The 139547-nt window shown below is 49.3% G+C and overlaps 6 protein-coding genes and 20 non-coding genes across 26 annotated transcripts in view; 24 read left to right on the top strand and 2 right to left on the bottom strand.

Annotated features, from left to right (window-relative positions):
• Positions 1–2051, bottom strand: part of LOC149280772 (tryptophan--tRNA ligase, mitochondrial-like) — a 2095-nt gene extending 44 nt beyond the window's left edge. Inside the window, exons 1-5 of the mRNA XM_089500143.1 lie at positions 1815–2051; positions 1616–1696; positions 1294–1379; positions 1085–1203; positions 88–532 (exon numbers count right to left, since the gene is read on the bottom strand). Of these exons, the coding sequence (XP_089356269.1) occupies positions 88–532; positions 1085–1203; positions 1294–1379; positions 1616–1696; positions 1815–1880 (797 nt within the window). The 5' untranslated portion in view covers positions 1881–2051. The remainder of the gene's footprint in view (positions 1–87; positions 533–1084; positions 1204–1293; positions 1380–1615; positions 1697–1814) is intronic.
• Positions 2052–25317: 23266 nt separating this feature from the next.
• Positions 25318–30307, top strand: HAO2 (hydroxyacid oxidase 2). The gene is made up of 7 exons (XM_089500121.1): positions 25318–25448; positions 25760–25911; positions 26287–26570; positions 27077–27295; positions 27960–28118; positions 29690–29759; positions 30252–30307. The coding sequence occupies exons 1-7, from the start codon at positions 25318–25320 to the stop codon at positions 30305–30307; spliced, it is 1071 nt and encodes a 356-aa protein (XP_089356247.1).
• A 2967-nt stretch (positions 30308–33274) lies between these two features.
• LOC149280770 (3 beta-hydroxysteroid dehydrogenase/Delta 5-->4-isomerase-like) lies at positions 33275–35826 on the top strand. The gene is made up of 3 exons (XM_089500142.1): positions 33275–33428; positions 34358–34522; positions 35009–35826. The coding sequence occupies exons 1-3, from the start codon at positions 33275–33277 to the stop codon at positions 35824–35826; spliced, it is 1137 nt and encodes a 378-aa protein (XP_089356268.1).
• Positions 35827–39091: 3265 nt separating this feature from the next.
• LOC149280769 (phospholipase A1 member A-like) lies at positions 39092–46474 on the top strand. The gene is made up of 11 exons (XM_089500141.1): positions 39092–39152; positions 40438–40651; positions 41183–41360; positions 41498–41606; positions 41790–41891; positions 43074–43160; positions 43389–43595; positions 44683–44766; positions 44940–45048; positions 45361–45481; positions 46175–46474. The coding sequence occupies exons 1-11, from the start codon at positions 39092–39094 to the stop codon at positions 46472–46474; spliced, it is 1572 nt and encodes a 523-aa protein (XP_089356267.1).
• A 2605-nt stretch (positions 46475–49079) lies between these two features.
• LOC149280768 (popeye domain-containing protein 2-like) lies at positions 49080–51956 on the bottom strand. The gene is made up of 3 exons (XM_089500122.1): positions 51466–51956; positions 50923–51031; positions 49080–49541 (listed from the first exon to the last, which is right to left on the bottom strand). The coding sequence occupies exons 1-3, from the start codon at positions 51954–51956 to the stop codon at positions 49080–49082; spliced, it is 1062 nt and encodes a 353-aa protein (XP_089356248.1).
• A 17626-nt stretch (positions 51957–69582) lies between these two features.
• On the top strand, positions 69583–69746 carry LOC149280767 (U1 spliceosomal RNA). The gene has a single exon (XR_016278128.1). It is a non-coding gene; the product is annotated as a U1 spliceosomal RNA (small nuclear RNA).
• A 2256-nt stretch (positions 69747–72002) lies between these two features.
• LOC149280766 (U1 spliceosomal RNA) lies at positions 72003–72166 on the top strand. Its single transcript, XR_016278127.1, has one exon. It is a non-coding gene; the product is annotated as a U1 spliceosomal RNA (small nuclear RNA).
• Positions 72167–74422: 2256 nt separating this feature from the next.
• LOC149280765 (U1 spliceosomal RNA) lies at positions 74423–74586 on the top strand. The gene has a single exon (XR_016278126.1). It is a non-coding gene; the product is annotated as a U1 spliceosomal RNA (small nuclear RNA).
• Positions 74587–76842: 2256 nt separating this feature from the next.
• On the top strand, positions 76843–77006 carry LOC149280764 (U1 spliceosomal RNA). Its single transcript, XR_016278125.1, has one exon. It is a non-coding gene; the product is annotated as a U1 spliceosomal RNA (small nuclear RNA).
• A 2256-nt stretch (positions 77007–79262) lies between these two features.
• On the top strand, positions 79263–79426 carry LOC149280763 (U1 spliceosomal RNA). The gene has a single exon (XR_016278124.1). It is a non-coding gene; the product is annotated as a U1 spliceosomal RNA (small nuclear RNA).
• A 2256-nt stretch (positions 79427–81682) lies between these two features.
• Positions 81683–81846, top strand: LOC149280762 (U1 spliceosomal RNA). Its single transcript, XR_016278123.1, has one exon. It is a non-coding gene; the product is annotated as a U1 spliceosomal RNA (small nuclear RNA).
• A 2256-nt stretch (positions 81847–84102) lies between these two features.
• Positions 84103–84266, top strand: LOC149280761 (U1 spliceosomal RNA). Its single transcript, XR_016278122.1, has one exon. It is a non-coding gene; the product is annotated as a U1 spliceosomal RNA (small nuclear RNA).
• A 2256-nt stretch (positions 84267–86522) lies between these two features.
• LOC149280760 (U1 spliceosomal RNA) lies at positions 86523–86686 on the top strand. Its single transcript, XR_016278121.1, has one exon. It is a non-coding gene; the product is annotated as a U1 spliceosomal RNA (small nuclear RNA).
• Positions 86687–88942: 2256 nt separating this feature from the next.
• Positions 88943–89106, top strand: LOC149280759 (U1 spliceosomal RNA). The gene has a single exon (XR_016278120.1). It is a non-coding gene; the product is annotated as a U1 spliceosomal RNA (small nuclear RNA).
• A 2256-nt stretch (positions 89107–91362) lies between these two features.
• On the top strand, positions 91363–91526 carry LOC149280758 (U1 spliceosomal RNA). The gene has a single exon (XR_016278119.1). It is a non-coding gene; the product is annotated as a U1 spliceosomal RNA (small nuclear RNA).
• Positions 91527–93782: 2256 nt separating this feature from the next.
• On the top strand, positions 93783–93946 carry LOC149280757 (U1 spliceosomal RNA). The gene has a single exon (XR_016278117.1). It is a non-coding gene; the product is annotated as a U1 spliceosomal RNA (small nuclear RNA).
• Positions 93947–96202: 2256 nt separating this feature from the next.
• On the top strand, positions 96203–96366 carry LOC149280756 (U1 spliceosomal RNA). Its single transcript, XR_016278116.1, has one exon. It is a non-coding gene; the product is annotated as a U1 spliceosomal RNA (small nuclear RNA).
• Positions 96367–98622: 2256 nt separating this feature from the next.
• On the top strand, positions 98623–98786 carry LOC149280755 (U1 spliceosomal RNA). Its single transcript, XR_016278115.1, has one exon. It is a non-coding gene; the product is annotated as a U1 spliceosomal RNA (small nuclear RNA).
• Positions 98787–101042: 2256 nt separating this feature from the next.
• On the top strand, positions 101043–101206 carry LOC149280754 (U1 spliceosomal RNA). The gene has a single exon (XR_016278114.1). It is a non-coding gene; the product is annotated as a U1 spliceosomal RNA (small nuclear RNA).
• A 2256-nt stretch (positions 101207–103462) lies between these two features.
• On the top strand, positions 103463–103626 carry LOC149280753 (U1 spliceosomal RNA). Its single transcript, XR_016278113.1, has one exon. It is a non-coding gene; the product is annotated as a U1 spliceosomal RNA (small nuclear RNA).
• Positions 103627–105882: 2256 nt separating this feature from the next.
• On the top strand, positions 105883–106046 carry LOC149280752 (U1 spliceosomal RNA). Its single transcript, XR_016278112.1, has one exon. It is a non-coding gene; the product is annotated as a U1 spliceosomal RNA (small nuclear RNA).
• A 2256-nt stretch (positions 106047–108302) lies between these two features.
• On the top strand, positions 108303–108466 carry LOC149280751 (U1 spliceosomal RNA). Its single transcript, XR_016278111.1, has one exon. It is a non-coding gene; the product is annotated as a U1 spliceosomal RNA (small nuclear RNA).
• Positions 108467–110721: 2255 nt separating this feature from the next.
• On the top strand, positions 110722–110885 carry LOC149280750 (U1 spliceosomal RNA). Its single transcript, XR_016278110.1, has one exon. It is a non-coding gene; the product is annotated as a U1 spliceosomal RNA (small nuclear RNA).
• Positions 110886–113142: 2257 nt separating this feature from the next.
• LOC149280749 (U1 spliceosomal RNA) lies at positions 113143–113306 on the top strand. The gene has a single exon (XR_016278109.1). It is a non-coding gene; the product is annotated as a U1 spliceosomal RNA (small nuclear RNA).
• A 2255-nt stretch (positions 113307–115561) lies between these two features.
• Positions 115562–115725, top strand: LOC149280748 (U1 spliceosomal RNA). The gene has a single exon (XR_016278108.1). It is a non-coding gene; the product is annotated as a U1 spliceosomal RNA (small nuclear RNA).
• A 6577-nt stretch (positions 115726–122302) lies between these two features.
• On the top strand, positions 122303–136973 carry LOC149280747 (follistatin-related protein 1-like). Its single transcript, XM_089500140.1, has 13 exons — positions 122303–122315; positions 122427–122491; positions 123331–123459; positions 124666–124719; positions 131635–131739; positions 132412–132541; positions 132736–132771; positions 133331–133461; positions 135184–135302; positions 135881–135993; positions 136249–136359; positions 136651–136712; positions 136929–136973. Exons 1-13 carry the CDS (start codon positions 122303–122305, stop codon positions 136971–136973), a joined length of 1113 nt encoding a protein of 370 aa, XP_089356266.1.
• The last annotated feature ends 2574 nt before the right edge of the window (positions 136974–139547 follow it).

The following is a 139547-nucleotide window of genomic DNA, read 5'->3' as shown; positions in this document are numbered from 1 at the left end:
ATGTAGGTATATTTATGAAAACGTATTTTTAATCTGATACGAGGAGTAAAAAGAAAAGAAGTCATTTGTGGCCCCCGGAAGCCTCACCTTAACCCCACCAGTTTACAGACTGAATCGTATACGGGAGCAGCCAGTTCCCGCGCTCTCCGCGTCCCACGGTCCAGCACCTGCCCCAGAAACCCCGCGTCCCCCTGGAGGCGTTTTATTTCTCCCCGGATTGGGGTGAGTTTCTCTATAACCGCGTCCGCCACCAAGCGCTTGTACTGGGCCGTCTCCAGCCCCCGGCTTTGCCTCACAACGTCCTCGATTCCAAGACCCGTGACCGCCGAATGTATGTCCACCAAATTGGAGACCCCTGGGCGATGCTCCGGGTCATAGGTCACCTCCGACGTGAAGTCCGTGACGGCCTTCCGGAATTTCAGCGCGATTTCCTCCGGGCTGTCGGTCAGGCGGACCGTGGCCAGTCTTTGAGGGTCCGACTTGGACATCTTGGCTGACGGGTCCCGAAGAGACCGTATCTTCCTGGAGGTGCCTGCAAGGTTTAAAGGTAAATCAAGGAGGGGGTTAAAGTAACTCATTAGAGGCCATAGAATGAAAGAAGAGTTAACCCATTCACGCCCGTCACCATTTGTGATTGTGGAGGCCAGATGGAAGAGCGCCTGTTTATATCTGGTTATTCCCGCGGCAAACGTGATACAAAGTAACTCATTCCTCTCCAGAAGCTTCCGCTGCGGGTTTCAGAGACAGTCTCCAGTAATAATACAGTAACAGAGCCGAGGACTCGGGAAGCCCCTGGTTACATGGTTTCCCGTCGGCGACCGTTCCTGCTGCTCGCTGGCGGCAGGTGTTACCGGCTCCGTTCTCCTGCCCGTGGCCCCCGATAAGGGATATTCCGGTGGATCCGGCTTGCGGCATCTTAATAATAAATGACCAATCTAAAGGAGTATTGGAATAATGATTTTGTGGTAATAGCTCCGCAGCGCCCCCCGCAGGACCCCACCGGAAATGCACCATCAGGACATCCTACGCGAGGCTAATCATGTCTCTGAAATCTTACAGAGACGCCGTCGGACTCCATACTCACTCATGAGGGCCTTCGGGACGGGAAAAAAATCCCCAAATTTGCTATTGAACTTGCGAGCCGTGTCCTGCGTGAGCTCCAAGTGCTGCGCCTGGTCATCCCCCACGGGGACGTGCGTGGACCTGGAACCAAGAGACGGGGTTACAGGGCACAAAACGCGGCCCGGAAGCCATTATTCACTAAACGGGGAGAGCGGCTCGGGGGGTTCTTACCTGTACAGAAGGATGTCGGCGGCCTGGAGCACCGGGTAGGTGAATAATCCAACGCTGCCTTCGTTCTTCTGGTTTTGGCTCTTAATCTAAGAAACGGTTAAATGGTCAAAAATCACCAGCGGAAGAAAAGGGATGGAAACGCTGACACACTCAGAGGCATCCAACCCGCAAGGGGTTAATCTGACGGTAAATGAAGGGAGAAGCACGGGGTTCGGAATATACTTCAGGATCCTGGATCCGTCATAAAGTAACAGGAAGCGGATAAAAGTGAAAAGAAGCCGAGATCGGAGCGACAGAGCGGCCCCCGGGGGCCATCACTCACCTTCCACTGGGGCAGATGCTTGAGCCGGGGCATGGAGACGAGGCAGCTCAGGATCCAGCCAAGCTCAGCGTGCTCCGCCACCTACAGAAACGAGACTATAAATCACCTAAACAATCAAAAGATTTAATAAAGAGCATTCCGTAACGCATGATCTGGGAAACGCTCGCGTCGTCGCACCGTTTAGATAATGGACACCCACCTGCGACTGCTGGAAGATGCAGCTCTTCTCGGGGCGGACGCCGCAGGCCAGCAGACACGCCGTCATGTCCAGTATACTGCGCCGCAGCGCTGCGGGGTCCTGCGGCACGGTGATGGAGTGCAGGTCCACGACGCTGTACAGCACGCAGCTGAACTCATCCTGAAGCCGGGCCCAGCTCTGCAGGGCCCCTAGGTAGTTACCCAGGTGGGGGATCCCGGTGGGCTGGATTCCTGAGAACACACGCGGCTCCACATGCTATGAACACAGGACACGTGATCAGAAATCCAGGTAAACGCAGACCATTTACATTTACTAACGCGGATCATTCTACAGCCGCTGCTCCGCGTCATACGTGATCGGGGCAAGAACCACTAAACGCAGGAGGGGGCAGAGAGACCCCCTATATAATGCTTTACTATGTACATAAACTTTATAGGGGGATTAACCCCTGCTCTCTCCCCACTACTGACAATGGATACAGAATTGGATCAGACGGCGCGTGTGTGGAGGGCACCCGGGGGGCCACATACATGCATTTTCCTATAACCACCACAGACCCCTCCGACGGCTTAAACACAACGCTAACCGAGAAAAGCCCCGGCAGCCGCGGTGGTCTGTCGGCGCGAGCCATCACCACGCGTGTGCCGCTGCCCTCGGGGGACCCCAAACCTTACAATGTGTAACATACATGAGAACCGTGAGCCAACCGCGCCACAAACCTCCAGCCGCGGGAAGCGGACAGCATGTATCGTGGGGTCAGAGGGAAGAGGACGGCGCGGATCGCGGGGTCAGAGGGAAGCGGACGGCGCGGATCGCGGGGTCAGAGGGAAGCGGACGGCGCGGGGTCAGAGGGAAGCAGAGTCCCCCCCCCCCCCGCAGGTTGCTGCCGAGTCCAGGAATCACATCTGAATAATCAGCTTTGGTGGCAAGGAGTGGAGAGGGGGGAGAGCAGCGTTTGGACAGCAGACGGCACCCCGCTGGTCCATCTGACAGGGAAGATTGATGGGCTTCTCCCCTGAGCTGGGTGAGCGCCGAGGCGCAGACAGAGGAGCGGCTGTGCAAACTGCACCGGGGCCGGGCACAAGCGGGGTGATTAATGAGGCTGCCATAAGAGGGGGGCAGACGTTCCTCATGGGGTCCCCCCCGCCGCAAATAACTTCACACAAGTAACAGTTTTGGCAAACGCCGCGCTTTGGAAAGACTCGCGGGCTCCGGGTGCCGACGTCTCCTCGCAGAGCCAGCCATGCCACGGCCACAAACAGCAGTGCGCCTGGCCCTGAAAGCACTACTCCGGCACCCGGCTCCACGGGCCGCTCCTCAGCCGCAATGCATCAAAAACACGACGTTCTGCGGCTACAGAGCCCGCGGCGGGACTTCATTTTATACGCCGGAGAGAACTGCGCCTCTGCGTCGCTTTCCATCCAAAGCTCGTCCGCAAAACGGAATATTATTCCCCGAAAAACGATTCGAAACGCCGATAAAATTCACAGAAACAACATTTCTGCCGATCGCGACAATCTGCGTTATTTTAACCGCAAAAAACACACACAGACAAAAGTTTTGCTGTCCGTCCAGTCGCCCGTTTCTCCTGCTGTAACGACTCAAACCTTAATCAGTCGTTGGTCTCGTCTTAGATTCAGGAGCCGGATGTCTATCCCATGCATGTTTAATCCCCTCACTGTATTACCCGCTACCACCTCTGCTGGGAGGCTGTCCCACCTATCTACCTGTGATCCTTTAGCTTTACACTATGTCCTCTTAACATTCTCCTGTCAGGCACAACAACCAACAGCCCCAAGTATACATGAACAGTCCCCACATAACCCCGCATTGATTAAGAAGGGTTACTCTGAGGGGCATTTGGCAGCTGGGGAAGGAACCCCGTTGGCCTCTATTATAGGGGATTCTCTAAATCCATAAGCGATTCCCACACAGAAAGCCAAGTATCATTTGCGTTATATATTTATTTAATTCACAGTTTCTTAAATTATTTAGATTTATATTTTCTGGGTCCGGCATCCACCGAAATTACACATTCCCGAGTGTATCGGAATCCCCCTGCAGGAAGTTGGAAGCGGCTTCCTGTTCTCTCCCTCCGTCATCCCGAGAAGGAAGTTGGAAGCCGCTTCCTGTTCTCTCCCTCCCGTCATCCCGAACAGGAAGTTGGAAGCCACTTCCTGTTCTCTCCCTCCTGTCATTCCGAGCAGGAAGTTGGAAGCCGCTTCCTGTTCTCTACCTCCATCAGCCCGAGCAGGAAGTTGGAAGCCACTTCCTGTACTCTCCTCCGTCAGCCCGAGCAGGAATTTGGAAGCCGCTTACTGTTCTCTACCTCCGTCAACCTGAGCAGGAAGTTGTAAGCTGCTTCCTGTTCTCTCCCTCCATCAGCCCGAGTAGGAAGTTGGAAGCCGCTTCCTGTTCTCTCCCTCCATCAGCCCGAGCAGGAAGTTGGAAGCCGCTTCCTGTTCTCTCCCCGCATGTCCCTCCGTAACGCTATTATCACAGATATCTCAGGGCGACGGGCGATTTATACTCCGTGACGAGGCAGCAAGATGGCGGCTCCTGCGTACAGCACAGCAGGGGGGAGTCGAAAGTCTTCTGCAAACTGCACTTTTTGGGGTTTTTTTCACACGAGCGGCATCTTTCAGCCTGGAAATACCCCAGCCGGGTCCGAGGCTTGTTAGGGGAGGTGGGCTGTGCCTTTTGGCCACCGCGTTGAATAGCCCAGTGGTCCCTTTTTCAGAGGGGGCCAGGAAGGTTCAGCCTCCAACTGGCTTTTGGGCCAAGTAGGGAAGGGAGAGGTCACATATCCCCATGTGGGTGGTGTGGCTCCAGAAGAAGAAGACTGGGGGCCCGGAGGTCCACGGCTGCCTTATGCTGCACGATGACCCTGCCTTCCTCACGGGTGACAGTAAAGCACAAGATTTGGGGACCCGTCCCGTTCACACACATCCTCAAAGATGGAGTCCGTGCAGACCACCGGTCCAGGGCCGAGCTCCAGGTGTCACTGAGGGGGAGAGCCGTCACCGGAGACACTCAGAGACCGGACAGGTCACGCACTCGCCCGACCGGCGCTCTCACATATCCTGCGGTCTCAGAGACACCTGATTTCAAGAACTCAACCAGATTCCTTAGCGCCGAGATGGAAAAAGGAGGAGATAAATCGCCCGGGAGAGGCTGAACTGAGTCTCGCAGGAGGGGCAAATATTCCCGAAATCCTGTTGCCCCCTTCCTGCCCGCTGGAGGCAGGCGGACGATCGATATAACACCACAGAGCGCATAGCCTCAGATTTAACGTATAATTATTTCATTGTTATTACTATTAATTATTCAGCCCTCCTGCCCCTGAATATACACATTCTAGGCACCCTTTAACCCTCCAAGTGCCAGGCACGACATCCTTCTATCCATCCTGTTGTTTTGCTGAAACTCTACTGCATGATTAACCCTTTAAATCCCAGGTAAGAGAGCGTGCCGGCATCCACAGGGTTAATGTGCCCCTCTCTCGCTGGGTCACATTTGGGGGGACCCCCCCCATGCTGTTGCCCCCGAACTTGCCCTGTACCTTGGCGGCCGAGCTCCACAGCCCCCGGTGTCCGCCCTTCACCCGGCACAGAACCGCACGCCTGGCCATGGGCAGCGCCATCTTGGTGACGTCGCTGAGCGTGCCCGGGTCACTCTGTGTGACGTCAGTTGCCGCGCGACATCCGCCAGGTCCTCTGGCGGGTGGGGCGCACGGGGGGCAGAGGCTGGGGTTATTTAATGACAAGGGGCGCTTCATGGCGTTACTGGTGTAACTGGGAACTACCAGGGCGCTTATCCCAAACTGGGGGCCCAGACTCGGGATTATTTACCCCCATCTCAGAGTCTGGGGCTGAATGGGCAGATTTTCTGGGAATTTACCCCAATGTCAGGGTCTCAGAGGGGTCTCTTGTTTTTAAACCATTCGCTGGTTTGGTAGGAAATAAGCTGAAACATTAACGTCACCGTGGCAACAGCTCCAAAAACTGGCCCCGGGGCAAATGTAGAGTAAAAGAGTAAATGCATTTTTTAATACGGAGTCAAACTGTGGTAGAGGCAAATACAGTAAGAGGATTTAAATGCGTGGGATTGGCATATGACTCCCGAATCTAGATAAGTGTAACAGCCTCCCAGCAGAGGTGGTAGAGGGTAATACAGTGCGGGGATTAAACACGCATGGGATAGACATCCGGCTCCTGAATCTAAGACGAGACCAACGACTGATTAAGGTTTGAGTCTTTACAGCAGGAGAAACGGGCGACTAGACGGGGGCCGGATGGGGCCGATCTGCCGGCGGGTTCTGGGTTAGAGCATTTTTACCAAACTGACCAAAGGTGTCTATTGCCGGGGGGTTAGAAGTTTCCGGATCGGTCGGAGATATCGGGGGGGCGGGGGGGGGGTAGAGAATTTGCCAATTTATCTGGGAAAAAAAGACCACAAACATTCCTTAGTTTTGCAGAAGACGGATTTTTATCCCTTTTGCTTTTTGTGGTCCTCAGATCCGTATCCCCTCCCTGGGAACAGGCGCACTGCTCTAACTACCTCCTCTGACAGACGTCTTGTGTATTTTCTTTATGACGCGGTGTGGCCCCCGAGTCTTGTAGTAACAGCAGAGAGCGGCCCCGTGCGGATCTTTCTGTCTCACCCGGGTTTAGGTTGTCCTGCGAGGAGACCCTCGCGGGCCTCAGATTTGGGGGGTCTCACACGCTTTTCAGATTTCAGGCATTTTCCTCACTGGGAGCGGCCAGCGATCTCCTGACTCGCATGATTTATGTCAGCGGCCATGGAGCGGGTGAGGGGGCAAACATCGTTTATTCGGGGATTGTTGTGTAAGTGGTTGGCGATAAACACGCGACATCGTGGTGACCCGTGGAATAAACACTAGGGCGCTATCAGCCACGCAGTCACTGTCTCGCTGGGTGTCTCTGCGTTCGCCGTCTCGCTGGGTGTCTCTGCGTTCGCCGTCTCGCTGGGTGTCTCTGCGTTCGCCATCTCGCTGGGTGTCTCTGCGTTTGCCGTCTTGCTGGGTGTCTGCGTTTGCTGTCTCGCTGGGTGTCTAGGCGTTTGCTGTCTCGCTGGATGTCTCTGCGTTCGCTGGGTGTCTAGACGTTTGGTGTCTCGCTGGGTGTCTCTGCGTTTGCTGTCTCGCTGGGTGTCTCTGCGTTTGCTGTCTCGCTGGGTGTCTCGGCGTTTGCTGTCTCGCTGGGTGTCTCTGCATTTGCTGTCTCGCTGGGTGTCTCTGCATTTGCTGTCTCGCTGGGTGTCTCGGCGTTCGCTGTCTCGCTGGGTGTCTCGGCGTTTGCTGTCTCGCTGGGCCGTTGTGGGGTCCGCTGTTATGACGTCTCGAGCCGGGATTATTGTGGAACGGCTCGTCTTGTCTTTATTTAATTACCCCCCCCCCATCGTAATGCCCCTAAATACCCCTAACAGCTTCCAAATGTGCAGCCGTCACTCAGCGTCCCCCCGCAGGCGTTAATAACGTTACCGCGGCCCCCGACGTGTCAGATTGCCCATTACAATTTAATAACAGAGCCGCGCGGCGTCCCATCTCCGCCTGCAGCACTCCGGGCGCGCTCTTAACCTCATTTAAAGCGTCCCGCGAGAAAAGAGAGAGTCTGAAACTGATTAGACGTGACGGGTATTTACACATCTCCGGCACGCCGCGCAGACGGCCGCTTCCACAAGCAGAAGTTATCGTAATGGACCGTTTTACTGACCCCGAGAAATGGCCAGCGAGACGGAGAACATGCGCTGCGCAGCAAACAGGGACACAGAACGTGCGCCACATGCGATATCTGAACACGTCCCCGGGGGTCCCCCTCCCCCAAGCGCACCGACTCAGGGGTCCCCCCTCCCCCAAGTGCACCGGCTCAGGGGTCCCCCACTGGCGCAGGGAGATGTCCCGTCCATTCTCCTGCCCCCCCCAAGACCCGCTGATGCTCCGGTACAGGTAGCGTGGGCTATGACATCATAACCTGACACTCCCCGTGTGTGTTGTAATAGAAAAGATCTGTCCTCTGCTGGGTTTTTTAAAGCCGGGGGATGGGTAGTTTAACCCATTCACTACAAACGCCGTCCTGCGTATGTCATGAAAAGATGTCCCCACAGGACCAGTGGCGTACCTGGCATGTTACTGGTTAAAAGCCGTCCCGCCAATCGCTTCATGAGCCGAGTGGTCAGAAAAATTACATAAAAATCATGGAATCCGGTTTACGAACGGCACGTTAATGGAGGTATTTTTGGTATTTTTTCCCATTTATATCCCTGGCAAACAATTTCATTTTTAAATATAAAAAAAGTCTTAATGTGGCTTTAAAAAAAAAAAAAAAACGCTACCCGAAAAAAATCAGGGTCCCTAATCCCAAACACCCCCCCCCCCCGCACGGGTCCGGCTTTGGTGAGGGATATTCTTTACCCCACCAACAACGAGACACCTTTGTGGGGGCAGACGATCACCTGACTTATGTGTCCAGCCACCTTGCGATGTATTGAAGCACATATGATGTCATACGGTGGCGCTCTGCTTTAATACATCACAAGGTGGGGTGGAATAAAAGCACTGGCCTCAATTCATTGTACGGCCCGGTGGGAAGCCGGCGGGAATCTCTTCTCCTTTTGTACCAGTTTGTTACTGATTGTGATTTTCAATTCATCCTCTCTGACCGCCTCTGATTGTGCAGCGCTACGGAATCTGTTCGCGCTATATAAACAATTGTGATGAAGGTCCCAACTGCCTGTAAAAACACATCGCTGGAGGGACCGGTGCGGTGCGGACCGGCGGGGCCGACTGGACGGGGTCATAGTACATGTTGGCACCAATGACGGCGTTAATGGCAAGTAAAGGGTCCTTAAAAAAAGATTTCAGGGGACTAAATGACCAGTGAGGGACTAATAAGAAAAGGCAGCGGGCGCTGGGGGGTTAATAAACGGGATGATGTAGGAAGTCGGGATTTGCCCGGATAGTAGCACCGGGGCAAGTAGTTCAACAAAGGGGGGCAAGTTTTTGGACCCTTTAGCCGGCTGCTTCGTGTCACGATTGGTGGACGCGGCGACTAGAAAGATCTCACCGGATCCAGACGGGTTCCAGCGATATAATAACACATAACGTATGAATCATTCCAGTAACGGAGCGAGGCACACACCACGGCTTGGCGGAGGCGCCACCAAAGCACTATGTCTTAGGGAGGCGACGTCGACAGGTTCAGGGCGTCCCTGGAGCTCAACCGGAGTATCTTCGATATAACGATAATGAAAAACACGAGAACCCCTGGTAATGAATACAAGAGAAGAGAATGAAGCCCCGATAATAGAGCAGACAATCCGAAAAAAGGAGAAAAGTAACCCAAATCCAAGGGATCGGCACCTCGCTTATTAACCATAAAGACGCCAACAGATACTGCAGCAGCCAATGACTAAAGAAGAAAACGTTTACCCGATGAGATTAACGAGGAGAAGGTCGTTGTTTGAAGTCGTTTTTGTTTCTCTGTATATCGGAAGAACCGATGTCTGTGAATGAATGAACAAAAAGCGCCCGATCTTTTTCTCAATTCTCCTTTATTGAAAATATGCACAATGGAAAAACATGGGCGCACATAAAGGTTACACGGACAACGTGCACAATACATCATACAGATATAATATGCTCCAGAGATGACCCAGAGCAGGACACTGCAGTCGGTACACGAGTAGATATCACAGGGTCGCATGAATGTAGAAACGGCATGCCAGAGTCCACAGCCATACAAATAGAAAAAGGCCGCTGTATAGAAATGTGGTTAAGTGCAAATAATGCTGGAGATGTTGAGAAAACAATAATAAACTATAACAAAAAGAAAACGTAGCAGAATAAATAAGAAATATAAAATAAGAAATACACTGCACTGAAGTCCTGTCAAAGACGTATCAGCCCACACAGGAGTGCGGAATACGCCAAAATACGACCAGTAGCCCCAGACGAAAAAGGAAGCCCAGCAAGTGGTGATGGCAGCCCATGGAAGAGAAGACTGAATCAGGTGGAAGGGAGCTAAACCAAACCTAGTTCTTGCACACGAGGCGCCGCGCCCGATCTTTGGGGATCTCCATTGCCTGGCGTGGAATCGAATGAGCCGATATCCAAAGCTGGATCAGCAGGCAGGCGACTGCAGACCCGTGAAGGGGGGTGATGTGAAAGCCTGTGAGGGGCTGATATTCGGGAATACGATATCCATTAGTGGTAATTAATAGAGTCGGGGCAGCCCGGGCTTAATGTTAAAAAATGCAAAGTTACGCGTTTTAGGAAACAATTGTGCCGATTCTACCTCAAACAGGGTTATATCAGAAATCACCAAACGAGGGGGGTTAATTGAAGACAACAAACATAGCAACAGCGTTTAAGGTCAGTCAGCTGCTGCAAAGGCCAGTACGATATGGACATGATGCGTTACAGCTGGTTCCGGGATTCCGATTGGTCAGTGACCGCAGGGGTTTGTATTCCATTCACTGGATGTATTATCGTTATACTTAATGTGACAGAAGCCTCCATCACTGGGACCGCTGGAGAAGCCTGACTGCCAGCCTCCTCCCTATTGACGATGGGCCCTGGGTTTGTAAAGGCTTCTGTGGCTACCCCCAGCAGTATCATCTCATCACTGGCTGAGGGGATTATCTCCAGCAGACAGCCAGGATCTGCCACCAGGGAGTGACCACCATTCTTTCAGTTTAATGTTGTATAAATCAGTCTCCCCCTATTGTATTGTTAATCTCATTACTGCCCCTGTTGTCTCTGGGAGGCAGATTAAGGGGGCGGTTTGTGTCCCAATATCTTATTTTATGTAAATGTGTGTTTTGATGGATATATCCAGCCCTGTGTGTCCAAAATAAATCAGTCTTCGTTTGGTTTTACCCTACACTGAGTCTCGGCGAGTGACTGGGGAACCGGGGGAAGTGTGTTGAGCCAGGCTAAGGGAGCACAAGACAGCGGAGGTAGTCAGTGGGACAAGCCAGCTCCGTGACATTGGTGGCAGCGGTGGGATTGCTTCTTAGTGTGAGAGACACTTACTTTCTACCGGGATTGACCGACAGGACGCAGACTTCAGTCGCCTTGACGAGGACATGAATGTGGTATCAGAATTCCAGGGGCTACTGCGGGTCATCCTCTCCTGCTACACCACTGCCCTGCCTACAGAACAATACCAGAATCTGAGGCAACTGGTTCGACGGTCACTATGGCAGAGGGCTGTTATATGCCGGGGTCAGTGTCTTCCAAGCTCCGAACAAAAGATTAGAGACCAGCGGGAACTACGGATGTCATTCCTGGGACAGCAACCCCAGGAGCAATGGGTATCCGAATTGGACAAGCTGGTCCAACAGAAGGTAGAGCTGGAAGATCACTATAGGGCTCTGCAGTGGTATACAGAGCAAGCATATTGGGGAACTGCGAAAGAATGTTCTCCAGAGGGCTATGACTTTGGTGGCCCCGAATTATTATGGGATAGTCTTCAGGAGGATCCGGACTTCGGCAGCACAGCGGAGTGGCAGATTGAGGACATCCGGGATTTCAGGGAGTAGGACCTCACAGATGCACTAGGATTTAAAGGTGATTTAGACTTTTTAATTACACAGGAGTGGGAACCGGAGAAGGTGTATAAAAAACTGTTCGACCGCGTTCAACAGAATTCCCCAGTGTCCAGTGATTTTGTGGATGTTATTGAGTGGTCACCTGAGGATGTTGATCCAGGCTGGGTGGATGGGACTGCGGTCTCCACCCCTGAGTCACAGGGATACTGGGCAGCTAATCCAGATCCAATACCAGAGCTATGTGACTTTACACCACAACCGGATCCAGAGATTGTGGATCTAATTGATTTTACATCTGAGGATGTTGGTCCTGGAGGGCTTGCAATTGGCTTCTCTTCCCAGGGAAAGGAAGAAAGTTTTCTGGGGATAGTGGATGGGACTGCGGTCTCCACTAGCACCCACCCAGCTGAAGAGCTGGCAACAGGGCAGATCGCTGCTGGCTTCTGTCCCACACCTGCAATGGCTACAGGGATCCAGGGAGATGTGGCAGCCAGCCCATCTCCCCAGCGGCAGCTCACATGTCCGGGAGCGGAGGAACCGGTACTCCCTCCCCAGCGGCAGGCCGACCCAGAAGATTCCCTAACCCCAGCTGAAGCGCTGGAAACCGAACAGAGCATCTCTGGCCTCTGCCCAGCACCTACCAAAGCTGCAGGAATTCAGGGAGATACAGCGGCCGACCCGCCTCCCCAGCAGAAGCAAGGAGGTTGGAACAGCCCGTCCATCTCCCCAGTGGCAGAACCTAATTCCGGGACTGGATCAACCTGACCTCCCTCCTCAACGGCAGCAGGAGCACCAGGGAAGGGATGCAGGAGGCATCCCTCCCCAGCGGTACCCGGGAGATGGCGCAGCCGGCCCATCTCCCCAGCAGCAGCAGGAGCACCAATTTTGGGAGGGCATTGATGGGCCAAATAAACTGACTGACTACGGAGTCAACCCGTTTGGGGTCTCATCCTGTGTCAGTCCAATTTGAAGGGGGGAGAATTGTGACGGAAGCCTCCATCACTGGGACCACTGGAGAAGCCTGACTGCCAGCCTCCTCCGTGTTGGCGATGGGCCCTGGGTTTGTAAAGGCTTCTGTGGCTACCCCCAGCAGTATCGTCTCATCACTGGCTGAGGGGATTATCTCCAGCAGACAGCCAGGATCTGCCACCAGGGAGTGACCACCATTCTTTCAGTTTAATGTTGTATAAATCAGTCTCCCCCTATTGTATTGTTAATCTCGTTGCTGCCCCAGTTGTCTCTGGGAGGCAGATTAAGGGGGCGGTTTGTGTCCCAATATCTTATTTTATGTAAATGTGTGTTTTGATGGATATATCCAGCTCTGTGTGTGAGAAATAAATCAGTCTTCGTTTGGTTTTACCCGACACTGAGTCTCGGCGAGTGACCGGGGAACCGGGTGAAGTGTGTTGTCCCAGGCTAAGGGAGCACAAGACAGCGGAGGTAGTCGGTCGGACTAGCCAGCTCCGTGACACTTAATCCGCTGATTATTTCTTTTTAATGGGATTTAATGATTTTTAAGGCAGTATCTTCGGATACAAGAATCTCCAGCAGGCGAGGCTCGCGGTGACTCGGGGTGGGGGGGTCTTTTTTCTGCAGGGGCCGGTGTTTTAGTGAAAGCAGGCGCCTGAAACTCAATAACAGAGCTGTTCCGTGGGCTGAAGCCCAGCTCGATGACAGACGTGTCAGAGGTGTCATGGCCTTGGGGGCTTTAGGAGAATGAAGAGAATTAAGGCCGTGTAACAGGAACCTTCGTCTGGCTTTCAGCAGCCGGGTCTATAACAACAAACAGCCGGCCGGCCTGAACTGCGCGGCCCACCGACGGACAGGTATCATGCGCCTATAGAACAGACCTCGGAGGTCTCAAAAGCTTGCAATCTATTATACTTCAGTTGGCCAATAAAGGTATCATCTTTATACCTGGACAGACCGACGTCAGCCCATCCCCAGACAGGCAGACCATGTGTCCGGAAGCGAGCTCGGGATGGTAGCTAAAAACATACTGTATGTGAGACTTGGGGGTTCGGATTTTTATGAATTTTAACGAAATTTGCCGATTTTATTAATTCGCACGAAAATCCAAAAGCGGGGAGGGATCCCCGCAAAGCAGAGCTCCGTGTAACGGCGACTTCTCGTTCTTCTCTTCTGCGTTGTTTCTTGGTCCGCTTCTCCACACTAGCCTGCTCTGATTGGCTATTGCCATAGAAAGGTTTTTAGAGCGCTCGGTTACACGGGCAATAGTTTTACTGTTATTATACTTTTTCTGTTTCCGCTAATGTTGTTTAGACAGCTGCTGATTGGCTTGCGGTCGGGCAGACAGTCCTTATCATACTGCCCTGTGGTTTGGGGGGGGTTTGTTTGGATACACGGTCCGCTCCATGTGGTGTCTGAGTGGGGCACGCTGTCTAAATATTGCGTCTTATTTATTTAACTGGCTGCTGTTTGGGGTTGTGGGGGGCTTCCTCCGCATAGTTTTCGGGGGATGGGATTAATCTGCGTTCTGGGCCCTCCAGGACAGGTTGGTCTTTGTGCACAGAGTGTGTGGCCCGGAAGTGCTTCTTTACCTAATGACAAGTCAAGGTTTCCATGACGACGGGTATCAGATCCATTTGGGTAACACATTGGGCGAGTCGCTACATAGAATCAAAGGGTTAATATTTCAAGAGTCTCAAGGTCGTTTAGAAGGTCCCCAGGTATGACGTAAGGTAGAGATGGGTGAGAAATGACATCACGGCGCGCATATGTTCTGTTGGTTGCTATGGTAACCCAGAGAGCTCCCGTGTGTGGATATATACATTGGGGGCAGGCATGATAATCAGCACAGGCCATGAAGCAAACGTTTCCACCGTTATCATGACGTTGGGGGCGACGCTGCCGTTCTTGGAGAGGGTCCAATGTCCTTAGAACTAAAATCTGATTTTGTTTTCTAGTTTCTTCTCGTTCCATCTGTGGAGCGAATAATAAAAAAAAAAACTCTGACGGGGACTCCATCCGTAAACCACCTGTTACAAAGCATCGCGGCGACCAATGAAAACCGCTCCCCGGCGCATGAGATCGGACGGTCGGGAGGACGAGGGTCCAGCTGCTGATTTGGCTGGATTTATAACTTTAAAATGTTTTACTTTGGGAACAAAATAAATTGACCAAGAGAGCCCCGAGTCTTTAGAGCAGGAGAAACGGGCGACTGGATGGGGCCGATCCGCCGGCGGGTTCTGCGGCTACATGGCTTTTATACATTTGGTTCTGAGTTTTGATACCGAGAGTGAGACTTGGCTTCAAAAAAATTCTGTTTCTTCGAATTCTTTTAGCTAGACTGCACAAAAGCTCAGCCGGTTGCCGCGCCGTCACTAACCTGCTCATTCAGTTATATTTTATTGTCATAACGTGTTATGTGAGAAATCGATGATGTCATAAATCACCCCCTATGTTTCTATCCTGTAGATGTTAAACTGTTGCAGTTAAATGCAGCGACCAGCAGAGGGCTCCCTCTTCACACACGCAGCTTAGTGCGCTGACCTCAGTGAGACCCCAGGGGGCGCCGCGGAACAGACGGTGACCCCTAAAACAGCAGAACGCTCACAAGGAGCAGCGCTTCTTTTTGGGGGTAAAGCGTTTGCGCAGCTGGGTCTTTCTTTAGTAAACGGTTTTAGTTGCGATTCGGTGACTTTGAGATCCTTTTTAGGCTCCGAGGTGTTAGAGAGGATAATTATTTAATGCTTTACATTAATATCATTTGATATTCCGGCCCTCCTTACGTTTTGTCTCTGTGCAAATTATGTGATGCGTCCTTTTTACTCCATCGTACAGCACTGCGGAATATGACGGCGATATATAACTCAATAACTGAAATAATATTTCAGCAAAAACATTTTGGTTGCTATGGTGATGAGACCATCAATAGTTTTTTAAACTTTGCACCAAAATTTTTTTATACAGGTTCCACGTTTTAGATTCAGGAGCCGTATGTCTATCCCATGCATGTTTAATACCCTCGCTGTATTACCCTCTACCACTTCTGCTGGGAGGCAGTTCAACTTACCCACCACCCTCTGAGTAAAGTAAAACCTCCTTACTCCACATCTAAGGCTCTGACCCTCCAGTTTTAAATTAAATATCTTACAGTTCGGGGGCCCTTTCTCCCTCTGCCCCCCAGCCGGGGTGATCTTTCAGTTTCTGATCCCAGTCGCGCACGCTCGCTGGGCGCCGGGGGCATGTCAGCGCCTGTACAGATTAAAGGGCCTGTCGGGGGATACACGGGGGTTTGATGGATTGTTAGCCCTTTGGACTTGTCAGAGAAGTTGTTAATTTGCGAAATGCCCCCCTCTTCATCACGTCATCACCAGATGGAGCTCGGCCGGATTCGAAGGGTTAACCTGGCTTCGGGATCCCATTGGCTTCAGGCGTTAATAAGGTGCCCCCCCGGGGGGGTATATATGACAAGCATCGAGTATATCAAAGGCAAAGAAGTCCAGGGGCCGGTGGGCAGTTTACTTTGATGCATGTGGCAAGCGCACAAAACTCTCATCATCTTTACGGAAAGGGTAGTGTACGCATGGAATAGCCTTTCAGCAGAAGTGGTAGATGTTAATACAGTAAAGACATTTAAGCAAGCATGGGACAGTCATAAGGCCAAGCTAGATACAGGATAAGGGCCGGTACTAAAGGAAAGAACTCAGAGGTCGGGCAGACTGGATGGGCCGACTGGTTCTTATCTGCCGTCACTTTCTATGTTTCTCATCAGCTTTCGGGATCTCGGAGGTCTCTTCTTCAGATGGAAGAGACTGAAGAAAAGGCTGAAGATGTTTTTGTAAGTTGGCCGAATAATCCGACTCTGACTTCATTTACACATCAAGGCTTTAATGGTGCGACACTGAGGGTCCACATACCCCACGGGGGGCATAAGCAGGAAAGGACTCGGGTCTCATTAAGGCTCTTCCAAGGAGCTGCGTGTAATGTGTCCTGCGAGACGGTCCGGGCGCCTCTGATGTTGTACAGTGAATACTTTTCATCTTTGCTGATCTGTGAAGTTTTTCCTCCCCAGTGTCTCCCCGTGTTCGGCCATTGCTTCCTGCTGTCCGTCTCGCCCCTTTCTTCCTCTGCCCCGTATGGTTCCAATTTCCTCCCCTGTTGGATCCATGGAGGGGCATCAAACGCCGCACTCCAATTAGTCTTCAAATGGCGCCGCAGGAAGCAAAGCTGCCAGAATTCTTCCACCCCGGGCCCCAAAACAACCCCCACACTGTGTCCCCCAATGCCCCGGTCTCCGCGTCCGGCCCCCCTGGGGGGCAAACTCTGCCGCTACCAAGATTTCTACAGAATAGGGGGGGGGGACTTTAACTGCTGTACAGAACCTAATTTAATGTCACCGAGTCTTTACTAACTAAATCAACTGCCGGCCCCTGTATAATGTATAGATAAATCAGTGACCGGCCCCTGTATGATGTATAGATAAATCAGTGACCGGCCCCCTGTATAATGTATAGATAAATCAGTGACCGGCCCCCTGTATAATGTATAGTTAAATCAGTGACCGGCCCCCTGTATAATCTATAGATAAATCAGTGACCGCCCCCCTGTATAATGTATAGATAAATCAGTGACCAGCCCCTGTATAATGTATAGATAAATCAGTGACCCGGCCCCCGGTATAATGTATAGTTAAATCAGTGACCGGCCCCTGTATAATGTATAGATAAATCAGCGAGCCGGCCCCCTGTATAATGTATAGATAAATCAGTGACCGGCCCCCTGTATAATGTATAGATAAATCAGTGACCAGCCCCTGTATAATGTATAGATAAATCAGTGACCCGGCCCCCGGTATAATGTATAGTTAAATCAGTGACCGGCCCCTGTATAATGTATAGATAAATCAGCGAGCCGGCCCCCTGTATAATGTATAGATAAATCAGTGACCGGCCCCCTGTATAATGTATAGATAAATCAGTGACCAGCCCCTGTATAATGTATAGATAAATCAGTGACCCGGCCCCCTGTATAATGTATAGTTAAATCAGTGACCGGCCCCTGTATAATGTATAGATAAATCAGTGAGCCGGCCCCTATATAATGTATAGATAAATCAGTGACCGGCCCCTGTATAATGTATAGATAAATCAGCGGGCCGGCCTGTGTATAATACATAGTTATAGTCACAGAGCTCTGACATATTAACCTTCTGGGACATATTAGGGTGTGTGACATCACATAGATGGCTCCGCCCCAAAATATGTGGTCAGTGGTGTGACATCATCCAGTCCCCGTGATGTGTATATTTTGTGGTATTGTCGCCTTTGGGCGGAGGGATTTCTCATGCTTCTTATTTGCGTATTGTACAGCGCTATGGAATTTGATGGTGTTATATAAAACAATCATTATAATATACATTATACACATTCCCTGGTCTGTCCACAGAGGGATCCCACGCGTGTCCCACCTGCGCAGCCGTCAGTCATCACTCGGCCGCGTCTCTCACCAAGATCAGCTGGAAACGCGTCCAGGCGCCCGACGACTAAACGGCATCCCTCTGCAGGGCGGAGTCTGCGGAATTCCACGGCTGATCCGACATTTCATTCGCCGGTTTGGCTTCGCGATCGGACTCAGCGATGGGCTCGCGCAATTTTTTGAAAGCGAGGAAATCAGGCTAACGATCTATCGAGTGATTTATTATTTGCTGAGTTATATAGCGCCATCATATTCCGCAGCGCTGCACAAATCACAGAGGAGAAGGGGTTATCTGGGAGAAAATGAGGCAACAAAAGACGAACGACTGATTACAGCGGGATAAATGGGCGACTAGACGGGAGCCGGCCGGGGCACCAGAAGGCTTGTTTTTCCCTCAGAAATCTCATGGTGCTGCCACAACCACAAGGGATTCTGGGTAGGCGCATGCAAATAAGGTCAACAATGATCACCTTTTACCTCCATATCCGCTTTATACACGGATCCCTTGAAAGTAATTCCCACTGTACAGGACAGACTTTAGACAAAAGAGGTGGAGTAGCCGGACCACCACTCTTCCCCCCCCCCAGGGCTCAGAGGTCCCCCTTGCACTGGGTGGATTTTGTGAAATCGATAAAGCCAGGCTGTTTCCTCCTTAATAGGACTCGTCAGCTTGAGGTTGTGATACCGGCTTAATACTCGAGGCTTGGGGTAGCCAAGAAATTCCATTACATAAGTTATGGGGGGTAAAGGTGATGGAAACCCTTCCATTAAAATAAAGGGGGTAGTAGAAATATTATTAAACCCTCATCTACAGAAGGCCTGTTGTTCCCTCAGATGGAGGGGTTTTCCATCACCTTTACCCACCATAACTCTTGTAAGGTTACCCCTATAGAAGAATAAAACCAGAGTGCCATCTAGTGGTTGCTGCCGGTAATACCGCTGCCTATCACGTTACCCGGAACACGTGTGTCGCTTTATTTATTTATTTTCACGATTTGCACTATGCGCACGATGTGCCAATTAATTGGCCTCCACTTCACGTTTTTTTTTAACACGGCGAGGATCTGATTTTGGATCACGGACTTTTCGTTTGAGCGCTGCACCCCAGCGGTCGATCTGGACTTTTTTTGTCCTGGTGGGTAGAGGCAATGCGATGCCTTGTGGCTCCCTACCTCTTTCGTACAGTGGTCCTCCTCTTCGGAGCAGGACCAGAAGATCCGGCCCTCCTGCAGGTCTTATGGCCGGGGAGGGGAGGAATTGCGTCTGACGCCTCCCCACAAGGAATGTCAGACGAAGACTTGAAAAAGTTTCAGGCTTCTGCTGCTCTTATGCGCGGACGCACGGCACCTCCGGCTTCCAAAAACAACAAAAAACTTCTGTCTGAACGCCGATGTACTCAGCGCTTTGCAGTTTGTGTATAATAAGGGACAGGTACAGTAAATGCAGATAAATAATAAGCAAAATTCCTGACCCCCCCCGCCTATAATACCCCTTTCCTGCCCCATCAGAGTCCCTCCCCCGCCCAGCCAACACATAAAGTTACATCTCCTTCTCTATCATAAGCCCCTCTTGGGGGGCAGATGAACCAGTACCTGGCGAAGCACGAGTGCCCCCTGCACATGCGCGCATTTTCACTATGGAAGCGCCATTAAAGTACATTTCTGGTGGTTTTGTGTGGCTCCAGGTGTGAACGGGGGATCGGGGCGCATTAACCTCTCAGGATTCATTCTTCCATTTAGCCCCCGGGGCACATTTCCCCTCTATGGGTTAATAATTTAGTACACGGGACCAGAGCGTGTCGCAGATGCGAAGGTCGGCTTTTTCCGAGACTCTGTTACACACCCCGGCCGTCTCCATCACCGCGCATGCAGCCGCCATCTGTCCGACAGAGAAGCCGGTCTCTCATATAAAAGGGGGGTTCAGACTCCATCGGCAGGTTGTCAGGCGCCTGAGGACCCCCAACAAATTTCAAGGTCTCGGGGTATATGTCAAGGTTCTTGGGGACAAATCCAGATTTATAGGCGTCTGGCTCCGGAGGGCCGGGTTCTTCAGGGTCTCGGGATCCTGTATATATATCCAGAGCGACCCCCCCGGGTTCTAAGATGTCAGGCCCCGCACGGTCAGCATATATCGCCGTTATTATGGAATAAATAAACTTTTTTATCGGGGTCCAACGAGGCTCGTTATTGAGAATTTACATTTTAATGACGGAAGAAGATGTTAAAGCGGAGATACAGAAAACGCTCAGCCGGCCACGGGCCCCCTGAATGCAGGGACAGTGGGGCCCGGCGCTATGATGTCATAGGTGGGCCGCCTAGTCCTACCTCGTAGAGAGGTCAAAGAAGGAAACCGTCGGGCAAAACAAATGATTGTCTATTTCCATTATATATTTTACTGTTTGAGTTCCATCCAGTAGGCCGAGGGTTAACTCCCAGCACTCCTTTCTCTGCCCTCTCCCTTACACAATGCCAGAGGTCACCGCGGGGTTAATCCGCCACGGCCTTGTTTGTTCATGCGTTGTCGAAGGGCCCCGATTGGCCGGGTGAGGGTTTTTCCGCCGTGTACTTTGGACTCGGAGGGGTGCAGGTGCCCCTCTCTCTCGCGCCTGGCATTGGATCCGGAGCCCATAGGCAGGTGAGTGATGCCGGCGGTCGCTGCCGATGGGGTAACGCGATGCAGGCTACAGCATGAGCTGCCGGGGACATGTCTGCCGAGAGGCCTCCATGCTGCAAACGCTGCAAAACGCTGACAGCGTCACAGGCGACGGGATCAGCCAACAGCCGCCGCGTCCCGGTGAACCGTTCACTACGGAGCGCACCCAGAAAGCGAAAGAAATCCTAAAAACTCATAAATTCCCTAATTTGCCGTGAGGGGTCCGCGTTCTCGGACAGTTGGGGTCGGCCGGCTGCATTTGGCTCGAAGTCCTTATTCATAAAGAGCGATTCCGGTGCAAAATGCTGGGCCAGGAACATAGCACTGGTTTCCATGGTGACAACACCATAACTGTTCTCTGGGACATAGAGCCTACTGTGTAACGGGGGCTGTGTATTTGTGGCGGGGTCACCATTAAATCATTGGCCTAATGAGATGCCGACCCGTCCATAACATTTCCCGGCCCACCTTTCAAACAGGGTCCCAGCTTCCGGCCTAGCGCTCTCAGCCAAGCCGCTGCGGGAGTTCAGATCGGTGTCACTGAGAGGAGGGCTGTGTGTGAAGCACAATGTTTACTGCCCTCACTGCAACAAACGGGCTGCTCCCAGACTGCGGGGGTCTAGTTATCTCTCAGGAGCGGCCACGGGGATATTAGGTGTCGGGACGCGCTCTGTAGCTCCCCGATATTCCGGGCTATGGATTTACCGGGTGGGCTGTTGGGGCCAGGTGGGCTCAGCTGTCCGCTTCTCTTCTAAACGTGTAATGTTAGCATGATGGTAGTATGCAGGACGGAGAGAAAGAGAGCAGCAGGTGAGTCAGTCTGTGGGTGATTGTATGTTAGAGAGAGTGTTTCTTAGCGTGTGGTGTTAAGAGCGAGTGGGTGAGTGTATGTTAGTGTGTGGTGTTAGGATGAGCGAGTTTATGTTAGCGTGTGGCGTTAGGATGAGTGAGTGTATGTTAGCGTGTGGTGTTAGAGCAAGTGGAGGAGTGTATGTTAGCGTGTGGTGTTAGAATGGGTGAGTGTATGTTAGTATGTGGTGTTAGAATGGGTGAGTGTATGTTAGCGTGTGGTGTTAGAATGAGTGAGTGTATGTTAGTATGTGGTGTTAGAATGAGTGAGTGTATGTTAGTATGTGGTGTTAGAATGAGTGAGTGTATGTTAGTGTGTGGTGTTAGAGTTTTAGAATAAAGACCAAAAAATGAGTTACCTGCGCACTTTCCCAAATCCCTGCGCTTATTTATAGAAATAGAGGTTTTTAGTTTTGCTCCAATGGCCGTTTAAAGTGGAAGCTCCCTGCCACGTCACGGCAAACCTCTCAGTCCTACACGGAACATTTCACCTCGCTGCACCGAGCTAAAGGTGAACGTAAAGGCCTCTCAACTATCACGTGAATGAAAGTGTCTATAATGACTGGAGTGTAAACATGGGATAAGCATATGGCTCCTGAATCTAGATAAGTGGAACAGCCTCCCAGCAGAAGCGGTAGAGGGTAATACAGTGAGTGGATTAAACATGCATGGGATAGACATACGGCTCCTGAATCTAAGACAAGACCAATGACTGATTAACGGTTTGAGTCTTTACAGCAGGAGAAATGGTGACTAGACGGGGGCCGATCTTCTCTCAAATCATTAAAATTCAGTTTCTTCCCCCGGACGGTCACCCCAACCTAGCACAGGAGCTCCTAGTAAACAGTATGGTGACGCTGTATATTCTGTGATATATGCTGGTTGGCTGGTGCTGTCACATGACCTTTCACAGTGTAGGCATTCTGGGAGTTGTAGTCCTGTTAAATCTCTGCCTTATATGATTGCTGGACTGTGGAACTACAACCCCCAGAATCCTCTGCCTTTCCAGGAGGCGGAGTCCTGCTCACTGTGACTGCATTCTATAGGTATGTGTTACAGGACTGGGTATCATGGGGGCAGAGTCTGGGGCATGAGGGCCACCAGCTCTCCAGTGAGGGTGGTCTCATACCCCCAGGATCTTGGCTACTCTGGGGTCACAGAATACACTTCTGAGCTTAGTTGATGAAAGTCACGATTCTATCTTACCAGTCCTGACATCGGTGTTTTATGTCTCACTGGCTGCTCTGGTCGGTGTCCTGATTTTCTGGGATACACGAGAACTTTTCGTGTCTGGGGCTTTCTGCAAGTTTGGGGACAAATCAGGAGCCAAGAGAGCCCCTGTTATCCACGCAAACATTGCTGGGCAAAGCGAATCAGGTTGTCGGAGGCAAATATCTTGGGCACCTTGTCAGATATTTTTTGCTGGAACGCAAGTGTAGTATATGTTGGTGTATTACACAAACACAAAATGGAGTCAGAGCCAAAGAAACGGACGCAAAATGGAGTCTGAGGCAAAGAAACGGACACAAAATGGAGTCTGAGCCAAAGAAATGGACGCAAGATGGAGTCGGAGGCAAAGAAACGGACGCAAAATGGAGTCGGAGGCAAAGAAACGGACGCAAGATGGAGTCGGAGGCAAAGAAACGGACGCAAAATGGAGTCTGAGCCAAAGAAACGGACGCAAGATGGAGTCTGAGCCAAAGAAACGGACGCAAGATGGAGTCTGAGCCAAAGAAACGGACGCAAGATGGAGTTGGAGTCGTCTTGTTTGCTTTAAGTCATATAAAGGATTTGTTTTTCTCTCTATATTGATGAAAATAGCTGCTTCAGCGAGTCTTTGTAATTAAAGAAATAATTTGTATTAATAATATGATAAATTTTGGGGAGCAGAAGCTATTTATCTCTATAAACGTGAATTCCGCAGGAGGCTTCCCCGCGAGCCCCCAAAACGCTTTATAACCGAGGAGATATTCGCTTCTAGAGATAAACAATCGGATCGCGGATAAACGGCAGACGTTTCCCTAAAATCAGTCCGGCCGCGAATAACGGAAACAAAACTGCAAATACGCTGGGAAATGTCTAATTATAATGAGTAACATCCAGAATTCTGATTGGACGACTTTCATCAATAGGAGGAGATTATGGTAATAAGCAAAGTCTTTAAAGGTTTAGACAAAGCCGGGGCGGAAAAAGAATTAATTTTCATTCTCATAATTACTTTATCTAATAATCTCCGTATTCTGAAGTTTGACATTATTTGCATCTATTAAAAATCCAATAATCTATATACGTTCTTATAATACGGATATATCTGAATACTTCTCTCCATCGCAGATATATTATGGGGCATCTCGTTGTATTGTCGGTGCCGTTGTATAATAATTAGAAGCGCAGGGATTTCATGATAGAATATTGGGTTTTTTGTCTATTTTCTCTCATTAATATCCGCAACAACCTAGAGGCGTTTCCGGAAATGTCCTCCACAAAGCCGGCTGGCGCTCTGGATTTCGGGCGTCGTAGGGCCAGCGTCGGGCGGCGGGATTCCAGATGTCCCACCGGTGGCCTGTAATCCAGAATCCGGTGAACATTTTCTGGACCCTGATACCCCTTTTACCCTCTGGGACTTTTTCCTGCTGTCTCCGATAGTCGGGCGATTAGTACTGCGGTCCTCGGGGCAACTCCAAGGTCTTCTTCAGGATGATACCAGAACTTTAGTGTCACGTTCCATCTGTTTGTTTATCTGTTTTTTTTTTTTATACATTTAAGGAATTTGAGAAACATGAAAAAAATAAGGGGAGGACTAGACTGGGGGGATAAAATGGTTTCACATTTTATTGGCCCCTCCCTCTTTGGGATATCACTATGTGGCCCTATATGCAAATTACTTTTTGGGCCATTGAGATATTTGTATAACGGTCTGTGTGATTTCAAGGGAGAAGTCGCGATCCCAGCCTCTACCCCGTCCCAATTCATCAAATAAAATGTCTACAGTGGGGGCTTCTTATCTGTCAATCAGAATCAAACACCACACTGAGCTGATGCTTTATGGCGATGCTAATGAAGTCCGTTCCTCCATAGGCTTTCATTAGTCAGAGTCTGACAGTGTGATTAAGACTGAGCCATTCTGTTGTTCCCCACAGGCAGTATGATAAGGAGTCGGGGGTTTAGTAGATCGGGGATCAGATAACAGAGCGAGAATCATACAAACGGCTGATATGCAGTTGCCTGAAAACTTTATATTATGGGGCAAAAACTACAAACTGGGGTAAAAAAAAAAAAAACTAAATTAGATTTAATCTATTAGGAATAAAAAATGCTGGGAGATTCGCTTTAATTTTCTTCTCATTGAGAATTTTTTTTATATATATTTTTTAAGAATGTTCAAAACCACAAGGGGGGAAAATGAAACAGAAATAAACACAACAAGCGGAACAACAGAAAAACTCTGAAAATGAAAAATGAAAAGAGAACTGTAAATGTGTGTTTTGGTGCTGAGAGCGCAGGGAGGGCGAGAAAGTTTGGAGGGGACAGGGAGGGAGAGGAGGGTTGGGGAGGACAGGGAGGAATGGAGTGATAGGAGTGATCTTCCAGAGGGTGGATTTCCTCCGGTTTTGTAAGCCAGCGTTATGAGGATGGATAGGTTGCTTGTGTCCGGTATCAGGGGATTAAAACCTGAGCTACCCCCAGGGGGTGACAGAGAGCGAATTGTCTTGAATGCGATTGGCTGAAGGACAGTGATGGATTAACGTGGCCTAGCGGCGGAGTTACATTGTTACTGTCTCTGCAAACGCCATGGTGATTAGATCTCCATCCCAAGGGGTCTACTCTGGGGTGCAGAGGAGGGTCTTAACTTCCTGTTCTCATGATCTGCATGATTATTCCTCCCCATTGAGTTCAGTTGCCCAGAGTGTTAACGCGTGCGCAGCGCTGAGTACTCGGTGTGACGTTGCTGTGCGTTCTCCGCAGGTCGGGGCGGGGGGACGCCGAGATGTCCCTCATTTGCCTGTCAGACTATGAAGCCTACGCAAAAGACCACTTACCCAAAGCCACGTGGGAATATTACGCTGCCGGAGCGGACGATTGCTGCACGCGGGACGATAACCTGTTGGCTTTCAAACGGTAAAGTGTCCACGTGACTCTCCTCCCCCGATGCCCCTCTCTCCCAGAATGTTTGCTGGGTATGAGGGTATTGCAGGGTTCTACAGCCCTAAAAGCCCGATAATGTGTATAGAAACGGCTTTATAAATTAAACGGGGTAAATAAACCCTATTATTCTTCTTTTAAATGCCCCGCCCATTTACACAAATAGCCCCGCCCCAGCCATGCCCCCTAAAACAAAAGTGCCCCTCTGTCTGTTTGTAATATTGGGGCGTTTGGGGTAAATGTTTTAGGAGCCGTAGCGTCAGTCAAGCTTCCGTCTCTTCCTTCAGTATCCGTCTGAGACCCCGGATGCTCCGCGATGTGTCCGTGACAGACACTCGGACAACGGTCCTGGGGACGGAGATCAGCTGCCCCATCGGCATCGCCCCCACTGCGTTCCACTGCTTGGCATGGCCGGACGGAGAGATGAGCACCGCCAGAGGTACGTACCCCCCCAGGGGTAATAACCCTCAGCCAGGGGGTAATACAGTGAGGGTATTAAACATGCATGGGATAGACATATGACTGTTTAAAGTTTGTCTTTACAGCAGATGAAGCGGGCAGACTAGACGGTGTAAGAATGAGTGTGTGAGTGTGTGTTACAGTATGGTGTTAGAGTGTGTGTTAGGTGTCTGCATGTGTATATGTTTGTGTATGGTGTTAGAGTGTTTTTTAGGTGTTGGCATGTGTGTATGTTTGTGTGTGTTAGCGTGTTAGAGTCAGGGGTTAGCCTAGTAAATCATGCATTAGTCTATTCATGTGATCAGTCATCATTAGTGGCTCTTAGAGGATCATTTAGGATTTTTGTGCCTCTTAGCGGCGGAGTCGCTGAATCTGTGCTACGTGGCCAGTACTTATTCCACGTGCTCAGTGGAGGAGATCGTGGCAGCCGCTCCCGACGGCTTCCGGTGGTTCCAGCTCTACGTGTACCGAGACCGCAAGCTGTCGGAGCAGCTGGTGCACCGGGTGGAAGCTTTGGGCTTCAAGGCTCTCGTCCTCACCGTGGACGTTCCTTACACGGGCAAGAGGAGAAGCGACATCCGCAACAAGTTTCGGCTCCCGCCGCATCTCAAGGTCAAGAACTTTGAGGGTGTGTTTGAGGTAAATTCACCTTTTTTATTCAATTCTTTATTAAAAGTAGTAGTACTGGCAGCCACTAGAATGCCGGACACGAGATCGGAGAATGAGGGATAATATGTACATTAGCACCGGCTTTCTATTGGTGGAGGAAACGCTCTCAAGAAAAATAGAGGTTTTTGGCTTGTGGGGGGAAAAAAACAAATGATTTGATTATTCAGCCACATTATGCGGTGGTTTCTGTCGCACATTATGCGGTGGTTTCTGTCGCACATTACGCGGTGGTTTCTGTCGCACATTACGCGGTGGTTTCTGTCACACATTACGCGGTGGTTTCTGTCACACATTACGCGGTGGTTTCTGTCACACATTATGCGGTGGTTTCTGTCACACATTACGCGGTGGTTTCTGTCACACATTACGCGGTGGTTTCTGTCGCACATTACGCGGTGGTTTCTGTCACACATTACGCGGTGGTTTCTGTCCCGTTGCTCAGCCGACTCTCTGACGGCTCCTCTGATCCTCTGTAGGAAAACTGCGGTCCGGATAATTATGGTGTCCCAGCCAACACCTTGGACCCGTCCATCAGCTGGAAGGACATCTACTGGCTAAGGAGCCTAACCCGTCTGCCTATCATCATCAAGGGAATCCTGACCAAAGAAGATGCGGAGCTGGCAGTGGAGCATGGCGTGCAAGGAATCATTGTGTCCAACCATGGCGGCCGGCAGCTGGACGGGGAGCTTGCCACGGTACGTTTGTCCTATTAACGTCATAACAAGGAACTTTCGTGAATAAGAGTAAGAGTAGAGTCACGTCAGCTTTCAAGTCCTCAGAGGTCTCTTCTTTGCAGGTAATTAAGAACCCGTCCTGATTGGCTGATTCCATTTATTTGTGGCATTCTCCATTACACCGTATGGGAAGTGTGTGTTCCTCTTACACTTCGCGTGAGGCGCGTTTTTGTTGGGGAGAGAAATTTTGAGATATCAAAAAAAAAATTCTATATTAAAATAATCTGCACCACGATTGGTTAATCAAAATGAGCTTTTGACAGAGTTTTTCTGACAGATATATTGTCCTCGGCAAGTAAACTGATAAATGGGATGATTTTCCCATTTTTAGAGTTTGGAGACGTGGCTTCTCGTCGCGCCGTTTAGAAGGTTTGTGTAATTTTTGGCCGTCTCTCGTTGTCTCGTCACATTTCTCTTTGTAGTCTCTCTTTTCATACACAATATTTTCAGAGTCTGACATCGGAACCCAAAGACGGGGAGGTTTTCAGTCAAAGGTTACGTGAAGATGGCCGAGCCAGTGATCAGCCTTCCCATGTTTGCATGAGGAGATCCTGAAAACCATTGCTGGTTGATGGGTTTTTTAACCTATGACTGTCTGGAAGTAACTGCTCTTCCACCCTCACAGATCGATGCCCTGTCGGAGATCGTGGATGCGGTGCAGGGCCGGATCGAGGTCTACATCGACGGAGGGATAAGGACAGGAAGCGATGTGCTGAAGGCCCTGGCGCTCGGAGCGAAGTGTGTGTTCATTGGACGACCTATTGTGTGGGGTCTCACATACAAGGTGTGACACAGGGGTCTCACATACAAGGTGTGACACAGAACCTGACATAGCAACAAAGTCCATCCGTGTTACTCCTCACTGTTGGTCTGAAGAAGCAAACCCCCCCCCCCCCACATTGAAGCGATTTCGGATTGTGCCTCAAAGATGGGGGAAAATCCTTTCCTAAAATGGTCTCTGATTTCTCACTAAATCAGCAACTTCTAACTAATCCCGTCCTTATAACCCGTTATATCCTGTATATTCCTCATATTATATATTATATACTCTCCGGCCGTATAACTAATCCCATCCTTATAACCCGTTATATCCCTGTATATTCCTCATATTATATATTATATACTCTCCCCCGTATAACTAATCCCGTCCTTATAACCCGTTATATATCCTGTATATTCCTCATATTATATATTATATACTCTCCTGCCGTATAACTAATCCCGTCCTTATAACCCGTTATATCCCTGTATATTCCTCATATTATATATTATATACTCTCCGGCCGTATAACTAATCCCGTCCTTATAACCCGTTATATCCTGTATATTCCTCATATTATATATTATATACTCTCCTGCCGTATAACTAATCCCATCCTTATAACCCGTTATATCCCTGTATATTCCTCATATTATATATTATATACTCTCCCCCCGTATAACTAATCCCGTCCTTATAACCCGTTATATCCCTGTATATTCCTCATATTATATATTATATACTCTCCGGCCCATATAACTAATCCCGTCCTTATAACCCGTTATATCCTGTATATTCCTCATATTATATATTATATACTCTCCGGCCGTATAACTAATCCTGCCCTATAACCCGTTATATCCTGTATATTCCTCATATTATATATTATATACTCTCCCCCGTATAACTAATCCCGTCCTTATAACCCGTTATATCCTGTATATTCCTCATATTATATATTATATACTCTCCGGCCGTATAACTAATCCCGTCCTTATAACCCGTTATATCCTGTATATTCCTCATATTATATACTCTCCGGCCCGTATAACTAATCCCGTCCTTATAACCCGTTATATCCTGTATATTCCTCAAATTATATATTATATACTCTCCGGCCGTATAACTAATCCCGTCCTTATAACCCGTTATATCCCTGTATATTCCTCATATTATATATTATATACTCTCCCCCCATATAACTAATCCCGTCCTTATAACCCGTTATATCCCTGTATATTCCTCATATTATATATTATATACTCTCCCCCCATATAACTAATCCCGTCCTTATAACCCGTTATATCCCTGTATATTCCTCATATTATATATTATATACTCTCCGGCCGTATAACTAATCCCGTCCTTATAACCCGTTATATCCCTGTATATTCCTCGTATTATATATCATATACTGTCCGGCTGGTATTGGTCCCGTATGTTTTTGTAGGACATCATATCGTCCATAAACACTTTTTTCTACCCTACACAAAGCTACACTTCTGGGACGCTATGTAATGATAATATATAAAATATATATATATAATATGATCAATCATTCTAAATGGTTAACCCCTTGTGTCCTGCATGTTTAGGGCGAGGAGGGGGTGAGAGGCGTTCTCCAGATCCTGACAGATGAATTCCGCCTCTCCATGGCACTCTCAGGTACAAAGACTGGATTTGGGGGATTTAAAGGGACAGTACCACCAAAAACTATGAAATGTGTCAGTCATTCACTTATTTAATTCCGTTTAATAAATGTGTCATTATTTTGGTCAGGGGGTATCCCTGCCGGGGCCCGTTTCAGATCCAGTTGGGGGCATATTAAATAAATATTAAAATATGGAGGTTTCTGGGAGCAGCCATGTTGCTTTTACACGAGGTCCCTACGGTGACTTTGCTGTCTCCCAAATTCGTGTTTCACCCGCGCTTTACAAACAGAAGGGGTTAAATATAAAAAGTGATGCGAAGTTTGAAAAGCAGACTTATTGCCATAGCAGCTGCTGGGATCGTCCAGTCTGTAGGAACATCCTCTTGGTTGCTATGGTGATAAATTTACTTTTTTGAAACTTTGCACTGAAATTACTTTTTAGATTTTGCATAATTTCTCAGCTCATTTTGATGATTTTTAGCTTTAATTTATTTATTTATTTCCAGGCTGTCGAAACGTCTCTGAAATCAACCGAAACCTCATCCAGTTCTCTAAGCTTTAGAGACAGCGATTTGGGGGACCGGGGAACCCCCCTCTCCTCCTCCAAACACGTACAGACCATGGAAGAGCGATTCCTTTTGTCACCAATTCCTAAATAATTTACCCCAAAAATGAATTTGGATCATAATTTCCCGATGGCTTCGGGGTCACCGCGCCGCTCATACCTCACATAATCATACGTCCGGCACCGAGAGCCTCAAAGACTTCTTATTATTATTATATTTAATTCTGGGGGAAAATCCAAATATCTGCTAAATTATTCAATAAAAAATGAAAACCAGTGGAACCGGCGTGGTGATTTTTACTAAAGAGGGACATCCGGTAACAACGCTGCGGTTATAATCAACTACAATTATACATTATACAGGGGGCCGGTCACTGATTTACCTATACATTATACAGGGGCCGGCTCGCTGATTTATCTATACATTATACAGGGGCCGGGTCACTGATTTATCTATACATTATACCGGGGGCCGGTCACTGATTTACCTATACATTATACAGGGGCCGGTCACTGATTTATCTATACATTATACCGGGGGCCGGTCACTGATTTACCTATACATTATACAGGGGCCGGTCACTGATTTATCTATACATTATACAGGGGCCGGTCACTGATTTATCCATACATTATACAGGGGCCGGTCACTGATTTATCTATACATTATACAGGGGCCGGTCACTGATTTATCTATACATTATACAGGGGCCGGTCACTGATTTATCTATACATTATACAGGGGGCCGGTTCAGTTCACTTTTATGACGGGCAGCAGAATTGTGATTGCGCCCCGAGACGTTTCATTTGCCGGAATGTGATGTTTTTGCAGCAAGTAGCGGCCGTGGGGGGGGGGGGGGTTCTGCTGTCCTTGTGTCGGGAGATAAGGAGGAGACGTGACGCGGCAGCTGAAAAAACAGGAAGCGGATCTCCCCCCCAAACGGCTTTAATCCCAAAATCACATAAAAATATATTTCCAAAAATATTTTTTCCTGTATTTTTTCGGAGAAGTCTTGTTCCGGGGTTTGCTTCCAGCGCCCCATTGGTGGATTTTCGTGGATTGCCCCGGGGGCCCCCAACTTCACCGAGCAACATGTCCCACAATGCCACCTCACCCTAAACAGCTTGTGAGTGCCTTTAGCCCCAAGTAGCTTATCAAAGCCATCCTAAGCCCCAAACAGCCTGTTTGTGCCATCTTTACTCCCAGCTTGTCATTGCCCCCAAACAACTGGTCTGTGCCTTCTTTGCCCCTTGCCCCCCTCTTCTAACATACACTCTGGCACACATATGTAAACTTACACAAATCACACACACTCACTCATACTCAAATACACATACACATTCATTCTAACACGCACTCCATCTCACCCAACTTACACATTCATGCTCACACACACACCTACACATACCGGTACTTACTCACATACTCACATACTCACATACTCACATACTCACATACTCACACACATGCTTACCTCTCACCGCTCCTGCAGCTTTCTTTCCTTCCGGCAGCTCGTTCCTGCGCGGACCCCGCCACGGCTGCTCTTAACAATAAGCCTCCGACATATAAACCGCAAACTGCATTCACCTTACCTGAGATAATAACAAGCAAATATTTACGGGAATTTATTATTAATCTGATACGAGGAATTCTAAAATACTCTTCTGGTGTTTTAAAGAGAATAGAGGGAAAAAAAACATACAAAGATTTTAACCCCCCCCCTCCCCCGGGGGCCCCAAACAGATATCAGGGGCCAGTTTTGTTGATCTGGGGCTGTTATCAGATGAAGATGGCGTTTGAGGTCATATGCGTTACCGATGATCACATGACCTTGAGGGGGGGGGGGTGACACGGATACACCCTGCCTCGCATTGGGGCAAAATATTATTCTAGCCGTCAGGGGCCCTGGAGGGGGAGATATAAAGCTTACGGCGCCCGCATTAAATCAGTAACGCCATCAGCAGATAATAATGGGAAAAGCTTTTGATATCATGTTAATGGCTCTGGAGTTCCCATCCCCCACGCCGGTGCTCCCTGCCCCACGTGCATCAAGCTGCCCGGGGGTACAACCAGCGTGGCCTTAGGGGACCCATACAGGGGAGTATTTTGGCCTAGGGGACGGCGGCCCCTTCACTGCATTTCCGAGGGCAGATCGTCGTATTGGGCAATGGGGCCACCCGGTGACCCCCGATGCTCATTGGTCATTTGGGGAGGTTGGTGATCTTGCATCTAACCAGCCCACCTACACTATAGAGTGTTACCCCCCCCACGCATCCTTCTGAGGTCGTTCTTCAGGATATGACATCATTTCTTGTCTCTCGCCACAGAAGTTACATTTTATCCATACAGCCAGTGGATTCCGTGGCCCTATTACCATGGGGGAGGGTAAAACGTGAACTTATAACAATAATAACGTGAAACGGACGACGATATGAACACGTCGCGGACCCTGCGGAGCGTTCACCCGGTTACCGGGCTCCCAGATTTATGTATGCTGTGAGCAGGGCTGGGCACACGATTCTCACAGCCCCGTGGCACGATTCTCACAGCCCCGTGGCACGATTCTCACAGCCCCGTGGCACGATTCTCACAGCCCCGTGGCACGATTCTCACAGCCCCGTGGCATGTCGTCCGTTATCTCTACATTAAAGATAAGAGCCGGGAATAAATCTCCCCGACGCGCTTTGTGCAAATTCTTCACTTTTGCTGAAGGCCGTCGGCTCGGCGGGAATTTCTGGGCGGCGGATTCAAGGATTTTGTGTCCTTCGATGATAATGGATGGGTGGGAGGGGTGAGGGAGACGGAGGGCACAGGGTGAGAGCGGCCACGCATAATACTCCGCTGTCCACACGTTGGTGACTTCACACCCAAGTCGGGGCTTCACGCCGTCACATCTGCCGGGACGCCGCTCTGTGCTCCTCCGCTGACGCGTGTGGCCCTCAGGGGACACGGGACGTGGCACGATGACCGTGGCGGGGATGAGATGCCTGGTGACCGGGGCCAGCGGCTTCCTCGGCCACCGGATCGTGCGGCTGCTGCTTGAGGAAGAGGAAGGTTTGGATGAGATCTGCTTAATGGACAAGACGCTGAGCGCCGACCTCCTGAGGACCCGTGAGGGTGAGTCACGTGACACGCGGCTTACATGTGTCATACATGTGATGTTCCACAGGCATAAACGTGGGCACGGGGGGGGTAAAGGGTATCCCACAGAGAAGACGTTCCAAAGACATCTGTTGGGTCGCGTCCCCTCGACTGTCCCCTTTTCATTACTCCTGAAGAAGAGACCTCCGAGGTGTGAAAGTTTAAAAAGTTATTGCGGTTTAGTTTTAGGACTGGCTGATAGGACAGACCACCGCGCAGGCACAGCCCCCCACACATACACTTTAACCCCATTTCTTCAGCAGAATATTTTAATATAGGGTGAGATTCTCACACATAGAACGTTTTCATGTTAAAAGAAACTTAAAAAAAACATTTTATAAAAGACATTTCTACTTTAATTTAAAATGATAACGACCCTTTTATCTAAAACGGGAAAATAATTGTCCCCAAAAACACTTGAACAGTGAGTGTCTCCTTTAAACTAGCATTTCTTGCACGCATAAGATTCCTCTCAATGCATTTGCTCGCTTTGCCTGCCTCCTTCCTGAGAGGGTGGTACATAAGTGGAGCAGCCTCCCAGCAGAGGTGGTAGAGGGTAATACAGTGAGGGGATTAAACATGCATGGGATAGACATACGGCTCCTGAATCTAAGAGGAGACCAACGACCGGGCAGGATTTTTCTGAACGCACCCTGTGGACAGCATTGTGCCTGCGCACATATTCCCTTTGTACAGCGCTGCGGAATCTGATGGCGCTATATAAAACAACAAACAATAAATAATCTTCCCCCTCTGCCGGCTTGTGCTCTGGTTGGCGGGGCCGTACAATACATTAAGCTGTCTCTTTAATGGGGTTAAATGACAATTACATACAACTCCCACCACCCTCAGCCAGCTATTTGTATGCGTTCGGTACGTGACCTGCACACGTCTGCTTGTTTCAGAGTTCCAGGGGAAGGCGTCCGTGAAGCTGCTGCGGGGGGACATCCGAGATGAAGAATTCCTTCAGCAGTGCTGCCGGGGGGTGGACCTGGTCATTCACACGGCCGCCATCATAGACACGGTGGGCAAGATTAACAAGGAGACCCTCATGGCTATCAACGTGACCGGTACGTTCAAACTCCAGAACTAAACGCACACTAGCACATAGTATGGGGGGCATTCTGCTTGATCACAGGTGAAATCTGCGTTATACCAGCCACCTGACAAAAAGAATCCCCTTCAACCTCAAGGGGGGATCTTAAGAGACAAGAAAACGCAAGAAATGGGAACCCAGTAAAATCATTCAAACGTAACTTTCATTACAGGGACAGTTTAATGCCTTGCGGAGCTTCCCAAAGAATACTGAGTATTACAGGGACAGTTTAATGCCTCGCGGAGCTTCCCAAAGAATACTGAGTATTACAGGGAGAGTTTAATGCCCCGCGGAGCTTCCCAAAGAATACTGAGTATTACAGGGAGAGTTTAATGCCCCGCGGAGCTTCCCAAAGAGTACTGAGTATTACAGGGACAGTTTAATGCCTCGCGGAGCAGATGACACAACGAAAATGTGTAGCGGTTGCCGTAACCTGAAACGTTGTCTCTTTGTGTGTAAGGCACGGAGCGGCTCCTGGAGGCCTGCGTGCGGAACAACGTGCGCTACTTCATCTACACCAGCAGTGTGGAGGTGGTCGGACCCAACACCAGAGGCGATCCCATCACCGACGGCCACGAGGAGCAGCTCTACGACAGCAACCTGAGCTTCTCCTACGGGCAGAGCAAGAGGCTGGCCGAGCAGAAGGTGCTCAAGGCCAACGGCCGGGCGCTCAAAGATGGCGGCACTCTGGTCACCTGCTCCTTGAGGCCGATGTACATTTACGGCGAGGGCTCCCAGTTCCTGGAGCTGCACCTGGACCAGGCCATCCTGAACGGCGGCGTCTTCCTGCGACAGTCCCGGAAGGAAGCTCTGGTGAACCCGGTGTACGTGGGGAACGTCGCCTGGGCTCACATCCAGGCCGCCCGGGCCCTGAGGGACCCGGACAAGGCCCAGGAGATAGGAGGAAACTTCTACTACATCTCCGACGACACCCCGCACCTCAGCTACTCCGACTTCAACCACGTCCTGGGCAAAGAGCTGGGGCTGGGAGTGGAGTCCAGGCCGGCCCTTCCTTACCCTCTTCTGTACTACGTGGCCCTCCTGCTGGAGGTGCTGAGCTTCCTGGCCAAGCCGTTCGTTAGGTTTGTCCCTCCGTTCACCCGACACCTCGTCGTCCTGCTGAACACTCACTTTACTTTCTCCTACAGAAAGGCCCGGAAGGATCTGGGCTACGAACCGCGCTACGGCTGGGAGGAGGCCAGACGCCTGACCACGGCCTGGATCGCTGCCGCGTTACCCCGGCGGAGGGAGCAGCTGAACAAGAGCAAGCGCTTTTAGTATTAAGCAGGGCGTTGACTATACATTATACAGGGCATCTCACCAATATAACTATACATTATACAGGGCATCTCACCAATATAACTATACATTATACAGGGCATCTCACCAATATAACTATACATTATACAGGGCATCTCACCAATATAACTATACATTATACAGGGCATCTCACCAATATAACTATACATTATACAGGGCATCTCACCAATATAACTATACAGTATACAGGGCATCTCACCAATATAACTATACATTATACAGGGCATCTCACCAATATAACTATACATCATACAGGGCATCTCACCAATATAACTATACATTATACAGGGCATCTCACCAATATAACTATACATTATACAGGGCATCTCACCAATATAACTATACATCATACAGGGCATCTCACCAGTATAACTATACATTATACAGGGGGCTGGTCACTGATTTATCTATACATTATACAGGGGGCCGGTCACTGATTTATCTATACATTATACAGGGGCCGGTCACTGATTTAACTATACATTATACAGGGGGCCGGTCACTGATTTATCTATACATTATACAGGGGCCGGCTCGCTGATTTATCTATACATTATACAGGGGGCCGGCTCACTGATTTAGCTATACATTATACAGGGGGCCGGTCACTGATTTATCTATACATTATACAGGGGCCGGCTCGCTGATTTATCTATACATTATACAGGGGGCCGGCACGCTGATTTATCTATGCATTATACAGGGTGCCGGTCACTGATTTATCTATACATTATACAGGGCATCTCACCAGCATAACTATAAATTATACTGGGGACCGGCTTGCTGATTTATCTATGCATTATACAGGGGCCGGCTTGCTGATTTATCTATACATTATACAGGGGGCCGGCTTGCTGATTTAACTATACATTATACAGGGGGCCGGCTTGCTGATTTAACTATACATTATACAGGGGGCCGGCTTGGTCATTTAAGTATACATTATGCAGGGCCTTGTTCCCTTTTCACTTAAGGAGCACAAATATGATGTATATCCTGTTATATTTTTAATTCACCATTTCGTAATAACAGTAATAATAATAGTAATAATAATAGTGTATTTGGGGTATTCGGGGTTAATCAGTTCACTGGATGTTGGCTTATGATGTCACCGCCCCCCCCCCGGCACACGGAGGGACCGTGACACGCGTGCTTATATTATCCGTGTAACGTGTAATTGTTGTTGGAACAATAAAGCTGAGCCGGGTGACATTGTGTGTAATAACTGCTGCAGCTTCCTCCACCTGCCCGGGACGCTGCGCTACGGTCTCTGTTTGCTCTGGGGACCCCTCCGCGACTGCACTCAACGGGGGCATTTATTATATATCGCCAGCAGATTCTGTGGCGCAGTATAATGTACGCGCTCTCACCAGATACAGCTTTCTGGAGCAGAGTGGACGATTGTGGGAGCAAACGCAGCCCACTCAGTCCGCGAACCCCACTCAGACTGCAAACTCCACTCAGTCCGCGAACCCCACTCAGACTGCAAACTCCACTGAGTCCGCGAACCCCACTCAGCAGCCATATTGGTAGTTTTTGCCCTGTGCTGACATCGAGGTAACGGAGGGGGGACTTTAAATATCTTTAGCCCTATACACCTGGCAACCAATTGGCGAGCACAATGTACAGGTCAAATGTTACTCCTCGATGACATACTGAAGGAGAAGAGGGCCCCGATCCCAGGAGCTTACAATCTACCAGACACAGGGAATCGGTTACCCGGCTATACGTCCCGCATACAGTAGGGGGCAGCACGTTACACCTATATGTGTCCTGCCCGGGGGTGACCTGAACTCACCGCTGAAGGTCAAAGTTATAGAAAACACAGAATCGGGAAAAACCTCCATTCTAACAAAATAGTCAGGTTTAAAACAACAACTGGTATACAGCGCGGGGTTAATAAAGGACGGGAGGGAATTTATTCCAAAGGAGGAGAAAAATTACAACAAGAGACCGGAATCTAACGCTAGAGAGTCAGAGACTGAGATGGAACTGAAGGGAGTTTTACTTTACTGACAGGGTGGTGGATAAGGGGAACAGCCTCCCAGCAGAAGTGGTAGAGGGTAATACAGCGAGGGGATTAAACATGCATGGGATAGACATACGGCTCCTGAATCTAAGACGAGACCAACGACTGATTAAGGGTTGAGTCTTTACAGCAGGAGAAACGGGCGGCTAGACGGGGGCCGGATGGGGCCGATCCGCCGCCGGGTTCTGTGTTTCTACGACATAAAGGTCCAGGGGTAAACGGCCGGGACTAGTGGTTTGGGGACCCCGCCAGCGAGTCGGAAGGGCCGGGGCAGGATGGAGGCTCCTGTAGAATTATCCTCGTGAAGCAGATCTGGGAAAGCTGCGCATGTTTAGAGTCGTCGTTTCTTTAGCTGCAGCCTCCCTTTATGAGCCCCCCACAGGCCAGGCAGGGGGCCGGGCCGGGCCGGACAAAGAGTTCCAGAGTCCAGGCAAACACATCCGGTAATGATTAACTGCCGGACGGGGCAGATTCCTACTAGAGAGCCTCCTACAGACCCCGGGGTAACTGCGACTGCCAGGGGCAGATTTTAGCCTGAGAACTGCGGGGTAATTGTGACTGCCGGATACACACCCTGGGGTAATTGTGACTGCCGGATAATCACCCTGGGGTAATTTTGACTGCCAGATACACACCCTGGGGTAATTGTGACTGCCGGATACACACCCTGGGGTAATTGTGACTGCCGGATACACACCCTGGGGTAATTGTGACTGCCGGATACACACCCTGGGATAATTGTGACTGCCGGATACACACCCTGGGGTAATTGTGACTGCCGGATACACACCCTGGGGTAATTGTGACTGCCGGATACACACCCTGGGATAATTGTGACTGCCGGATACACACCCTGGGGTAATTGTGACTGCCGGATACACACCCTGGGATAATTGTGACTGCCGGATACACACCCTGGGGTAATTGTGACTGCCGGATACACACCCTGGGGTAATTGTGACTGCCAGGAGGAAGAGAGTCACACAGACCCCGGGGTATCTGCCACTGCTGGTTCTAGACCAGGGGGTAACTGTGACTGCTGCCAGAGAGCCTTGCAGATACCCCGGTGTGGGGCAACTCCCAGGACTGGAAGAAGGAACCCAGCGCTTTCAGCTCCTTACTGGATGGACTCCAGCGAGGTGTAGCAGCCCTGTGCCCTGCCGGTGTCTGGGGAGGAAGGGGTTAACAGCAGGTATGTGGGGGAGCCCGGAGTGGCTCCTGGCCACCATCCTATTAACCCTTATCAGCCTGACAGGTGAGTGTTAACTTGGGCCCACGGGTGTCAGCCATTTAAAAAGGGTACTCTGGAGCAGAAAGGGTTAAACCTGAGTATATGTGTGTATATATATAAATTAAGGCTTTGTGTGTGAAGCCCGTGTGCACTCACTGTGTTTCTATTGTAAGGAGGTTTTACTTTACTGAGAGGGTAGTAAATAAATGGAACAGCCTCCCAGCAGAGGTGGTAGAGGGTAATACAGTGAGGGTATTAAACATACATGGGATAGACATACGGCTCCTGAATCTAAGACGAGACCAACGACTGATTAATCTGGGAGGTCGCGTCCTCACATGGAGCTTGGAGGGGTCAGAATACCGGGGTAGATTTGGCTTTTGCCACCCTGGTTGCGAGCAGTAACCCTTTCACAGCTTAACTTTGTTTCTAAGTCCTCAAAGGGTTAATAGGCCACTTTTCTGCCCCCTATCAAGACCTGCAGAGTTACCCTGGAAGTCCTGTTGCCCCGCTGGGTGGTAAAAGCCCAAACTCTGCCCCAGCTGTGTAAGTTATTGGCTGGCTGAGCATTGTGGGAGCTGATATTGTAATGCTGGGGGGAGGGCTGTGCCCCCCTGCTGTCAGTGACCTGGCCAAAAGGAAGTCCCGCCATAGGCTGCCTAGCAACAGTAACCAGGGTTACAGCTGGCTATCCCTAAACTATAGTGCTGCATGGAACTTGATGCAAATAAACTCCCACTACTCCCAGCCTAAACAGCGCTTGCGCCACGGTGACAGAATAAAGCGGGAAAGAGGCAACGAGTACAACTAAAAGCCCCATATCTACCCCTGTACTGAATGCAGCCTAAAAAAAGAGAACCCAGGGTTTTTTCCTCCACCTGAATAAATGTGTGTCTTATATTTTATTTCTTTATTTACTTGGAGGATGGTAGATAAGTAGAACAGCCTCCCAGCAGAGGTGGTAGAGGGTAATATAGTGAGGGTATTAAACATGCATGGGATAGACATACGGCTCCTGAATCTAAGACGAGACCAACGACTGATTAAGGTTTGAGTCGTTACAGCAGGAGAAACGGGCGACTAGACGGGGGCCGGATGGGGCCGATCTGCCGGCGGGTTCTGACGGCTGGAGGTCCGGTGCCCCTGGTGGGTGTAATATCCGGGTGATATCATACAGCGGCGCCCCAGCAGAGGCTTTTCCGCGCCGTTGCTGCTTCTCTATGGTTCCGTGTCGTGTTGGCAGCTGGGAAGCGGATTTTTCTGCTGAATCGCTGACTCTGGACAATGATTTTGTTTTCTTGCCCCCCAGCTGGTGAGCGGATGAATTATTCCTCCCCGGCGGAGTGCACGGACTTCCAGATCTCGGGAATATTCCATGATAATAAACTCCAGGTCCAGTTTCTCCTCTTCACGTCCAGCCACCCCGGCTGCGGTCACGTCATCCGCCTCGACGGCGAGCGAAGCCTCAACGATTCAACGTTCAACGCTTCCCTGGGCACCAAGGTCGTGATCCACGGCTTCAGGTCAGGTCCCGTACTTCCCAACTGTCCCTATTTAATTGGCCAGTCCCACTTTCAACCAAGTTCCCAGTGTCCTTGTTTAGCTTGGCCAATCCCTCTTTGGTTCCCAAAACCCTGATGCCCGTCTCTCCTCCCTCGATGCCCGTCTCTCTCCATTCCCGATGCCCGTCTCTTCTCCCCTGATGCCACTCTCTCTCTCCATCTCCCGATGCCCGTCTCTCTCCATTCCCGATGCCCGTCTCTCCTCCCCTGATGCCCCTCTCTCTCTCCATCTCCCGATGCCCGTCTCTCCTCCCCCGATGTCCATCTCTCCATTCCCGATGCCCGTCTCTTCTCCCCTGATGCCACTCTCTCTCTCCATCTCCCGATGCCCGTCTCTCTCCATTCCCGATGCCCGTCTCTCCTCCCCTGATGCCCCTCTCTCTCTCCATCTCCCGATGCCCGTCTCTCCTCCCCCGATGTCCATCTCTCCATTCCCGATGCCCGTCTCTCCTCCCCTGATGCCCCTCTCTCTCTGCCGCTGCCGTTTCTCAGGGTGGTCGGCTCGAAGCCGTCCTGGGTGGACGAGCTGATCGCGTCTCTGCTGCTGGCGTCCCCGGTGAACGTGGTGGCCGTGGACTGGGTGTACGGATCCACCGCCAAATACAACGAAGCCGTGGAGAACATCCCCAGGCTGGGCGTGGAGGTGGCGGCCCTCATCGGCCAAATGATGGTAACCACGGCGGGGGCCGGGACGTGGGGGGGGCTCCTGATTAATGCACCCCTCTTGCCCAGCGCTTACCCATGTAACATACAGGAGTAGTGGGTACCCTTCGCTAGACCCCAGCTGAAGCGCACCTTGAATTTCAGGAGCTGGGGGCCACAGAGGATTCTCTCCACCTGATTGGCATCAGCCTCGGCGCGCATGTCGCTGGACACGTGGGGAAGATTTTTGGCGGCCGCCTGGGAAAAATTACAGGTATTTATCCTTAAGATGACCCAAAAACTATCCACGATCCGTGACCCGGGGTTGGGGGGCGCAGGACTCTGCCACATATTCTTCCTCTTGTAATCTGATTATATTAATAAAGATTTTTTTTTTCTTTTTATCTCATTTTTCGGATATGAAGCCGTTTGATCGTTTTCCCCTCTCTTCCCCCAGGACTGGATCCCGCCGGGTATAAATTCACACACGCCGGCAGCGACGCGAGGCTCGACCCGGGCGACGCGCTCTTTGTAGAAGCCGTTCACACGGATACAGACAGTAACGTTATTTATGATGTCACTGACAGCCGAATAAATACGGATTTTTTAAATATTTAGAATAATTGGGAATTAATTTTAAAAAGAAAATTGCCGAGTTTTAGAAAAATGACTGATTTTGCAGCCGGAGGTTTAATGATTGACGCGGATCAGAGTTACTGCGTCCAGCAGCCGGCTGTCACAGGAGCAGAGATACTCTGCAGGCCGGAGCGGGGGGGGGGGGCACCCAGTGTCTGTGTGTCCGGAGCGGGGGGGGGCAGTCGGTGTCTGTGTGTCCGGAGCGGGGGGGGGGCAGTCGGTGTCTGTGTGTCCGGAGCGGGGGGCAGTCGGTGTCTGTGTGTTCGGAGCGGGGGGGGGGGCAGTCGGTGTCTGTGTGTCCGGAGCGGGGGGGAGTCGGTGTCTGTGTGTCCGGAGCGGGGGGCACTCGGTGTCTGTGTGTCTGGAGCGGGGGGCAGTCGGTGTCTGTGTGTCCGGAGCGGGGGGGGGCAGTCGGTGTCTGTGTGTCCGGAGCGGGGGGCAGTCGGTGTCTGTGTGTCCGGAGCGGGGGGCACCCAGTGTCTGTGTGTCCGGAGCGGGGGGCAGTCGGTGTCTGTGTGTCCGGAGTGGGGGGAGGGGCAGTCAGTGTCTGTGTGTCCGGAGCGGGGGGCACTTGGTGTCTGTGTGTCCGGAGCGGGGGGGCAGTCGGTGTCTGTCTGTGGGGTATCTCTGTGCGAGTGCGTGTAGCTGGATCTATTTATCATATATGTGTGTGTATGTATGCATGTATGTGCATTAACTCTGTGTGCCTCTGTATATTATGCCGATGTAAAGACGTCTGTTCCTCCTGCCTTGTCTGCTGGGCGGCGGGTTACGTCGGACACTTTCAGTTTTTGGGGAAAAGACGCTCGCTTTGCGTGGGGCTCCCCCGGCGTTGGCTGCGGCTCCCGCGAATCCCTGGCTCAATGGAGTTCTGACTGCCTAGGGGTAGCGGAATGCATTCATCCTACTGAGCACCCCAGGGCCACTAATGCCCTGTTCCGTGTATAACGCTGTATACGCGTGGGGGGAACCTCGTATATCTGTGTTGCCCCCACCTGACCGTAATCCCCCGTCCGTGGCAGACGTGGCACCGGGGCCCCAGCGTGTCTGCTTCGTGGCCCTCTCGCTGCCTCTTGACGTTTCTCTCCTGCATGTTCTTCTGTAGATTTTGGAATCCGGATCCCCGTGGGGCACGTGGACTACTTCATCAACGGCGGCAGAGACCAGCCGGGCTGTCCGTCCGTCCGCAACCGTGAGTCAAGCAGCCTTTAACCGCTCGGAACCTTCTCGTCTTAGATTCAGGAGCCGTATGTCTGTCCCATGCATGTTTAATCCCCTCACTGTATTACCCTCTACCACTTCAGCTGGGAGGCGGTTCCACTCCTTGCAAAGTTTCTAGCACCCGGCGAGTATAACCCCTGGACGCCTCACCTTTAACCCTTGCAGAGCCAAACTGATTGTGGGATCTTCTCTCTTGCAGTGTATAAATATCTGATCTGCGATCACATGAGGTCGGTCACCATCTACACCAACGCCATGCTGGGGATCTGCCCCTATACCGGCTTCCCGTGTTCCAGCTTCCAGGATTTCCGCGAGGGGAAGTGTGTGACCTGCGAGGACCCCCAGCTGGCGAGCTGCCCCCGGATAGGTAATGTAAAGAGAATTAACGCATTTATTTACTATAAAGGTAAATCGTTAATCATCATTGTTATATTGTATACCATGTCATTATATAATACAAATATTAATAATTATTGTATTTGTATATTATTATTATATCTTAAATATTTTTTATAATTATATTATATATTAAAACAAATATTGTATAGAAGAGAATATAATTTACTCGCTTATGAAATTATATAAAATTATTATATAATGTTCAGCGAATCATGCTATTTGTGTATATGTAATCATATAATTATACTGTATAATATAGGAGCCATTACATTAAATCCAGTATATATTTAACCCCAGAGTCGGCTTCATATAAAATTTATTCCAATTTTTGCGATATAAAAGATTAGCTGCTAATCAAAGTAAATATAGAATATCACTTGAAATCCCTACAACAAAGTTAAACGTACCATTTCCCCTTATTTTAATGGATTTATTTTAGTGAAAATTTGCTGATCCCGATAATCCTATTACAAAAAATATTATCAGATGTATTAATCTGCTGCTTTTATCGGATTTATCTGAATATTTAGTTTCATATACATTATATTATACATTTTTTTATTTGTATAATATATATATATATATATATATATATATATATATATATATATATATATATATAATTATATATTTAAAAAAAAAAATATTTTTTGTATATTACTATATCATACATTATTATATTGTTTGTATATTTTAGATATTAAATATTTGATATTATATTATATATAAAATATTTGTTTTGTAAATTATATAGTGTGTATAAATATATATATATATTATATATATCTCATACATTATTATATTTTTGTATATTTTATATATTAAATATTTGTATATTATATAGTATATATATTACGAAATCGTACATTATAATTTTTGTATATTTATTTGATATTATTACATATTAAATATTTTTATTTTTTGTATATATATAGTATATATATATAATATTTTTTTGTATATCATTATATGATTTTTCTAATATTTCTGTAAATGTAAATTATATCAGTGCTTTCCATACTAACACAATTAATTTTTTTGTCTATAACCCATTCATGCTGTTTTTGTGTTAATTCTCCCCGTTCTGGGTGAAGCCCACACGGACTCGATAATACACGACAATCCACCAAAGGAGCTCCAGCTTTTCATGATGACGCCGGGCACGGAGCCGTACTGCGGTGGGTGAATACGCCCAATAAAGATGGGCATTTTTGTTATAGGGGGTGTGGTTAGAGGCGTGGCTGGGGGCGGGGATTCTCCCAGACTTTTTATGTACCTTTTTGCCCCGGTGTGGTTATTTTCTGTAACCGAGCTGTTTTTGCGGGTGTTGAACGCCTCGTCCGCTCCGCAGCCCGCCACATTCTGCTGGAGTTTACGTTGGAGGAGCCGGAAGATCGCAGCATCAGCGTCGAGGTCCAACTGGTCAGCGATCGGAGCGCGAGAACCGCCAAGATAACCCTGTGAGTATTCAGTGCCACCATTACTGGGACGGAGGACGCTGCCCCTGAGAGCTTACACTCTACTAGGAGGTTGAGGGGGAATAATACAAAAGCAGAGAGGGTGGGCGAGGAAGAACTGATTGTAGCAAAGGGGACGTAGCGAGGGGGGCAATAAAAAGTTAGAACAAATTAGTTAAACCCCTGTTCTCAATGTAAATGAGTGCTCGCTCTCCGGAGGCTCCAGAAGGTTCCTCGGCAGCTCCGGGTCGGCCCGGTATCACTATTTCTACCATGCATGTTTATTTTGGTTCTGTCTAAACGCTGTCCTCGCAGTGCTAAACACGCCACCCAGGGAAGGAGCGTGATCGCGCATGAGGATCCTCTCTGCCAGATGCAGACCATTGTTCTGCGGAGAACAAAGTCACTGTCCAGCTTCTGGAGGAAACCCCCGGATGTGAGCGGCACGCTGTGTGTGTCAGAGCTGCCGGCGGGCAACAGGTAGAAACACCAGCCCTGTATAATGTATAAGTAACTTAGTGACCTGACCCCTGTATAATGTATAAGTAACTTAGTGACCTGACCCCTGTATAATGTATAGTTAAATCAACCAGTGAGCCGGCCCCCTGTATAATGTATAGATGAATCAGCTCCCCGGCCCCTGTATAATGTATAGATAAATCAGTGACCGGCCCCCTGTATAATGTATAGATAAATCAGTGACCGGCCCCTGTATAATGTATAGATAAATCAGTGACTGGCCCCCTGTATAATGTATAGGTTAATCAGTGACCGGCTCCTGTGTAATGTATAGATAAATCAGTGAGCCGGCCCCCTGTATAATGTATAGATAAATCAGCTCCCCAGCCCCTGTATAATGTACAGATAAATCAGTGACCGCCCCCCTGTATAATGTATAGATAAATTAGCGAGCTGGCCCCTGTATAATGTATAGATAAATCAGTGACCGGCCCCTGTATAATGTATAGATAAATCAGCTCCCCGGCCCCTGTATAATGTATACATAAATCAGTGACCGGCCCCTGTATAATGTATAGCTAAATCAGCTCCCCAGCCCCTGTATAATGTATAGTGATAGATATCTGGCTGGGTTAGTGATGTTGGCGCCGCGCTCTCTCGCTCTCTGCAGGGAAGAGACGATCTGTTTGACGGATTCCGTGACTCTCGCGGGGAGCGGCCGTCTTCTTTTAGACTTCACTACAGCAACAAACAGCAGCTGCCGGTGAGCCCGGCCGCGCAGGGACTGCTGACGAGGATGCGGGGAGCGCCTGCCGCGTGTCTCCGAGACACTGCAACTGCGCTCTACGGGGGCTTTCCCCCCAACCGAGACACCACGCCAGACCCCAAACGTATCCCGAACGCACCCCCCCAGCGAGGGGAGTCTCGCTGCTTCAGGAAACTCGCCGTTAGACTCCCCACTAAAATCTAAATCCATCAAATCTGAACGTTTTAATAAAAGAAAGTATGGATTTTTTTACTAAATCTCTCTTTAGACCGTTTTAACCATATAACTCCCATTACTTACAACCGGAAACCGGCAGCACAAGTTTCACAACATAAAGCAGATCGGCCCCCATCCGGCCCCCGTCTAGTCGCCCGTTTCTCCTGCTGTAACGACTCAAACCTTAATCAGTCGCTGGTCTCTTCTTAGATTCAGGAGCCGTATGCCTATCCCATGCATGTTTAATACCCTCACTGTATTACCCTCTACCACCTCTGCTGGGAGGCTGTTCCACTTATCTTCCACCCTTTCAGTAAAATAAAACTTCCTTCCATTGACGTAACTATATCTTTTATCATGTGACACTTTATTCTCTCATTTCTGTGATGTAACACGCAAGTGTTTCTCCGAGTAACTCTCTTATGTTCATGGTGAATTAGAGATGAATGTATCCCCCTCCACGCAGACATTCACAGGGAAGGACACGCGAGTCTCTGCTCAATAGTCAAGAAGAAGTGTAGACAACGTGAAGGTTTCGTGAAGGGCCGCCGCGAACCGGAGCGTCTCCGCCAAGTGAACCATCTCGGCGCATGCGCGTAACTTTGTAACTCCGCTTTCTCCTGGAATTATCACAAATTGCGTTCCTGCGCGGCCCCCGACCGGCTGCACGGAGAGGAGAGGCAGTCCCACCGGGCATCTGTCCCGGCGACCCTCGCACGGAGGTCAGCGTGGTCTTACGAGTGGAATTTCACACACTAGTGAGTCGTGAACACGGCAGGACTGGAATCTCAAGGGGTCGGCGTTTTTGTTCCCTAAAGTTCCGGGGTCTGAGTTGGCGCGAGAGGGGCCCGAAGGTGAGAGTGGAGCCGCGGGTGACCCTTCTGCAGGACGCAAGAGCCTGGAACACAGAGACGGGGAGACGTGACGTAAAGATCGTACATTCAACAATATACACAGATTGGGGGGCAGAACCCGAGACCCTCACCCTGCGGCTGCCACCCTCTCGGCCGGGTATGATGTCATACCCCGGCGCTCTGCCTCGGAAGGATGCCCGACTCCGGGGAAGGGTTACTATCTGCCAATGGGTTTGGGAGGAATCCCTAGCGGAGGGGTCAGACCTCCGCTTCAGGGGCCCAAGAGACAGCTCCAGGGGTAAAGTAACCTGGGGCCCATGACAGCTGCCCCTCCAGGTTTTGCCCATAGAGTCTGGTAGAAACACCGCTTTATTGCGTCGATAACAGGTAGCGGGAGCGGCATTATGACACGCCCCACTCCCCGCCCCATCCCCCACCCATTTTTCCCTTAAACAGAAGTGTGACCCGAAACGGGAACACCCACTGATGTCAAGAGGCATTCCTGTGACGTCAGCGAGACTTCCTGCCCCCGGTGGAAAGACATGGGGACAGCCGACACGTGAGAGGGGTGAAAAGGGGTGGCTGGGGTAATTTACTCGTATTCCTGTACTCTGGGGGCACAGAATTGCACAGGTTGCTGTCGGGACCCTCGATGCGCTACGCGTGATGCGCATGCAGAGAGTCTCTGTCTCGGGGGGGTGGGATTAACGGGACACGTCATGGCTCTTCTAACATTTGGCTTCTAGGGACACGTGTAACATGGCTGCCTCTTGGAACACGTCACTGTACATGCAAATCCAGCACATATGTCATCATATTATATAACACACACTTCGTGCCCATGTGAACAAATTCAACAAACAAAAGCCAAGACCTATTGCCCATGCGCAGCATTACATTAGATGGTAGTAGTACTGAGGGCCAATTCCAATATGGACCAATTCCTTGGAAGTAAATGGGGGCATGCACAAAAAATGCCCAGCGGAGGCGGGTCGGGTGCTATGGTCAGGGGGAGGTGGGTTTGGTTTCCTATGGTGAAGGGAAAATGGGTCAGGTGCTAAGGTCAGGGGTAGGTGGGTCGGGTGCTATGGTCAGGGAGGTGGGACGGGTGCTATGGTCAGGGAGGTGGGACGGGTGCTAAGGTCAGGGGTAGGTGGGTCGGGTGCTATGGTCAGGGGTAGGTGGGTCGGGTGCTATGGTCAGGGAGGTGGGACGGGTGCTAAGGTCAGGGGTAGGTGGGTCGGGTGCTATGATCAGGGAGGTGGGACGGGTGCTATGGTCAGGGGGAGGTGGGTTGGGTGCTATGGTCAGGGAGGTTGGACGGGTGCTATGGTCAGGGAGGTGGGTCGGGTGTTATGGTGAAGGGGAGGTGGGTCGGGTGCTATGGTCGGGGAGGTGGGTCGGGAATCTGTATTGAACCTGCTCAGGGTTGGCAACCATTTCCTGTTGCTACTTGGTTCGTACTCGTTAACAGTCCTGTTTTGACTGAGACAGTCCTGCCTTCAGGCTGTCCCAACCAGTTTCCCCAGAATACCCAAAATTTTCATTGCACAAGTGTAAAATGGGCCACAGAGGACTTTGGTGGACTCCTCAAAGCCCGATGTGTCCTGATTTTGGCCCAGTGTTGGCAAGTATGGTGGCTACATAGGTGTTAAACAGGCAGATACAGGCCAGAGTATTCACACAAGAAGGCAGGGGGTACTTACAGGGAGGTCCCTTACCAGCTGCCTCGCCCCCTCTTACTTCAAATACTCTCCCTCGCTCCCATAATCCATAAAAGAACCGGGAATCTCAGCAAAATCCTCCAAAATTAGGCTGCTGGAGTCCTCACCCAAAATGCCACTCTCAGGCCGGGAAGCCCTGTTCCCTAGGGGCTGGTGAGGTAGAGTCGGAGGCACTTTGTGGATGGGTGGAGGTTCTTGCGGCAGGAGGGACGCCAAAGGCTCGGCAACCAGTCCGATGTCCCCTGCCGACTCGGAGTGCGGGCCCAGGACGTGGTAGAGGCTGGGAAGACGGATGTCGAAACGGAGGCCGAACTTGGCAAACAGCTTGTCGTTGAGCGCGTAGAGTTTCTGGGAAATGTCGAAGCCTAGAAGCAGCGAGAAGAGCCGCGCGATGTACTTCTCCTTGGCCAAGAGCAGGTACAGCTTCTTCCTGGGCCAGCTGATGTACGTACAGTCCGTCTCGGCCGTGAGCGTCACCTACGTTAATAAGATCTTATTAGAACGGTTCGCGGGCTTATTGATACATAATAACTCCGGATAATGACATTTACATTCTCTCAGAATGTGAAAAAACAGCGAAAAAAATATATATTTACACCCATATGGACACGTCTAGTGCTACGACACGAAGATGTCACAATGTGTCACCCAGGAGCTGACAATCAATCTGATGCACTCTCCCTCCACATTATAGAGGTACCTTAAAAGGGCTCAACAGAGCCATCCAGAAGAATGGAAATCTAGCCCCGGAGTCCCCGTTACTCGGGTACTATACCCACTAGGGCCCCTCTGCACCTCATCCAGCCCCTCTAACATTTCCACATAGAACAAGAACAAAACCGACGCATCCACTCCATCCTAAAGTCATCCCACAAACATCCTCCTGCCAGGTGAATCCAACGCATTTTACTGCATGCTAATCAGTGAGGACATTCTTTAGTTATTGGGGTTAGAAAGTGTCCTGTAACTCCTCCCCCAGCTGTCTCTACTAAAACCAGGAAGCATACTTAAGAATACTTCCTGTCCATGCTTTACCGCATTACCGTTGATTTCCTGGAGGGACAGGGAACCAAAATGTAAACTTACTCTACATAACGCGGGACTAGAAATGGGGGGGCGGTTGTTTCCGTGTACTCTGAACTATGTTACGATTTGATTTTGCTTGGATCTCATGTGACATTGTCTGGAATTATTCCGGGATATGAAGCTTAGGAAGAGGAAATGCCACCTCGCTATCATTAGCAGCTTTATCCGACTGTCGCCCAACATAGCGACGGGAGACAAGAAGCAGAAGGACTGGAGTGTGGGGCATGGGAGGAATGTGATAATGATGGAAAGGAGACCCGGGATAAGAGAGGTTTTTTTTTTTAGGAAACAGAAGACGCAAGAGGGTTTGTGACTGCAGATAGGGGATGCGGCAGCCACAGAAGCGACGAATCATTCCCCTGGTTAAAGGGTTAAATGTACTACATCCACATGTTCCTTCAAATATTTTTCCTGTCGCTTCATAAAAAGGAAGAAATTTATATTTAAAAACACCCACTCCCCGCCCACTTTCCCATTAAAAATAGTGTGTGTGTCCCGCGACGTCGGCAGTACCGGCAGTGAGACCTCCTACCAACGTCCCGCAAGGGAAGGGGGCTCTGGGTATTCAGAGCCAGAAAGTCCCACCACGTGCTCCTCCCACTGCATCGCCCAATGCGGTTAAACCTACCCTGCTCCATGCTCCCAACTGAGCCCCAAAGCCCCCAAGGGCATAGTCCGAGGTCGCAGGTGGTGAAGACCTCACACATGGGTACTGTTTGTACCACCATTGATGGTGGCCCTGCTGACCTCCCCTAATACTCTGTGTCTTTACCTGGAATATCCCTTCCTCGGAGGGACGCAGAGACTCCCACTCCGGAGAGTCCAGGAACTGATATGGGAAGATATAGTGCAGGAACTGGCCGTCCAGACTCACCTTCACCCTATGGGAAGAACACAAGCTGAGGTTAAAGGCCAGGCCACGAGACGCCATCTTAGGTTAGTTACGTGAGGCATCTCAAATATTGATGAACTTTTCATTTAATAAAATCTACCATGCCAGGCACGTCACTGGACAAGCATTTTACCCAGGAGAACCCCTCAGTAATTTACGAGACATTTCCTGACACGTTCTCCAGTTTTTGACCAGCACTAAAAGTAAAAAGACTCCACGGGCCGTGAAGTACGAGGTTAGCCATACATTTTTCTATCTGGCAATGATTTTAAGAAAATGGCTTGATAGCTCGGGCGTTGGGCTGCAGTCCAGGCTGGATATGGTCAGACTTTGTATGCATGGACCTGTAATACTTGGTATGGTCCATGGCAGGACACCTCGCTTTGGTAGGCACCCCAGACAAAGCTACTGAGCAAAACCCACCTGCCGGAGATGAGGAGGGACAGGCGGTCGATGGGTGTCTTCCCCTCTAGAGCGTAGCTCTGGTTGGCGCTCATTGTCTGCACCTGCATCCCACTGCAGTGAGCAATCTCTTTGAAGACCTCCATGGGGACCTGGAGGGGTTGATACAAGGTCTGGTAGAGGCAGTCATAGTCCTCCCCGTAGGACTCCTTCCGTAATCTGTAAATGAGATGGGTGACCTGCAAGACGCAGATGGTCGTCAACAGCAGGTTCCATGTAAAAATATCCAGGCCGCAAGCCAGGAGCCAGCCCCAGAGAGCGATGCACATGAAGCCCAGAGCCATCAGCCCAAAGATGAAGATGCAGCCGACGACTCCGCTGCCTCCCATGAAAGCCAGAAGGAAAATGACGCAGGCCAGGTGGTACAGGCCTCGTTCCATGTAGAGGTTCCAGCCGTCACACCCAGGTGTGGAGTAGAAGATCTGCTCTATTACGGTGCTGTTGGTCACCATCATGGGTTCTGTGGTTCCAGCACCTGAGGATCGGAGAATGGACATCATCAGCAATGGAAGAACATTGTCTCTGAAGAAGGTCTCATGATGGAGAAACAACTTATCTAGTACTTCGTAATAAGTAATAAGGTCTGAACTTAGATGCCAACAGAAATGTGGACTCAGAGCCGTAAGCATTTTTAATCACCTATGGGGCCACTAATAAGGGCCACTAACGGGCACCCCAAATACTGCAGTTAAAACTCAGGGTTCAGCGAGTTTCCCAAAATAAAAATGTATCCAAGTCTCATACTCCATGGGGTGTCGGACTAAATTTGATGCAATTTAATTTGAAAAAAAAGTCCAAATAACTTTAAAATCAAACATTGAAAAAAACCAATTAAAACTGAATTTAAAAAAAAATAATAATAATTTGTAAAATGACATTTATTTCATTTTTTTTCTTGGATCGCTACATATGATAAAGTAAAATGTTTGTGTTAATAATGTATCGGCATTGAGACATGATGTTTAAACTGTATTTCTAATGATTGGAACAGCGCTACGGAATATGCTGGCGCTACATAAATAAACGTAAATAAATGTAGAGCGGATTTAATTCATTTAACGATATTTTAATGAACATCATTAATAGTTCGAGAAGTCTGTTCCTCTACAGGAGAAGGAATGTGAGGTGCATAAAAAAAACTTTTTAGTCTTTCTGTAAGGCTTGATGGGTCATTCTTTTCTGGAACCACCTCCCAGCAGAAGTGGTAGAGGGTAATACAGTGAGGAAATATAAACATGCATGGGATGGGCACAGGGCTCCTGAATCTAAGGATTTGATGCACTACTTGTTATGCCCTGCCCTACATTGCAACGGAATATGATGGCGCTATATAAATCAATGAATAACAATAAGGTTTCATGGGAAATCGCTCCAGGTTCTGCCCCCGTGGGGTGTATTAAATCATGGGTGGGCACGGGGAGGGGGAGAAAGTCCATCACAAAGCCTACTCCTGGATTCCTGTAAGACGCAGCCTCAACTGTTCAAGGCCAACTCCAGCTGTTTTTGAGGCCAACCCCAACTGTTCGAGGACCAACCCCAACAGTTTTTGAGGCTGACCCCAACTGTTTGAAGGCAGATCCCTTTTGGTTATTGCTAAGCATCTCCTCTCCAGCTTCGCGGCCGGTGGGAAGAGCCGCGCGGGTTTAAGTTCATCGTTGCAGTTGGGTGCTGTATGACCGGCCGGCGTTAAAGGGTTAATCCTTGCGTTAGTGGGAATAATAGGGTGAGCGTTTGGTGCATCTTACCTCGGAGATATAAATTGGGGATATGGGCGCCGGGTTACCCCGAGTCCAGAATAAAATGCTCTGAAGGGCTACTGGTCTGGAGTCACGCGCCGGTGATCGGGGTCAGTCCACGAGGGCACCAGAAGCCAGCGAGTCGGGGTGATCATCGGCAGGACCCTGGGGCGATACAATGTATCCGAGTCGTGTATCCCCGAGCCGTCTGCGAGCGGGTGAAGTACCTCTGTTTGCGGGTCTCTAGTTGCCTCCTTTGCCCAGTAACTGCCCGTCTCCCTGGGTCCTGATGAGCGTCTGGCTGCGCATGGGGACAGGCGGGGACTGGAATGCACTCGCACTCGGGACAGTTTGAAGTCTTACCCCAGCTGGATCACCATGTTTGGAGTTGAAATCCAAGGAGGCCGCGCAGGCACTAGAGATTCCTGAATACCCTGCCAGATATCAGGACTGGGGAGGGGGTCCCAGGACTGCAGCCACCCTTTCATTGCCAGGTGCCAGGGGCTCCGGCCAGGTCCGTGTTTTTATTCTTTCAGGAAAAGAAAATGAAACGGAGAAATCCAGAACCCGCCAGCAGATCGGCCCCATCCGGCCCCCGTCTAGTCGCCCGTTTCCCCTGCTGTAACGACTCAAACCTTAATCAGTCGTTGGTCTCGTCTTAGATTCAGGAGCCGGATGTCTATCCCATGCGTGTTTAATACCCTCACTGTATTACCCCCTACCGCCTCTGCTGGGAGGCTGTTCCACTTATCTCCCAGCGTCACAGAGGACATTGTTTTCTGCAGTAATATCATTACGGCAGGCGGGCGCAGAATGTGGATTCCTGGATTATTTAATGATAACTCTGCATTAATCTGTAATTTTCCTTAATTCCTGTACGCCTCAAATATTTAGGGTAATTTGGCAAAATGTTTTGGGGGATTTCCGTAGATACATCGTTTGGTGTTTTAACATTTACATTTTGCCTTAAGAGCCTTTAACAAAAAACAGCTATTATCTCATTTTGCCCCCAATAACCCCCCTTTATCTGCAGACCTGGAGCCGCCGGTGCTGTCAGTCATGAGATATTTTGGGTGACTTTCCCGGCTCAAACACCACACTGAGCTGACGCTTTATGGCGATGCTAATTAAGTCCGTTCCTCCATAGAATTTTATTATTCAGAGAGTCAGGCTGGGTGATTTAGACTGAGGCATTCTATTGTTCCCCACAGGCAGTATGATAAGGAGTCGGGGTGTTTAGTAGATCAAGGCTCAGATAACAGAGCGAGAATCATACAAATGGCTGAAAACATTATATTATGGGGCAAAAACTACAACTGGGGTAAAAAAGGAAACAAAAAAAATGTCAAAACTTTTTCTAATCTGTTACTAGGAGTAAAAAGATGTCGGGGGATTCGCTTTAAGGTGGGCTTTGGTTCCTCTAATTTTAAAGAAGAGCCATATTTGATATTCTATTTTTTTAAACAGCCCATACATATTTTTTACTTATTTATCCATCAAAATATCTGCTGCCGTTACAAGCGTCTGTGATGTCACCCGGTGTATTTCATTAAACTGAAATTATGGAATTATTATTATTTTTTGTAGTATTTTTACACTCGCTGTGTTCAAGGCCCGAAAGGGTTAAATCCACGAGCTGAAACTATTTCGGAAGCCATTTATAGGACAAAAGAAACCCTTGGGAATTATAATGTCCGTAAATTCCCGTTTGTTGAGTGATCTCTTCCGAGCCGACGACGCGTTCCGTGAGTAATCGGAGCACAGGCATAGGGGGCAAACTGTGTGTGGGGGGGGGCAACGGCAATTCATGGGGGCAGCTCCAAAAATCTGGAGCCCCTCACAGACTGGAGATAATTAAGGGAAAAAAATGTGTTTCTTTTTTTGGACTTTATTGATTTATATAGCACCATCCATGGCGATGTACAAATGACTGAAATAGGTACGTAATGCTCGCCGGAGGAAGTGGAAATCAGGGATTCAGGTCTGATTCCATGGTAGTCCCTTGTTGGTCCCTAAATTCCTTATACCCCTCTCTCCCCCCTGATGCCCCTCTCTCCTCCCCTGATGCCCCTCTTTTCTCGGAGGTGAGAATGTTTGCTGGGTATGAGGGGATCGGAGGGTTCTACGGTCCTAAAAGCCCCGATAATGTGTATAGAAACAGCAGGGAACGGCTTTATAAATGAAATAAACCCCATTATTCTTCTTCTAAATGCCCCACTCAGTTACACAAATACCTCGTTATAGGGCACATAAAAAATACCCCTAAATCAAACCTGCCCCCCAGATATATGTAGATGTAAAAGTGGGATCCGTTTGACTTTTGGGGGGTTTCGGGGTCAGATCTGCCCAGGTCGAGGGCGAGGATTGGGGTACCCCAATAGACAAGATTGTGGGGGCCCCGCCGCAGGGACCCAGGGGCTGTTTTATTCGGCCCCCAGGGTAACGACTGTTCCCAGCATGGAGCCAAACTCCGCAGACACCTGTTCCAGGGATGTAGGGTTGTGTATAGATGACATAATTCGAAACAATGTAACACCTGTTACTATGCCAACGAATTTAACCCATTCTGCTGCCAACCAGCAGATCGCGCACTCACGCGGCTCAGTGACCCTCTACTTACTATCGCAGTGTTTCTCTTTGATGATTTTTGCGGCTCGTTACATCCCAGATCTGGACGCTTCCCGGGAGGCGGATAAACCTCCTCTCCCCGCCGGATGAATTAAGCCGCTCCCCGTAATAATCATTTTCCTCTTTGGACGTGGAAGTGGGCACGGTGCCCAACAACTAATGCACTCGTGTTAACCCCTATCTTGCTGGGTGTACTAACAGAAAAAGAGCAACTAAAAGTCACTGCGTTAGAGGTTGCAGAGAGGCACCTGGACTACAATGCCCATCCTCCTCAATACCCGGTAAATGATTATGTGAAGTATAGTCAGAGAGAGGAATAGGTGGTGGTGGGGGGGGGGTCTGTACAGTACAAGACATACAGTATGAAGAGAAAGCACAAATATAGATTGCGAGGGGGGGTTTGAAAGTTTATGCAATTTTACAAATAGTTTTCTATTATAGCTGATAAAAAATAAAACAAAGGGGGGGTTTCTAACAGGATATCTCCGGGGGGGGCGACTTTTTTCCTCCTCTTCCTGGCTGCTCTTACCCCGACCCCAGGGGGGTGAAACTTGTTTTCCTCCTCTATAGGTTATACGCAGTCCGGCTGATCACTTTGGGGGGGGGATCTTTAATCAGCAGAGATCACCTCGTTACAGAATAACTCACCCGGGATCGCGTTCCCACCCGTCACACGGACATCTCACCCCCCCCCGCAGGGCATCATCTCATGTAACGTTACAGGTCTGGATAGAGACATGAAATATACAACACCTGGCAGGGGGCAATCTGCATGGATTACATGGAATAAAGTTGCCCCTAGGGTGGTATCCCGTGGCCAAATGCCCCGTGGCGCAGACCTCGACCAAACAACAGAGATGTACGGCCAGAAACTGCCTGCATGCGCAGGGAAAAGGGGAATCGCTCCTACCTGAGGAATGGGGGTTTCGGCTCACGGCTAGGGGGTGACTGGTGGCCGGCCCCTGTGCCGTATGGCTCCGGCTTGCAGCTCGTTCGCTGTGCGTGTAATAAGGTGTGTTATCATAATAGCCTGAAAGCCAGACTGGGGTTTATTTACACTGCGAGATAAATAATTCACGGGTCCTCGGGGACGCAGGCCGCCGGTGGAGCTGAAAGGGAAACACCCAGAGACGCGGGTGCGGGGCAAATAAAAAAAAAACCCGTAGGGAGGAGCCCGGCGCCTGGAACTGGTGTGGATGGAGGGCAGGGTATAGGTGGGCTCCGCAGCCGCAGTTACACCCCTTTACGTTCATCCTAAGGCCAAATTATATTCGCAGCAAGACCTCGACCTCCTCCGCTGGCGGCTGCGCCTCCGTTAAACGGAAAACTACACCAAAACGAGAGCAAAAAACACAGAAACAGACATTTTTCTTTTCTGTTTAATAAAATAGACTTTGCACATCGGACCCCCAGACAAGGCGGACGTTCACACGCTCTACGGAAAATCCCAGCAGGAGCTCTTCATCCAGACATAGATTTATATATTATTCCTCCCCACCAAAAAATAACTTAAAATTCCACAAGCAGCAGATTCGCTCCCTGCAAAGAAACACATTTGGAACGTTAGAAAACGCTAGAATTCTGATGGAATCGGTGATTTTATAAATTTTGCCTTTTACTCACAGGCCTGAGCAAAAAATAGAGACTATAACCCCGAGACTTGAAATAACGGAATAAAATAATTGGTAACAAACAGAAGCGGGCCAAAACAATCCCATTACCCAGAAATCAACAACCTGCCAGCAGATCGGCCCCATCCGGCCCCCATCTAGTCACCCGCTTCTCCTGCTGTAAAAACTCAAACCTTAATCAGTCGTTGGTCTCGTCTTAGATTCAGGAGCCGTATGTCTATCCCGCGCATGTTTAATACCCTCACTGTACTACCCTCTACCGCTTCTGCCGGGAGGCTGTTCCACTTATCTACCACCCTCTCAGTAAAGAAAAATGTTTTCATTCCATGTAAGCCTTTGACACCCTAGTTTTAGATTAATAGCCTCCTTTCCCAACATAAAAACTTTCCCTCTGGTACTTGGTTATATCCATACTATGTATTTTAACGCGTCGGCCGCCATAGTATCAGCTGCGATCGCACACTCACCTCACACGTGTAACAGACCAGGCTCCACTCATACTTTGAACCCGAGGGACCTCATGCACTCCTTGTGCGCCTCTATAAGATGCCGGCACTGGTCTTCGCCCCTCTCGATGATGCTGAAACAAACAGACGCGGATTAAGAGAAATTCGTAAATCGGGGGGGGGGGGGGGGGACACGCAGCCGGAGGAACGAGCCCAACGCAGCCAGCATCAAACACCCAATCCTGTAACAAAAACTAAAGCAAAAAGCCCTGGGGGTAACTTCCTAACAGCCAAAATGCACCGTCACGGGGCAGAAAGGCCGAGTCAGACTCATTCAGCACTTCAGATCCTCAAGGTGACCTTCAGGCTGCTTCTACGGGGAACACAAAGAGGCCAATTAACCCAATTCAGAGGTCGGCATTAAATTTAATTTAATAATAAGGACCGTCTCAGTGAAGAACAGGATAGCGGCCCCCGGGGCCGACCTTGACGTGTCACGGAGTGCCGAAGCAGGACTAGCCTGACCTCTAAAGCCGACCAGAAGCAGAGGTGGCCGCAGCGTCACGCGGAGCCCCGATAAGACCTGTCAGGCTGATCGCTGGCGAGGAACACAAGCCACGCGCTGCAGCCATCCAGCGTACGTGGAATGCCGTCCGCACCGGCCCTTTATAGATTGGGGGCTTAATCTCCCTCTGGGCTGGGATTGGAGGCAACGACAAACATCAACTGATCGAAAGAACACGATGTTCGGTCTACTGACCCGATATCAGAACAATACTTTCTTCAGCGAACAATCTGATTGGTGAATCATTTTATGCTGTAGGCTATGGGGGGGCAAGCTCTTCACTCAAAGGGTTAGCCTCTGCTGTCCCATAATAACCAAATATAGGTTATTATATAGGATATATCCGCTGAGCGGCTCTAGGGACATAAATAGTTTTGTAGAAGAGACACTCAGGGGTAGTTTAAAGAATTCTAAAGAGGTAGTTCTGGCTGCCCCATAAGAGGGTAAAAAGGACAGCAAAAGTAGCCCCCCAGCAGCAGTGCCCCACCGCCAGGACTCACCAGGCATCTCGTGCCTTCTTGGTTTCGGGACATGCGCAGCACGGCTTCAGTGGCTTCTTCTCCTGGGTTTCTGTGCTCGAGGGCTGAGACTCGCAGCTGGCGGCCGCCATGCCAGACATTTTGGCCGATGATTTCTTTCTCCCCCCACTCGGGATTAAACGCTCTGCGGTAACAAAGAGGTCATCAGTGAAAGAGAAACCACAGTATTTGGGGAATTTTCATCGATTAGTATATTTAAAATGAAAACCTGCGCGTAAACAAATAGAGCTTCGTTACTTTGGGTTTCCAGGGTCTAGCAGAGTCCTGCACCGGTCACAAAGCCACGTATGGGCCAAGGGATAACCCGCAGCCTCTCTGACACGCCATGGGCTGTATTACGTCATCATCTGCGCGAGGAAGCAGCCGGGTTTAAGACCCTCGTGGGCCGTTCGCCCCTCGCTGGCGGTCAGAAATAAGCATTATATTTAGTGTCCGAGCTGTCGGGGGTAACATGAGACCCTCTGCCGGGAGGACGCAGCTTCTGCCCTGATCTCTACCGCGCTGCTTCCAGTGTCCTTCCTACAATGTCACCGGCAGCGTGTCGCCGGGCCTCGCCGGGCAGCAGCAGCCTTACCAACGGAGCAACGGGCAGCAATATGCCATCAGTTGCTATGGTGACCAGGACACTTTCCAAACTTTTCTCGAAAAATAATCTTTATAAATTACCACAAAGTCTACCCAAAAACACACATTAGGGAGGCTGTATAATATAGTGTGTGTGTGTATATATACATACACATTATACAAACACACACCTACACGTACATACACACACATATATATATATATACACACACATTATATAAGCACATATACATTATATACATATATAAGACTCAATATACGCAGACAAGCGTTATGTCATCTATTGTGGGGTTTATTTTCCCTTTACCCCTTTCCGGTCTTCTTCCAACTCAAAATTATTGCCCTCCCCTCTCTGTCCCATAACATGCCCCAGCGCCCGGAACTCCCCAAGGTTACACAACCAAACCAGAACCCACACCCGGCACACGACAGCCCGGGGCCCCTGAGGCCAGTGGTATTAACCCCGCCGCACACACACAGGGGCAGTTAGGAGGTCTCCGGGTGCCCACCGCCCTCACCTGCACAATCTGCACTCCTCCGCTCCGCACTCACGTGCCGCTCAAGCAATAATCCGCACACTGCGCAGGCGCGCGCCCACTGCATGTCGGCTTCACGCGCAAGGAATGTCGGGATTTGGAGTCCAATTGGCGAACATGACGCAACCATGTGGTTCTACCCCGTGGCATGCCGGGATATGCAGTATATGCTTATGGGGCCTTAAGCAGGTGATTTAGTTTTCTGGAAGTGTTTGACGTTAATAAGAGAATCACGCCGTATAATTGAGCCCCCGGGCCTAACGGACACGACTTTCTCCTGCACTCCCAGCCAGGACAGTGAAGCCTGCATAGCTGGAACCGCCCGGGTTTGGTCCTGAGTTTCACCCTCCCGGGTTTTACCTCGATGTCACGGCCTTGGGGTTGAGCAGGCAGATTCTCAAGGTTTTTACCACAGTCTTGAGGTCTTGGGGGGTAAATGAGCTGAGTCTTGGAGATTTTGCCCCAGTTTTTGGGGTGAATGGGCAGATTCAGATTTTAGCCCCGTTTTGAGTTAAATGGACAAATTCTCAGGGTTTGTAAATAAGCTAATTGAGAATTTACCCCAGTTTGGGGGTAAATGGGCAGTTTCTATGTGTTTTAGCCCTGTCTCGGGGTCTCTGAGTGAATGGGCATAAGAGTTTTTACCCCAGCCTCAGGTGAGGGTGCAGATTGTCAGGGTCACAGTGCTTTTCTCACAGCTTTTGTGATTCCCAGCCGATGGCAGCGCATGGTTTTCCGGCTGCCTTGCACCAATTACCCTGAGCACAGAGCCATGACAGCGAATCAACTAGGAACAAGGGCACAAATTCCCCTCTTACCCTAATAGACCCCCCACCGACTCCCATTCTGGGGATAAGGGGTAAGTTCTGCCGTAGATACGCCATGAAAAGCATGGCCGCCTTCTAGTCACTTAATATGTATTACCTGATAAAGGTTCTCCGGGAATCAGAACAAATAACTAAATGTAAACGGACCTTTAACCCCTAAACAACAATTGACTTGCCTGGCACCTCGTGGCAAATGAGCTTAAAACCCGATCCTTCACGTAGCCGGTATTGCTACAATGCCTCGATATAGAGGCACTCATAAAAAAAAGTGATTGAAAGGTCGCCTGCCCCTCCCAAGATGGCGGAACCCTCCAGTTTACCAGATGTAAAAGTGAAGGTTCCAAGAGGATCTGTCCAGGCCCTCCTCAGGCCTTTGAGCATCCCCCTGTAGGCTGATCACAGGTACTGCGGTCAGCAACATGGGGCCTATAAAAATATTAAATGTTTTACTAATATTTAAGGAATAAATGAAAATGTAAACTTAAAATAATAGACTCCAGTGATATCACCATAGCATAATAGGGAAAACCACCTGGATCCAAGAAAATTGTAAAAAATTAACAAAAAGAAATGCCCAAACACCTTGTGCCCCTCCCACTAAAAATATACATAAAAAAATAACCTTTCCCCTAAGAACAAAAATAAGAAAAACTAGTGTGGAATGTATGGGGGCATTTCATACCCTTATAAGATAGCAATACGCTATTTGTCCTTATTGCTTTATAAAAATGACTGGGTGTTTCTAAACTCAGGAAAAATATTACAATCTACTTAGCAGATTTCTCATTAACTTTTATAGAAGAGTAAAATAGTTTTCAAAAGTCAGAAAATATTGGGTTTTTTTATTTTTTTTTACCATATTTTATTTATGATATGATCTAAATATATCCAAAGAAAGCCCGTCTTCAGAAAAAAAAAACAATATATAATTGTGGGTTCAGCTAAACACAAACACCGCAGAAATGAAAAAAAAGCCTCGGTTATAAATGATACAAAATGTAAAAAAAAAAAAGATTGTCAGGAAGGGGCGAAATATTTTCTGACTCTGATGTGACGCAGCCCCCGTGTCTGTATTTAATTCAAATGATGGACAGACTAGTAATGACCTGTATTTGTGACATCAGAGTCATGTATGAAGGCCGAGGCTCCGTGTACAGCGCGGACTCCTGTATAGAGGCCGATGTCAAGACAGATCTGTTCCCTCTGTTATTGTTAATGAGGGTCTGTCACAGGGGCCTTACATTCCAGATAAGACTGGTGTGTGTGGGGGGGGTAATCTGTTTAACCCCTTCATTGTCTGATGGGGAGGCTGAAGGTGCCAATTTCATTTACTTTATGTTTATCGGCCCCTGTCAGATCACCTGCAGACACTGTAACCCCCCCCCTGCTGAATGATTGTAATGTGATCGGCCCTGCTTCAGACCAATAAATCTGCCCCAATTAGCAGACTTCTGTCTGTAGCCACCTTCACCTCACATCTCAGGGCTGTTCTGAGGAGGCTGGATCTGTTGTTCTACCCTGTAAAGGCTGACTGCTCCCCCAGCTGGGGCAGCCCTGCGAGATGGGTCAAGATCAAGTAAGTACCTGTGAGAGAGAGAAAGCTTGGCCATGAGGCTTCAGTGGTGTGCGTGGTGCACATTTTTTTCCACTCACTGTGCCTGAGTTGGTAAGAGCACGATACCTTCTGGCCACTACTCCCCCCTTGAACACTCAGTGGGTCTCCTCTAGGGGAGATCTTAGAAGATCCAACCCTCTCAAGGCTCAGGTCTGGGAGCGAAGGACGGGGCTGCATATTCCCTTGTGGGAGTGCAGCCTCAGAAGATGAAAATTGGGGACTTGATTTCCACCTTTGGATCACCAACCACCCTTTTTTCCTGTACCCGATGTCCCTGTGGCCGCGGTTCCTGACAGTTGGTAAGTACTGATTTTGCGTATTGCTACAGTCCAGGGTTTTACTTTCTTTATACATCAGCCTTACAGGTCTCCCGGGGGGGGGGGGGTTCTGGCTCTGTGATATTCCTCCTGCCCCAGGCTGCCCCTGTTTATGTATTGTTGGCCAGTATTTGCACTAATATGTAAAGATCCTGTGCTAAAATTTAAAGAAATACATTTTTTGCATGTTTTATTTGGGATCTATTCTACAAAATAATCCTATTTAAATTAAGCAACATCCCCTCATCCCAGTAAACTTTTATATGATATTTCATTATTTTTTTAAAGAGCCACATTCACCTTTTACATAGTACCTTACTTTTTAGGTCTTTTAGGAAGATTTTAGATTTCCATTGGGGGGTAGCATATTGGGGAAAATTTTTTTAAATTCATTTTATTAATTCACATGCATTGGAAACAATCCAACAGTCGATATACAAGAATCCATGAACAGATCTAGCTTACAGGATTGTATTGCAATTGGACTAGGCGTCCCACCAGGGTCCCTGATTGGTCACAAGCAAATTAGGTCTTTTCCAATACCAACTAATGTACTTGTTGTGGTCGTGGCCTGTTTTATGCAAAATTATGCTAATATTTAAATACACAATTTAGACAAAACACATCTAACAATACAACAATAAATTTGATTCAGGAATACAGTTAAATTATGTAAAGACGAATACCAACAGATGTTATGATGTATAATGATATACTTTATTAATACCTCTAGCGGTAAAAACAATATATCGAAAAAGGTTACCATAACAAAGTTACAGACAGTCAACAATTATATTGTAATAACATTGTAATAACATATGTACTTAACTTCAGAGAGTATCCGCATATCAAATCACTCCTTTGGTGTTCAGTTTCCAAAATGGCTCAAGATACCAGGATCATATAGAAGACTTTAAAGGATTCTTTCAGTAGTTGTTTTCTAATTCTTAGTTACAATACTAGGCACTTAACTAGTCCTAGCTTCTTGGCACTTAACTAGCCCAAGATGGAAGAGCAGCTTTCTATTTCATACTTTTTCTCTGGCAAACTTTCACAGCTCCCTTAGCTTCTGCCATGCTGCTTCCTTCCTGTCCTTCCAGTCTCCTCTGCTCTTCCCCCTTCTTCCTGGAGTTCCTGATATCCCATTGTTCCTGGCATAGCCCACATGGCTTTTCATGTAGGTAGCCATTATCTATGGTCTTAGATAAACAATAGATGTACACATCACTCACTCTCTAGTGCTACCTGGTGGTAGAGGTAATGCACTTCTTAAACAATAGAACTAATTGGTATTGTAATGTATGCCACAGTTAGGGGAGTGGTTTATCCAAAGGGAGATACAGATATTGCGTCTGTGACGTGAATCACTAATAATGGACGATGCAATCCATGTCCACAACATTCCACCTCTTGATTCACATCATATAGTAATAATACATAAATGTATCTCTCCAGAAAATAATCCCCCCACCATGGCACTCATTTCACAGATATCTTGTACATACAAACATATAAAAAACATAACAGTTATAATAACCCTAAATGTTATTCCCAAAAGATTGTCCAACTGAATCTTTCCCTCGTGTGACACTCCTCTTGCTCTTGATCGATCTTGATCCTGTCAAGACAGCAATTCCAATAAAATCCCTGCGAGTGGAACTCCATGCTCCCTGCTGCGTGAAGTGTCTTATCCTCAATAGAAAGCCAGGATCTCTTAAAAAGGACACCAATCTGCTAAAGAGAAAAGAGGACACGGTGAAGCATCACACTTATCATTGCACTACAAATCATGCACAACAGTACATTTGCTGCCTTCCTGACTAAAGCCTAGTCCTCCATCTTCCTAGAACAGCATTATCCCTCGGTCATCCTTATACTACCAGGGCTGATTTGGATATCCAAATGGATTTCTAATCCAATTCAGTTCCCGGGGTTCTGAAAACAATACAACCCTCTTCCACAAAGCAAACATCAATGTTTCATTTCTTTACATCAACCCCTCATGTTTCATACTCTGACATCCTCTTCAACCCAAATTCCCACACTATAATATTTTGTAGTCAGTACTTTACTAAAGAATAATGGTTGCAAACCCTTTCCCACTCTCTATCACTACTGGGGACAGTACTCGAATGAGCTCTCCTAAAAACTCTTTGCACCACTCTACCATCCTAGTAGCTTTAGGTGGTAGGCAAGGGACCACTATATGCTTAGTGGTAATTGGATAATACAAAAGTCCATATATGCAAACGTTCATCTCTTTTGGTTCTTCCTTGAATTCTTTTAACAGTCTCTTCTTGCTGGATCCACAACAAGCCACAACTCTTCTGGCAATTCAATCCACCTCTAGGTCTTCAGTCTCCACAGCTGAACTGCCTAATCTGCCCATCTTTTTTTCTTTAGGGCTACTTTGTGCGGCCACCCTCTTCATGAGGAATCAACTATTCATTCTCTTTCTCTGAGTAAATTCACATGTTCTGTGAGCCATTTTTTAACAGGTTTGCAGCTGCAGGAGTACGGAATTACAATGTACTCTGTGACTGGCAACCTTGCTCGATGTTTCTTCTTTGTATCTTTATAATCTGCCACTGTTAATTGTTCTTGCATTATGCTCAAATATACTCAGTCCACTGTGTCTTGATGCACTACCTGTATGTATACAATTTCTTCTTCCAGGCAGAGCCAACTTGTTTGTTCACCACTGGTGCAATGAGAATTAAAGAGAGGATTCGCTTATTCAATCCCAGCCTGCCACGTGTCTGCCTGTTTACATATACATTCATCTGCATTGACTTACTCTGAACCGCAGCACTCACTAATGGTGCTGCTGCATCCACATCCAGATCGTCAGCAGTCAACCCAGAGTCATCCGACTTTTAAAACAGGCAAGACAAACGTGTTAATAGAGCTGTCAGCTGGTCGAATATCTACCTCTTTTCTGTCCTCCAGGCTGTCGGTTCTGCACATGGCAAACCGGCATGGCCGAGGAAGAAACATTTACAGGTTTTACATGTTCCCTTAAGTGGTTTTTACTAGGGACGCACGAAAACAAACACCCCTCACTAATAGTTTCCGTACTGTCCCGCTTCATATGATTAAACCCTGACTTCTGACTTGCAAATTTGGAAAGAGTTAAAACACCTGCAGGCACTTCAATTGTCAAAGGGCTGTCGTGCAACACCTCTTTAGTTTCTGCCCCCCTTATCCATACCCCATTCTGTTTCCTTGCCTTATCCCTCCCCCCAGCAACCTGTTGGCACCGATCTCTAGTTGATACTGTTGCCACATTTACCACTGGGAGCACACCATCTTGTAATAATGGGGAGGTCATGGCCCTGTTAATCGTCCTGCCATCTTTATCATTAGGTAGGGGTGGCTCTTCTAAATGTACATTGGTATGTATGTTTAAATGTGGAGAAGTCTTTGTCAGTGACCCACTAATACTACAAGGGTTGTAAGCAACTTTGTGTACCTGCCTAAGCCTTCTCACTACCGATTTCCACTTTTTAAACATCTCTGCAGTAGAAATACCATTTATCTCTTCTCTGGGTACACCATTCTGTAACAAGTCATGCCACATTTGCCTTCTAGTCATCCTACTCGGATTCCCATCCGACTTTTGTGCTGAAAATTGCACTCTAGCCTTTTCTGATTTATAAACCCTCTTAGTGTCCTTGGTTTCCATGTTTAACTCTTCTATCTCAGCCAATAGGGTGGTTACATGGTGTATTTTTCTATTGTTTCCCATTCCATGGAGCAGAGATAGCAGGGGAACTTTTAGATATGGCGGTGCAGTCTTTAGAAGCTTTGACCGCATGCTAGCTGTAAAATCCTCCATATCAGGGCCTTCCCAATTACCCTTGTTCAATCCTGCAACACAACCCATAATCCTTACATGATTTATGGCATCTTTAATTGTTACCCATGGGGTCGATGGCTCAATATCTGAGTGTGATGGATAAACTTGTAATAAAGCATGGCGAACCATGTCTAGCAATGAAAAGTTCCCCCTAATCTCTCTCACCCTCCGTAATGCCTGCATGAGCTGCAGATTCAGTGTCAGCTGCCCCATACTTATGGCTTCCCTTGCACTCAACAGCACACTGTCAGCTCCTCCATCCCACATGCGTAGTAACCACTCGCCCACATTTTCACCCACTTGCTGTTCATGTGTAATTCTTTACCACTTCCTTCATCTCATCACGTGCACCATTTCTCCTTTTCTGCTGTTGTATAATGATAGGACAGGCCTGTCGCCGGTCCAGTTCATTATCATCTTCAGAAAAGGACACATACGCATCATCGGATGACCGGAGAGTCTCTGCAGGATCCCATGTGGGATCTGCCACCATTGCTCGCACCTTACTTACAGGTTCTAGTTTTCTACATCTCTGCAACCTCCTGTGCTTGATCTTTCTTACCATTAAGTTAGTACATTTCTCTTCTAGAGCAGCCAAATGGCACGCATTACTACGCATACATTCTTTGGTCATAACTAAAGAATCTTTGACTTCCTGCAACTCTGTCTTCAATGCTTCATTTCTCTGCACCTCGTGGCTAAGGGCCTGCACAACTATCCAGCCTGTGGTGGCAGCGGCTTTCCGCTCTTTCTTGGAGTAAACTCCTAGGTCTAAACGTAATGCCTGCACACCAAGTTCAGTACCAGCATCAGGATAGACTGGAGCTGCATATTTTATCAGTTCCTCAGCAATGGCTTTCCAACTACCAAATTCTGCCCATACAGGAATTGTTCCATATTTTGATCTTTCTTGCCCTGCTACAGCTGCTTTCTGTTTGAGTGTTCTGAACATCTTTACACACTATTACAAGCGAGTTCTATGCACTAGACTCTCTACTGTAATATAGGGGTTATGCACTAGAGTTTAAACACACAAACACATGGCTTTAGAGCACTAGAGCGTAAACATACAAATCTGTAACTTTATGCGATAAATGCACAGTAAATACACGGTATTCTCATTAATAATCTTTACTGTATCCTGCCGACTACGCCAATTGTTGTGGTCGTGGCCTGTTTTATGCAAAATTATGCTAATATTTAAATACACAATTTAGACAAAACACATCTAACAATACAACAATAAATTTGATTCAGGAATACAGTTAAATTATGTAAAGACGAATACCAACAGATGTTATGATGTATAATGATATACTTTATTAATACCTCTAGCGGTAAAAACAATATATCGAAAAAGGTTACCATAACAAAGTTACAGACAGTCAGCAATTATATTCTAATAACATTGTAATAACATATGTACTTAACTTCAGAGAGTATCCGCATATCAAATCACTCCTTTGGTGTTCAGTTTCCAAAATGGCTCAAGATACCAGGATCATATAGAAGACTTTAAAGGATTCTTTCAGTAGTTGTTTTCTAATTCTTAGTTACAATACTAGGCACGTAACTAGTCCTAGCTTCTTGGCACTTAACTAGCCCAAGATGGAAGAGCAGCTTTCTATTTCATACTTTTTCTCTGGCAAACTTTCACAGCTCCCTTAGCTTCTGCCATGCTGCTTCCTTCCTGTCCTTCCAGTCTCCTCTGCTCTTCCCCCTTCTTCCTGGAGTTCCTGATATCCCATTGTTCCTGGCATAGCCCACATGGCTTTTCATGTAGGTAGCCATTATCTATGGTCTTAGATAAACAATAGATGTACACATCACTCACTCTCTAGTGCTACCTGGTGGTAGAGGTAAGGCACTTCTTAAACAATAGAACTAATTGGTATTGTAATGTATGCCACAGTTAGGGGAGTGGTTTATCCAAAGGGAGATACAGATATTGCGTCTGTGACGTGAATCACTAATAATGGACGATGCAATCCATGTCCACAACAGTACTGAATAGTGTTAAGAGGGGAAGACTTTGTGCGGGTAGTCTAGATGGTTTATATAGGGGAGCCATGTCTTAAAAAAAAGTTTAGTCTTGGACTCCTTCTTTAAGGTAATTTGCTGCCAGTCTATTTTAAATGCTAAAGGCAGTTTACTGTAAAGTAAGGTCATAGAGGGGAGGGGTGGAGGATGTGTCCATTCGTGCAAAATGGTCTTTCGGGCTTCCACCAGAGGATCTGTCGAACTTTGAGTGCAGTGGGGCACATTTTCATGGGTTTTTTTTTTGTTTTTTTTTTATGTATTTATGTCATTCAGACGACTCCCAAAGCACTGAAGTTCTAACCCACTTCTATAGGTTTTTAACAGCAATGTATTCTGAGAGGCAGGTTTGGGGGGGGGGAGTCCCCCTTCTGCAAAACCGAGGAGACCTGTTCAATGGGACGGTTAAAGGGGAGATTTCTGACATCATCAACAGGCTCTTTTACACTACGAAGAGTTGGGTCAGCAGAGCGTTCATAGGACTGATTTACAAGACCTTGCATGCCGTCCTGGTATTAGGCAGGGCTAAAGTATGCAAATGTTCTTACTGCAATGCATTCTGGGATTGATCATTTTGAGTCCACGGCTGAACACCGCAGGTTTTTTCTCTGATGTCAAATAACAAGGATTTTTTTACGTACTGGCAGTTTGTTTAAAACAACTTTTCTTGGCACAGCGGAGTCCTGGAGAAAAAAAATCCCCTTAAGTTTGGCGAAAGGGTTCCAAGCAGCGCCCCCTCCTTTTACCATAACAACTCATACTTACCTGGCAGGGGAGACACTGTGATCATGAAGGCAGTTCTCCCAGGGCGAGGCTCATCCATTGCACTCCGGCTGTGCTGACCCCTGCGATTTCCCCAAATGCGGGAAACTCGACTGCATAATTTGTGGTAGTGGGGGACTGCGTTCGCGCTTTCCCCTGATTATTTTGTAGAATGATAGAATTGAATGTTTTCCATGCGCATGCTAGGGGGATATGGCTGATTGTTCTCAGGGCGTATGGTGCAACCATCACGGCAACCGATAGATGGCGGTGGAAAATTTTCTTGGCCGTGCCGAGGAAACTTGCTGCTTCCTGTGACCATTTGGTTTCAGGGGTCGTGGAGGGGCTTCTGCACCTGCTTATTCTAGGAATTTGGGTTTGGGCGCTTCTTTCTGTTACTTCTTGTCGCTTTTCTTTTTGTTCTGTATGGAGCAGCCGTCAGGATAACCGATAGACGGCAGCAGAATATCTCGAGTGTCCCGGCCTAGAGGAGGAAACTTCGCTACATCTGTTTAGACTACATGTCTTTTAGCACAGGTTTGGTTTGGAACCCTGGAAAACGAAAGCAAACACTCTCACCCGTTCCCGGTTTGTTCTGGGGTCAGACGAGGCTCCCCTCTTTCACCGCTCATTTTCGTCTGTTGCAACGAGCTGTTTGTGGACTGCATCAGACAGGACCCTGAGATAAGATGGATCCTCCATGCCAGGAGGAAGAAACAGGACAGAGACATAAAGGCCTTACTCTACATGGATCATGTCACTGTTTTCTGCACAGATCGTCAGTAGGTGAGAGCACTCGGCCAGATGCGTGAGGACTTTGGCAAAGCTTCAGACGCAAAGGTCAGCTAAGGGAAGTCAGAAAGCATGCTCTGTGGACATTGGGAGCTCTCTTCCGACCCGCGGCATTTCACCATCGCTACAGACGTCCTCAAGACTCCAGGGGTCTGGTTAGGCGGAGATGGTGCGGCCCTGAAAAGCTGGGAAGGCAGACTGAACAAAGCCAAGCAGAGAGCTGCGCTACGGAGCCTCGGAAACCTTGCGATCGAGTAGTAAGTTCTGGTCCTGGGCAACGAGATTCTTGGCGTGCACCAGTATATGGATCAGGCGTGCTACCCTTGGCCACAGTCACTCAAGCCATCGCCAGGACAGTTTTCGTCTTCATCTGGAGCTCCAAAATGGACAGGGTAAAGCGCTCAGCCATGTACAAGACCCCTTACAAAGCTGACAAAGGAGTGCCTGATATATACCAAGCTTCTTGAGAGCATCCTTTGTGGGCAACTGTGTGTGTAGGACCTTCGAAAGACACTTCTTGCTACCTCTTGGAAGGAGCCAGAAATGGGACAAGTGGGACAGCTCCATCCTTTACAACTGGCACACACCCTGGCTTTACCAGGATGTTTAAAGGTTTGTGAAGGAACACCAGCTCGCGGTTAAACTAGACTTGTGGTCACCTAGTGTGATCTACAAACTCATCAGAGCCAAGGACAAAATGGAGCAGATTCCGGGGCTCCCCGTTGTCATGGCCGAGATAGTTTGGACTGATGTGGCATTGAGCAGACTGACCAATAGAAGCAAAGACATGGCATGGATAGCCATTAAGGGAGGCCTCCCCCTAAAGATATTCATGCACGCTAGGGGGCTGTGCGGTTCAGATAAATACCTCTGGGCGTGGAAACGTTGCCACTCTTTGTGTGTGGGCATTAAAACACCTCGCGACGTGAAGTGCTGAGCCTTCGTCGGTTTCTTTGTCAAATACATTATTGGCCTATCAAAAAAGACAAGGCTTGATACTCGTAGGAAGTCTCAGGTTGACGCATGACCATGTGAGGCTGCCAAGGGGGTGAACGAATTGGTCCCCGGATCAATTCATTGGTTGCAAAGGAATCTCCTGCACTGGGAACCGTCAGGTAGCAGAGAGCATGGATGTGTGCAGACTTCTCCCGAAGCTACAACGTTCTAAACCATCTCCAAATGTTTTAGCAGCAACGTATTTTGAGTGGCAGTACCCATGCTAGAAAACCAGAGAGAAGATTGTCCGCTTTCTCTCTGCTCAAAGGAATGGCTAAAAAGGAGCTCTCTAACCTCAATAGGCCCTTATAACGCTGTGAAGGGCTGGGCTGAGTCGGCAGAGCGCCCGTAGGATTCACTTCAAGGCGCTGCATGCTGTGTCGCTGATGGTCAGCGCTATAGTATGCAAATGTGCCTGTTGCAATGCACTCTGGGATTCCTCATTTTGGGTCCACGGCTGAACACCGGAGGTTTTTTTCTGATCTTAAATAATAAGGAATTCTCTAGGTGCCGGCAGTTTGCCCAGAACAGCTTTTCTTAGCACAGTGGAGTCCTGGAGAAAAAAAATCCCCTTAAGTTTGGCGAAAGGGTTCCAAGCAGCGCCCCCTCCTTTTACCATAACAACTCATACTTACCTGGCAGGGGAGACACTGTGATCATGAAGGCAGTTCTCCCAGGGCGAGGCTCATCCATTGCACTCCGGCTGTGCTGACCCCTGCGATTTCCCCAAATGCGGGAAACTCGACTGCATAATTTGTGGTAGTGGGGGACTGCGTTCGCGCTTTCCCCTGATTATTTTGTAGAATGATAGAATTGAATGTTTTCCATGCGCATGCTAGGGGGATATGGCTGATTGTTCTCAGGGCGTATGGTGCAACCATCACGGCAACCGATAGATGGCGGTGGAAAATTTTCTTGGCCGTGCCGAGGAAACTTGCTGCTTCCTGTGACCATTTGGTTTCAGGGGTCGTGGAGGGGCTTCTGCACCTGCTTATTCTAGGAATTTGGGTTTGGGCGCTTCTTTCTGTTACTTCTTGTCGCTTTTCTTTTTGTTCTGTATGGAGCAGCCGTCAGGATAACCGATAGACGGCAGCAGAATATCTCGAGTGTCCCGGCCTAGAGGAGGAAACTTCGCTACATCTGTTTAGACTACATGTCTTTTAGCACAGGTTTGGTTTGGAACCCTGGAAAACGAAAGCAAACACTCTCACCCGTTCCCGGTTTGTTCTGGGGTCAGACGAGGCTCCCCTCTTTCACCGCTCATTTTCGTCTGTTGCAACGAGCTGTTTGTGGACTGCATCAGACAGGACCCTGAGATAAGATGGATCCTCCATGCCAGGAGGAAGAAACAGGACAGAGACATAAAGGCCTTACTCTACATGGATCATGTCACTGTTTTCTGCACAGATCGTCAGTAGGTGAGAGCACTCGGCCAGATGCGTGAGGACTTTGGCAAAGCTTCAGACGCAAAGGTCAGCTAAGGGAAGTCAGAAAGCATGCTCTGTGGACATTGGGAGCTCTCTTCCGACCCGCGGCATTTCACCATCGCTACAGACGTCCTCAAGACTCCAGGGGTCTGGTTAGGCGGAGATGGTGCGGCCCTGAAAAGCTGGGAAGGCAGACTGAACAAAGCCAAGCAGAGAGCTGCGCTACGGAGCCTCGGAAACCTTGCGATCGAGTAGTAAGTTCTGGTCCTGGGCAACGAGATTCTTGGCGTGCACCAGTATATGGATCAGGCGTGCTACCCTTGGCCACAGTCACTCAAGCCATCGCCAGGACAGTTTTCGTCTTCATCTGGAGCTCCAAAATGGACAGGGTAAAGCGCTCAGCCATGTACAAGACCCCTTACAAAGCTGACAAAGGAGTGCCTGATATATACCAAGCTTCTTGAGAGCATCCTTTGTGGGCAACTGTGTGTGTAGGACCTTCGAAAGACACTTCTTGCTACCTCTTGGAAGGAGCCAGAAATGGGACAAGTGGGACAGCTCCATCCTTTACAACTGGCACACACCCTGGCTTTACCAGGATGTTTAAAGGTTTGTGAAGGAACACCAGCTCGCGGTTAAACTAGACTTGTGGTCACCTAGTGTGATCTACAAACTCATCAGAGCCAAGGACAAAATGGAGCAGATTCCGGGGCTCCCCGTTGTCATGGCCGAGATAGTTTGGACTGATGTGGCATTGAGCAGACTGACCAATAGAAGCAAAGACATGGCATGGATAGCCATTAAGGGAGGCCTCCCCCTAAAGATATTCATGCACGCTAGGGGGCTGTGCGGTTCAGATAAATACCTCTGGGCGTGGAAACGTTGCCACTCTTTGTGTGTGGGCATTAAAACACCTCGCGACGTGAAGTGCTGAGCCTTCGTCGGTTTCTTTGTCAAATACATTATTGGCCTATCAAAAAAGACAAGGCTTGATACTCGTAGGAAGTCTCAGGTTGACGCATGACCATGTGAGGCTGCCAAGGGGGTGAGCGAATTGGTCCCCGGATCAATTCATTGGTTGCAAAGGAATCTCCTGCACTGGGAACCGTCAGGTAGCAGAGAGCATGGATGTGTGCAGACTTCTCCCGAAGCTACAACGTTCTAAACCATCTCCAAATGTTTTAGCAGCAACGTATTTTGAGTGGCAGTACCCATGCTAGAAAACCAGAGAGAAGATTGTCCGCTTTCTCTCTGCTCAAAGGAATGGCTAAAAAGGAGCTCTCTAACCTCAATAGGCCCTTATAACGCTGTGAAGGGCTGGGCTGAGTCGGCAGAGCGCCCGTAGGATTCACTTCAAGGCGCTGCATGCTGTGTCGCTGATGGTCAGCGCTATAGTATGCAAATGTGCCTGTTGCAATGCACTCTGGGATTCCTCATTTTGGGTCCACGGCTGAACACCGGAGGTTTTTTTCTGATCTTAAATAATAAGGAATTCTCTAGGTGCCGGCAGTTTGCCCAGAACAGCTTTTCTTAGCACAGTGGAGTCCTGGAGAAAAAAAATCCCCTTAAGTTTGGCGAAAGGGTTCCAAGCAGCGCCCCCTCCTTTTACCATAACAACTCATACTTACCTGGCAGGGGAGACACTGTGATCATGAAGGCAGTTCTCCCAGGGCGAGGCTCATCCATTGCACTCCGGCTGTGCTGACCCCTGCGATTTCCCCAAATGCGGGAAACTCGACTGCATAATTTGTGGTAGTGGGGGACTGCGTTCGCGCTTTCCCCTGATTATTTTGTAGAATGATAGAATTGAATGTTTTCCATGCGCATGCTAGGGGGATATGGCTGATTGTTCTCAGGGCGTATGGTGCAACCATCACGGCAACCGATAGATGGCGGTGGAAAATTTTCTTGGCCGTGCCGAGGAAACTTGCTGCTTCCTGTGACCATTTGGTTTCAGGGGTCGTGGAGGGGCTTCTGCACCTGCTTATTCTAGGAATTTGGGTTTGGGCGCTTCTTTCTGTTACTTCTTGTCGCTTTTCTTTTTGTTCTGTATGGAGCAGCCGTCAGGATAACCGATAGACGGCAGCAGAATATCTCGAGTGTCCCGGCCTAGAGGAGGAAACTTCGCTACATCTGTTTAGACTACATGTCTTTTAGCACAGGTTTGGTTTGGAACCCTGGAAAACGAAAGCAAACACTCTCACCCGTTCCCGGTTTGTTCTGGGGTCAGACGAGGCTCCCCTCTTTCACCGCTCATTTTCGTCTGTTGCAACGAGCTGTTTGTGGACTGCATCAGACAGGACCCTGAGATAAGATGGATCCTCCATGCCAGGAGGAAGAAACAGGACAGAGACATAAAGGCCTTACTCTACATGGATCATGTCACTGTTTTCTGCACAGATCGTCAGTAGGTGAGAGCACTCGGCCAGATGCGTGAGGACTTTGGCAAAGCTTCGGACGCAAAGGTCAGCTAAGGGAAGTCAGAAAGCATGCTCTGTGGACATTGGGAGCTCTCTTCCGACCCGCGGCATTTCACCATCGCTACAGACGTCCTCAAGACTCCAGGGGTCTGGTTAGGCGGAGATGGTGCGGCCCTGAAAAGCTGGGAAGGCAGACTGAACAAAGCCAAGCAGAGAGCTGCGCTACGGAGCCTCGGAAACCTTGCGATCGAGTAGTAAGTTCTGGTCCTGGGCAACGAGATTCTTGGCGTGCACCAGTATATGGATCAGGCGTGCTACCCTTGGCCACAGTCACTCAAGCCATCGCCAGGACAGTTTTCGTCTTCATCTGGAGCTCCAAAATGGACAGGGTAAAGCGCTCAGCCATGTACAAGACCCCTTACAAAGCTGACAAAGGAGTGCCTGATATATACCAAGCTTCTTGAGAGCATCCTTTGTGGGCAACTGTGTGTGTAGGACCTTCGAAAGACACTTCTTGCTACCTCTTGGAAGGAGCCAGAAATGGGACAAGTGGGACAGCTCCATCCTTTACAACTGGCACACACCCTGGCTTTACCAGGATGTTTAAAGGTTTGTGAAGGAACACCAGCTCGCGGTTAAACTAGACTTGTGGTCACCTAGTGTGATCTACAAACTCATCAGAGCCAAGGACAAAATGGAGCAGATTCCGGGGCTCCCCGTTGTCATGGCCGAGATAGTTTGGACTGATGTGGCATTGAGCAGACTGACCAATAGAAGCAAAGACATGGCATGGATAGCCATTAAGGGAGGCCTCCCCCTAAAGATATTCATGCACGCTAGGGGGCTGTGCGGTTCAGATAAATACCTCTGGGCGTGGAAACGTTGCCACTCTTTGTGTGTGGGCATTAAAACACCTCGCGACGTGAAGTGCTGAGCCTTCGTCGGTTTCTTTGTCAAATACATTATTGGCCTATCAAAAAAGACAAGGCTTGATACTCGTAGGAAGTCTCAGGTTGACGCATGACCATGTGAGGCTGCCAAGGGGGTGAGCGAATTGGTCCCCGGATCAATTCATTGGTTGCAAAGGAATCTCCTGCACTGGGAACCGTCAGGTAGCAGAGAGCATGGATGTGTGCAGACTTCTCCCGAAGCTACAACGTTCTAAACCATCTCCAAATGTTTTAGCAGCAACGTATTTTGAGTGGCAGTACCCATGCTAGAAAACCAGAGAGAAGATTGTCCGCTTTCTCTCTGCTCAAAGGAATGGCTAAAAAGGAGCTCTCTAACCTCAATAGGCCCTTATAACGCTGTGAAGGGCTGGGCTGAGTCGGCAGAGCGCCCGTAGGATTCACTTCAAGGCGCTGCATGCTGTGTCGCTGATGGTCAGCGCTATAGTATGCAAATGTGCCTGTTGCAATGCACTCTGGGATTCCTCATTTTGGGTCCACGGCTGAACACCGGAGGTTTTTTTCTGATCTTAAATAATAAGGAATTCTCTAGGTGCCGGCAGTTTGCCCAGAACAGCTTTTCTTAGCACAGTGGAGTCCTGGAGAAAAAAAATCCCCTTAAGTTTGGCGAAAGGGTTCCAAGCAGCGCCCCCTCCTTTTACCATAACAACTCATACTTACCTGGCAGGGGAGACACTGTGATCATGAAGGCAGTTCTCCCAGGGCGAGGCTCATCCATTGCACTCCGGCTGTGCTGACCCCTGCGATTTCCCCAAATGCGGGAAACTCGACTGCATAATTTGTGGTAGTGGGGGACTGCGTTCGCGCTTTCCCCTGATTATTTTGTAGAATGATAGAATTGAATGTTTTCCATGCGCATGCTAGGGGGATATGGCTGATTGTTCTCAGGGCGTATGGTGCAACCATCACGGCAACCGATAGATGGCGGTGGAAAATTTTCTTGGCCGTGCCGAGGAAACTTGCTGCTTCCTGTGACCATTTGGTTTCAGGGGTCGTGGAGGGGCTTCTGCACCTGCTTATTCTAGGAATTTGGGTTTGGGCGCTTCTTTCTGTTACTTCTTGTCGCTTTTCTTTTTGTTCTGTATGGAGCAGCCGTCAGGATAACCGATAGACGGCAGCAGAATATCTCGAGTGTCCCGGCCTAGAGGAGGAAACTTCGCTACATCTGTTTAGACTACATGTCTTTTAGCACAGGTTTGGTTTGGAACCCTGGAAAACGAAAGCAAACACTCTCACCCGTTCCCGGTTTGTTCTGGGGTCAGACGAGGCTCCCCTCTTTCACCGCTCATTTTCGTCTGTTGCAACGAGCTGTTTGTGGACTGCATCAGACAGGACCCTGAGATAAGATGGATCCTCCATGCCAGGAGGAAGAAACAGGACAGAGACATAAAGGCCTTACTCTACATGGATCATGTCACTGTTTTCTGCACAGATCGTCAGTAGGTGAGAGCACTCGGCCAGATGCGTGAGGACTTTGGCAAAGCTTCGGACGCAAAGGTCAGCTAAGGGAAGTCAGAAAGCATGCTCTGTGGACATTGGGAGCTCTCTTCCGACCCGCGGCATTTCACCATCGCTACAGACGTCCTCAAGACTCCAGGGGTCTGGTTAGGCGGAGATGGTGCGGCCCTGAAAAGCTGGGAAGGCAGACTGAACAAAGCCAAGCAGAGAGCTGCGCTACGGAGCCTCGGAAACCTTGCGATCGAGTAGTAAGTTCTGGTCCTGGGCAACGAGATTCTTGGCGTGCACCAGTATATGGATCAGGCGTGCTACCCTTGGCCACAGTCACTCAAGCCATCGCCAGGACAGTTTTCGTCTTCATCTGGAGCTCCAAAATGGACAGGGTAAAGCGCTCAGCCATGTACAAGACCCCTTACAAAGCTGACAAAGGAGTGCCTGATATATACCAAGCTTCTTGAGAGCATCCTTTGTGGGCAACTGTGTGTGTAGGACCTTTGAAAGACACTTCTTGCTACCTCTTGGAAGGAGCCAGAAATGGGACAAGTGGGACAGCTCCATCCTTTACAACTGGCACACACCCTGGCTTTACCAGGATGTTTAAAGGTTTGTGAAGGAACACCAGCTCGCGGTTAAACTAGACTTGTGGTCACCTAGTGTGATCTACAAACTCATCAGAGCCAAGGACAAAATGGAGCAGATTCCGGGGCTCCCCGTTGTCATGGCCGAGATAGTTTGGACTGATGTGGCATTGAGCAGACTGACCAATAGAAGCAAAGACATGGCATGGATAGCCATTAAGGGAGGCCTCCCCCTAAAGATATTCATGCACGCTAGGGGGCTGTGCGGTTCAGATAAATACCTCTGGGCGTGGAAACGTTGCCACTCTTTGTGTGTGGGCATTAAAACACCTCGCGACGTGAAGTGCTGAGCCTTCGTCGGTTTCTTTGTCAAATACATTATTGGCCTATCAAAAAAGACAAGGCTTGATACTCGTAGGAAGTCTCAGGTTGACGCATGACCATGTGAGGCTGCCAAGGGGGTGAGCGAATTGGTCCCCGGATCAATTCATTGGTTGCAAAGGAATCTCCTGCACTGGGAACCGTCAGGTAGCAGAGAGCATGGATGTGTGCAGACTTCTCCCGAAGCTACAACGTTCTAAACCATCTCCAAATGTTTTAGCAGCAACGTATTTTGAGTGGCAGTACCCATGCTAGAAAACCAGAGAGAAGATTGTCCGCTTTCTCTCTGCTCAAAGGAATGGCTAAAAAGGAGCTCTCTAACCTCAATAGGCCCTTATAACGCTGTGAAGGGCTGGGCTGAGTCGGCAGAGCGCCCGTAGGATTCACTTCAAGGCGCTGCATGCTGTGTCGCTGATGGTCAGCGCTATAGTATGCAAATGTGCCTGTTGCAATGCACTCTGGGATTCCTCATTTTGGGTCCACGGCTGAACACCGGAGGTTTTTTTCTGATCTTAAATAATAAGGAATTCTCTAGGTGCCGGCAGTTTGCCCAGAACAGCTTTTCTTAGCACAGTGGAGTCCTGGAGAAAAAAAATCCCCTTAAGTTTGGCGAAAGGGTTCCAAGCAGCGCCCCCTCCTTTTACCATAACAACTCATACTTACCTGGCAGGGGAGACACTGTGATCATGAAGGCAGTTCTCCCAGGGCGAGGCTCATCCATTGCACTCCGGCTGTGCTGACCCCTGCGATTTCCCCAAATGCGGGAAACTCGACTGCATAATTTGTGGTAGTGGGGGACTGCGTTCGCGCTTTCCCCTGATTATTTTGTAGAATGATAGAATTGAATGTTTTCCATGCGCATGCTAGGGGGATATGGCTGATTGTTCTCAGGGCGTATGGTGCAACCATCACGGCAACCGATAGATGGCGGTGGAAAATTTTCTTGGCCGTGCCGAGGAAACTTGCTGCTTCCTGTGACCATTTGGTTTCAGGGGTCGTGGAGGGGCTTCTGCACCTGCTTATTCTAGGAATTTGGGTTTGGGCGCTTCTTTCTGTTACTTCTTGTCGCTTTTCTTTTTGTTCTGTATGGAGCAGCCGTCAGGATAACCGATAGACGGCAGCAGAATATCTCGAGTGTCCCGGCCTAGAGGAGGAAACTTCGCTACATCTGTTTAGACTACATGTCTTTTAGCACAGGTTTGGTTTGGAACCCTGGAAAACGAAAGCAAACACTCTCACCCGTTCCCGGTTTGTTCTGGGGTCAGACGAGGCTCCCCTCTTTCACCGCTCATTTTCGTCTGTTGCAACGAGCTGTTTGTGGACTGCATCAGACAGGACCCTGAGATAAGATGGATCCTCCATGCCAGGAGGAAGAAACAGGACAGAGACATAAAGGCCTTACTCTACATGGATCATGTCACTGTTTTCTGCACAGATCGTCAGTAGGTGAGAGCACTCGGCCAGATGCGTGAGGACTTTGGCAAAGCTTCGGACGCAAAGGTCAGCTAAGGGAAGTCAGAAAGCATGCTCTGTGGACATTGGGAGCTCTCTTCCGACCCGCGGCATTTCACCATCGCTACAGACGTCCTCAAGACTCCAGGGGTCTGGTTAGGCGGAGATGGTGCGGCCCTGAAAAGCTGGGAAGGCAGACTGAACAAAGCCAAGCAGAGAGCTGCGCTACGGAGCCTCGGAAACCTTGCGATCGAGTAGTAAGTTCTGGTCCTGGGCAACGAGATTCTTGGCGTGCACCAGTATATGGATCAGGCGTGCTACCCTTGGCCACAGTCACTCAAGCCATCGCCAGGACAGTTTTCGTCTTCATCTGGAGCTCCAAAATGGACAGGGTAAAGCGCTCAGCCATGTACAAGACCCCTTACAAAGCTGACAAAGGAGTGCCTGATATATACCAAGCTTCTTGAGAGCATCCTTTGTGGGCAACTGTGTGTGTAGGACCTTTGAAAGACACTTCTTGCTACCTCTTGGAAGGAGCCAGAAATGGGACAAGTGGGACAGCTCCATCCTTTACAACTGGCACACACCCTGGCTTTACCAGGATGTTTAAAGGTTTGTGAAGGAACACCAGCTCGCGGTTAAACTAGACTTGTGGTCACCTAGTGTGATCTACAAACTCATCAGAGCCAAGGACAAAATGGAGCAGATTCCGGGGCTCCCCGTTGTCATGGCCGAGATAGTTTGGACTGATGTGGCATTGAGCAGACTGACCAATAGAAGCAAAGACATGGCATGGATAGCCATTAAGGGAGGCCTCCCCCTAAAGATATTCATGCACGCTAGGGGGCTGTGCGGTTCAGATAAATACCTCTGGGCGTGGAAACGTTGCCACTCTTTGTGTGTGGGCATTAAAACACCTCGCGACGTGAAGTGCTGAGCCTTCGTCGGTTTCTTTGTCAAATACATTATTGGCCTATCAAAAAAGACAAGGCTTGATACTCGTAGGAAGTCTCAGGTTGACGCATGACCATGTGAGGCTGCCAAGGGGGTGAACGAATTGGTCCCCGGATCAATTCATTGGTTGCAAAGGAATCTCCTGCACTGGGAACCGTCAGGTAGCAGAGAGCATGGATGTGTGCAGACTTCTCCCGAAGCTACAACGTTCTAAACCATCTCCAAATGTTTTAGCAGCAACGTATTTTGAGTGGCAGTACCCATGCTAGAAAACCAGAGAGAAGATTGTCCGCTTTCTCTCTGCTCAAAGGAATGGCTAAAAAGGAGCTCTCTAACCTCAATAGGCCCTTATAACGCTGTGAAGGGCTGGGCTGAGTCGGCAGAGCGCCCGTAGGATTCACTTCAAGGCGCTGCATGCTGTGTCGCTGATGGTCAGCGCTATAGTATGCAAATGTGCCTGTTGCAATGCACTCTGGGATTCCTCATTTTGGGTCCACGGCTGAACACCGGAGGTTTTTTTCTGATCTTAAATAATAAGGAATTCTCTAGGTGCCGGCAGTTTGCCCAGAACAGCTTTTCTTAGCACAGTGGAGTCCTGGAGAAAAAAAATCCCCTTAAGTTTGGCGAAAGGGTTCCAAGCAGCGCCCCCTCCTTTTACCATAACAACTCATACTTACCTGGCAGGGGAGACACTGTGATCATGAAGGCAGTTCTCCCAGGGCGAGGCTCATCCATTGCACTCCGGCTGTGCTGACCCCTGCGATTTCCCCAAATGCGGGAAACTCGACTGCATAATTTGTGGTAGTGGGGGACTGCGTTCGCGCTTTCCCCTGATTATTTTGTAGAATGATAGAATTGAATGTTTTCCATGCGCATGCTAGGGGGATATGGCTGATTGTTCTCAGGGCGTATGGTGCAACCATCACGGCAACCGATAGATGGCGGTGGAAAATTTTCTTGGCCGCGCCGAGGAAACTTGCTGCTTCCTGTGACCATTTGGTTTCAGGGGTCGTGGAGGGGCTTCTGCACCTGCTTATTCTAGGAATTTGGGTTTGGGCGCTTCTTTCTGTTACTTCTTGTCGCTTTTCTTTTTGTTCTGTATGGAGCAGCCGTCAGGATAACCGATAGACGGCAGCAGAATATCTCGAGTGTCCCGGCCTAGAGGAGGAAACTTCGCTACATCTGTTTAGACTACATGTCTTTTAGCACAGGTTTGGTTTGGAACCCTGGAAAACGAAAGCAAACACTCTCACCCGTTCCCGGTTTGTTCTGGGGTCAGACGAGGCTCCCCTCTTTCACCGCTCATTTTCGTCTGTTGCAACGAGCTGTTTGTGGACTGCATCAGACAGGACCCTGAGATAAGATGGATCCTCCATGCCAGGAGGAAGAAACAGGACAGAGACATAAAGGCCTTACTCTACATGGATCATGTCACTGTTTTCTGCACAGATCGTCAGTAGGTGAGAGCACTCGGCCAGATGCGTGAGGACTTTGGCAAAGCTTCGGACGCAAAGGTCAGCTAAGGGAAGTCAGAAAGCATGCTCTGTGGACATTGGGAGCTCTCTTCCGACCCGCGGCATTTCACCATCGCTACAGACGTCCTCAAGACTCCAGGGGTCTGGTTAGGCGGAGATGGTGCGGCCCTGAAAAGCTGGGAAGGCAGACTGAACAAAGCCAAGCAGAGAGCTGCGCTACGGAGCCTCGGAAACCTTGCGATCGAGTAGTAAGTTCTGGTCCTGGGCAACGAGATTCTTGGCGTGCACCAGTATATGGATCAGGCGTGCTACCCTTGGCCACAGTCACTCAAGCCATCGCCAGGACAGTTTTCGTCTTCATCTGGAGCTCCAAAATGGACAGGGTAAAGCGCTCAGCCATGTACAAGACCCCTTACAAAGCTGACAAAGGAGTGCCTGATATATACCAAGCTTCTTGAGAGCATCCTTTGTGGGCAACTGTGTGTGTAGGACCTTTGAAAGACACTTCTTGCTACCTCTTGGAAGGAGCCAGAAATGGGACAAGTGGGACAGCTCCATCCTTTACAACTGGCACACACCCTGGCTTTACCAGGATGTTTAAAGGTTTGTGAAGGAACACCAGCTCGCGGTTAAACTAGACTTGTGGTCACCTAGTGTGATCTACAAACTCATCAGAGCCAAGGACAAAATGGAGCAGATTCCGGGGCTCCCCGTTGTCATGGCCGAGATAGTTTGGACTGATGTGGCATTGAGCAGACTGACCAATAGAAGCAAAGACATGGCATGGATAGCCATTAAGGGAGGCCTCCCCCTAAAGATATTCATGCACGCTAGGGGGCTGTGCGGTTCAGATAAATACCTCTGGGCGTGGAAACGTTGCCACTCTTTGTGTGTGGGCATTAAAACACCTCGCGACGTGAAGTGCTGAGCCTTCGTCGGTTTCTTTGTCAAATACATTATTGGCCTATCAAAAAAGACAAGGCTTGATACTCGTAGGAAGTCTCAGGTTGACGCATGACCATGTGAGGCTGCCAAGGGGGTGAACGAATTGGTCCCCGGATCAATTCATTGGTTGCAAAGGAATCTCCTGCACTGGGAACCGTCAGGTAGCAGAGAGCATGGATGTGTGCAGACTTCTCCCGAAGCTACAACGTTCTAAACCATCTCCAAATGTTTTAGCAGCAACGTATTTTGAGTGGCAGTACCCATGCTAGAAAACCAGAGAGAAGATTGTCCGCTTTCTCTCTGCTCAAAGGAATGGCTAAAAAGGAGCTCTCTAACCTCAATAGGCCCTTATAACGCTGTGAAGGGCTGGGCTGAGTCGGCAGAGCGCCCGTAGGATTCACTTCAAGGCGCTGCATGCTGTGTCGCTGATGGTCAGCGCTATAGTATGCAAATGTGCCTGTTGCAATGCACTCTGGGATTCCTCATTTTGGGTCCACGGCTGAACACCGGAGGTTTTTTTCTGATCTTAAATAATAAGGAATTCTCTAGGTGCCGGCAGTTTGCCCAGAACAGCTTTTCTTAGCACAGTGGAGTCCTGGAGAAAAAAAATCCCCTTAAGTTTGGCGAAAGGGTTCCAAGCAGCGCCCCCTCCTTTTACCATAACAACTCATACTTACCTGGCAGGGGAGACACTGTGATCATGAAGGCAGTTCTCCCAGGGCGAGGCTCATCCATTGCACTCCGGCTGTGCTGACCCCTGCGATTTCCCCAAATGCGGGAAACTCGACTGCATAATTTGTGGTAGTGGGGGACTGCGTTCGCGCTTTCCCCTGATTATTTTGTAGAATGATAGAATTGAATGTTTTCCATGCGCATGCTAGGGGGATATGGCTGATTGTTCTCAGGGCGTATGGTGCAACCATCACGGCAACCGATAGATGGCGGTGGAAAATTTTCTTGGCCGCGCCGAGGAAACTTGCTGCTTCCTGTGACCATTTGGTTTCAGGGGTCGTGGAGGGGCTTCTGCACCTGCTTATTCTAGGAATTTGGGTTTGGGCGCTTCTTTCTGTTACTTCTTGTCGCTTTTCTTTTTGTTCTGTATGGAGCAGCCGTCAGGATAACCGATAGACGGCAGCAGAATATCTCGAGTGTCCCGGCCTAGAGGAGGAAACTTCGCTACATCTGTTTAGACTACATGTCTTTTAGCACAGGTTTGGTTTGGAACCCTGGAAAACGAAAGCAAACACTCTCACCCGTTCCCGGTTTGTTCTGGGGTCAGACGAGGCTCCCCTCTTTCACCGCTCATTTTCGTCTGTTGCAACGAGCTGTTTGTGGACTGCATCAGACAGGACCCTGAGATAAGATGGATCCTCCATGCCAGGAGGAAGAAACAGGACAGAGACATAAAGGCCTTACTCTACATGGATCATGTCACTGTTTTCTGCACAGATCGTCAGTAGGTGAGAGCACTCGGCCAGATGCGTGAGGACTTTGGCAAAGCTTCGGACGCAAAGGTCAGCTAAGGGAAGTCAGAAAGCATGCTCTGTGGACATTGGGAGCTCTCTTCCGACCCGCGGCATTTCACCATCGCTACAGACGTCCTCAAGACTCCAGGGGTCTGGTTAGGCGGAGATGGTGCGGCCCTGAAAAGCTGGGAAGGCAGACTGAACAAAGCCAAGCAGAGAGCTGCGCTACGGAGCCTCGGAAACCTTGCGATCGAGTAGTAAGTTCTGGTCCTGGGCAACGAGATTCTTGGCGTGCACCAGTATATGGATCAGGCGTGCTACCCTTGGCCACAGTCACTCAAGCCATCGCCAGGACAGTTTTCGTCTTCATCTGGAGCTCCAAAATGGACAGGGTAAAGCGCTCAGCCATGTACAAGACCCCTTACAAAGCTGACAAAGGAGTGCCTGATATATACCAAGCTTCTTGAGAGCATCCTTTGTGGGCAACTGTGTGTGTAGGACCTTTGAAAGACACTTCTTGCTACCTCTTGGAAGGAGCCAGAAATGGGACAAGTGGGACAGCTCCATCCTTTACAACTGGCACACACCCTGGCTTTACCAGGATGTTTAAAGGTTTGTGAAGGAACACCAGCTCGCGGTTAAACTAGACTTGTGGTCACCTAGTGTGATCTACAAACTCATCAGAGCCAAGGACAAAATGGAGCAGATTCCGGGGCTCCCCGTTGTCATGGCCGAGATAGTTTGGACTGATGTGGCATTGAGCAGACTGACCAATAGAAGCAAAGACATGGCATGGATAGCCATTAAGGGAGGCCTCCCCCTAAAGATATTCATGCACGCTAGGGGGCTGTGCGGTTCAGATAAATACCTCTGGGCGTGGAAACGTTGCCACTCTTTGTGTGTGGGCATTAAAACACCTCGCGACGTGAAGTGCTGAGCCTTCGTCGGTTTCTTTGTCAAATACATTATTGGCCTATCAAAAAAGACAAGGCTTGATACTCGTAGGAAGTCTCAGGTTGACGCATGACCATGTGAGGCTGCCAAGGGGGTGAACGAATTGGTCCCCGGATCAATTCATTGGTTGCAAAGGAATCTCCTGCACTGGGAACCGTCAGGTAGCAGAGAGCATGGATGTGTGCAGACTTCTCCCGAAGCTACAACGTTCTAAACCATCTCCAAATGTTTTAGCAGCAACGTATTTTGAGTGGCAGTACCCATGCTAGAAAACCAGAGAGAAGATTGTCCGCTTTCTCTCTGCTCAAAGGAATGGCTAAAAAGGAGCTCTCTAACCTCAATAGGCCCTTATAACGCTGTGAAGGGCTGGGCTGAGTCGGCAGAGCGCCCGTAGGATTCACTTCAAGGCGCTGCATGCTGTGTCGCTGATGGTCAGCGCTATAGTATGCAAATGTGCCTGTTGCAATGCACTCTGGGATTCCTCATTTTGGGTCCACGGCTGAACACCGGAGGTTTTTTTCTGATCTTAAATAATAAGGAATTCTCTAGGTGCCGGCAGTTTGCCCAGAACAGCTTTTCTTAGCACAGTGGAGTCCTGGAGAAAAAAAATCCCCTTAAGTTTGGCGAAAGGGTTCCAAGCAGCGCCCCCTCCTTTTACCATAACAACTCATACTTACCTGGCAGGGGAGACACTGTGATCATGAAGGCAGTTCTCCCAGGGCGAGGCTCATCCATTGCACTCCGGCTGTGCTGACCCCTGCGATTTCCCCAAATGCGGGAAACTCGACTGCATAATTTGTGGTAGTGGGGGACTGCGTTCGCGCTTTCCCCTGATTATTTTGTAGAATGATAGAATTGAATGTTTTCCATGCGCATGCTAGGGGGATTTGGCTGATTGTTCTCAGGGCGTGGGGTGCAACCATCACGGCAACCGATAGATGGCGGTGGAAAATTTTCTTGGCCGTGCCGAGGAAACTTGCTGCTTCCTGTGACCATTTGGTTTCAGGGGTCGTGGAGGGGCTTCTGCACCTGCTTATTCTAGGAATTTGGGTTTGGGCGCTTCTTTCTGTTACTTCTTGTCGCTTTTCTTTTTGTTCTGTATGGAGCAGCCGTCAGGATAACCGATAGACGGCAGCAGAATATCTCGAGTGTCCCGGCCTAGAGGAGGAAACTTCGCTACATCTGTTTAGACTACATGTCTTTTAGCACAGGTTTGGTTTGGAACCCTGGAAAACGAAAGCAAACACTCTCACCCGTTCCCGGTTTGTTCTGGGGTCAGACGAGGCTCCCCTCTTTCACCGCTCATTTTCGTCTGTTGCAACGAGCTGTTTGTGGACTGCATCAGACAGGACCCTGAGATAAGATGGATCCTCCATGCCAGGAGGAAGAAACAGGACAGAGACATAAAGGCCTTACTCTACATGGATCATGTCACTGTTTTCTGCACAGATCGTCAGTAGGTGAGAGCACTCGGCCAGATGCGTGAGGACTTTGGCAAAGCTTCAGACGCAAAGGTCAGCTAAGGGAAGTCAGAAAGCATGCTCTGTGGACATTGGGAGCTCTCTTCCGACCCGCGGCATTTCACCATCGCTACAGACGTCCTCAAGACTCCAGGGGTCTGGTTAGGCGGAGATGGTGCGGCCCTGAAAAGCTGGGAAGGCAGACTGAACAAAGCCAAGCAGAGAGCTGCGCTACGGAGCCTCGGAAACCTTGCGATCGAGTAGTAAGTTCTGGTCCTGGGCAACGAGATTCTTGGCGTGCACCAGTATATGGATCAGGCGTGCTACCCTTGGCCACAGTCACTCAAGCCATCGCCAGGACAGTTTTCGTCTTCATCTGGAGCTCCAAAATGGACAGGGTAAAGCGCTCAGCCATGTACAAGACCCCTTACAAAGCTGACAAAGGAGTGCCTGATATATACCAAGCTTCTTGAGAGCATCCTTTGTGGGCAACTGTGTGTGTAGGACCTTTGAAAGACACTTCTTGCTACCTCTTGGAAGGAGCCAGAAATGGGACAAGTGGGACAGCTCCATCCTTTACAACTGGCACACACCCTGGCTTTACCAGGATGTTTAAAGGTTTGTGAAGGAACACCAGCTCGCGGTTAAACTAGACTTGTGGTCACCTAGTGTGATCTACAAACTCATCAGAGCCAAGGACAAAATGGAGCAGATTCCGGGGCTCCCCGTTGTCATGGCCGAGATAGTTTGGACTGATGTGGCATTGAGCAGACTGACCAATAGAAGCAAAGACATGGCATGGATAGCCATTAAGGGAGGCCTCCCCCTAAAGATATTCATGCACGCTAGGGGGCTGTGCGGTTCAGATAAATACCTCTGGGCGTGGAAACGTTGCCACTCTTTGTGTGTGGGCATTAAAACACCTCGCGACGTGAAGTGCTGAGCCTTCGTCGGTTTCTTTGTCAAATACATTATTGGCCTATCAAAAAAGACAAGGCTTGATACTCGTAGGAAGTCTCAGGTTGACGCATGACCATGTGAGGCTGCCAAGGGGGTGAGCGAATTGGTCCCCGGATCAATTCATTGGTTGCAAAGGAATCTCCTGCACTGGGAACCGTCAGGTAGCAGAGAGCATGGATGTGTGCAGACTTCTCCCGAAGCTACAACGTTCTAAACCATCTCCAAATGTTTTAGCAGCAACGTATTTTGAGTGGCAGTACCCATGCTAGAAAACCAGAGAGAAGATTGTCCGCTTTCTCTCTGCTCAAAGGAATGGCTAAAAAGGAGCTCTCTAACCTCAATAGGCCCTTATAACGCTGTGAAGGGCTGGGCTGAGTCGGCAGAGCGCCCGTAGGATTCACTTCAAGGCGCTGCATGCTGTGTCGCTGATGGTCAGCGCTATAGTATGCAAATGTGCCTGTTGCAATGCACTCTGGGATTCCTCATTTTGGGTCCACGGCTGAACACCGGAGGTTTTTTTCTGATCTTAAATAATAAGGAATTCTCTAGGTGCCGGCAGTTTGCCCAGAACAGCTTTTCTTAGCACAGTGGAGTCCTGGAGAAAAAAAATCCCCTTAAGTTTGGCGAAAGGGTTCCAAGCAGCGCCCCCTCCTTTTACCATAACAACTCATACTTACCTGGCAGGGGAGACACTGTGATCATGAAGGCAGTTCTCCCAGGGCGAGGCTCATCCATTGCACTCCGGCTGTGCTGACCCCTGCGATTTCCCCAAATGCGGGAAACTCGACTGCATAATTTGTGGTAGTGGGGGACTGCGTTCGCGCTTTCCCCTGATTATTTTGTAGAATGATAGAATTGAATGTTTTCCATGCGCATGCTAGGGGGATATGGCTGATTGTTCTCAGGGCGTATGGTGCAACCATCACGGCAACCGATAGATGGCGGTGGAAAATTTTCTTGGCCGTGCCGAGGAAACTTGCTGCTTCCTGTGACCATTTGGTTTCAGGGGTCGTGGAGGGGCTTCTGCACCTGCTTATTCTAGGAATTTGGGTTTGGGCGCTTCTTTCTGTTACTTCTTGTCGCTTTTCTTTTTGTTCTGTATGGAGCAGCCGTCAGGATAACCGATAGACGGCAGCAGAATATCTCGAGTGTCCCGGCCTAGAGGAGGAAACTTCGCTACATCTGTTTAGACTACATGTCTTTTAGCACAGGTTTGGTTTGGAACCCTGGAAAACGAAAGCAAACACTCTCACCCGTTCCCGGTTTGTTCTGGGGTCAGACGAGGCTCCCCTCTTTCACCGCTCATTTTCGTCTGTTGCAACGAGCTGTTTGTGGACTGCATCAGACAGGACCCTGAGATAAGATGGATCCTCCATGCCAGGAGGAAGAAACAGGACAGAGACATAAAGGCCTTACTCTACATGGATCATGTCACTGTTTTCTGCACAGATCGTCAGTAGGTGAGAGCACTCGGCCAGATGCGTGAGGACTTTGGCAAAGCTTCAGACGCAAAGGTCAGCTAAGGGAAGTCAGAAAGCATGCTCTGTGGACATTGGGAGCTCTCTTCCGACCCGCGGCATTTCACCATCGCTACAGACGTCCTCAAGACTCCAGGGGTCTGGTTAGGCGGAGATGGTGCGGCCCTGAAAAGCTGGGAAGGCAGACTGAACAAAGCCAAGCAGAGAGCTGCGCTACGGAGCCTCGGAAACCTTGCGATCGAGTAGTAAGTTCTGGTCCTGGGCAACGAGATTCTTGGCGTGCACCAGTATATGGATCAGGCGTGCTACCCTTGGCCACAGTCACTCAAGCCATCGCCAGGACAGTTTTCGTCTTCATCTGGAGCTCCAAAATGGACAGGGTAAAGCGCTCAGCCATGTACAAGACCCCTTACAAAGCTGACAAAGGAGTGCCTGATATATACCAAGCTTCTTGAGAGCATCCTTTGTGGGCAACTGTGTGTGTAGGACCTTTGAAAGACACTTCTTGCTACCTCTTGGAAGGAGCCAGAAATGGGACAAGTGGGACAGCTCCATCCTTTACAACTGGCACACACCCTGGCTTTACCAGGATGTTTAAAGGTTTGTGAAGGAACACCAGCTCGCGGTTAAACTAGACTTGTGGTCACCTAGTGTGATCTACAAACTCATCAGAGCCAAGGACAAAATGGAGCAGATTCCGGGGCTCCCCGTTGTCATGGCCGAGATAGTTTGGACTGATGTGGCATTGAGCAGACTGACCAATAGAAGCAAAGACATGGCATGGATAGCCATTAAGGGAGGCCTCCCCCTAAAGATATTCATGCACGCTAGGGGGCTGTGCGGTTCAGATAAATACCTCTGGGCGTGGAAACGTTGCCACTCTTTGTGTGTGGGCATTAAAACACCTCGCGACGTGAAGTGCTGAGCCTTCGTCGGTTTCTTTGTCAAATACATTATTGGCCTATCAAAAAAGACAAGGCTTGATACTCGTAGGAAGTCTCAGGTTGACGCATGACCATGTGAGGCTGCCAAGGGGGTGAACGAATTGGTCCCCGGATCAATTCATTGGTTGCAAAGGAATCTCCTGCACTGGGAACCGTCAGGTAGCAGAGAGCATGGATGTGTGCAGACTTCTCCCGAAGCTACAACGTTCTAAACCATCTCCAAATGTTTTAGCAGCAACGTATTTTGAGTGGCAGTACCCATGCTAGAAAACCAGAGAGAAGATTGTCCGCTTTCTCTCTGCTCAAAGGAATGGCTAAAAAGGAGCTCTCTAACCTCAATAGGCCCTTATAACGCTGTGAAGGGCTGGGCTGAGTCGGCAGAGCGCCCGTAGGATTCACTTCAAGGCGCTGCATGCTGTGTCGCTGATGGTCAGCGCTATAGTATGCAAATGTGCCTGTTGCAATGCACTCTGGGATTCCTCATTTTGGGTCCACTGCTGAACACCGGAGGTTTTTTTCTGATCTTAAATAATAAGGAATTCTCTAGGTGCCGGCAGTTTGCCCAGAACAGCTTTTCTTAGCACAGTGGAGTCCTGGAGAAAAAAAATCCCCTTAAGTTTGGCGAAAGGGTTCCAAGCAGCGCCCCCTCCTTTTACCATAACAACTCATACTTACCTGGCAGGGGAGACACTGTGATCATGAAGGCAGTTCTCCCAGGGCGAGGCTCATCCATTGCACTCCGGCTGTGCTGACCCCTGCGATTTCCCCAAATGCGGGAAACTCGACTGCATAATTTGTGGTAGTGGGGGACTGCGTTCGCGCTTTCCCCTGATTATTTTGTAGAATGATAGAATTGAATGTTTTCCATGCGCATGCTAGGGGGATTTGGCTGATTGTTCTCAGGGCGTGGGGTGCAACCATCACGGCAACCGATAGATGGCGGTGGAAAATTTTCTTGGCCGTGCCGAGGAAACTTGCTGCTTCCTGTGACCATTTGGTTTCAGGGGTCGTGGAGGGGCTTCTGCACCTGCTTATTCTAGGAATTTGGGTTTGGGCGCTTCTTTCTGTTACTTCTTGTCGCTTTTCTTTTTGTTCTGTATGGAGCAGCCGTCAGGATAACCGATAGACGGCAGCAGAATATCTCGAGTGTCCCGGCCTAGAGGAGGAAACTTCGCTACATCTGTTTAGACTACATGTCTTTTAGCACAGGTTTGGTTTGGAACCCTGGAAAACGAAAGCAAACACTCTCACCCGTTCCCGGTTTGTTCTGGGGTCAGACGAGGCTCCCCTCTTTCACCGCTCATTTTCGTCTGTTGCAACGAGCTGTTTGTGGACTGCATCAGACAGGACCCTGAGATAAGATGGATCCTCCATGCCAGGAGGAAGAAACAGGACAGAGACATAAAGGCCTTACTCTACATGGATCATGTCACTGTTTTCTGCACAGATCGTCAGTAGGTGAGAGCACTCGGCCAGATGCGTGAGGACTTTGGCAAAGCTTCAGACGCAAAGGTCAGCTAAGGGAAGTCAGAAAGCATGCTCTGTGGACATTGGGAGCTCTCTTCCGACCCGCGGCATTTCACCATCGCTACAGACGTCCTCAAGACTCCAGGGGTCTGGTTAGGCGGAGATGGTGCGGCCCTGAAAAGCTGGGAAGGCAGACTGAACAAAGCCAAGCAGAGAGCTGCGCTACGGAGCCTCGGAAACCTTGCGATCGAGTAGTAAGTTCTGGTCCTGGGCAACGAGATTCTTGGCGTGCACCAGTATATGGATCAGGCGTGCTACCCTTGGCCACAGTCACTCAAGCCATCGCCAGGACAGTTTTCGTCTTCATCTGGAGCTCCAAAATGGACAGGGTAAAGCGCTCAGCCATGTACAAGACCCCTTACAAAGCTGACAAAGGAGTGCCTGATATATACCAAGCTTCTTGAGAGCATCCTTTGTGGGCAACTGTGTGTGTAGGACCTTTGAAAGACACTTCTTGCTACCTCTTGGAAGGAGCCAGAAATGGGACAAGTGGGACAGCTCCATCCTTTACAACTGGCACACACCCTGGCTTTACCAGGATGTTTAAAGGTTTGTGAAGGAACACCAGCTCGCGGTTAAACTAGACTTGTGGTCACCTAGTGTGATCTACAAACTCATCAGAGCCAAGGACAAAATGGAGCAGATTCCGGGGCTCCCCGTTGTCATGGCCGAGATAGTTTGGACTGATGTGGCATTGAGCAGACTGACCAATAGAAGCAAAGACATGGCATGGATAGCCATTAAGGGAGGCCTCCCCCTAAAGATATTCATGCACGCTAGGGGGCTGTGCGGTTCAGATAAATACCTCTGGGCGTGGAAACGTTGCCACTCTTTGTGTGTGGGCATTAAAACACCTCGCGACGTGAAGTGCTGAGCCTTCGTCGGTTTCTTTGTCAAATACATTATTGGCCTATCAAAAAAGACAAGGCTTGATACTCGTAGGAAGTCTCAGGTTGACGCATGACCATGTGAGGCTGCCAAGGGGGTGAGCGAATTGGTCCCCGGATCAATTCATTGGTTGCAAAGGAATCTCCTGCACTGGGAACCGTCAGGTAGCAGAGAGCATGGATGTGTGCAGACTTCTCCCGAAGCTACAACGTTCTAAACCATCTCCAAATGTTTTAGCAGCAACGTATTTTGAGTGGCAGTACCCATGCTAGAAAACCAGAGAGAAGATTGTCCGCTTTCTCTCTGCTCAAAGGAATGGCTAAAAAGGAGCTCTCTAACCTCAATAGGCCCTTATAACGCTGTGAAGGGCTGGGCTGAGTCGGCAGAGCGCCCGTAGGATTCACTTCAAGGCGCTGCATGCTGTGTCGCTGATGGTCAGCGCTATAGTATGCAAATGTGCCTGTTGCAATGCACTCTGGGATTCCTCATTTTGGGTCCACGGCTGAACACCGGAGGTTTTTTTCTGATCTTAAATAATAAGGAATTCTCTAGGTGCCGGCAGTTTGCCCAGAACAGCTTTTCTTAGCACAGTGGAGTCCTGGAGAAAAAAAATCCCCTTAAGTTTGGCGAAAGGGTTCCAAGCAGCGCCCCCTCCTTTTACCATAACAACTCATACTTACCTGGCAGGGGAGACACTGTGATCATGAAGGCAGTTCTCCCAGGGCGAGGCTCATCCATTGCACTCCGGCTGTGCTGACCCCTGCGATTTCCCCAAATGCGGGAAACTCGACTGCATAATTTGTGGTAGTGGGGGACTGCGTTCGCGCTTTCCCCTGATTATTTTGTAGAATGATAGAATTGAATGTTTTCCATGCGCATGCTAGGGGGATATGGCTGATTGTTCTCAGGGCGTATGGTGCAACCATCACGGCAACCGATAGATGGCGGTGGAAAATTTTCTTGGCCGTGCCGAGGAAACTTGCTGCTTCCTGTGACCATTTGGTTTCAGGGGTCGTGGAGGGGCTTCTGCACCTGCTTATTCTAGGAATTTGGGTTTGGGCGCTTCTTTCTGTTACTTCTTGTCGCTTTTCTTTTTGTTCTGTATGGAGCAGCCGTCAGGATAACCGATAGACGGCAGCAGAATATCTCGAGTGTCCCGGCCTAGAGGAGGAAACTTCGCTACATCTGTTTAGACTACATGTCTTTTAGCACAGGTTTGGTTTGGAACCCTGGAAAACGAAAGCAAACACTCTCACCCGTTCCCGGTTTGTTCTGGGGTCAGACGAGGCTCCCCTCTTTCACCGCTCATTTTCGTCTGTTGCAACGAGCTGTTTGTGGACTGCATCAGACAGGACCCTGAGATAAGATGGATCCTCCATGCCAGGAGGAAGAAACAGGACAGAGACATAAAGGCCTTACTCTACATGGATCATGTCACTGTTTTCTGCACAGATCGTCAGTAGGTGAGAGCACTCGGCCAGATGCGTGAGGACTTTGGCAAAGCTTCAGACGCAAAGGTCAGCTAAGGGAAGTCAGAAAGCATGCTCTGTGGACATTGGGAGCTCTCTTCCGACCCGCGGCATTTCACCATCGCTACAGACGTCCTCAAGACTCCAGGGGTCTGGTTAGGCGGAGATGGTGCGGCCCTGAAAAGCTGGGAAGGCAGACTGAACAAAGCCAAGCAGAGAGCTGCGCTACGGAGCCTCGGAAACCTTGCGATCGAGTAGTAAGTTCTGGTCCTGGGCAACGAGATTCTTGGCGTGCACCAGTATATGGATCAGGCGTGCTACCCTTGGCCACAGTCACTCAAGCCATCGCCAGGACAGTTTTCGTCTTCATCTGGAGCTCCAAAATGGACAGGGTAAAGCGCTCAGCCATGTACAAGACCCCTTACAAAGCTGACAAAGGAGTGCCTGATATATACCAAGCTTCTTGAGAGCATCCTTTGTGGGCAACTGTGTGTGTAGGACCTTTGAAAGACACTTCTTGCTACCTCTTGGAAGGAGCCAGAAATGGGACAAGTGGGACAGCTCCATCCTTTACAACTGGCACACACCCTGGCTTTACCAGGATGTTTAAAGGTTTGTGAAGGAACACCAGCTCGCGGTTAAACTAGACTTGTGGTCACCTAGTGTGATCTACAAACTCATCAGAGCCAAGGACAAAATGGAGCAGATTCCGGGGCTCCCCGTTGTCATGGCCGAGATAGTTTGGACTGATGTGGCATTGAGCAGACTGACCAATAGAAGCAAAGACATGGCATGGATAGCCATTAAGGGAGGCCTCCCCCTAAAGATATTCATGCACGCTAGGGGGCTGTGCGGTTCAGATAAATACCTCTGGGCGTGGAAACGTTGCCACTCTTTGTGTGTGGGCATTAAAACACCTCGCGACGTGAAGTGCTGAGCCTTCGTCGGTTTCTTTGTCAAATACATTATTGGCCTATCAAAAAAGACAAGGCTTGATACTCGTAGGAAGTCTCAGGTTGACGCATGACCATGTGAGGCTGCCAAGGGGGTGAGCGAATTGGTCCCCGGATCAATTCATTGGTTGCAAAGGAATCTCCTGCACTGGGAACCGTCAGGTAGCAGAGAGCATGGATGTGTGCAGACTTCTCCCGAAGCTACAACGTTCTAAACCATCTCCAAATGTTTTAGCAGCAACGTATTTTGAGTGGCAGTACCCATGCTAGAAAACCAGAGAGAAGATTGTCCGCTTTCTCTCTGCTCAAAGGAATGGCTAAAAAGGAGCTCTCTAACCTCAATAGGCCCTTATAACGCTGTGAAGGGCTGGGCTGAGTCGGCAGAGCGCCCGTAGGATTCACTTCAAGGCGCTGCATGCTGTGTCGCTGATGGTCAGCGCTATAGTATGCAAATGTGCCTGTTGCAATGCACTCTGGGATTCCTCATTTTGGGTCCACGGCTGAACACCGGAGGTTTTTTTCTGATCTTAAATAATAAGGAATTCTCTAGGTGCCGGCAGTTTGCCCAGAACAGCTTTTCTTAGCACAGTGGAGTCCTGGAGAAAAAAAATCCCCTTAAGTTTGGCGAAAGGGTTCCAAGCAGCGCCCCCTCCTTTTACCATAACAACTCATACTTACCTGGCAGGGGAGACACTGTGATCATGAAGGCAGTTCTCCCAGGGCGAGGCTCATCCATTGCACTCCGGCTGTGCTGACCCCTGCGATTTCCCCAAATGCGGGAAACTCGACTGCATAATTTGTGGTAGTGGGGGACTGCGTTCGCGCTTTCCCCTGATTATTTTGTAGAATGATAGAATTGAATGTTTTCCATGCGCATGCTAGGGGGATATGGCTGATTGTTCTCAGGGCGTATGGTGCAACCATCACGGCAACCGATAGATGGCGGTGGAAAATTTTCTTGGCCGTGCCGAGGAAACTTTCTGCTTCCTGTGACCATTTGGTTTCAGGGGTCGTGGAGGGGCTTCTGCACCTGCTTATTCTAGGAATTTGGGTTTGGGCGCTTCTTTCTGTTACTTCTTGTCGCTTTTCTTTTTGTTCTGTATGGAGCAGCCGTCAGGATAACCGATAGACGGCAGCAGAATATCTCGAGTGTCCCGGCCTAGAGGAGGAAACTTCGCTACATCTGTTTAGACTACATGTCTTTTAGCACAGGTTTGGTTTGGAACCCTGGAAAACGAAAGCAAACACTCTCACCCGTTCCCGGTTTGTTCTGGGGTCAGACGAGGCTCCCCTCTTTCACCGCTCATTTTCGTCTGTTGCAACGAGCTGTTTGTGGACTGCATCAGACAGGACCCTGAGATAAGATGGATCCTCCATGCCAGGAGGAAGAAACAGGACAGAGACATAAAGGCCTTACTCTACATGGATCATGTCACTGTTTTCTGCACAGATCGTCAGTAGGTGAGAGCACTCGGCCAGATGCGTGAGGACTTTGGCAAAGCTTCAGACGCAAAGGTCAGCTAAGGGAAGTCAGAAAGCATGCTCTGTGGACATTGGGAGCTCTCTTCCGACCCGCGGCATTTCACCATCGCTACAGACGTCCTCAAGACTCCAGGGGTCTGGTTAGGCGGAGATGGTGCGGCCCTGAAAAGCTGGGAAGGCAGACTGAACAAAGCCAAGCAGAGAGCTGCGCTACGGAGCCTCGGAAACCTTGCGATCGAGTAGTAAGTTCTGGTCCTGGGCAACGAGATTCTTGGCGTGCACCAGTATATGGATCAGGCGTGCTACCCTTGGCCACAGTCACTCAAGCCATCGCCAGGACAGTTTTCGTCTTCATCTGGAGCTCCAAAATGGACAGGGTAAAGCGCTCAGCCATGTACAAGACCCCTTACAAAGCTGACAAAGGAGTGCCTGATATATACCAAGCTTCTTGAGAGCATCCTTTGTGGGCAACTGTGTGTGTAGGACCTTTGAAAGACACTTCTTGCTACCTCTTGGAAGGAGCCAGAAATGGGACAAGTGGGACAGCTCCATCCTTTACAACTGGCACACACCCTGGCTTTACCAGGATGTTTAAAGGTTTGTGAAGGAACACCAGCTCGCGGTTAAACTAGACTTGTGGTCACCTAGTGTGATCTACAAACTCATCAGAGCCAAGGACAAAATGGAGCAGATTCCGGGGCTCCCCGTTGTCATGGCCGAGATAGTTTGGACTGATGTGGCATTGAGCAGACTGACCAATAGAAGCAAAGACATGGCATGGATAGCCATTAAGGGAGGCCTCCCCCTAAAGATATTCATGCACGCTAGGGGGCTGTGCGGTTCAGATAAATACCTCTGGGCGTGGAAACGTTGCCACTCTTTGTGTGTGGGCATTAAAACACCTCGCGACGTGAAGTGCTGAGCCTTCGTCGGTTTCTTTGTCAAATACATTATTGGCCTATCAAAAAAGACAAGGCTTGATACTCGTAGGAAGTCTCAGGTTGACGCATGACCATGTGAGGCTGCCAAGGGGGTGAACGAATTGGTCCCCGGATCAATTCATTGGTTGCAAAGGAATCTCCTGCACTGGGAACCGTCAGGTAGCAGAGAGCATGGATGTGTGCAGACTTCTCCCGAAGCTACAACGTTCTAAACCATCTCCAAATGTTTTAGCAGCAACGTATTTTGAGTGGCAGTACCCATGCTAGAAAACCAGAGAGAAGATTGTCCGCTTTCTCTCTGCTCAAAGGAATGGCTAAAAAGGAGCTCTCTAACCTCAATAGGCCCTTATAACGCTGTGAAGGGCTGGGCTGAGTCGGCAGAGCGCCCGTAGGATTCACTTCAAGGCGCTGCATGCTGTGTCGCTGATGGTCAGCGCTATAGTATGCAAATGTGCCTGTTGCAATGCACTCTGGGATTCCTCATTTTGGGTCCACGGCTGAACACCGGAGGTTTTTTTCTGATCTTAAATAATAAGGAATTCTCTAGGTGCCGGCAGTTTGCCCAGAACAGCTTTTCTTAGCACAGTGGAGTCCTGGAGAAAAAAAATCCCCTTAAGTTTGGCGAAAGGGTTCCAAGCAGCGCCCCCTCCTTTTACCATAACAACTCATACTTACCTGGCAGGGGAGACACTGTGATCATGAAGGCAGTTCTCCCAGGGCGAGGCTCATCCATTGCACTCCGGCTGTGCTGACCCCTGCGATTTCCCCAAATGCGGGAAACTCGACTGCATAATTTGTGGTAGTGGGGGACTGCGTTCGCGCTTTCCCCTGATTATTTTGTAGAATGATAGAATTGAATGTTTTCCATGCGCATGCTAGGGGGATATGGCTGATTGTTCTCAGGGCGTATGGTGCAACCATCACGGCAACCGATAGATGGCGGTGGAAAATTTTCTTGGCCGTGCCGAGGAAACTTGCTGCTTCCTGTGACCATTTGGTTTCAGGGGTCGTGGAGGGGCTTCTGCACCTGCTTATTCTAGGAATTTGGGTTTGGGCGCTTCTTTCTGTTACTTCTTGTCGCTTTTCTTTTTGTTCTGTATGGAGCAGCCGTCAGGATAACCGATAGACGGCAGCAGAATATCTCGAGTGTCCCGGCCTAGAGGAGGAAACTTCGCTACATCTGTTTAGACTACATGTCTTTTAGCACAGGTTTGGTTTGGAACCCTGGAAAACGAAAGCAAACACTCTCACCCGTTCCCGGTTTGTTCTGGGGTCAGACGAGGCTCCCCTCTTTCACCGCTCATTTTCGTCTGTTGCAACGAGCTGTTTGTGGACTGCATCAGACAGGACCCTGAGATAAGATGGATCCTCCATGCCAGGAGGAAGAAACAGGACAGAGACATAAAGGCCTTACTCTACATGGATCATGTCACTGTTTTCTGCACAGATCGTCAGTAGGTGAGAGCACTCGGCCAGATGCGTGAGGACTTTGGCAAAGCTTCAGACGCAAAGGTCAGCTAAGGGAAGTCAGAAAGCATGCTCTGTGGACATTGGGAGCTCTCTTCCGACCCGCGGCATTTCACCATCGCTACAGACGTCCTCAAGACTCCAGGGGTCTGGTTAGGCGGAGATGGTGCGGCCCTGAAAAGCTGGGAAGGCAGACTGAACAAAGCCAAGCAGAGAGCTGCGCTACGGAGCCTCGGAAACCTTGCGATCGAGTAGTAAGTTCTGGTCCTGGGCAACGAGATTCTTGGCGTGCACCAGTATATGGATCAGGCGTGCTACCCTTGGCCACAGTCACTCAAGCCATCGCCAGGACAGTTTTCGTCTTCATCTGGAGCTCCAAAATGGACAGGGTAAAGCGCTCAGCCATGTACAAGACCCCTTACAAAGCTGACAAAGGAGTGCCTGATATATACCAAGCTTCTTGAGAGCATCCTTTGTGGGCAACTGTGTGTGTAGGACCTTTGAAAGACACTTCTTGCTACCTCTTGGAAGGAGCCAGAAATGGGACAAGTGGGACAGCTCCATCCTTTACAACTGGCACACACCCTGGCTTTACCAGGATGTTTAAAGGTTTGTGAAGGAACACCAGCTCGCGGTTAAACTAGACTTGTGGTCACCTAGTGTGATCTACAAACTCATCAGAGCCAAGGACAAAATGGAGCAGATTCCGGGGCTCCCCGTTGTCATGGCCGAGATAGTTTGGACTGATGTGGCATTGAGCAGACTGACCAATAGAAGCAAAGACATGGCATGGATAGCCATTAAGGGAGGCCTCCCCCTAAAGATATTCATGCACGCTAGGGGGCTGTGCGGTTCAGATAAATACCTCTGGGCGTGGAAACGTTGCCACTCTTTGTGTGTGGGCATTAAAACACCTCGCGACGTGAAGTGCTGAGCCTTCGTCGGTTTCTTTGTCAAATACATTATTGGCCTATCAAAAAAGACAAGGCTTGATACTCGTAGGAAGTCTCAGGTTGACGCATGACCATGTGAGGCTGCCAAGGGGGTGAGCGAATTGGTCCCCGGATCAATTCATTGGTTGCAAAGGAATCTCCTGCACTGGGAACCGTCAGGTAGCAGAGAGCATGGATGTGTGCAGACTTCTCCCGAAGCTACAACGTTCTAAACCATCTCCAAATGTTTTAGCAGCAACGTATTTTGAGTGGCAGTACCCATGCTAGAAAACCAGAGAGAAGATTGTCCGCTTTCTCTCTGCTCAAAGGAATGGCTAAAAAGGAGCTCTCTAACCTCAATAGGCCCTTATAACGCTGTGAAGGGCTGGGCTGAGTCGGCAGAGCGCCCGTAGGATTCACTTCAAGGCGCTGCATGCTGTGTCGCTGATGGTCAGCGCTATAGTATGCAAATGTGCCTGTTGCAATGCACTCTGGGATTCCTCATTTTGGGTCCACGGCTGAACACCGGAGGTTTTTTTCTGATCTTAAATAATAAGGAATTCTCTAGGTGCCGGCAGTTTGCCCAGAACAGCTTTTCTTAGCACAGTGGAGTCCTGGAGAAAAAAAATCCCCTTAAGTTTGGCGAAAGGGTTCCAAGCAGCGCCCCCTCCTTTTACCATAACAACTCATACTTACCTGGCAGGGGAGACACTGTGATCATGAAGGCAGTTCTCCCAGGGCGAGGCTCATCCATTGCACTCCGGCTGTGCTGACCCCTGCGATTTCCCCAAATGCGGGAAACTCGACTGCATAATTTGTGGTAGTGGGGGACTGCGTTCGCGCTTTCCCCTGATTATTTTGTAGAATGATAGAATTGAATGTTTTCCATGCGCATGCTAGGGGGATATGGCTGATTGTTCTCAGGGCGTATGGTGCAACCATCACGGCAACCGATAGATGGCGGTGGAAAATTTTCTTGGCCGTGCCGAGGAAACTTGCTGCTTCCTGTGACCATTTGGTTTCAGGGGTCGTGGAGGGGCTTCTGCACCTGCTTATTCTAGGAATTTGGGTTTGGGCGCTTCTTTCTGTTACTTCTTGTCGCTTTTCTTTTTGTTCTGTATGGAGCAGCCGTCAGGATAACCGATAGACGGCAGCAGAATATCTCGAGTGTCCCGGCCTAGAGGAGGAAACTTCGCTACATCTGTTTAGACTACATGTCTTTTAGCACAGGTTTGGTTTGGAACCCTGGAAAACGAAAGCAAACACTCTCACCCGTTCCCGGTTTGTTCTGGGGTCAGACGAGGCTCCCCTCTTTCACCGCTCATTTTCGTCTGTTGCAACGAGCTGTTTGTGGACTGCATCAGACAGGACCCTGAGATAAGATGGATCCTCCATGCCAGGAGGAAGAAACAGGACAGAGACATAAAGGCCTTACTCTACATGGATCATGTCACTGTTTTCTGCACAGATCGTCAGTAGGTGAGAGCACTCGGCCAGATGCGTGAGGACTTTGGCAAAGCTTCAGACGCAAAGGTCAGCTAAGGGAAGTCAGAAAGCATGCTCTGTGGACATTGGGAGCTCTCTTCCGACCCGCGGCATTTCACCATCGCTACAGACGTCCTCAAGACTCCAGGGGTCTGGTTAGGCGGAGATGGTGCGGCCCTGAAAAGCTGGGAAGGCAGACTGAACAAAGCCAAGCAGAGAGCTGCGCTACGGAGCCTCGGAAACCTTGCGATCGAGTAGTAAGTTCTGGTCCTGGGCAACGAGATTCTTGGCGTGCACCAGTATATGGATCAGGCGTGCTACCCTTGGCCACAGTCACTCAAGCCATCGCCAGGACAGTTTTCGTCTTCATCTGGAGCTCCAAAATGGACAGGGTAAAGCGCTCAGCCATGTACAAGACCCCTTACAAAGCTGACAAAGGAGTGCCTGATATATACCAAGCTTCTTGAGAGCATCCTTTGTGGGCAACTGTGTGTGTAGGACCTTTGAAAGACACTTCTTGCTACCTCTTGGAAGGAGCCAGAAATGGGACAAGTGGGACAGCTCCATCCTTTACAACTGGCACACACCCTGGCTTTACCAGGATGTTTAAAGGTTTGTGAAGGAACACCAGCTCGCGGTTAAACTAGACTTGTGGTCACCTAGTGTGATCTACAAACTCATCAGAGCCAAGGACAAAATGGAGCAGATTCCGGGGCTCCCCGTTGTCATGGCCGAGATAGTTTGGACTGATGTGGCATTGAGCAGACTGACCAATAGAAGCAAAGACATGGCATGGATAGCCATTAAGGGAGGCCTCCCCCTAAAGATATTCATGCACGCTAGGGGGCTGTGCGGTTCAGATAAATACCTCTGGGCGTGGAAACGTTGCCACTCTTTGTGTGTGGGCATTAAAACACCTCGCGACGTGAAGTGCTGAGCCTTCGTCGGTTTCTTTGTCAAATACATTATTGGCCTATCAAAAAAGACAAGGCTTGATACTCGTAGGAAGTCTCAGGTTGACGCATGACCATGTGAGGCTGCCAAGGGGGTGAGCGAATTGGTCCCCGGATCAATTCATTGGTTGCAAAGGAATCTCCTGCACTGGGAACCGTCAGGTAGCAGAGAGCATGGATGTGTGCAGACTTCTCCCGAAGCTACAACGTTCTAAACCATCTCCAAATGTTTTAGCAGCAACGTATTTTGAGTGGCAGTACCCATGCTAGAAAACCAGAGAGAAGATTGTCCGCTTTCTCTCTGCTCAAAGGAATGGCTAAAAAGGAGCTCTCTAACCTCAATAGGCCCTTATAACGCTGTGAAGGGCTGGGCTGAGTCGGCAGAGCGCCCGTAGGATTCACTTCAAGGCGCTGCATGCTGTGTCGCTGATGGTCAGCGCTATAGTATGCAAATGTGCCTGTTGCAATGCACTCTGGGATTCCTCATTTTGGGTCCACGGCTGAACACCGGAGGTTTTTTTCTGATCTTAAATAATAAGGAATTCTCTAGGTGCCGGCAGTTTGCCCAGAACAGCTTTTCTTAGCACAGTGGAGTCCTGGAGAAAAAAAATCCCCTTAAGTTTGGCGAAAGGGTTCCAAGCAGCGCCCCCTCCTTTTACCATAACAACTCATACTTACCTGGCAGGGGAGACACTGTGATCATGAAGGCAGTTCTCCCAGGGCGAGGCTCATCCATTGCACTCCGGCTGTGCTGACCCCTGCGATTTCCCCAAATGCGGGAAACTCGACTGCATAATTTGTGGTAGTGGGGGACTGCGTTCGCGCTTTCCCCTGATTATTTTGTAGAATGATAGAATTGAATGTTTTCCATGCGCATGCTAGGGGGATATGGCTGATTGTTCTCAGGGCGTATGGTGCAACCATCACGGCAACCGATAGATGGCGGTGGAAAATTTTCTTGGCCGTGCCGAGGAAACTTGCTGCTTCCTGTGACCATTTGGTTTCAGGGGTCGTGGAGGGGCTTCTGCACCTGCTTATTCTAGGAATTTGGGTTTGGGCGCTTCTTTCTGTTACTTCTTGTCGCTTTTCTTTTTGTTCTGTATGGAGCAGCCGTCAGGATAACCGATAGACGGCAGCAGAATATCTCGAGTGTCCCGGCCTAGAGGAGGAAACTTCGCTACATCTGTTTAGACTACATGTCTTTTAGCACAGGTTTGGTTTGGAACCCTGGAAAACGAAAGCAAACACTCTCACCCGTTCCCGGTTTGTTCTGGGGTCAGACGAGGCTCCCCTCTTTCACCGCTCATTTTCGTCTGTTGCAACGAGCTGTTTGTGGACTGCATCAGACAGGACCCTGAGATAAGATGGATCCTCCATGCCAGGAGGAAGAAACAGGACAGAGACATAAAGGCCTTACTCTACATGGATCATGTCACTGTTTTCTGCACAGATCGTCAGTAGGTGAGAGCACTCGGCCAGATGCGTGAGGACTTTGGCAAAGCTTCAGACGCAAAGGTCAGCTAAGGGAAGTCAGAAAGCATGCTCTGTGGACATTGGGAGCTCTCTTCCGACCCGCGGCATTTCACCATCGCTACAGACGTCCTCAAGACTCCAGGGGTCTGGTTAGGCGGAGATGGTGCGGCCCTGAAAAGCTGGGAAGGCAGACTGAACAAAGCCAAGCAGAGAGCTGCGCTACGGAGCCTCGGAAACCTTGCGATCGAGTAGTAAGTTCTGGTCCTGGGCAACGAGATTCTTGGCGTGCACCAGTATATGGATCAGGCGTGCTACCCTTGGCCACAGTCACTCAAGCCATCGCCAGGACAGTTTTCGTCTTCATCTGGAGCTCCAAAATGGACAGGGTAAAGCGCTCAGCCATGTACAAGACCCCTTACAAAGCTGACAAAGGAGTGCCTGATATATACCAAGCTTCTTGAGAGCATCCTTTGTGGGCAACTGTGTGTGTAGGACCTTTGAAAGACACTTCTTGCTACCTCTTGGAAGGAGCCAGAAATGGGACAAGTGGGACAGCTCCATCCTTTACAACTGGCACACACCCTGGCTTTACCAGGATGTTTAAAGGTTTGTGAAGGAACACCAGCTCGCGGTTAAACTAGACTTGTGGTCACCTAGTGTGATCTACAAACTCATCAGAGCCAAGGACAAAATGGAGCAGATTCCGGGGCTCCCCGTTGTCATGGCCGAGATAGTTTGGACTGATGTGGCATTGAGCAGACTGACCAATAGAAGCAAAGACATGGCATGGATAGCCATTAAGGGAGGCCTCCCCCTAAAGATATTCATGCACGCTAGGGGGCTGTGCGGTTCAGATAAATACCTCTGGGCGTGGAAACGTTGCCACTCTTTGTGTGTGGGCATTAAAACACCTCGCGACGTGAAGTGCTGAGCCTTCGTCGGTTTCTTTGTCAAATACATTATTGGCCTATCAAAAAAGACAAGGCTTGATACTCGTAGGAAGTCTCAGGTTGACGCATGACCATGTGAGGCTGCCAAGGGGGTGAGCGAATTGGTCCCCGGATCAATTCATTGGTTGCAAAGGAATCTCCTGCACTGGGAACCGTCAGGTAGCAGAGAGCATGGATGTGTGCAGACTTCTCCCGAAGCTACAACGTTCTAAACCATCTCCAAATGTTTTAGCAGCAACGTATTTTGAGTGGCAGTACCCATGCTAGAAAACCAGAGAGAAGATTGTCCGCTTTCTCTCTGCTCAAAGGAATGGCTAAAAAGGAGCTCTCTAACCTCAATAGGCCCTTATAACGCTGTGAAGGGCTGGGCTGAGTCGGCAGAGCGCCCGTAGGATTCACTTCAAGGCGCTGCATGCTGTGTCGCTGATGGTCAGCGCTATAGTATGCAAATGTGCCTGTTGCAATGCACTCTGGGATTCCTCATTTTGGGTCCACGGCTGAACACCGGAGGTTTTTTTCTGATCTTAAATAATAAGGAATTCTCTAGGTGCCGGCAGTTTGCCCAGAACAGCTTTTCTTAGCACAGTGGAGTCCTGGAGAAAAAAAATCCCCTTAAGTTTGGCGAAAGGGTTCCAAGCAGCGCCCCCTCCTTTTACCATAACAACTCATACTTACCTGGCAGGGGAGACACTGTGATCATGAAGGCAGTTCTCCCAGGGCGAGGCTCATCCATTGCACTCCGGCTGTGCTGACCCCTGCGATTTCCCCAAATGCGGGAAACTCGACTGCATAATTTGTGGTAGTGGGGGACTGCGTTCGCGCTTTCCCCTGATTATTTTGTAGAATGATAGAATTGAATGTTTTCCATGCGCATGCTAGGGGGATATGGCTGATTGTTCTCAGGGCGTATGGTGCAACCATCACGGCAACCGATAGATGGCGGTGGAAAATTTTCTTGGCCGTGCCGAGGAAACTTGCTGCTTCCTGTGACCATTTGGTTTCAGGGGTCGTGGAGGGGCTTCTGCACCTGCTTATTCTAGGAATTTGGGTTTGGGCGCTTCTTTCTGTTACTTCTTGTCGCTTTTCTTTTTGTTCTGTATGGAGCAGCCGTCAGGATAACCGATAGACGGCAGCAGAATATCTCGAGTGTCCCGGCCTAGAGGAGGAAACTTCGCTACATCTGTTTAGACTACATGTCTTTTAGCACAGGTTTGGTTTGGAACCCTGGAAAACGAAAGCAAACACTCTCACCCGTTCCCGGTTTGTTCTGGGGTCAGACGAGGCTCCCCTCTTTCACCGCTCATTTTCGTCTGTTGCAACGAGCTGTTTGTGGACTGCATCAGACAGGACCCTGAGATAAGATGGATCCTCCATGCCAGGAGGAAGAAACAGGACAGAGACATAAAGGCCTTACTCTACATGGATCATGTCACTGTTTTCTGCACAGATCGTCAGTAGGTGAGAGCACTCGGCCAGATGCGTGAGGACTTTGGCAAAGCTTCAGACGCAAAGGTCAGCTAAGGGAAGTCAGAAAGCATGCTCTGTGGACATTGGGAGCTCTCTTCCGACCCGCGGCATTTCACCATCGCTACAGACGTCCTCAAGACTCCAGGGGTCTGGTTAGGCGGAGATGGTGCGGCCCTGAAAAGCTGGGAAGGCAGACTGAACAAAGCCAAGCAGAGAGCTGCGCTACGGAGCCTCGGAAACCTTGCGATCGAGTAGTAAGTTCTGGTCCTGGGCAACGAGATTCTTGGCGTGCACCAGTATATGGATCAGGCGTGCTACCCTTGGCCACAGTCACTCAAGCCATCGCCAGGACAGTTTTCGTCTTCATCTGGAGCTCCAAAATGGACAGGGTAAAGCGCTCAGCCATGTACAAGACCCCTTACAAAGCTGACAAAGGAGTGCCTGATATATACCAAGCTTCTTGAGAGCATCCTTTGTGGGCAACTGTGTGTGTAGGACCTTTGAAAGACACTTCTTGCTACCTCTTGGAAGGAGCCAGAAATGGGACAAGTGGGACAGCTCCATCCTTTACAACTGGCACACACCCTGGCTTTACCAGGATGTTTAAAGGTTTGTGAAGGAACACCAGCTCGCGGTTAAACTAGACTTGTGGTCACCTAGTGTGATCTACAAACTCATCAGAGCCAAGGACAAAATGGAGCAGATTCCGGGGCTCCCCGTTGTCATGGCCGAGATAGTTTGGACTGATGTGGCATTGAGCAGACTGACCAATAGAAGCAAAGACATGGCATGGATAGCCATTAAGGGAGGCCTCCCCCTAAAGATATTCATGCACGCTAGGGGGCTGTGCGGTTCAGATAAATACCTCTGGGCGTGGAAACGTTGCCACTCTTTGTGTGTGGGCATTAAAACACCTCGCGACGTGAAGTGCTGAGCCTTCGTCGGTTTCTTTGTCAAATACATTATTGGCCTATCAAAAAAGACAAGGCTTGATACTCGTAGGAAGTCTCAGGTTGACGCATGACCATGTGAGGCTGCCAAGGGGGTGAGCGAATTGGTCCCCGGATCAATTCATTGGTTGCAAAGGAATCTCCTGCACTGGGAACCGTCAGGTAGCAGAGAGCATGGATGTGTGCAGACTTCTCCCGAAGCTACAACGTTCTAAACCATCTCCAAATGTTTTAGCAGCAACGTATTTTGAGTGGCAGTACCCATGCTAGAAAACCAGAGAGAAGATTGTCCGCTTTCTCTCTGCTCAAAGGAATGGCTAAAAAGGAGCTCTCTAACCTCAATAGGCCCTTATAACGCTGTGAAGGGCTGGGCTGAGTCGGCAGAGCGCCCGTAGGATTCACTTCAAGGCGCTGCATGCTGTGTCGCTGATGGTCAGCGCTATAGTATGCAAATGTGCCTGTTGCAATGCACTCTGGGATTCCTCATTTTTGGGTCCACGGCTGAACACCGGAGGTTTTTTTCTGATCTTAAATAATAAGGAATTCTCTAGGTGCCGGCAGTTTGCCCAGAACAGCTTTCTTAGCACAGTGGAGTCCTGGAGAAAAAAAATCCCCTTAAGTTTGGCGAAAGGGTTCCAAGCAGCGCCCCCTCCTTTTACCATAACAACTCATACTTACCTGGCAGGGGAGACACTGTGATCATGAAGGCAGTTCTCCCAGGGCGAGGCTCATCCATTGCACTCCGGCTGTGCTGACCCCTGCGATTTCCCCAAATGCGGGAAACTCGACTGCATAATTTGTGGTAGTGGGGGACTGCGTTCGCGCTTTCCCCTGATTATTTTGTAGAATGATAGAATTGAATGTTTTCCATGCGCATGCTAGGGGGATATGGCTGATTGTTCTCAGGGCGCTATGGTGCAACCATCACGGCAACCGATAGATGGCGGTGGAAAATTTTCTTGGCCGTGCCGAGGAAACTTGCTGCTTCCTGTGACCATTTGGTTTCAGGGGGTCGTGGAGGGGCTTCTGCACCTGCTTATTCTAGGAATTTGGGTTTGGGCGCTTCTTTCTGTTACTTCTTGTCGCTTTTCTTTTTGTTCTGTATGGAGCAGCCGTCAGGATAACCGATAGACGGCAGCAGAATATCTCGAGTGTCCCGGCCTAGAGGAGGAAACTTCGCTACATCTGTTTAGACTACATGTCTTTTAGCACAGGTTTGGTTTGGAACCCTGGAAAACGAAAGCAAACACTCTCACCCGTTCCCGGTTTGTTCTGGGGTCAGACGAGGCTCCCCTCTTTCACCGCTCATTTTCGTCTGTTGCAACGAGCTGTTTGTGGACTGCATCAGACAGGACCCTGAGATAAGATGGATCCTCCATGCCAGGAGGAAGAAACAGGACAGAGACATAAAGGCCTTACTCTACATGGATCATGTCACTGTTTTCTGCACAGATCGTCAGTAGGTGAGCAGCACTCGGCCAGATGCGTGAGGACTTTGGCAAAGCTTCAGACGCAAAGGTCAGCTAAGGGAAGTCAGAAGCATGCTCTGTGGACATTGGGAGCTCTCTTCCGACCCGCGGCATTTCACCATCGCTACAGACGTCCTCAAGACTCCAGGGGTCTGGTTAGGCGGAGATGGTGCGGCCCTGAAAAGCTGGGAAGGCAGACTGAACAAAGCCAAGCAGAGAGCTGCGCTACGGAGCCTCGGAAACCTTGCGATCGAGTAGTAAGTTCTGGTCCTGGGCAACGAGATTCTTGGCGTGCACCAGTATATGGATCAGGCGTGCTACCCTTGGCCACAGTCACTCAAGCCATCGCCAGGACAGTTTTCGTCTTCATCTGGAGCTCAAAATGGACAGGGTAAAGCGCTCAGCCATGTACAAGACCCCTTACAAAGCTGACAAAGGAGTGCCTGATATATACCAAGCTTCTTGAGAGCATCCTTTGTGGGCAACTGTGTGTGTAGGACCTTTGAAAGACACTTCTTGCTACCTCTTGGAAGGAGCCAGAAATGGGACAAGTGGGACAGCTCCATCCTTTACAACTGGCACACACCCTGGCTTTACCAGGATGTTTAAAGGTTGTGAAGGAACACCAGCTCGCGGTTAAACTAGACTTGTGGTCACCTAGTGTGATCTACAAACTCATCAGAGCAAGGACAAAATGGAGCAGATTCCGGGGCTCCCCGTTGTCATGGCCGAGATAGTTTGGACTGATGTGGCATTGAGCAGACTGACCAATAGAAGCAAAGACATGGCATGGATAGCCATTAAGGGAGGCCTCCCCCTAAAGATATTCATGCACGCTAGGGGGCTGTGCGGTTCAGATAAATACCTCTGGGCGTGGAAACGTTGCCACTCTTTGTGTGTGGGCATTAAAACACCTCGCGACGTGAAGTGCTGAGCCTTCGTCGGTTTCTTTGTCAAATACATTATTGGCCTATCAAAAAAAGACAAGGCTTGATACTCGTAGGAAGTCTCAGGTTGACGCATGACCATGTGAGGCTGCCAAGGGGGTGAGCGAATTGGTCCCCGGATCAATTCATTGGTTGCAAAGGAATCTCCTGCACTGGGAACCGTCAGGTAGCAGAGAGCATGGATGTGTGCAGACTTCTCCCGAAGCTACAACGTTCTAAACCATCTCCAAATGTTTTAGCAGCAACGTATTTTGAGTGGCAGTACCCATGCTAGAAAACCAGAGAGAAGATTGTCCGCTTTCTCTCTGCTCAAAGGAATGGCTAAAAAGGAGCTCTCTAACCTCAATAGGCCCTTATAACGCTGTGAAGGGCTGGGCTGAGTCGGCAGAGCGCCCGTAGGATTCACTTCAAGGCGCTGCATGCTGTGTCGCTGATGGTCAGCGCTATAGTATGCAAATGTGCCTGTTGCAATGCACTCTGGATTCCTCATTTTGGGTCCACGGCTGAACACCGGAGGTTTTTTTCTGATCTTAAATAATAAGGAATTCTCTAGGTGCCGGCAGTTTGCCCAGAACAGCTTTTCTTAGCACAGTGGAGTCCTGGAGAAAAAAAATCCCCTTAAGTTTGGCGAAAGGGTTCCAAGCAGCGCCCCCTCCTTTTACCATAACAACTCATACTTACCTGGCAGGGGAGACACTGTGATCATGAAGGCAGTTCTCCCAGGGCGAGGCTCATCCATTGCACTCCGGCTGTGCTGACCCCTGCGATTTCCCCAAATGCGGGAAACTCGACTGCATAATTTGTGGTAGTGGGGGACTGCGTTCGCGCTTTCCCCTGATTATTTTGTAGATGATAGAATTGAATGTTTTCCATGCGCATGCTAGGGGGATATGGCTGATTGTTCTCAGGGCGTATGGTGCAACCATCACGGCAACCGATAGATGGCGGTGGAAAAATTTTCTTGGCCGTGCCGAGGAAACTTGCTGCTTCCTGTGACCATTTGGTTTCAGGGGTCGTGGAGGGGCTTCTGCACCTGCTTATTCTAGGAATTTGGGTTTGGGCGCTTCTTTCTGTTACTTCTTGTCGCTTTTCTTTTTGTTCTGTATGGAGCAGCCGTCAGGATAACCGATAGACGGCAGCAGAATATCTCGAGTGTCCCGGCCTAGAGGAGGAAACTTCGCTACATCTGTTTAGACTACATGTCTTTTAGCACAGGTTTGGTTTGGAACCCTGGAAAACGAAAGCAAACACTCTCACCCGTTCCCGGTTTGTTCTGGGGTCAGACGAGGCTCCCCTCTTTCACCGCTCATTTTCGTCTGTTGCAACGAGCTGTTTGTGGACTGCATCAGACAGGACCCCTGAGATAAGATGGATCCTCCATGCCAGGAGGAAGAAACAGGACAGAGACATAAAGGCCTTACTCTACATGGATCATGTCACTGTTTTCTGCACAGATCGTCAGTAGGTGAGAGCACTCGGCCAGATGCGTGAGGACTTTGGCAAAGCTTCAGACGCAAAGGTCAGCTAAGGGAAGTCAGAAAGCATGCTCTGTGGACATTGGGAGCTCTCTTCCGACCCGCGGCATTTCACCATCGCTACAGACGTCCCTCAAGACTCCAGGGGTCTGGTTAGGCGGAGATGGTGCGGCCCTGAAAAGCTGGGAAGGCAGACTGAACAAAGCCAAGCAGAGAGCTGCGCTACGGAGCCTCGGAAACCTTGCGATCGAGTAGTAAGTTCTGGTCCTGGGCAACGAGATTCTTGGCGTGCACCAGTATATGGATCAGGCGTGCTACCCTTGGCCACAGTCACTCAAGCCATCGCCGGACAGTTTTCGTCTTCATCTGGAGCTCCAAAATGGACAGGGTAAAGCGCTCAGCCATGTACAAGACCCCTTACAAAGCTGACAAAGGAGTGCCTGATATATACCAAGCTTCTTGAGAGCATCCTTTGTGGGCAACTGTGTGTGTAGGACCTTTGAAAGACACTTCTTGCTACCTCTTGGAAGGAGCCAGAAATGGGACAAGTGGGACAGCTCCATCCTTTACAACTGGCACACACCCTGGCTTTACCAGGATGTTTAAAGGTTTGTGAAGGAACACCAGCTCGCGGTTAAACTAGACTTGTGGTCACCTAGTGTGATCTACAAACTCATCAGAGCCAAGGACAAAATGGAGCAGATTCCGGGGCTCCCCGTTGTCAAGGCCGAGATAGTTTGGACTGATGTGGCATTGAGCAGACTGACCAATAGAAGCAAAGACATGGCATGGATAGCCATTAAGGGAGGCCTCCCCCTAAGGATATTCATGCACGCTAGGGGGCTGTGCGGTTCAGATAAATACCTCTGGGCGTGGAAACGTTGCCACTCTTTGTGTGTGGGCATTAAAACACCTCGCGACGTGAAGTGCTGAGCCTTCGTCGGTTTCTTTGTCAAATACATTATTGGCCTATCAAAAAAGACAAGGCTTGATACTCGTAGGAAGTCTCAGGTTGACGCATGACCATGTGAGGCTGCCAAGGGGGTGAACGAATTGGTCCCCGGATCAATTTATTGGTTGCAAAGGAATCTCCTGCACTGGGAACCGTCAGGTAGCAGAGAGCATGGATGTGTGCAGACTTCTCCCGAAGCTACAACGTTCTAAACCATCTCCAAATGTTTTAGCAGCAACGTATTTTGAGTGGCAGTACCCATGCTAGAAAACCAGAGAGAAGATTGGCCGCTTTCTCTCTGCTCAAAGGAATGGCTAAAAAGGAGCTCTCTAACCTCAATAGGCCCTTATAACGCTGTGAAGGGCTGGGCTGAGTCGGCAGAGCGCCCGTAGGATTCACTTCAAGGCGCTGCATGCTGTGTCGCTGATGGTCAGCGCTATAGTATGCAAATGTGCCTGTTGCAATGCACTCTGGGATTCCTCATTTTGGGTCCACGGCTGAACACCGGAGGTTTTTTTCTGATCTTAAATAATAAGGAATTCTCTAGGTGCCGGCAGTTTGCCCAGAACAGCTTTTCTTAGCACAGTGGAGTCCTGGAGAAAAAAAATCCCCTTAAGTTTGGCGAAAGGGTTCCAAGCAGCGCCCCCTCCTTTTACCATAACAACTCATACTTACCTGGCAGGGGAGACACTGTGATCATGAAGGCAGTTCTCCCAGGGCGAGGCTCATCCATTGCACTCCGGCTGTGCTGACCCCTGCGATTTCCCCAAATGCGGGAAACTCGACTGCATAATTTGTGGTAGTGGGGGACTGCGTTCGCGCTTTCCCCTGATTATTTTGTAGAATGATAGAATTGAATGTTTTCCATGCGCATGCTAGGGGGATATGGCTGATTGTTCTCAGGGCGTATGGTGCAACCATCACGGCAACCGATAGATGGCGGTGGAAAATTTTCTTGGCCGTGCCGAGGAAACTTGCTGCTTCCTGTGACCATTTGGTTTCAGGGGTCGTGGAGGGGCTTCTGCACCTGCTTATTCTAGGAATTTGGGTTTGGGCGCTTCTTTCTGTTACTTCTTGTCGCTTTTCTTTTTGTTCTGTATGGAGCAGCCGTCAGGATAACCGATAGACGGCAGCAGAATATCTCGAGTGTCCCGGCCTAGAGGAGGAAACTTCGCTACATCTGTTTAGACTACATGTCTTTTAGCACAGGTTTGGTTTGGAACCCTGGAAAACGAAAGCAAACACTCTCACCCGTTCCCGGTTTGTTCTGGGGTCAGACGAGGCTCCCCTCTTTCACCGCTCATTTTCGTCTGTTGCAACGAGCTGTTTGTGGACTGCATCAGACAGGACCCTGAGATAAGATGGATCCTCCATGCCAGGAGGAAGAAACAGGACAGAGACATAAAGGCCTTACTCTACATGGATCATGTCACTGTTTTCTGCACAGATCGTCAGTAGGTGAGAGCACTCGGCCAGATGCGTGAGGACTTTGGCAAAGCTTCAGACGCAAAGGTCAGCTAAGGGAAGTCAGAAAGCATGCTCTGTGGACATTGGGAGCTCTCTTCCGACCCGCGGCATTTCACCATCGCTACAGACGTCCTCAAGACTCCAGGGGTCTGGTTAGGCGGAGATGGTGCGGCCCTGAAAAGCTGGGAAGGCAGACTGAACAAAGCCAAGCAGAGAGCTGCGCTACGGAGCCTCGGAAACCTTGCGATCGAGTAGTAAGTTCTGGTCCTGGGCAACGAGATTCTTGGCGTGCACCAGTATATGGATCAGGCGTGCTACCCTTGGCCACAGTCACTCAAGCCATCGCCAGGACAGTTTTCGTCTTCATCTGGAGCTCCAAAATGGACAGGGTAAAGCGCTCAGCCATGTACAAGACCCCTTACAAAGCTGACAAAGGAGTGCCTGATATATACCAAGCTTCTTGAGAGCATCCTTTGTGGGCAACTGTGTGTGTAGGACCTTTGAAAGACACTTCTTGCTACCTCTTGGAAGGAGCCAGAAATGGGACAAGTGGGACAGCTCCATCCTTTACAACTGGCACACACCCTGGCTTTACCAGGATGTTTAAAGGTTTGTGAAGGAACACCAGCTCGCGGTTAAACTAGACTTGTGGTCACCTAGTGTGATCTACAAACTCATCAGAGCCAAGGACAAAATGGAGCAGATTCCGGGGCTCCCCGTTGTCATGGCCGAGATAGTTTGGACTGATGTGGCATTGAGCAGACTGACCAATAGAAGCAAAGACATGGCATGGATAGCCATTAAGGGAGGCCTCCCCCTAAGGATATTCATGCACGCTAGGGGGCTGTGCGGTTCAGATAAATACCTCTGGGCGTGGAAACGTTGCCACTCTTTGTGTGTGGGCATTAAAACACCTCGCGACGTGAAGTGCTGAGCCTTCGTCGGTTTCTTTGTCAAATACATTATTGGCCTATCAAAAAAGACAAGGCTTGATACTCGTAGGAAGTCTCAGGTTGACGCATGACCATGTGAGGCTGCCAAGGGGGTGAACGAATTGGTCCCCGGATCAATTTATTGGTTGCAAAGGAATCTCCTGCACTGGGAACCGTCAGGTAGCAGAGAGCATGGATGTGTGCAGACTTCTCCCGAAGCTACAACGTTCTAAACCATCTCCAAATGTTTTAGCAGCAACGTATTTTGAGTGGCAGTACCCATGCTAGAAAACCAGAGAGAAGATTGGCCGCTTTCTCTCTGCTCAAAGGAATGGCTAAAAAGGAGCTCTCTAACCTCAATAGGCCCTTATAACGCTGTGAAGGGCTGGGCTGAGTCGGCAGAGCGCCCGTAGGATTCACTTCAAGGCGCTGCATGCTGTGTCGCTGATGGTCAGCGCTATAGTATGCAAATGTGCCTGTTGCAATGCACTCTGGGATTCCTCATTTTGGGTCCACGGCTGAACACCGGAGGTTTTTTCTGATCTTAAATAATAAGGAATTCTCTAGGTGCCGGCAGTTTGCCCAGAACAGCTTTTCTTAGCACAGTGGAGTCCTGGAGAAAAAAAATCCCCTTAAGTTTGGCGAAAGGGTTCCAAGCAGCGCCCCCTCCTTTTACCATAACAACTCATACTTACCTGGCAGGGGAGACACTGTGATCATGAAGGCAGTTCTCCCAGGGCGAGGCTCATCCATTGCACTCCGGCTGTGCTGACCCCTGCGATTTCCCCAAATGCGGGAAACTCGACTGCATAATTTGTGGTAGTGGGGGACTGCGTTCGCGCTTTCCCCTGATTATTTTGTAGAATGATAGTTAAATGGTTTTTTTGTGTATGATGGAGATATGGCTGCTTGATTTTATGTTTTATGTCGCAGTTGTCCGGATAACCAATAGATGGCAGTGGAAAGTTGGTGTTTACTGTAACAATTTTATTTAATGATAGAGAAAGCAGGCTTTATCGTTTTATTAATTTATGAAGGTTTTGCTGGAGACGGGTCTCAGTTGTTGCGTTTGCTTTCCGCTGATAGTTCTGTTTAATGATAGAGATGACTGTTCTATGAGTATTTTTGGGGATTTAGGTTGCAGCTGTTAAGATAAGCAACAGATGACGGTAAAGGATGACTTGACTTGGTTTATGAACCTTTGCTCTTCTTCCTGATTTGCTTGTTACGTGGGATTGTGTAGAGGGTTGTGCTGCTGATTATTTAAGGATTTAGTGTTTGCACACTTATTACTGTTGTTGGTTTTTTTTTCTTTTGATCCGGACAACCAATAGATTGCAGCAGAATATCCCGGCATGGTGGAGGAGATTTCCCTACATCTGTTCTGGCCGTGTCCTTAAGGTTTTGTTCAGAACTTTGGAAAATAATGTCAAATACTCTTTCCGGGAACTCACACAGAGGCTTAAAGAATCAGACGCCACCAAGTGACAAAATATTTTACTGCTCGTGGTCCAATGTCGGATTTTCCAATGACCACTAGATGTCGCTGTTATAAAAAAAAATATTTTACCGCTTGTGGTCCAGTGTCGGATTTCTTAGTGGCCACTAGATGTCGCTATTATAAGGAAGAATTAGCCTGACTATTAGAGAGATTCTGGATGTGATTTTAGCGATGAAGGTGATTATAATAAAATATCTCCAGTAACTCAACTGATTCAAATTCAACTGACACAGAACATTTCAGTGATACAAATGAAAATGAAAATGTTGATAAAAATACCAAACGGTACTACCTCCAAAATAAAATCATTGAAAAAGGTACTTTAGTAATGATCCTAATTTTGCCATCAATGCAAGAAACTGAAGGCAGGCTAAATGGTAAACGGCACTTCGTGATGAAAAATTAAAAGTATGCTACCAAAGATTGTGTCGTATGCAGCAATAGAAGAATATAGGGGCAAAGACGAGAAACTGCCTACTTCTGTGAAACTTGCGCAAGAAAACCTTGCTTACACCCGGGTGTATGTTTTAAAAGTTTCATACAATGAGAAAATACAGAGACTAACATAATATATGGTTTTAGAATTTATAAATTGCTTTTGTAGTTATAAGAAAATATAACAGTGTTGTATAAAATTTAAAAGTATGTGTTTTTTTTCCAAAAATGAAATCAGACCTGTTCTGTGTACCTAGGAACCGCTTCATAGGGAACGGGGCAACGTCGGTCAAGCTGCTGATGTTGGTGTTCTGAACCACAGCTGGGCCTATAAGATTATTTTACCATTTTTTCCACATGTCCCTGATCATGTCTAATGCTGTAATACTACTTTCTTTTTTGTTTTGCCCCTGTTGGCCGCCATACGACGCTATAAAGTGGACAAAGTAAAAGAGCAGCCATTTAGAAGGAGTGACGAACCGCTGAGAGACTCCTTTGATTGCCTATCCCATGCATGTTTAAATCCCCTCACTGTATTACCCTCTACCACTTCTGCTGGGATGCTGTTCAATTTATCTACCACCCTCTCAGTAAAGTAAAACTTCTAGATACTTTGCAGGGGTCACTAACAGCATTCACCCCGCAGGCAAATTTATTTAAGTATAGGGTTTTTAAAAAAAATCTATTATCACTAATAATTATTATGTTTTATGTATTTCTATTATTGTGAAAAAAAGGCCCTACTTCTCCTGAACAAAATGAGGTGTAATTTGTGCCGGTTCACCAAATATGGAAAACGAGAATCATGGTTTAACAAACATGGTAAAAAAAAATATATTTTTTGGTCCTTTGGTTATAAAATCCCTCTGGACTGAAGGGGTTAAGTAAGTTTTTTTTTGGGGGGGGGGGTTGCATGGATTTAGTTGCCATTTCTGGAAGATTTTGTTTTCAAGCTCACCAACAGATGGCGGTAGGAAAGCATCCCGGCCTTCGAGGGAAAAACGGAAAGAGGCAGCCGTTGCTGGGTGGTTATGGGCCTATAAAATTCACCTCGTTATCACAAAGCAGGATCTTGTGCCCCATTACCCTCACCCTCCGCCAGTACAACCCTCTCCTCCCCATGAGTCCTCACCAGGACGACCCAAACATCTGCCCCAGTTCCTCCAGAGTCCCTATAGGTCCATTCGGTGGTGGCGGCGGGTCCCTCAGCTGCTAATGGAGCCGCTACTTGATAGACTACGCGCAGGCGGTGCTCTGTGGTGTATTTCAGATCACCTTTGGCTACACGGCAACCCGAGCATAGGATTCTCTCCTGGTCGAGGCTCCTGGAAGTTAAAAATTGTGCTTTTGCGGAGCAGAAGATTGTGGAGGAACCGCGCATGGTACACGCAGGTAATTTACCTGAGAGAGTACAGCATGGTCAAGCTTTTGTAGCTTTCTTCAGAGGAAGGGGAGGCCTCAGGTCTTCAGAAGGCTGCAAGAGAAGTTCTAGGACCTTTTGGACCTTCGGCGTGGGAGGTGGAGGATGATCCGGAGGAGACCAAAGAGGGCCTGAAAAGGCACTTCCAGGCGAACCATCTTCCTCTCCGGAGTGGAGAATCTTGAGAAGGGAAGGAAATGCAGCTCTTCTTCAGGAGCCTCCACTTGCACATTGCTGACTGAGCTGCGATATAGCCAAGGCAGGGGAAAGAAAGTATCCTACAAGGAGCTCTACTCACCTAAGGTAACAGACCGGTCAGTGTCAGATTGAGGAGATCTCAGGATCTGCCACTAAATCATCAGGAATTCTAGTAACAGCCTCCCCAAAGAGCTGTATTTAACTCTGCGGGACATCACTGGCTCGGACTTGCTCAAATCATATGAGGAGGTGGTGGAAGAAAGCTGTGATAGGGTATGATCACCATCTTATCCAAAAGATCTGGCATCGTATCACCCCCCTTAATGTGGACTATAAGATCCTAGTGAAGGTACCAGCTAGTGCGTGGCAGTCGGTCATCGGGGAGATTGTCCACCCTGACCAGACATGCGGTATTTTGATAAGATTCAGGCACAAAGATCCACTGCAGGAAGTTGGAGAGCTTGCTGTTTGGAGATTGGGACCTGTTTTCACAACCTGCTGCCTTTTATCATCGTTATGGACTTTATCAAGATCCTAGAGGTCTGGTTTAGCAGAAAAATTCATTTTTTTCCATCCTGCTTTATGTGGACCGGACATAACCCCCGTCGGTCAAACCATCCCCAAGGCAGTTTTCTACCTCAAAATGGAAAGCAGTGTCTCATATACCAAGCTTGCGAGAGCCTCATCGGCGTGCGATTGTGTGCATAGAATGCTGAGAATACGCCATCTCTTTGCGGGGTAGAAATAACCCCCAGCCCTCACCCTTCTGCACCCTCCCCCCAATTTGCCCAGGTGTCACTCTTACATTATCACTTTTTTTGTGCTCCTGGAACCGTTCAATGTTTTTAATGTTGTGCCATGATTTCTGTTTAATGTCAATGCATTATTGATTGTTCCATGTGTATCGTTTCTATTACAGACTTTACACAAATATATCGCAGATACGTATAGAAGCTGTCATAGTTATATAGTAATTTACGTTGAAATAAGTAAACCTCGCTATTGATCCAGAGCAAGGCAAAAAAGCAAAACAAAATGAAGGGAGTTTTGATTCTGCCTCAAAAAGGGGAAATATTCCTTCCTGACTCGAAAATGGCCTCTGATTTCCCACTCGATCAACAAACTGTAACTAATCCCGTCCTTATAACGCGTTATATCCTGTATATTCCTCATATTATATATTATATACTCTCCGGCCGTATAACTAATCCCGTCCTTATAACCCGTTATATCCTGTATATTCCTCATATTATATATTATATACTCTCCGGCTGTATAACTAATCCCGTCCTTATAACGCGTTATATCCCTGTATATTCCTCATATTATATATTATATACTCTCCGGCCGTATAACTAATCCCGTCCTTATAACCCGTTATATCCTGTATATTCCTCATATTATATATTATATACTCTCCCCCGTATAATTAATCCTATCCTTATAACCCGTTATATCCCTGTATATTCCTCATATTATATATTATATACTCTCCCCCCATATAACTAATCCCATCCTTATAACCCGTTATATCCTGTATATTCCTCATATTATATATAACGTTCTTACATGTTCGATTTCTTGTTGGTTCCTTTTTTTTGGCCGTATATAACAGCTTCTTATTGTCAAGATAACCAACAGATGGCAGTAGAAAGTCCGAAGCGGACTAAGTCACTTAAGCGCGCGAGAGAAACCGTTACAAATGAAGAAGAGACCGCTGTTCCTGCATAGTCATTGGCCTGTACAATACTCCCCGTCATTACAAACCCCGTTATATATCAGCTTATTCTTGGTATTTTTTACTTAGTGTCTCTAGTGTGATTCTACACCATTCTGGAACACACACAGTTAAGGAATCTGCCCCTGTGGGGCATTAATAATGGAGAGATGTGAGGTAGTAGAGACAGAATCCATTTTTTTCAGACTTGGTTGGCGCACTCTGAGCGCGGACCCCGCAGACTCCCTGTCTCTGGATAATGGGTGGGCTACGGGGCGAAGTCTCATTTTGCTGGGTGGGGATCAGACTTGGATTTTCTCTACTTGGAAGGATTTCCGTTTTTTTTCGTTTTCATGTTAACTCTTTCTTACTCTAATGCCCTCAGCCAGGGCAACGGGCAGCCCCAGACGTTGGGGTTGTGCAATTTTCAGATAATTCCTAGAAGGCGCTGCTCGTCGGTCCTTCTGTCCAGCTCGGTTCTGGAGTCGGTAAACTCCACGGGACTCTAGAGCCTCTCGTTGGGGTCGGACGGGTCACTCCAGAGCCAAAGGCAGCATTTAGGGACTCCTGGGCCTTATAGTTAAGAGTGCAGACAGAGTAAGGTGTCGGCCGCCATATCAACCCGGCTGAGGTGGCACCAAACCAGCTGATCGCACCCACTTCCCGACCATTTAACCGTCCCGGCCTGTCTTTGTTTTAAGTTTGTTCCCTAAACAGTTAAAGTAGAGTTGAAGGGAGTTGGTCCTGTACATTCTCACTGCATGTAACGCCTGTCATTTGTGACGTCTCTGTGTGACAAGGTGGAACTCTATGGAGGGAGGTCTCGCTCGAGAGAACGCAAAGACAAAAGGGCCGTCTGTGGTGGGCCATCAGAAACCAGCAGCCGACGTCACTCCTTAATAACTCCCATCATTACGAGGCATGCGTATCGCTATCGGACCCCCACCCACTGCTGCCCCGCTGTAATGGCAACTACCCCCTAAAATAAAGCCAATGTAATTGACTCAAACACAAGACATTAGTATGGAGTATGAATGCGTAAGGCCCAGGCTCCTCCAGATTGGGAAATTACTATGGCGACCCGACATCCACCAGTATCCATCACCCCATTTCTGTCACCAAGTTGTTTGCCTCCAGACAGGAAGTGCTGGCATTTGATGTCATATCCTGGCAATCACTTTCATGTAGCAGCCGTATAGCGTGACGGTATCCCCTATATTTATGCCCAGATAGGGGCTTTCAGGCGTGTGCTGGCCAGGCGTGTGCTGATCACTTGTGTTACATGCTGGTCATTTCAGCAGCACCCCGGAATCTGGATGTATACTTTTTTTTGTAATTTTGTTGTATATTTTTCTGGATCATCTGGAGATACTTTGTTTTTTTATAACACGAGCCGTGCTCTGGGGCCGGATACGGCACTCTCTCTCTCTCGTACTTTGCACACTTGTGAGCTTTGTTTAGTGCACGCGCGACACTGAGTTTTCTTTGCCCGTGGAGTCTGGGTGGGCTGCGCCTTTTGCCCCCCCCCTTCAGTGGGCTGTGTATCCTCCTGTGAAGAATGTGGCCCCAGAAGAAGAAGACTGGAGACCTGCTTTCCACTGTGGCCCCAGGAGGCCCTTTCACTCGCTGATGATTGCACGAGCACCACAAGCTTAAACAACAAAAAAGTAGCTATCAATAGGGCGCAAAGCCCCACCCCCAACACTAACCACACCCACTTAAATAAAACTGCTCCTCTCTAGCCATTTGACTTGTTGGCCTCCAGCGCATGGACCGCCCCCCGTGGAGCTCTTCCTGTCTGCTTTAGAAATGGATCTTTAATGGAATCTTCTGGGTTGGTATGACGGTGGGTACCGGTTGGTTCTCGTGACATTACGATACCTTCGTGTTCTCCCCGTGTGCGTGTACATGTGTCCCCCGGGGGGGGGGTGAAGTCATTTTTCTTTATTTCGTATGTTTATGCTCCAAATCTGTGCAACTTTGTTCTTTTGTTAATTCAGACCTGGGAACGGCAGATTGTATTTTGGTCACCAGCCAACAATTACAGACTCCTTCCCTCTCCCAGGCCGCTCCAGACATGTTTGGGGGGGGGGGGAGGGGTGACTTTCAAGAATGCAATTAACCCTTACAAGACGTGCTGTACAAATACATCCCGGAATGACGTCGCCGGGTGAGACCGTGTCTGTGAGGCGCTCGGAAACCCGGAGGAATGGGATTTAATTAGTTTAATTATTTTGCTATTAACCATTTAAGTCCCAGACATTCCTTCCGCTGCCCACAGGGTTTAGAGCGCCCGCCAAGTTTAAGCGTATAGCCGGCAGCGCTCTGTTTGCACTTCTGGGCAGAGTGCGTCTCGGAGCCAAGGAATTCAGAGCGCAACAAAAGCTCCCAACATTCCTATAGGAGTTCTCTCTCTCCCCGCTGCCTCTCTCTCCCCGCTGCCTCTCCCTCCCTCTCTTTTTTTTTTTAGGGGGGGGGGTTGTGGGGTCTTTTGCAGTTTTTTTCCACATATTTTGGCCTCTCTTTTGCAAGAGGCGTCTACCGCTAAGGGAAACGAGAGCGCCAGCGGAGAGAGTGAACGAGTACCCAGGTGATTTACACCACAAGCCCGTTATTACCCGCCAACCCTTAATACCCCGGAGCCAGCACGGAGTGTTTAGAGGCTCCTCGAAGCCCTAGATGACCAACACCCGATCCTCCCTGACCGTCGTCACCCGCGGCTTCTTTAAAATGCATTTTTGGTGACAGTTTGTTATTTAAAGAGACGTCTCAAATCCAAGAGAGCGAGGCGTTAGGGCCCGGAAGATACAGAAGTGATACCCGCTATCGATCTCCCTGTTATACGATACACGCTATTGGCTGTCAGTGAGCACTTTAGCGCGTGTGCAGGAAATGTATTTAAGTACACTTCCTGTTTCCAGCAGCGCCAGCCCCGGGGAGGAGGAAAGAGAGCGCACACTGCTCTGTCCGAGCAACGTGAACTCCGGTATACGTTTTTTTTAAAATGGGGACCAGACTGCCCCTTTAATGCATGACATCACTTCCTGCTGTCATTAACCTGACGTCTGGAGGTTAATGCCGCCGTATTACTGAGGGATTCATCATCCCAGCGATCCGGGGAGCCCTTAAACTGCATTCCATACCTCCCAACAGTCCCAGTTTTCACAGGACGGTTATTCTAATAGCTGCTCAGAAGTCCTGCCTGTGCGGGCAGCGGGAAGCACGGAGGGGACAAACGCCCAGACCTGGGAACCGTCAAGACCCGAATCCTCCGCTGGGCAGTCCTGGCCGCGTCCCGCAGGGGTAGCCTACAGGTAGCCGGAGCCCAGAAGTTCCCAGGTATGCAAATGTTTAAATTCCTTCACTGTATCAGCCTCTACCACTTCTGCTGGGAGGCTGTTTTAAATAACATTATATTTACTTTCAAGTTTGGAAAAATAAAATAACTTTTTGTGCTGAAAAAAAATACAGTGAGGGTGTTAAACATGCGCGGGATAGACATACGGCTCCTGAATCTAAGACGAGACCAACGACTGATTAAGGTTTGAGTCTTTACAGCAGGAGAGACGGGAGACTAGCCGGGGGCCGATGGGGGCCGATCTGCCGGCGGGATCTGGGTTAAATGTTACACCTTTTTTTTTTCTGCTGCAAACAGCTGTTTCCCAAAAGGCTGCATCTGGGACTCTGCGGCAGCCAAAAGCCGGAATGCAGCAATGAATTCTGGGTCTTTTAACCCTTTCGCTGCAGACTTAGCTCTAAAATCACCACAAGGTTCGTGCGGCTCGGACTTAGCGAACGTAAAAAGCAAAAAACTAAAAATAGAAAAGAAAGAATAAAAAGCAGGAAGAAGAGATGAGGAGAAAGAGAGAGAGAAGGAGCGAGAAAGCAGCATTAAGGGGAGCTGGGGAGGAGGCACTGGGGTGGGATAGGGGGCAGGGGCACTGGGGTAGGAGAGGGAGCAGGGGAAGGGGCACTGGGGTGGGAAAGGGGGCAGGGGAAGGGGCACTGGGGTGGGAGAGGGTGCTGGGCAGGATGGGATGCTGAACAGGAGGGTTTGGGGTGAGCGATAAAGGGAGGGATGGAGGATTATAGATGGAGAGGAGGGATACATTCTAGAAGCGGTAGGATGGAGGAGAGGCGGGATACAGGTTAGAAGGGGTGGGGTACAGTTAGAAGGGGTGGTATTAACTGTAGAAAGGGGTGGGATATAGTTAGAAGGGGGTGGTATTAAGTGCAGAAGGGGTGGGATATGGTTAGAAGGGTGGGATAAAGTGTAGAAGGGGTGGGGTTAAGTGTAGAAGGGGTGGGATAGAGGGGGAGGAGAGCTGGGGATTTAGGATACTCTCCCAGCCCCGCAGCCCCTGTAGAAGAATCTCTTACAGAAGGAGAGGAGAGCGAATCCCTGTCTGCACCAACTCACCACCCCCCGACGCCAACATGGTAAGCCTGGGCCCTCTCACCCCATTCACCCCCTGCTGGGGTCTCCCCCCTGCCTCATTGCCCTCTTCTTGCCTCCCCAGCTCCTGAGGAGTCTGCCCTTGCTGGCCGCGCTGGCCCTGTCCTGCTCCCAGGCTGTGGTATGTACCGGGGATACTGTGGAAGGGGGTTAACCCTTTGCATGCAGGGTTGGGGAAATGCTGTGTGAAAAGAATGCTTAATGCCCCAAACAGCCTGTCCCTGGCTGAGAGTGATGGTAGTAGTGGGTGCGCCCTAAGAATGATCACTGCCCACCCCAGGGCTGTAAATGGGGCAATTCACAGCTAAGGAGTTTGAGATGGAGTCACCTCGGCTGCTGTATGAGTGTAACTCCTATCATCCGCAGCTATTTCTGCCTGCCTTATTATAATGGGAGTTGCAGTAAGCATTGGCCAGATTACCCTCCAAGGGGCTGTAAGCATCACGGCGAACCCATCTTGGGGGTATTTGACTTGACTTGTTTGTTGGATGGCAATTCTCATCACCCTCAGCCAGCCAATAACACATCGATGTGTTCCCAACGAGCCCAGCAGGCCTTTAACTCCAGTGCACTAAACCAGCTATTTGTATACGGCTCTTATCTGTTGTACTGCGCCGTGGTCTATGCCGGCGCTTCCCAAAGAAACGGATAAAACATTTCCTATTAAATAACACGGTCCCGTTATTTTAACCCCGTGAGCTGCTGCAGGTCGTAGTCTTTTACCGGCCCTGCCGGGACTCTGCCGGCTTTAGTAGGAGAAATTGGAGTGTCATTGACATGGCAGGCAAAGGGTTAATTTGCAACCCCCTTTTTTTTGTTAACATGTCACGGCGGCAGCGAAGGGGTTAAGTATGTTTTATTTTCTTTAAGTGCCGGCTGAGGCAGATGGCATCAAACATCAAATAATTGCCCCAGAGGGGGGGGGTCTGCAGGATTGGGTTTCAGCCATAAAGTGTTTCCCATAAGTCGGCCATTCATTGTTAAATACCCCCCAGGGGATTCATTCCAGGGGTAAATGGGGGGGGGGCAAAAATCTGTAAAAAAAAATAAAAAATGTAAAAACCTTAACCGTTTCATTGCCCCAGCGTTTACAGTAATTGAAAACAGGTCCGCAGGTCCGAGTCTTAAACCTCCAGACAGGGAATGAGGTCATAAAGAAAACACGCGGGGCGCTTACAGTGAACAAGCACTTCACCCCCCCAGGCTGGGGCAGTTGCTATAACAACAAGCCCCTGGCAGGAAGTCGCTCGTCTGGCTCGCGTTATACTTTATTTACACAAAGGAAAGGGTTATTTAGTGAGTGGGCACTTTAGACTAAACCCCCCCCCCAAACATGAAGGGCATACTCTGCAGCGCTGTACATCGCCGATCAGACCCGTCCCGGGGGCGCTAATACCCGGCATGAGCCGTAAAGTAACTGCATTGGGGTAATTCTGGGGTAATTCCGGAAAAAAGTTTAATAATTGGGAATTCCTGGCGTTCCTATGTTGCTCTGCCCTTGGCGCACAAAGGGTTAAACCTACGCCTGCCCTGGGAAGATACTGTATTGGATTTAGCAATCCAGGGGTTAATTACACGATGCGATGGCCAAATACCCCTCCTCTGCCACTGTTACCCTCCTTCGCCCCCCCCAGGCAATGACGGGGTACCTGGAGATCCTGATCGTTTAAAGGGTTAATGGATTCTTTAAATATGATGGCCAAGGATGTAGTCTGGATTGTAAGCTCTTTGGGCCAGCAAGAAACTCTCCCTGCCTCTATAATGTAAACTTAACCCTGTGATTACCAGTGCAGGGTGCAGCTTTTTTTGGCACTAACATGGTTAAGTATCAGCAGATGGGCCCCCCCCCCCGGGAGCTGGGGGGCCGCCCCGTGTTGCAGGGGCAGTTTGTCCCGGTGATTCAGCAGTTGGCGGATGGGGCGATGGAGTCATGGCGGGTGGGGTGCCTCGCCAGCTGTGTAACGGGGCGTCTGCAGCGTAGTGCAGCCAGATTGCAAGCTCCTGGGGCAAGTTAACCCTTTCATGGGGCCATAAAATGTCAGTCAGAGAGCCCCTGGGACAGCTGGAGTGGGTCTGTTTAGCGAATAAATAAGGATGTCCGTGGCGGCCCCCGGCTGTGTGTTTTAACACATAGTTGTGTAATTGGTAGAGGCTGTCCAGGTGTGGGGCCGTGACACCGCTCTGCAAACACAGCTGTAGTGTGTCCCGCGTGTGCCCCCCCCCGTGTGTGTGTCCCGCGTGTGTGTGTCCCGTGTACTCATTCCTCACCCTGTGTGTGGTCTGCCTGCCTCTCTGCCACCCCCATGAACCTCAGTCAGTTGGCGGCTTATTCTATGGGGCCATTTGCCCCGGAGCCTCCACTCACTGAGGCACGGGCTGCCCGGATCTGGGATAAGGATGGTTAATATAGAACGTATTGGCGAATGACATCATCAGTGTAGTTTCCATAACAGTCACCTTGAGTAATGACCTCATACATTCTAATAATAATAATGATATTGGCCCCAAAAACACATGAAAGGAGGGCAGCGCCACATGTATGTGCAGAACATATATGTGCCATTTCTGACCAACACGCCCTTATATGGCAGTAAATTGCCCCTCTTCCTGCGCTGACCCCTTCAGCACGATTGTAAGCTCCTGTGCGCAGGGTCCTCCTCCCCATTATTTCTGGAAGTCAAACATGTAATAACACATTGTACAGCGCTGCAGAGTATGACGGCGATATATAAATATGTAGATTAGAGTAGTGCGTACAGTTCTGGGGAACCCAGCTGCAGAAGGATATTGACATTCTAGAGAGAATTCAGAGGAGGGAGGATAGAAGAGAGAGACGGAGAGACATTTTAATACATAAAGGACGGGAAATGTAACACTAGAGGCTGAGACGGAATGTACGGGGATTTTACTTTACTGAGGTGGTGCATAAGTGGAACAGCCACCCAGCAGAAGTGGTAGAGGGTAATACAGTGAGGGTATTAAACACGCATGGGATAGACATACGGCTCCTGAATCTAAGACGAGACCAACGACTGATTTGAGTCGTTACGGATGGGGGCCGGGTTGTTCTTTAGGTTCCTTTATTTCAGATCTGCTGCATTTCTTCTTTCCTGATGTTTAGTTGGGAAGCTCTGCGGCTGAGAAGGGGTTAATACCGAGCGAGAGATCCCCATAGATTCATCCTGACCGGGGGGGGGGGGGGGGGGGGGGATGCTTTCACTGGCTTCACAGAGCGCCCGGAGGGGACATGTAGGGGCAGGTCTGGGAGTCCCAGCAGCTTCCGGGCAACAAAATATTTAAGTGCAGGTTAGGGTGGGACGACCCCCCCCCCCCCCCCGTATATTTCTGAATTATCCTGAAGAGCTAACAGTCATTATACTGCCACAGTGTTATGTCTCACACCACCAATGCTGGGAATCTGCTCCATGCATCTACCACCAATAGCAGGTCTGTGTAGCCCTCTGTGCCCAGGGTACTCTGTTTTTTGAGACGTACCCAAGTGTCTCAGTTTAGTTTGTCCAGTCCCTTTTTAGGATCTATATCCATCAGCGCTTCTGTACTCCCCTAATGTTATTTTCTGACCAGCTCGCCTCCTTGTACTCTCTCTGCTGGGAGGCAGTTCCACAGAACTACCCTTCAATCTGCGGGGGCAATCCCTGTGCGGTGGTTTCTGGCCCCCGCGGTGAAAGTTCACATTCCGGCCGTTACAACATTTGGTTATCATTAAAACACTGAAGAAAAAATCCCCAAACTGCTCCGCCAGACCATGATTAACACATTCACTGCCAGTGCAAGCAGGTCACAGCAGTCTGTCCCTCGCAGCGCAGGACCAAGCGCTTATTAATCATATTCATTGTTTGGTGGCATAGGGGGTAGGAGGTAAGTGGAGCAGCCTCCCAGCAGAGGTGGTAGAGGGTAATACAGTGAGGGTATTAAACATGCATGGGATAGACATACGGCTCCTGAATCTAAGACGAGACCAACGGCTGATTAAGGTTCGAGTCGTTACAGCAGGATAGACAGGGGCCGCCGGGGGCCAAAATACAATTTACCTGAACTTTTCAATAATACCTCCGCGCCGTCACCTAGATCACTGGCTCACGCGGGGTTACTCGAGAGATGGGGGGGTACGATTTGTAACCCTTTCAGTGCTGGCGTTGAATGAATGGCTTCGTCGCTGCCGTCTCTACTTTATTCCTTCAAAAAATCCCTCAACATCGCACATTAACCCCTTTCCTCCCATACATCGCACATTAACCCCTTTCCTCCCATACATCGCACATTAACCGCTTTCCTCCCATACAACATCGCACATTAACCCCTTTCCTCCCATACATCGCACATTAACCCCTTTACTCCCATACAACATCGCACATTAACCCCTTTCCTCCCATACAACATCGCACATTAACCCCTTTCCTCCCATACAACATCGCACATTAACCCCTTTCCTCCCATACAACATCGCACATTAACCCCTTTCCTCCCATACAACATCGCACATTAACCCCTTTCCTCCCATACAACATCGCACATTAACCCCTTTCCTCCCATACAACATCGCACATTAACCCCTTTCCTCCCATACAACATCGCACATTAACCCCTTTCCTCCCATATTCCTTTAGCTCACCTTTCCTACTCCCTCTCCTGCAATACTTTTACCTATTGTGTAATACACCCTAACTCCCTCTAGATTGTAAGCTCCTGTGCGCAGGGCCCTCCTCACTTGTTGTCTCTGTTAGTCCATTTGTTATGTTATGTAGTACTTGTTGTGTCCTGTCTACCCGTTGTACAGCGCTACGGAATATGATGGCGCTATATAAACCAATAATAATAATAATGCTGGTAATTGTGGATTGTAGCGTTAAGCAGACGCGCGCCCGATCCCGGATCCCCGCTATATGCAGGATTTCTATTTTAAAAGCAGACGTTTCAGACATCGATAAGGAGACCCGTGAGGTTTCGGTGAGAGGATACAGACCTCCTGTGCCTGCGCGGGCTGTCTAGACGGGTTTAACGTTCCTGGTCTCCGGGGACTGGGGGGCTGCAGCGAGACCACCTAATGACGCTCTCAGCAGATTAGACGGAGCGCGGGGCGACGTGATCTGCATTCCTGCGCGTTCCTAATTCTATTTATGGTAACGATCCCTCTGCTTAACGAGCGAGCGGATTCACCAAGTGGGTAGTAGATAAGTGGAACATCCTCCCGGCAGAAGTGTTAGATATGAATACAGCAGCCATGCTTTCTAATGTGTGTGGTCTCCCCCCGACCCCCCCGCACCCCGGCTGTACAAACAATTTGTACAGCCTGATGTAAGCGGGACACGGACACGACACGCGTGTGCATTTGGGGCTGGGGGCATCACGGGGGGGGCCTTCCTGGGCCAATAGCCTTCGTTTCTCCCACATATTAACCCTTTTATTTTATTATTACGGTATATTATTGATTTATATAACGCCAACATATTCCGCAGCGCTGTACAATCGATGTTCAGCTCCCATGGTCCTCAGTCGGCCGCATGCTTTGTGGTACATGTTCGGTGTATGCAGAGCGTGTTTGATAACATCCATCATACGTGACGCGTGTTTCCTGCCTGCGGACGTCACGCCGGGGCCCCTTTAAGGATCATGGAGCTGCTCTACTTGGCGGGCTGTGATTGGACAGATCCTGGCAGGACTCTGCCCTGTGATTGGCCCACATGCTCCAGCTGTGTGATGGCTGCCATGTTCACTGCCTTCCTCGTTAACCCTTTCCGTGGCGGCTCTGTGTATTTTATACATTTCTCTGTGTTTTCACTTTAAAACTAAATCGTTTCCATGCCAACAGCATGTGGTGGGGTACATAATTCAGTACACACGGGGTTAATACAGCGGTACCGTGAGAACGCTGACAGTTTTAACCACTTCACTACCAGATAAACTCTAGCCCTTAGATTGTAAGCTCTAGTGACCCGGGTTCCGATTCGGTGTTGTACCGCGCCACGGATTCTGTTGGTGCTATAGATATTAAAGATGAGAATGATGCGTACAAACAATATAATAGATTGTAAGCTCCCGTGGGCAGGGTCCGCTTTCCCTTCTTAACGTTTTAGATCTTTATGGGTTTGCGATTCATTTGGTAATCTGTGGGGGCCACGGAATCTGAGGGGGCTTCAGAAAGAAAATGTGAACTTTTTCTGGGAGCGTTTGGACACATTTTAGGCATCTGGCGGCCCCCGTATTTGTGCGTGAGAATCCCCGCCCCCCGCTCCATGTAATTTACACGTATGAACGAGCCGGATTCCTGGGACATGTGGAGCCCATCAGAGCGAATGTCACGCCGCAGACCCCTGAATCCTCCGGCCTCTCCGGGGGTCTAACGGATTCCTCCTGTTTAATGCGGAGATTCCTGGAGGGGAGAGTGGGGGAGAGGAGAGCGGTGTGTGGCCCCTGGGATCGCAGTGTGTGGCCCCTGGGATCGCAGTGTATGGCCCCTGGGATCGCAGTGTGTGGCCCCTGGGATCATGGCGTATTGGGCCCTGCAATCTCTGTGTGTGGCCCCTGGCAGCACAGTGTGTGGCCCCTGGGATATCTTATTCTTGGGAATCTCAGGGTTAAGGAACAGTGTAGCAAAAGTTAAGTCCTACATGTTACAATCTGTGCACGCAATAAACCCGCGTAACAACATGTATGTTACCCCCCCATATGTGTATCCAATGGGATAACTGCCTTCCTTCCTGCTGGGTGTCGGGAGATGACGTCATAGATCAGGATACCCCACTGACTCTAAAGCTTACTGGGCCGTACTGGACTGTGAGACGGATATACTGGTATCGGGGTCAGTGCTGCCACCGCCTGGCCGTCGCTGGTAATGCAGGAATTTTCACCAAATTGGATTGTAACTCTTGCAGCCCCATCACACGAGCTCCGCTTTTGCCCCTGGGTATCCGGGGGGTGGGGGGGGGGGGGCTTGGGCAAATTAAAGGGATTAGTTTTTTTTTTATGTCTTGCTGTTTCTCGGCCACCAATCCGAGCTTCACTTTCTCAACAGGAGGAGTCCAAGAGTAAGTCGAAGGTCTGCGCCAACGTGTTCTGCGGAGCCGGCAGGGAGTGCGCCGTCACCGAGAAGGGGGACCCCACCTGTCTGTGTATTGAGGTAATATTACTGGGGTATTATGGGGGGCGCCGTCACCGAGAAGGGGGACCCCACCTGTGTATTGGGGTAATATTACTGGGGTATTATGGGGGGCAGGGGGGCGCCGTCACCGAGAAGGGGGACCCCACCTGTCTGTGTATTGAGGTAATATTACTGGGGTATTATGGGGGGCGCCGTCACCGAGAAGGGGGACCCCACCTGTCTGTGTATTGAGGTAATATTACTGGGGTATTATGGGGGGCGCCGTCACCGAGAAGGGGGACCCCACCTGTGTATTGGGGTAATATTACTGGGGTATTATGGGGGGCAGGGGGGCGCCGTCACCGAGAAGGGGGACCCCACCTGTCTGTGTATTGAGGTAATATTACTGGGGTATTATGGGGGGCGCCGTCACCGAGAAGGGGGACCCCACCTGTGTATTGGGGTAATATTACTGGGGTATTATGGGGGGCAGGGGGGCGCCGTCACCGAGAAGGGGGACCCCACCTGTGTATTGGGGTAATATTACCGGGGTATAATGGGGGGCAGGGGGGCGCCGTCACCAAGAAGGGGGACCCCACCTGTGTATTGGGGTAATATTACTGGGGTATTATGGGGGGCGGGTAAAAGATAGAAAATGCTAATTTTGGGGATGCAGAGGCCTTTAGTCTTATTTTCTGTTTTTTTTCACAGAAATGTAAAGGCCACAAGAGGCCGGTCTGCGGCAGCAACGGCAAAACCTACCTGAACCACTGCGAGCTGCACCGCGACGCCTGCCTCACCGGCTCCAAGATACAGGTGGACTACGACGGGCACTGCAAAGGTACGAGTGCCGAGCGATTTATCCGCAAAGAGTTCCTCCAATAGTAAAAGGAAGGGCCTGGCTACGGATGCTGGGAGTTGCAGTTAGATCATTAGAAGCCGATCCCATTGGTTGTAAAATATCCGGGATCCGGAGTGTTTGATTCGCTGATCGGGATCTTAATGAATCTTTTCTCTTTTTTCTCCGATGAGCAGAGAAGACGTCGGACGCCGCAGCTGCCGCCAGTCCAGGTAACCCGTCCGCCGCGGATGTGATTTGTGGGAAATCTCTGAAAATAAAGAATATTAGTAGAAACTCAGAACCCCGCGGCAGATCGGCCCCATTCGGCCCCCGTCTAGTCGCCCGTTTCTCCTGCTGTAAAGACTCAAACCTTAATCAGTCGTTGGTCTCGTCTTAGATTCAGGAGCCGTATCCCTATCCCATGCATGTTTAATACCCTCACTGTATTACCCTCTACCACCTCTGCTGGGAGGCTGCTCCACTTATCTTCCACCCCCTCAGTAAAGTAAAACTTCATTATGTTACATCTAAATAATAATGAGATCCGCTGTGTATTAGGGAAGCAGCCGTTTAATCAGCGCTGGTTTTTACCCCGCGGGATACGGCAGGCGCTGCGTGGTTTGTGCCGTGACATCATAATTATTGTTAATGTGTAGCGTGTTTGCATGCGGCTATGCGTGTAACGGCATGTTTGGAGCGGAATATTTGCGTGTGGATGCTTCTGTGTGTGATACTCCAGCCGTGGCCCCCGAGGGCCCCTCCACTGACCCCTCGGATCCCTCTCTGCAGTCGTGTGTTACCAGTCCGACCGTGACGAGCTGCGCAGGCGCGTCATCCAGTGGCTGGAGGCAGAAATCATCCCCGACGGCTGGTTCTCCAAGGGCAACAACTACAGCGAGGTCCTCGACAAATACTTCAAGGTGAGAGGGCCGAGGGGGCCGAGGCCAGGAGCCTCCGTAGTCACGGGAATTTACCCCGTTTACAGGGTGCCCTTGCCCGGCTTCAACAAAGAGTTTTATAGCCCCGGACAATGAATTTAATGGATTCCACCGAATACACAAAGAATAATGTACAGGGTTTGTTTCCCGAAAAACTTCAACCCGGGATCCCCCAATCCTCTGAACCGAGACTTTCACCTGTAATGCAGGATTTAAACACCAGGGGGCGGCGCCTTCCTGCTGCTTCACTCTGTATAATGTATAGATAAATCAGTGACCGGCCCCCTGTATAATGTATAGATAAATCAGTGACCGGCCCCCTGTATAATGTATAGATAAATCAGTGACTGGCCCCCTGTATAATGTATAGATAAATCAGTGACCGGCCCCCTGTATAATGTATAGATAAATCAGTGACTGGCCCCTGTATAATGTATAGATAAATCAGTGACCGGCCCCCTGTATAATGTATAGATAAATCAGTGACCGGCCCCCTGTATAATGTATAGATAAATCAGTGACCGGCCCCCTGTATAATGTATAGATAAATCAGTGACCGGCCCCCTGTATAATGTATAGATAAATCAGTGACCGGCCCCCTGTATAATGTATAGATAAATCAGTGACCGGCCCCTGTATAATGTATAGATAAATCAGTGACCGGCCCCCTGTATAATGTATAGATAAATCAGTGACCGGCCCCCTGTATAATGTATAGATAAATCAGTGACCGGCCCCTGTATAATGTATAGATAAATCAGTGACCGGCCCCCTGTATAATGTATAGATAAATCAGTGACCGGCCCCCTGTATAATGTATAGATAAATCAGTGACCGGCCCCCTGTATAATGTATAGATAAATCAGTGACCGGCCCCCTGTATAATGTATAGATAAATCAGTGACCGGCCCCCTGTATAATGTATAGATAAATCAGTGACCGGCCCCCTGTATAATGTATAGATAAATCAGTGACCGGCCCCCTGTATAATGTATAGATAAATCAGTGACCGGCCCCTGTATAATGTATAGATAAATCAGTGACCGGCCCCCTGTATAATGTATAGATAAATCAGTGACCGGCCCCCTGTATAATGTATAGATAAATCAGTGACCGGCCCCTGTATAATGTATAGATAAATCAGTGACCGGCCCCCTGTATAATGTATAGATAAATCAGTGACCGGCCCCTGTATAATGTATAGATAAATCAGTGACCCGGCCCCCGGTATAATGTATAGATAAATCAGTGACCGGCCCCCTGTATAATGTATAGATAAATCAGTGACCGGCCCCCTGTATAATGTATAGATAAATCAGTGACCCGCCCCCTGTATAATCTGTGAGGCAGACAGAAGGTTAAACAGCCCAACGCCGCCCCTCCCCCGATCCTGGGCAGAAAGAGCTAGACCATAATAGCAGGGGGTAAAAACAAAACATTCCGTTACCTATGGCAACCAATCCTCAAACTATGCCATGATTCAGCAATTCGAGCTCCAGCAGAATCCCCGTCTCCACCTCTACCAGTAACTGCCCCACGTGGGGGCAACTTTCATCCGCAACAGCAGCCTGTTTTATGTTAACGAGTGCCGTTAGCAGACGGGTGAACGCACGCTGCGTGTATATATATATACTCTGTAATATCCCCCCACGGCCCCTATTGCCCCAGTAAAGCCCCCCTTACAGAGTCCCCCTGTCGCTGCAGAGTTATGATGATGGAGATTCCCGCCTGGACTCCTCCGAGTTCCTGAAATTCCTGGAACAGAACGAGACGGCGATCAACATCACCACCTACATGGACCAGGAGACCAACCGCATCCTCAGGTGGGGCGCGGGGCAGACGGGGCGCAGCGCTGGCTTATTATATATACATCACGCCTGCATCACATATCACGCCTGCATCACGCATCACGCCTGCGTCACGCATCACGCCTGCATCACATATCACACCTGCATCACGCATCACGCCTGCATCACATATCACGCCTGCATCACGCCTGCATCACATATCACGCCTGCATCACGCCTGGATCATATATCACGCCTGCATCATATATCACGCCTGCATCACGCATCACGCCTGCGTCACATATCACGCCTGCATCACGCATCACGCCTGCATCACATATCACGCCTGCATCACGCCTGCATCATGCATCACACCTGCATCATATATTACGCCTGCGTCACGCATCATGCCTGCATCACGCCTCACGCCACGGCACCTGTTACCATCAAAACAATCGCGTTTCACCACTTAGTAAATCTACCCCACGCAAAACCGGCTTCTCTTGGGTCAGCTGTTCTTCTAGAATGTTCCCTCTTCTAATTCATGCGCAGCCCCCCCCCCTCCATCCATGCGGTAGAATGACGCCGTGGTCCCCCCCCTCTCTCTCTCGCAGGGGTCTCTGCGTTGAAGCTCTTATCGAATTGTCTGATGAGAACGCCGACTGGAAGTTGAGCTTTAATGAGTTCCTCAAGTGCCTGAACCCCAACTTCAACCCCCCGGAGAAAAGTACGTGCCGCCGAATCCCGTGTAACCCCCTCTGTGTCTGCATACTGCCCCCCGATACCCCATGCATGTTTAATACCCTCACTGTATTACCCTCTACCACCTCTGCTGGGAGGCTGTTCCACATATCCACCACCCTCTCAGTAAAGTAAAACTTCCTCCCATTCCATCTCAGCCTCTGATCCTCTAGCGTTAGATTCCGCTCTCTTGCTGTAACTTGTTGCCCGTTATTAACCCCTTCATGTATCCGTGTTGCAGAATGCGCCCTGGAGGATGAGACCTACGAGGACGGAGCCGAGACCCAGGTGCAATGTAACCGCTGCGTGTGCGCCTGCGGGAACTGGGTGTGCACCGCCATGGCGTGCGAAGGTAACGCAGCGCCACAGATCTTACTCGGGTCTCTTCTGTGTGCGGGGTGGGGGGCTGGTGTATACACCTTTTGGCCCTCAGAGGGTTAATCGCACACAAACCTTGGTCAGTAAAGATATACAGCGCTACGGAATCTGCCGGCGCCATATAAAGATATTCATACGCCGAGTGTATCAGGCCCCAAATGCACCTACCCTCTGCTGATAACGTCGTGTGGCCCTCGAAGGCTGGACTCGGACAGCCATGTTTTGGGGTCTGTTGGGTGATAATTGACTGATTTTTTGTTTCCAGGGAAGGACCTGCAGCCCGAGGAGGAGATGGCGAGATACGTCGACGAGCTGAGGAAACATCAGGTGAGAAAAACCTGGCCAAAATCGAACGGCCTCCCAGCAGAGGTGGTAGAGGGTAACACAGTGAGGGTATTAAACATGCATGGGATAGACATACGGCTCCTGAATCTAAGACGAGAAACGGGCAGTCTGGATGGGCCGTCGGGGGCCAATCTGCTGTCGGGGGCTCTGGGTCTCTGATTGGTCGCTGCCTCTCACGTTCTGTGTCTGTCCCTGCAGGAGACGGTGGAGAAGTCGAAGCGCGTCGGCACCAAGGACATCTAAACAGCGGAGCGGATTCCCTGCGTGGTTGGGGTCGCCCGGACGTGGGATCTCAGCCCTTGGGTGGGCGGGGAATCTGTCAATCACTGTCAAGGAAAATGTAATATTTGTAGGGCATAGGTGCAACCAGAGGGGGTGGGGCTTCTTGGGCCACACCCCCAACCAATCATTAGATCACTTAATCGTTTTCGCGCGGCTCGTGGTCTTTGTGTATTCCCCGAATTATTCTGCAATAAGGCACCCGGCGTCCGTGTGCTGGCGGCTCGGGTCACGTGTCCCCCTGACGCGTAACACGCAGACCCCCTGTTACATGCGGTTACCGGCTCTCCGTGCCCTCGACAAATCGCTGACATTTAAACAGAATGGATTGTGGGAAATTTTATAGACCCGCCCCCTAGGGGATCTTAATGGGGGGCACGTTGGCATACCAGGCTCTGATACACTGCACTGAGTTAACCCCGCGCGCTGGGTGCCTTATTGCAGTTCTGCTGACACGTTTGTAACGGATGCTTTGTGGATCGTCGGGATTGTTCCGTCTGACGGGGTCATCGGGTCAGGACGGGACGGGTGTACAGAGCGCTGCGTGTACCGGGCGTTACCGGCCCCTCGGGGCCACCGTACCGGTACACCGCCGGCTATCCCTACATCGTTCCGCTGGCCCAGTATAAAAGCCGACGCGACACGGTGCTTTGTAATTAACCCTTACAGTACCCCCACATTGCTGTGGCCTGGCCACGTGGGGGTTAACAGGGGCGGATTGTGTTAATGGTGCTATGTTCTTGGAATGACAAACCAGCCCCCCCCGTTTAGTTTTGCGGATGTAGACGCGGCCGTTTTATTTGTATTATGCACCCCTCCCCCACCCTCTTTTCTGGACTTGAACACGATAGGTTAATATCTTGAAGGGTCTATCCATTTAGTCACTCCAGTGCCTGGTTACACCCCCCCATGTTATTAGACTGCAACTCCCAGCTTTCTCAGCCACGTGCTTACCGAGCATGCTGGGAGTTGAAGTCCCGCCCCCGGAGGACAGGCTGTTCATTGACTATAAAAACCCCATTTTCAAACCATCCAATCACCTTTGATTTGTAAAATGTTCAGACAGTATTAACCCCCTCCCTGCCAGCACGCAGTACCGCACACTTGAGTTGTAGTCGCCCGGCTTCGTTTCTCCGCACCCCCCGACTCTTTCTTTATTGCATTATTTTACGCCTTTATATTTGGTTTTTTTATATTTGTATTTTTTTTTATTCTATAACAACCAAATAAAATAAAAAACCTACAAAACCCCCCAAGTGTCCCGACGCAGCTTACATTTCATTTTCTTGGTTTCTGGAGCAGCTGATCCTGAGGAAGTCAGATGTGATACAAAGTAACAAACAAGGGGAATCTGACCGGGTGGTAGATAAGTGGAACAGCCTCCCAGCAGAAGCGGTAGAGGGTAATACAGTGAGGGGATTAAACATGCGCGGGATAGACATACGGCTCCTGAATCTAAGACGAGACCAACGACTGATTAAGGTTTGAGTCTTTACAGCAGGAGAAACGGGGGCCGGATGGGGCCGATCTGCCGGCGGGTTCTGGGTTTCTATCACCGCGAGAACCTGCTCCTTGTCCAATAATCTACTCTTAAAACTCTGTGAATCGGCCCCGTCCCGTGAATCTGCCTCGATCACAACCGGATCAGAGTAAACCTTGGAGGCTCCGGGTCCAGAAATGCTGAGCTGGTTTTATCCGCTGCCCGGGTGTCTTATCTTTGCTGATGATGTCATTTAAGTGGAAGGTGACATCATAAACCAGATGTAGACATGGATAAAGTGGGTTGGAAGATCTTAAGAGCCGGGATCCGGATAACTTTATCTTCTGTCATCCTTCCCGGAATCTGAGCTTTCCAGAGCAGCCCAGGACTCGGCGGTCTCCAAAATCTCCGTGTTAGAGGAGGCCGCCTGCTGGTATGAAGGGGATCCGGACACAGCGGGGTTTATGAATCCTCCGTGTCTCGCGCACCGGCTCGCTCTCTCTCCGACCGGCAGATTAATATATAAAATGTTCAGAAGATATATGTAAAGGTCCAGGAGCTCAGAAGTCTCCTCGTCAGATGGAATCCATCTCCTGTCTTTTTAGGAATTATATTTCTACATAACATAACAAATAACCCCAAAAAATAAAATGTGGGCTATCGCAAAAAAAACCCATCATTTTTATTTGTAAATAAATATAATGATTGACAGGTGGAGAGTTCAGAAGCTCCTCCCCTGCCTGGGATTTTTTGGGGCAGTTATTAGAGAAACGTGTAGTTTGTTCCCGTGACGCGGTGGTACTGCAGCCTTAACAGATGAAATAAAATGTTACATTAACCATTTACAATTCAGCTTAACCCCCCCACACACACGACGGGTGGCACCCGCTTAAAAACAACCCCACCGTTAACCCCCCCCCGGGTCATTACCTGCCCCTGCCCTGCCTTTTGGGAAACGAAAGAAAGACTGCCGAGAGTTTCAAAAGTTCAGTTTATTTTCCAGAAGTTAGAAATCAGAAGGCGGAACACGCGTGACGGGAAGCGTGTGCTGACTACCC

This window comes from Sceloporus occidentalis, unplaced genomic scaffold (genome assembly GCF_023333645.1).
Source record: "Sceloporus occidentalis isolate IW3139 unplaced genomic scaffold, rSceOcc1.0.p SCAF_148, whole genome shotgun sequence".
In the NCBI taxonomy this organism is placed as follows: domain Eukaryota; kingdom Metazoa; phylum Chordata; class Lepidosauria; order Squamata; family Phrynosomatidae; genus Sceloporus; species Sceloporus occidentalis.
Note: the sequence above shows the minus strand (reverse complement) of the source record. Positions and strands in the feature narration are given on the sequence as shown.

Coding starts and splice junctions, on each gene's coding strand:
- LOC149280769 (XM_089500141.1), top strand. CDS start 39,092: ATGTGGGGGAGCCCGGAGTGGCTCCTGGCCACCATCCTATTAACCCTT. Junction 41,361..41,497: donor CCCTCATCGGCCAAATGATG/GTAACCACGGCG, acceptor CTTGAATTTCAG/GAGCTGGGGGCCACAGAGGA. Junction 43,161..43,388: donor CTGTCCGTCCGTCCGCAACC/GTGAGTCAAGCA, acceptor TCTCTCTTGCAG/TGTATAAATATCTGATCTGC.
- LOC149280770 (XM_089500142.1), top strand. CDS start 33,275: ATGACCGTGGCGGGGATGAGATGCCTGGTGACCGGGGCCAGCGGCTTC. Junction 33,429..34,357: donor CCTCCTGAGGACCCGTGAGG/GTGAGTCACGTG, acceptor TGCTTGTTTCAG/AGTTCCAGGGGAAGGCGTCC. Junction 34,523..35,008: donor CATGGCTATCAACGTGACCG/GTACGTTCAAAC, acceptor TTTGTGTGTAAG/GCACGGAGCGGCTCCTGGAG.
- HAO2 (XM_089500121.1), top strand. CDS start 25,318: ATGTCCCTCATTTGCCTGTCAGACTATGAAGCCTACGCAAAAGACCAC. Junction 25,449..25,759: donor AACCTGTTGGCTTTCAAACG/GTAAAGTGTCCA, acceptor CTCTTCCTTCAG/TATCCGTCTGAGACCCCGGA. Junction 29,760..30,251: donor CCTCTCCATGGCACTCTCAG/GTACAAAGACTG, acceptor ATTTATTTCCAG/GCTGTCGAAACGTCTCTGAA.
- LOC149280768 (XM_089500122.1), bottom strand. CDS start 51,956: ATGGTGACCAACAGCACCGTAATAGAGCAGATCTTCTACTCCACACCT. Junction 51,032..51,465: donor TCCCTCCTCATCTCCGGCAG/GTGGGTTTTGCT, acceptor TTCTTCCCATAG/GGTGAAGGTGAGTCTGGACG. Junction 49,542..50,922: donor CCGAGGAAGGGATATTCCAG/GTAAAGACACAG, acceptor TTATTAACGTAG/GTGACGCTCACGGCCGAGAC.
- LOC149280747 (XM_089500140.1), top strand. Junction 124,720..131,634: donor CCCTGTCCTGCTCCCAGGCT/GTGGTATGTACC, acceptor CTTTCTCAACAG/GAGGAGTCCAAGAGTAAGTC. Junction 132,772..133,330: donor CGCAGCTGCCGCCAGTCCAG/GTAACCCGTCCG, acceptor CCCTCTCTGCAG/TCGTGTGTTACCAGTCCGAC.